At 34.4% G+C, this 144,179-nt stretch overlaps 1 protein-coding gene and 2 non-coding genes across 4 annotated transcripts; 2 read left to right on the top strand and 1 right to left on the bottom strand.

The window, feature by feature from the left end:
• Positions 1-20,188: 20,188 nt before the first annotated feature.
• Orco (odorant receptor co-receptor) lies at positions 20,189-72,973 on the bottom strand. Of its 2 annotated transcripts, none has more exons than XM_089645310.1 (10): positions 72,874-72,973; positions 71,240-71,450; positions 70,826-70,962; positions 65,359-65,519; positions 61,530-61,733; positions 41,554-41,747; positions 32,634-32,733; positions 28,394-28,498; positions 22,163-22,318; positions 20,189-20,281 (listed from the first exon to the last, which is right to left on the bottom strand). In XM_089645310.1, the coding sequence occupies exons 1-10, from the start codon at positions 72,971-72,973 to the stop codon at positions 20,231-20,233; spliced, it is 1,419 nt and encodes a 472-aa protein (XP_089501436.1). In that variant the 3' UTR covers positions 20,189-20,230. The 2 variants fall into 2 exon arrangements, with proteins under 2 accessions (XP_089501436.1, XP_089501435.1); XM_089645309.1 differs by having other exon boundaries at positions 41,554-41,761; positions 61,526-61,733; positions 71,240-71,443; positions 72,870-72,973.
• Positions 72,974-114,261: 41,288 nt separating this feature from the next.
• LOC149413371 (U4 spliceosomal RNA) lies at positions 114,262-114,402 on the top strand. Its single transcript, XR_016304534.1, has one exon. It is a non-coding gene; the product is annotated as a U4 spliceosomal RNA (small nuclear RNA).
• A 7,312-nt stretch (positions 114,403-121,714) lies between these two features.
• Positions 121,715-121,928, top strand: LOC149413372 (small nucleolar RNA U3). Its single transcript, XR_016304531.1, has one exon. It is a non-coding gene; the product is annotated as a small nucleolar RNA U3 (small nucleolar RNA).
• Positions 121,929-144,179: the final 22,251 nt, after the last annotated feature.

Here is a 144,179-nt window from a genome sequence, read left to right on the forward strand (position 1 = left end):
GCGCAATTGCCCGTTCACACCCGGCATCGATTTAAAAGTCGTTTACAAGTCAAAAAATTGTTAGAAATTGAAGCAGGGACTTTCTTTCGGTTTTTCTTTTAAAAAAATGCAGTTTCTTTTTACTAGTTGATAATTGCAAATAAACGGAAGTAAACAAAGAAAATACTAAAGGAAAACAAACTAAAGCAAAAATGATGGATTACGTATTTTTTTTCTAACCTTCATTCGCTCGTGCCTCCTAAAATTTTTACATATAATTTTTAAAATAACTTTTGCAAATTTTTTTTTAAAATCACGTAAAACAAATCATAAAAAAATGTGACCTCTTCTTCAATTCTCTCTTTTTTCTGCCAGAACTCGTCTACAAACGCGTTGATAGCTTTCGTTTCGAAATATTGTAAATGATTTTTTTTAAATTAAATGAAATGCAGAGAAAAAGTCCTGCACATGAACTAAAAGCATTGTGAAATTAATACAACAACGAAATTTTACTAAAAAATATGGTGATATTTACTTGCATTTCAAATCGAATGGCGAAAACAAATGTCGTTACCGCTTGTTAACGCCGAAGTTAACATTTGGCGTGAATTTATCTTGAGCGCCACCTGTTTTTTTTGTTTGAGTAAGGGAAACAGGAAACCATTAATGGAATTTCAGGGTTTAAGTGGACAACGAGTGCTGGCATTCATAGGTTAGGTTATTGTAATAAGAAGATAAATTTATGAGTGTAAATTAGATAGATATAATTTAAAGATATGAGTCGCACAAAGTACAGAGAAGTGTTATACATCCTAATCTAGCTTTGGGCAAGAAGTTAATACGTTACTCGGGCATTTCAAGTCTTGAAATTATTGCGAACTGCGCCTTCCAGGTACGATGTCATCTTGTCAAAATACTTATACCGCTCGGGCGAGCGATGGCTTCAAATGGATTCTCCTTGTGAATCCATTTCATCGGTAAGCAGGTAGCAATTATGAATATTATCTGAGGTTCCAGAATTAGCGGAGGGTAGGCAAATTTACATCTTACTTGAGGATTTGAAGTGTGGCTTTGTATTGCCAATCCATTGGTCTTATTAGAGTTATCCTCGCCGGGATATTTAGATTGCCATTTTAATCCATCTGCCTTTTGTAAGTTGAAAATGGCGATCAGGCTGTGATCCGTCGTTTTTATGATTCCACGGTGCTCCAAGCCGTTGAACCAAAAGATAAAGAATGACCGCTTCCTTCCTTCCGATTCCAATCTTGCCACCTTGAAGAAAAGTGTTGCCAGGCGCATCCCACACAGTTCCTTTTATGTGGGGAAGGAGAAGTTCTTACTTTGTTACGATTATATACGTAACATTTCCCCGCTCGCCGCTGAAGAAAATTTGCCCACAAATTTTCTTGACAACTTGAAAACTCTGCCCAGAGAAAAAAACTAATCTTAGCTGATATAGAAACATAAATTATTACAATTTTTTTTCTTGTTTTATTTCTAACAAATATTTCTTAAATATCAATAAATCTTGTAGTAACAGTATAAATTATTACCATTTTATTTTATTTTTATTAACCATACAAATCCTACTGTTAATTAACTTTTTATAGTCTCAAAGGCAACTGCTTATGCTAATATTTACTCAAAATTAGCCAAGACTCAAACCAAATTTTTTAACCAAAACTCTGTTTTTTTATTTTATTTTATTTTATTTTTTATCATAATTACTATGCTAACCATTGGTATTGCATCTTAATTGACAAAAAAATATTCATGCAATTATTTGATTAAGGAAAATTTAGAAAAGAATTTATATAACAAACCGTAATATTTACAAATTTTCTCGCACAGCGAAAGATAGATTTGTCCAACACCATCTCGATATCCTCTAGGATTCCGGAAGTCCCAAAACATACCCGAAATGGTATTGCAGCAAACCACCTTGAAAAAAAAATTTTTTTTTTTTTTTATAAACAAATTAACATACTTATATTACATCAGAATTACCAAGTACACAACATATATATCATGGCTTTAATAGTTTAAAAAATTGTTTCCTTTTTTAATGGAAATAGAAAAGTTCAACATTTTTCGTGGACATAGGTACACTTTAAGACCTAATCAGTTCATGATATAAATCACTGCACCAGTCACTTCACTTATACTCAAATTGTAAATGTTCGGAGAATATTGCCCACATAAAGAATTCCTCCCTAATGCCCATTGAAGTAAATCTAATGCTGCAGCTAGAAATTTTATACATTAATGCTTCTGATGTTAAAGTAATAATGAGTTTAATATTATACAGTCTTAATTCAATAATACTTCGTGATATTTAACAACTATAAGGAACAGAAAACTCGTTTAGGAGTTTAATGGTAAACGATAATGATATAAATTAACCTATATTTATTTAAGCAGTAATCTGCCCATCACTCGGAAATCAGAGTGTTGAATCAATATAGCACTAAAGCTAAGCAATTATCATTAAAATTATACAACTCTATTTTAATTTAGTAAAATTATCATATAAAATTATGCTACACATGTGAATACGCTATATAAACATAAAAAAAACAATCGCGTAGACACAATTTATTTATGTATTTTTTTTTTTTTTTAAAGACACTTTTTCTCGATGCAATCACGGAGAATTGTTTATTTTAATTTTTTTTATTTTTTATTATATATTTACCTTATATTTACCTTGTATTTAAGTTTACTTTATATTATTTCTTATACTAATTTGTAACTTTTCTCGATAAATACATAGAGGCAGGAATTTACTTTTTACATAAAATTAAAGAAAAGACAATTCTCTTTACATCAATTTTGCGATGCACTGAAGCAAATGTCTTTGTTAACCTAACACATAGAAATATCCTAAAATTTATTAGTTTTAGCAATCCATCAATCCAATCATCCATGTTTTATTTATTGATATAAAAGAACCCACGACCAAAACAATAAATAAACCGAGAGTCATCTATACCCCGCATATAGAGGATAGCTACTTCTCTACGTGCTAGGTTAGATGTCTTCCATTTAATTTGACTTAACTATGTCTTTTACATGGAAATCACCAACGATTTTCCCGTTCAAATCTGCTAGTTTATATACTAAATCAGAAATTTTCTTTACAACAATGTTACATACGAATCGAGGCGCGAGCTTCTGCGCAAAATAATTAATCGCGCTAGACTGTACGAAATTTCGTCTTCAAACTATATCGCCCTCTGCATAAACTACAGACTTCCTACGCAGATTGTAGTGATTGGCACCTTTTTTATATGCTTTAAATAGAGAATCAGTAACTTGTTCATATATTGGGATTAGTTCTTCTAATTTTTTCCCATACGTTTGTCTTGTATCCTGCGCCGCAGTATTAGAAGACTCTATAAGTTTGTGTAAGTTACCATCTATGATTTGTTCTCTACCATGCATGAGAAAATATGGCGTAAAGTTTGTAAAAAAATTTACGCAATTATTTAAAGCTGTTTGTACCCGTGGTAAAACTTTCGCCCATTTACGATGATCATCTTCTACCAGAATTGAGAGAGCGGTACCTATTGTCTGGTTGTAACGCTCCACGACATTATTTTGTGGCGTATACAAAGTGTTATAAAAAGGAGCTGGTACATTGTATTCAGCAAGTAAGTTTTTAAAGTTTTTGCTAACAAATACTTTTCCGTTATCGCACACTAAAGAATGCGGAACTCCGTGCACCAAGAAAATGTTTTCTTCAATATTTTTAACAATACTAGGAGCGGTACCGTTCCTCAGTGGAAACAGCCAACAGTATTTAGAAAACACATCAACGCAACTCAAAATATAATTATGACCAGAATATGAACGAGGTAACGGACCTACCAAGTCAACCGATAGCATCTGCATTGGTTTTGTAACCACTTTATGATTAGTTGATAAACCTAATGGGGGAGACGTACTAATTTTATGTGCCTTGCAAACGGAGCAGTTATTTACGAAGGACTTAACGTTTTGATATAAATTTGGCCAATAATAACGCAGTTGTACTTTTTTGTACGTTCTAAATACACCAGGATGACAGGCTAAATCAGATTCATGTTGATTTACTAAAATTTCCTTACGTTTCTCCTCTGGAACAACAAGTTTCCACGCCGTGTCCTCACATAAGCTATAACGTGTTTTACTATGTCTGTACAACTCATTGTCACGTATTTGAAAATTTAAATAGCGCTGAGGGAATTTTTTACAACCGGACCATAAGTCTATGTACCATTTATCTTTACTAATGGGTACTAACGTATCATTAACTAAAGCCACCTCTACACGTGATAGAACATCGGGAACCGTATTTAAAGATCCCTTCTTATGGACAACGTCAAATGAATATTGGGATAACCGTGTCGACCATCTCGCAAGTCTCCCACTCGGATTACTCAGAGTAGTTAACCATTGTAGACTTGAATGATCTGTGACTATTTTAAAATGTGAACCTTCAATATATGAACGAAAATGCGTAACTGAATCTAAAACCGCTAACAGTTCTCTTTCTGTGATTCCATAATTACGTTCATGTACATTAAGACTACGTGAAAAATATGCTATAGGATGTTCCTCTTCGCCGAACACCTGCGTTAAAACACTTCCAATTGCCACCCCAGAGGCATCACAATGTATTGCAAATGGCAATTTAAAATCTGGACAAGATAAAACAGGAGCAGATATCAACGCATTTTTTAGCAAGTTAAACGCATTCTCTGCTTCCGGCGACCAAATAAATTTACTTATACCGTTCTTTGATCCAGAAAGTTTTGTAAGCGGAGCTGCTATAGTAGAAAAATCTTTTATAAATCTTCTGTAGTATCCACTCAGACCCAGAAAAGATTTGAGTTGTTTAGAATTTTTTGGCACCGGATAATTCTTAATACACTCGATTTTTGAAGGATCAGTTCTCAAGCCTTTCGAGTCCACAATATAACCTAAGTACTTAAGTTCATGCTTACAAAACTCGCATTTCTTTAGATTTACTGTTAAACCAGCTTCTTTTAATCTAAGAAATACCTTTTCTAACAGGTTAAAGTGAGAGTTTAAATCTTCCGAAATTAAGATTAGATCGTCTAGGTAACAGAACACATTCTCGTCAAATTCCGAACCGAATAAAATATCTGCCAGGCGCTGCATTTCACTAGCTGCGTCTTTTATACCAAAAGGCATACGTACAAACTCAAATAGACCACGACCCGGGACTACGAAGGCCGTCTTCTCACAAGAATCCTTATCTAAAGGTATCTGCCAAAACGCGCGTGAGAGGTCAATTGAAGAGATGAACCTTGCTCCCCTTAATTTATCCAGAATGCGTGATATATAAGGTAAGGGATAAGCGAAAGGTAATGTATTCTTATTTAAAGCGCGACTGTCTAAACATAATCTCCCCGAACCATCCTTTTTAGTAACAATTACAACAGGGTTTGACCACGGCGACCGGGACGGTCTGACAACTCCTAATTTTAACATTTCATCCAACTCAGCTGCAAGCTGTCTTTGCCGTGCCGGTGAAAGAGGATAATATCTTTGTTTAATTGGATTACAATTGGTCTCAATCTTATGTTGGACCAGATGCGTTAGGCCTAAACCTTTTTCTTCAAACGAAATACTACGAAATTTATCAATAATATGAATTAATCTAGAATTTTCTTTTGACGATAACTTAGAAGCAGGCGTTATAGAACGTACATCACCTATTTCACTATAAACTACTGTATTAGACAAAGTATCGGAATTAATTGATGTAAACAATTCTGGAGCAATTTTGAATTGTTTCCAGAAATTAATTCCCAGTATAAACTTTTGCGTAAACGCTGGAATTATATAAAATAAAACTAATTTTGATGTTCCCTGATACACAACGGGAAGCAACATGGTACCCAGGACCGTCTGACGCTTACCGTCAGCCGTCGTAACGAATGTTTTGGATTCTTTAAATTTAATACCTAACTTAACAAAGTTTTTATACAGTCGCGAAGCTGCGACTCCACTATATATTTTAGAGGTGGTGTGATATGCCACACGCCCAAAGGACCAGTCCCAAACTACTCCGAATGATAGGTTATGGGACGATATATGCATCCGACAAACCTGATGGACAGTGCAATAATCAAAGGTATAAATCTGGGCTTCTGGAGCACAAGATAAGCCCAGATTGGAATGCAGGAAAGATGGACTCACCCGTTGATGACTATCACACGTCTCCAGGAGTATTGGTTGATTTCACTTCACAAAATATATGTATAATCGCCCTGTCTCATATTAATTATCAAACTTCACAAAATATATGTATAATCGCCCTGTCTCATATTAATTATCACTCCGAACTCTGATAAGCAACTGACACCACTTGTCAGATTTTACATGTGTCGCAACAATATTTTTAATATGGTGACATTTTGGGATGGGTAAAAGGGTAGGTAGGACATTTGCAGGATTTGGTATTGACATTACACTTGTCCTTTTAGCCTGTGGATGCATACCTAACAATCCCATATATATTGCGCGAACATTCTCCCGGCGTTGAAAGTACCTTCCGAAATTTTAAGTACTTTCAAATAAAGTAAAAAGTTAAATGTAAAACGAAAGATGAAATATAAATATTCTTATCAATACGCTATTAATATTGCAAAGTTAAAACGAAAATTTATAAAATAATGAAATAAAGAAATAATAATTATTGTGTAGGCAAAGGACACAATTTTACGACTGGTCGTTTAAAGTTCCCGGAAGGGGTTCTTACGCGTGCGACACGAACCACTCCGTCTTTACCAGGGAACACCTCCTCAACAACGCCCACCGGCCAATAAAGTGGAGGCGCATCCTCTTGATGCACCAATACTATGGTACCTACTAGAATGTTATTCGCGGGACTATTCCATTTTTTTCTCATCTGCAGAGAGTGAAGATACTCTATATGCCACTTCTTCCAATAAGATTGAACGAGGTGGTCCAAAAGCTCTTTCCTTTTCAGTAGACTAATGCATTCATTAGTCAAATCATAAGCAGGTAGATGCTGAATCGGGGTAGACATCAGAAAATGAGCCGGAGTAAGAGCTTCTGGATAATGAGAACTGCTTAGTAAACATAATGGCCGTGAATTAAGTACAGCCTCTATTTGTGTCAGAACTGTGAGAAGCTCTTCATAACATAAAAGTTGAGTACCCACAACCCTATACAGATGCGATTTAATGCATTTAATATTTGACTCCCATAATCCTCCAAAGTGAGGAGCGCGGGGTGGAATCGTCTTCCATTCAATTCTCCGAATGTTAAATTCATTGCGAAGAACTTCTTTAGTTGAATTTGCCTCTAAAAAATTATACAAGTCATCCAGACAATTCTTTGCGCCTATGAAATTTGTCGCATTGTCACTGTACATACACGAAACCGGTCCGCGTCTGGATAGAAAACGCTTAAATGCGTTTAAAAAATTGTCCGTGCTTAGATCTGATACCACTTCCATATGTATAGCCTTCGTTGTTAAACAAATAAATAGACATATATATGCCTTTTGACTTTTTACCCCACGACGCCTAGAAAGGGTTATATTTATTGGTCCGGCAAAATCTACACCCGTATGTGTAAATGCCTTTGCTTCCTGAACTCTAGCTGTAGGTAAATCTGCCATTAGCGGTATAATATTAGAAGGTGCAGTTTTAAAACAGAAATTACAAGCATGTACTCTTTTGCGTATTAGATTTCTCCCCGATAAGATCCAATAACGCTGTCTAATTATTGACATAAGGAGATGTGCACCAGTATGACAATTCACACGATGGTGAAAGTCTATAATTATATCGACAATATGATCCTGTCTTGGCAGAAGTACTGGATGTTTGTTTTCAAAAGGTATATTCGCGTTTGTTAATCTACCACCTATACGTAACAAGCCATTATGATCTAGGAACGGGTTTAGTTTTCGGATTGAAGGTGAGCATAATTTATCCCTCTGTATTAATTGTATATCGGCACTAAAATACCTATTCTGTAAAGCTTTTAATACATTCATTTCAGCAATGTTTAATTCCGTGGAATTTATAACTGTTGAGCGTGATAACTTTCGCATAAATCGTAAAATATATACCACAATTCTCAGCAGTTTTGGCCATGAGGAAATTTTTAAAGCGAGATTATATATCGGAGAATTTTCCTCTATTGACGTTATCGTAAATGTATGCGATTTTTTCAATTCCAAAGTATTCTCCTCCTCTCGTGAGGGGGAAAATCTTTCGACAGGCCACTCGGATACTGGGTTCGCAGCCCAGGGCGGACCGTGCCACCAAAGAGAATGATCGACCAGCTGAGCAGGCAGTAGTCCTCGTGATAAACAATCACTAGGATTGGTAACGCCATCTATGTGATAAAAATGTTTCGCGGGTAAATTTTCCTGAATTTCACTAACTCGATTAGCTACAAAAGTTTGCCACCGGTGCGGGGACGAGTGAATCCAAGAAAGTGCTATTTTTGAATCTGAAAAAGCAAATATATCGTTTATCGAAACGCGATTTCTATAAGTATCTATAATAGATCTAACGAGTCTAGATAAAATAAGCGCAGCGCATAATTCCAATCGAGCGAGCGATACTGTTTTCAGAGGGGCCACCTTGGATTTAGAACATATCAAATTCATTGTAGTGTTGCCACCCTTATCCGTGACATGAAAATATATTACACAACCGTATGCTTTCATACTCGCATCTGCGAAGGCGATAATATTTATCGTGCAGTCCTCCTTTACTCCCAAATATCGAGGTAAATATAAATTAGAAAGCATCGGTAATTCTTCCTTGAATTTGACATATCTATTAACAATACTTTGGGGTAGTTCCTCGTCCCATCCTACTTTCTCTAACCACAGCTCTTGTAAAAGTAATTTGGCATATAAAATTACCGGAGCAACCAAACCTAATACATCGAATAAACGAGCTATTGTGGAAAGAATTGATCTTTTACATATAGTTTTTTCCTCCGTCGGACATATCATATATTGAAAACAATCAGATATCGGATCCCATTTTAATCCTAAAATGCTACATTTATCCGAAAAATCCATTGTCGCGCGGTGCGACTCTGGTAATTGGGCCAGTAAATGAGGAGAATTACTCGACCATTTGACTAATTCAAATCCTCCACACTTGAACATCGCCATTAAATCTGTAGCCAAAGTGATGCCTTCACTTATAGTATTTACAGAATATACAAAATCGTCCATATATAAATCATTAATTGCAACTTCCGCCGCTTTCGGATAACGATTTCTTTCATCGCTCGCTAGCTGCCGTATAGTTCGCATTGCTAGAAATGGTGAACAGTTCAACCCAAACGCGAGTGAATTAAATTGATAAACTCCAATTTGTTCATCTTTGTGAAATCTATAGAGAATTTTTTGATATTTTCGATGGCTTTCCGTTACCATTATACGTAGATACATTTGCTTAACATCTGCGGTTAATGCTACAGCGAATAAGCGAAATTTAATTAAAAGTGTAAATAAATTAGATTGCAAATTTGGACCTGTATACAAAATATCATTAAGTGATAACCCTGAACTGGTCTTTGTACTTGCATCTAATACAACACGAGTTTTAGTTGTTGATTTATCTTTACGAATTACTGCGTGATGGGGAATGAAATATCCCTCATCAATATTAGATGAAGACGGAACTTCAACCCTCATATATCCCTTTTCCAGATATTCAGAAACTACTTCATTATAACTGCAATGCAATTCTGGCGACGTATTAAATTTCCGTTCTAAATATTCATATCGACGCTGCGCAACACGGCGCGAATCACCTAAATTATTAGGATCTATCTTAAACGGTAAAGATACAATATACCTTCCCGATTCATCCCGTTGGACTGACTCGAGGTACATTTTCTCACATTCTGCATCTTCAGCACTCATCAACGACTTAATAGGCATGTCTTCCATCGTCCAAAACTTGGATAACGCATTATATAAATCTACATTGGTTATGGGGCCGAACGTCCACGAAACCTCCGGCGTACACGTAGGTATTTCACCCATTACAATATACCCGAATACTGTCTGTATAGCCGGTGGTGCATTCGTATTATGTTTAGATAAAACCTTATTCCCCAGCAGAATATATGGAAATAACTGTGCACCTAATAAGATATCAACATCGGATGGAACGTTCCAGGATTCATCCGCTAAGTTTAAACCCACTAAATGCTCACATGACTTTGTGTCAACATGTTGTGTAGGAAGCTTATCAGTTATTTTATCGACAACTAATAGACTAATTTTATAAGTATCTTCTGAAACGCGGGATTTAATTTTTAACGCAACGTGTCCCAATATTGGTGTCTCTACTGAACCAACACTTTTAACTACTGAATTATTTAAAGGAATTATTTTAAGATTTAATTCATTACAAGTGTTTAAACTGATTAAATTTTGTTGCGAGGCGCAATCAATTAAACACCTTACGGTTACTTGATTATTTTTATTGTCATAAGCAAATAACTGCGCGGTTGACAGTAGTACATTCGTAGCTATATTACCCGCAGAAAAATTATTATAATGTTTATTATTACGCGCTATTAATGTAATGGCTTCGTTTTTCGATTGACTTTCAGTATTCACCGTGCTCTCAAAATGCAGAGCGGTGTGATGTCGTTTTTTACAAATTCTACAATCCAATTTAGATGGACATTTCACAGTTTTATGTTTATCGCTTAAGCAGTTTACACATAAATTATTTAATTTCACAAACTGAAAGCGAGCATTTGGTCTTAATTCGTTAAATTGTTCACATTTAAACAATTCAACATGATCAGAATGATTACATTTCCGACACCTGTTACGATTATTATTACTTGACTTCGGTTCGACCACAGCGAATGAATGCGTAACTTTGTTTTTATTATTAACAACTTTATTATCATTTTGCCCAGTTCGTTCTAGGATTTTGACATGCGACCGAATGTATTCTATTAAATCGGTATATGTAGGTATAGCTTTCTCCCGTATAGACATTTCGAAATTTTGCACCAACTGTATATCTAATTTTTTCAGTGCAACATGTAATATTATAAAATCAGTTAGGTCATCAATACCTAATTCCTTGAGTGCAGCTATGGAAGACGCAAACCTTTCGATAAAATTATTTAACTCATTTGGGTTACTAGGTGCCAATAATTTTAAATTCAAAATATTGTTCAGATAAAAGGTACCTAGCACGCGTTTGTCCTGATATTTCTTTTCGAGAGCTTCCCAAATTAAAAAATAATTTTGTTCGTTCGGAAGTATTCCCGCAAAAACTGATAACGCCTTTCCTTGGAGTTTCCCTATCAGATATTGCATCTTTTGCGACGTATTCAAATTTTCATTTGAGTGAATGTTTAATTTAAAAGCTTCATAAAATATCGACCAATTCTCTTGATTACCATCGAACGATGGCATCTCGATCGGTGGGAGTTTAATTAATGGTGAATTATTTAACTTCTGTCGATCACGTGATGAATCTTGCTTTGCTATAATGCTTTCGCGTATAGAAACTACAAAACAGTACTTATTTTCGAATTTACTCCATAAATCGAAATTCATATTGTAATTTGAATCCTTTTTCAACTGAAGTGTATGAAATTCATCACAAAATGTGTTAAATTGTGCATAATATGTAGCTATATTAACCGTTTGTTTAAGAAAATCCTCCGAACTTCTCGTCTCCCTGTCCGCAATACTTTTCGCTTTCTCGTATAATTCATTAACACGATTATGCATCAAATTAATCTTCGATTCTACTAACTTGATTTTAATATCCTGAGTACTATCGCTAGTCGCCATGATTAATTGTATGTAGGAATTTAAACACAACAATAATTACAAATGCAACCTAGTACATACAAATTAACAAAGTATAAAGAGGAAATAATATTTATTTATAACTTTAAATATGTTAATTTTAAATACCCCGTTGGTAATCCGGCTCGAAAGAACCAAAAATGGTGTCGCGAAGCTGCGACTCCACTATATATTTTAGAGGTGGTGTGATATGCCACACGCCCAAAGGACCAGTCCCAAACTACTCCGAATGATAGGTTATGGGACGATATATGCATCCGACAAACCTGATGGACAGTGCAATAATCAAAGGTATAAATCTGGGCTTCTGGAGCACAAGATAAGCCCAGATTGGAATGCAGGAAAGATGGACTCACCCGTTGATGACTATCACACGTCTCCAGGAGTATTGGTTGATTTCACTTCACAAAATATATGTATAATCGCCCTGTCTCATATTAATTATCAAACTTCACAAAATATATGTATAATCGCCCTGTCTCATATTAATTATCACTCCGAACTCTGATAAGCAACTGACACCACTTGTCAGATTTTACATGTGTCGCAACAATATTTTTAATATGGTGACATTTTGGGATGGGTAAAAGGGTAGGTAGGACATTTGCAGGATTTGGTATTGACATTACACTTGTCCTTTAAGCCTGTGGATGCATACCTAACAATCCCATATATATTGCGCGAACAGTATCGCCTATACAACTTAAGGAAGCACCCGAGTCTAACAAACCGCAAAACTCCTTATTTAATACAGTAAAACTGGCATAAAGACGATTATCCTTTGGTTGTTCCAACTTTCGAGGCAGGCCATTACCTTCGAAGTCAGGAACAACTTCAGGAGAATTCACCAAGGGCAGCCAACCAGAACAGACATCATTCCGCTGATCAGACGGAAGACGCTGCGCAGATCGACTGCTTCTTAGTTTTTTGACTTGTTCGAGTTTATAAAAAATTTATTTTTATTATTGGAATTATTTTTATTACCTTCATTCGATGAAGCAGAAGAATTTCTTTCATTAAATTTACGTTTCCAGCATCTCTCAGAACTGTGCCCTGGTTTGTTACAAACAGAACAAGATACTGTGGTTGTGGTGTTTTGATTATTATTATTATTTGAATTAAAATTCTTGTTACATAAGTTTTTCTCATTATACTACGCACAACTCTTTCCGGACAAAATTTATAATAATGACCAGGTTTCTTACAATTATTACATTTCGGTACAAATGTTGATTTACATATTGAACTTGAATCATTGATATCCCGTGATTTGATCGATTTATGTATGTTACTTTCATCCTTGACTGACAGTCTCTCAAAGTCAGTACAAAAACGTTCCAGTTCATCAATATCACCCACATGAACTGTCACTAAAAGTTTAGCATATTCCGTTAAAATAGCTTCCTTTGCAATCTCTTACAATTCACCCTGCGGTATAGGATTATATAACTTCAAATTTGCTATTTTGAGATCTAAAAAGAAGTCGGAGACCAATTGATTATTTTTTTGCTTCACGGAGTAAATAAATTTACGCGTTTGTAACTGTGCATCGCGAGGTTGATATCTACTAATTAATGCACACTTCAATTTTGGCCACGAAAGAGTTTCCGTGTAAATTGTACGAAACCATAACAAAGCTGTTCCGTCTAGAATATCCGGAAAACATCGTATCAGATCCTCATTTGATATCAAACGTATTCTACTAAGTTCTTCGACTCTGTCAATAAACACTTTCACATCAGTTTTCCGGTCAAATTTTAGATCCCAATTAATCAGGCCTTTACATTTTGAGAATTCACGTGAAGCGTTACAATTTACACGAAATACTTTAGTCGCAGAAGTACCTGGATCACTACATTTATCAGACAACGCAGGGTCTTCTGAAGATTGATCGTAACATTGTTTAGCATCACGTTTTTCCCTCACCGATTTATTGAACATTATTGCCTGTTCACGCATTCCAGATAAAGTCAGTAAAGGCACAATGTTTCGGTCCGTTAGTTTTCCAGCTAATTGCACTTTCGTATGCGTATTAATCTTTTTAATCGTTTTAAACTCCATTTTTTTTTCTACTTTAACAAATTACGCAAGCAAAACTAGTTCTTTTACATCTGTCAAACTAAATCACCATAGAAAACTGCACTTTCACTTCCTAATGTTGCCACTCTATCGAACAGAAACTGCAAAATATTATTCGCAAGTTCCAAAGTGTCAACTTAATAATCCGTTTCAACAGACCAGTATGATTCAAGATTTCATATCACATTGTTACCAACATAAAAGCAAACTTCTACCTTCGAATACGAATGTCACAATAATCGCAAAATTAACACTTAGCATATGAGGAATGTTATTCGCACATTTTAGAATTACCGCAATTATCGCAAACAAAATTACATGTTAATAAATATTTGATGGATCGATGGATTGCTACAGATCGCAGATCGCCAAACACAACAAGACAAAATAAACCCAATCCATGAATGCCAATCCGAACCAGAACACAGTTGGTGCGCCATTGTTAACGCCGAAGTTAACATTTGGCGTGAATTTATCTTGAGCGCCACCTGTTTTTTTTTTGTTTGAGTAAGGGAAACAGGAAACCATTAATGGAATTTCAGGGTTTAAGTGGACAACGAGTGCTGGCATTCATAGGTTAGGTTATTGTAATAAGAAGATAAATTTATGAGTGTAAATTAGATAGATATAATTTAAAGATATGAGTCGCACAAAGTACAGAGAAGTGTTATACATCCTAATCTAGCTTTGGGCAAGAAGTTAATACGTTACTCGGGCATTTCAAGTCTTGAAATTATTGCGAACTGCGCCTTCCAGGTACGATGTCATCTTGTCAAAATACTTATACCGCTCGGGCGAGCGATGGCTTCAAATGGATTCTCCTTGTGAATCCATTTCATCGGTAAGCAGGTAGCAATTATGAATATTATCTGAGGTTCCAGAATTAGCGGAGGGTAGGCAAATTTACATCTTACTTGAGGATTTGAAGTGTGGCTTTGTATTGCCAATCCATTGGTCTTATTAGAGTTATCCTCGCCGGGATATTTAGATTGCCATTTTAATCCATCTGCCTTTTGTAAGTTGAAAATGGCGATCAGGCTGTGATCCGTCGTTTTTATGATTCCACGGTGCTCCAAGCCGTTGAACCAAAAGATAAAGAATGACCGCTTCCTTCCTTCCGATTCCAATCTTGCCACCTTGAAGAAAAGTGTTGCCAGGCGCATCCCACACAGTTCCTTTTATGTGGGGAAGGAGAAGTTCTTACTTTGTTACGATTATATACGTAACGCTCGCTAGTGCAGCGAATTGGTCGTTTGTCGAATTTTTCAATGTTCTAATTTGTCATGGGGAGGGCTTGTTGGACCGAATTTGATCACAATATAGCGTAGGGGAGTATATCTATGGAATACGTACCCCTCCTACTACTCCCTAGGATCTCTGGTAATAATTCAAAAAGTCGGCCAAAATGCCGTCCTAGCGAGCGGATGAAGGTTAAGCAAGGAGATTTTTTTTGTCGCCTTCTTCTCTGTCGTTGACCCATTGCTGAGAATTATGATCACCCAATAGTGTAGCTGAACCAGGCTCCTCCACTCCTTGCAGTCCTACGCTGCAAGAAAAGCCAAGATGATCAATCCTATGCATCTGTGATCTTCCTCAGCTTCTCCTGCCAAACGCTTTGCCAGTGACCATGAGCACCTAGGTTATCTCATCTTTGATGATGCTGAGCGGAGAGTCTTTTTGAGGAGAGGAAGAAGTGAACATGGAAAGACCCATGTTGTAGGAGGGAGGAAACACAGAGGCCAGCATATCGTTCCACACCCGATCTCTTGAACTCTAGATTAAGTCGTTCTAATGTGATGAATGTCAACTGTATGCAAATGTTAGGCGCTCTTTTGTGCGTGTTTCCCGACTATGCACCGGTGCCGAAGTCATCAATGATGCTATTTCCTTGGAGCATCTTCTATTGTAATACCAGTAAAAGAAGTACAGAATACCTACATGATGTCTGTGTTCTAAAGATTACAATACATTTGTTACGATAGGTGAATCTACCAAACGGACTGCTCGGTTCTTCACATAGCAAAGAGTTTTTAATTTGGAGCTCCAGTCCAGAGGTGGCTGCCAAATTCAACAGTGGAGCGCCATTGCGAATTTGAGCAGGGTCAGCAGTTGTGTACTATTAAAGTTTCTGCGGACCCTGTACAGTGCGCCCATGTTTTGAACGTTCAGAAATTTCATCACGAAAACATTAACAAAATAAACGCTTTACGTGGTGCAATATTTTATTGAAATTCTACGTAAACAAAAATTTAAATTTAAACAACCAACTTTAGTAGGTAAGTGAATAACTAATATAAAAATTGTAATTATAAAAAATTACAATACATATTTAATTATACCTAAGTGTAGGTACCTACATTTTTTAGGGCTTTGTACTTAACTCATTAGAAAAAATTAATCTATCTTGTACTTTGCCCATATAATAAATAATATATAGTACCTAGAGAAAAATAAGAAAGTGTTGAAGTATTTGGAAATCATCACAATAAATTACTTTAGAAAAAATAATATATCATTACTTTAATTTTATACTTAGGGCCAGATGTTTCACAGAATTTGAACAATTCTCCAAAATAATTAACAAATTTAATTTTTGAATTCTGTGAAAGTTCTATTAGAGTTCTGATGTACATATATGCTTTTGTTATATTTTAATTAAAAAATTAATAATGTTACATAATTTACAGAAAATGTGTTGCAATGTACATAGTAATCATTTCACACAATGTTATATTTAAGATGTAACACCATAATAAAGCTAGGTTTGTTTATTTAGGGGATGTGTTATTACGTTCGTTATTTATTTATTTTTAATGTTAAGGCCCCGTATTAAGCGTTCAAATATGGTTTGAAAGAGAGATATGTAAATAATAATGCTAATGAGAGCAAGCTAAAATTAAAAAAAAAAAACAATAATAATTAAGCGAAAATGGTGAAAATATTTAATAAAACACGACTCGCAAAAATCTCTCAATAAATGTTTTAGTTGCATTTAAGGATACACGGTGAATTTTATCATGCCTATAACAGAATAAATAACAGAAAAAAATCCTGTTTTCCATAATTTTCGGAGCTTACTTTCCATTTTTTTGCGATAAGTAACTAAATAACTAACCATCATGCCGTTTCTCCGCAGAGGTAGGCAGAGAGGACGGACTGCCGAACAACTCGGTCTTGACACACTGTTTTTGCCTCATTCACATTCATACATGGTCTCATACATACTCTTCTATTATTCTGACTCTTGACATGGCCCGACTCAAGTATCTGATTCTCTTGATCGTGTCATGTCTTCCTCGGGCGTTCCCGACTTCTGCTACCATTAGCATTCGCATAATATATTGTTCTTATACTCCTTTCTTTGCGCATTCGCTCTACATGCCCAAACCATCTAAGCGTCTCTTTCTCAATCTAACTCATTACGCTTACATCAGCCTTGCACTCTTTGCGGATCTCCACATTTCTCACACGATCATACATGGTTTTACCACACATACGCCTCAGGTATTTCTTTTCTACAGCATTCAGTCTACTTTCATCCTTTTTCTGCCAGTTCCATGCCTCACTTCCATACATCAGGGTAGGTACCAGCACTCCATTATGGACTCATTCACATCGCAGTTTAAGTAGAATTGTTTTTAATGTTATTTTTTGTGACAAATTATTATAAACCATAATTAATTGCCTGAAATACCAATACTAATTGAAAACATTAACAGAGTGATAACAACAAATAATACATATTGATAGAAGTAAGTAAGAAAGTCAGTAAGTCTACAGCAGACTGAGAGTTAATATTATGAAAATTACAAAGTAATAACAAATTATATATAGTATACATAGGACCGTCCATGACAGTGCATAACAGTATGCTATTTCCAAAGATGTGCAAAATGGGTACCCAAAACCATTTGAAATGCAAAATGGAAATGGGTCAAAACTTTTCCATTTGAAAATGCAAAATGCAAAATGCAAAATGGTTTATAGAAAATGCATTGAAAATGCAAAATGGTTTCTCAGATCAAACAATTAAAATAATTGTAAAATTTTTAAACAATTTTGTCATTTAATAATGGACATCAATGTAGAACAAACATATTACATGATGGTAAATCCAAAAACACCACGACTACAGATTATGAAACCACAAAAAATTTGCGCGGGACTAATGTTGCCAACGTAAAAACATAGAAACTGCTATCTAACATTTAATATTACAGCGTCATGGCCCCATGTTCAGTATTTGAATCAGTATTTTTTGTAATGGTATCACTCAATTGCCAGGGCTCCTACCAGGGAGCAACTTGACAAATGTAAATTATTTCTCATAGCGAGGTTGAGGACCGACTGATATTTGGGGCTTATGAAATAAAATGAGTGGAGATAGTGGGAAGAATGTTGCAAAAAATCATTTAAAATGAAAAATGCATTGAGAAAAGCATTTAAAATGCAAAGTGCAAAATGGTTTTTAGAAAAGCATTTAAAATGCAAAATGGAAAATACCCATTATGAATTTCCATTTGAAATGGATTTATTTGAAATAAAGCACATCTCTGGTTATTTCAAATGATCTGCATAAGGGTAAGCATATAATGTATATTCCAAGCTGATAAAATACTTCCCTAATTGAGAATAACTCGTGTTTAGGGAAGGAATATCTCCCGAGTAAAAATAAATGCCGCCGACGGGAATTGAACCCGCACTTCACTGATTGCCGGTCAAGTAAACCACTAAGCTACGTCGGCTTATTCCCAACCCGCCAAATAATTCAATATGCACTTGTATTATTTCATTCAACAGTTACATTTTTATTACATTTTTTCACCTGTAAACAACCAACTTTATTTTTTTAGGAAAGGCTTTGTTAGTGCTGAATTTCCCACTAGATGGCGTCGAGATATATTATATCTACATTTGTTGGCGAAATATTTTGACATGTTAAATATTACTATTTTTAATGATAAACTATATTTTATGTATAGCACAAAGAAAAGATAAGATAGTTTCAATTTTTATGAGTATTTCAGGCGAATAATTGTTGTTTATAATATTTTTGTTATCCTTTGTGCTATGCATAAAAAAACCTTGTCTTATAAACGTTAGTTCATGATTAAAAATAATTTATGTAAAGCGGTTTTGTGTGTATTTTCCAGTGTTCCACCCCATTCTATAATGCCATATTGTGTTATCGATTGGCAAAATACTTCAGTTATATGAAACAACAGACGAATAATGATATAATAACAGTACTTGAATGGAACCTCTACAGAACTTGAATGGAACCTTATAGAACTCGATTGGAACGTTTACCGAACTTGAATTGAATCTTTACAGAACTTGAATGGAACCTTTACAGAACTTGAATGGAACCTTTACAGAACTTGAATGGAACCTTTACAGAACTTGAATGGAACCTTTACAGAACTTGAATGGAACCTTTACAGAACTTAAATGGGACCTTTACAGAACTTGAAAGTTAACAAACAACTGCCCCTTAGTTAATATTATGTATATTCTTCAAAAGAACTTAAATTTTTTTCCTTACATAAAAACTTTAATATTTTATTATTATTGAATCCAAAAGAAAGTGGTGCATGCATTTTAGTTTACGTATAGTTTTTATGACAAAGAAATTTCATAATCTCATAAAAAATACTTATCCTAATGTTCTTACAAAATACAATTCTGTTTACAAATAAAACACAAATCATAAAATTGTTTACAATGTTCACAGAATCAAAAGTTTTAAAATTACACTTCATACACGGTGTCCAGGGTTAAGTGCGCTAACTTCAGGGCGTAATTCCACATGATTTCAGAAGTAAAAGGAAAAACAGTTTTTTTTTTAAATTCCTACGTTTTAAGCTAGATTTAGGGCAAAAGGTTGATTGTATATGTATTGTAGAAAAATATTTTAATATGGGAAAAAAAATTGGAATTTCTAAAAAGTTATCAACCTTTCTTACTTCTACCATAGAAGTAGAATCATCTCCCAAAGAAAGCGCACTTTACGCTCCTGGCACCCTTTATAAAGATTCACGAAAAAAAATCTATAACATGTTGCATAGGTCAAAAAAATACAATAATAACTAAATTTTCAAATCATTACATTGGTAGATAATATGAAATTTGTATAACATAATTAATTAATTTGGATATGTCGTCAACGAAGGATTGTCTATCGATGTGAAATAACAGAAAAGGTAAGGGTTTTTCAATAGTGGTGTGAGTGTACCAACTGACAACATGAATAATATCAAATACTGACAATTTCAAACTTAAAAATAAGGACTCAATAAATTGCATCTAACTCAGCTGCACCAACACCATGAAGTACGTCACTACAGCTCCAAGAACCTAAAAATTAAAGAAAATAAAGGTTTTATTGTATATCCTTGGTGTTAAACCTCCAGGATTTTCTCAAAAAATCTCCGGCTTCAATAAAAAACTTGGACTTTTATTGTGATAGATTGACAATGGTTCTGTTATTATTTACAGGCGGTTGGAATAATCTGGACCCCGACCTTGAGATTGCCACTTAATTAATATTCTATTATCTTCGACAGCTAACGCCATCTATGGGTAACCGAACGGACTAATCTAGTGCCATCTATGGATGGAATCATACTATAATATCAATTTTTTTAATTTAACATTTTGGAAGGCGAGAATAGTTGACGCCGCCCCAGTTATTCACGGAATAACTAAAACGTCTGCTATAGGTTACCCCAAGAAGCTCGCTACGTTTGGTGACTCAGGTTCATAGGGAGAGGTTTGTCCAGATCTTGGCGAAGATGTATCTGCACACTAACTTCGTGGCGAGCCAAACCTTCTCCCTTCATTTGCATAAAAATACCCTACACACAGCATCCCCAAGATGACATGTAACGTTGCTGCTTTAGGAAATGTAAATGCACCTTGTTTTTGTGCTTTAGTAAGTTTACCGGCCTGGAGTTGGGACAGAGGCAGAGAATCAAAAATTACTATGGACGTGAATTTGGGTTTTAGCGGGCTGGCGGCGTGTTGGCGTAACTAAAGCCAGATTTTGCCTGGAATATCGGCAGATTTTAAAGGAGTGTTTTTTTCTACCTAGTGATGGTACTTAAAGTAGTTTTCAAACGAGTTCGTCGTTCCTCTCGTTGACGGCGTTTTCTCCTGGGTTTTTTGTCTATGGAAATTAGAAAAAGCGTGTCTTTTGTTGGATAAGTAATCGGTGTTGGAAACAAGCCTTGTAATTTTGCCGAGAGCCACGCTGTCATTGTCCCGCTCATATGTACGCAGTTGGCTGAGAGAAGACGGAGATCGGAGACGGTTTTCCACTTGAATCACGGACTTGAGGGATGGACTTCGTTGCCATGATTCCAGAAGAGGTCTTGTAAGAGCACACTTGGAAGAGAGTGCTATCTGCATTCCTGAAAAACTCGCGTTAGTAAAATTCCTCTATTTTTTCTCTTTCCCTGGCTTAGTATGCCAAATATTTTGATTGTTAGAAGCATTTTGTTCTTATTTTATCAATATTCTTTTTGGTGAAAAACAGTATCGTCTTGTCCCACGAATCCAGAGTTTAATTTTCCCATTGCTCTGGTTAGATTTATCACATGGGAAAAGATTAGTGATATTATACGTCTTATTAAATATGCTTGACAGGCAGAGGAAAATTCAAAACAGCCATTAACTTCATACAGGAGGTCCAGAGGGAAATAATTTCTCTCGTACCAGTATCAACTTAGGGGATGCTGTGTGAAGGGCCTTAAAGATAAATATGTTTTGTAGGAAGGAAACTTAGAGATCGGCAAATTATTACACAGCCGTGCTGCTGAATATAATAACAAGTCGTAGAAGCGACCAGTTCTCATGTGACGAATATCGACGGTTTACAAATAACAGGTTCGCGTTTGGCGAATTTCCCGGGTGATCGTTGATGCTAGTTCCTCTTCATTATAATTCCATTGAAATACAAGTAGAACATGCACAGTATTCTCACGTCTTACCCCAAAACGTCTGAACCCCAAAAGTTTTAATCCCGTTGGTGAAGGTGGGGAAATCTACCGAACGGAACTACCTACTATGTTAAAGTGTTTGGGGCTCCAGATCTAACAACTCGACTAAAAATTTATGTTGATGTACCAAGCATGTCAGTGGAAGGTATTTTGGATAGATTGCTTCCATTGAAGAATACATAATCGTCGATTCGATACCTTCTGTTGGAATCACCCTACAACAGTCAATAAATATTACCGAAGCAAACAGATCCAGCGACACCGTGAAGAATTTGGCCCCGGAGATGCTCATGGCCTTCTGGCACTGCTGGCAGACTATCTGCACGAAGGTTTTCGCCTCCTCAGAGCCGTCGTACCAGTGGCAAGAATAGGCAGCTTCCATCACCGAGGAACTCTGAAAACAATAATATGTAAATATAAAACAACAACAAAAAACAGAAAACAAACGTTAAAAAGTGTATGGTGTCTGGTCCCTCCGGCATGGGTCACATAGGTTGTCAAACCTGCGAACCAATCACAAAACTAGAGTGTAGGAATAGAAGAAACAAATCAATCCTTGTTCAACAACCAAAAGCAGTGGACACACTTTTGGCTATGGACCTACGAATCCGCTCGCTCAATTCATCATCGTATTTTATTTAAATTTTGGAGTATTCATATTTCAAAAATGAAATTTTTAAATTAAGGATGCAATACTTTTTCAATATAAATCTTAAATGCGTGACGCCTCCTTTATTATATTTACAAAAAACCCACCCTTTACAGATCAGTTGCCAATATTTTGGATTGGAGTACTCATGTCTTTATTTTAACAAACCTTGACAAAATACTCCGAACGTTAACTTGTATTGTCCATATTGATTATATCTCCACTTGTTGATAAAATTGTTGCTACTTAATCCCATGATATCATACAAAAAGAATTTTTATTTTTTTTATAATAATATGATGAATTTGCCTACATTCTGCACGCATTTTCAAAAACGTGGCATTGGCACCACTAATACCGAGTTTACACGAAGACAATAGAAAGGATAAGACGTAAACAGAAACAATATTTAAAAAAAAAGACAAGGAATGATAAAAGTTAATAACTAGCAAATAAGTCTGAAATTAGTTGCCTTTTGAAACCGACAAAATTATTTTTTTTTTTTTTTTATTTATTCTCATTTAAACCCGCTAAACTACTTATGTAGTTTGTCAGCAGGGACATAGAGACAACATTTATACATTCATAAGATACAATTTGAACGGTACATAATTACATAAATTGGTTACATTGCAGAAAAGTTTAAATAGTAGCATAAAAGCCTTATATAATAAGCAAGTAAAAATAAATGTATGAACAAATTAGTATTATCAACAAGTACATCAATAGTTTCATAAATAGAGGTAGGTAGTCAGGTATTACAAAATAATTGTTTTTCCATTTTCTAAGAATATGAATTCCATTTCAGGGGCATCAGTATAGATCATTATTATCCAATAACCATTTCCTTAGATTATATTTAACATTAGCAGTATACATGTTATTATTTTTAATTGTCATTGGTAATAAGTTAAACATTTTGGGTACTATATAGTTTAAAGTTCTTTCACCATATTTATTAGTACATTTCGGAACTACCAGTCCTTCATTTTGAGTGAATCTTGTGTTATGTTTATGGCAAACTCTTTCCCTATACAATGAATCAGACAATATAACATGTTGACTTACAATATTATAAAACAATAATCCTCTGACAGGTAAAATATTCAGAGACTTGTACATTAATTTAATGTTACTTCTGTGTTGATTGTCATATTTATGGATTAACAATTTTATAATGGAGTTTTGTAATGTTTGTATATAGCTTACATTAGTTTTACAAGAATGTCCCCAAGAAGTAATTCCATAACGTATAGTGGATTCAGCCAGAGATAAGTAGATTAACTTTAAAGTACTTATAGGCACAAAATATTTTATTTTATAAATCCTACCCACAATAGCTCGTAGACGTTTACAAACATTAGCAATTTGTACATCCCATTTCATGTAGCAGTCAATAGTAACACCCAAATATACATAACTTTTGACAAAATCAATGGTTTCACATGAACAGGGCTGTGCAACATTTTTATGTATGCAGGCAAATGTGTGTGTATATAATGAAGGAATTACATTACATCTGGCGTGTGGAGATCTGATGTGCATAATTTTAGTTTTTTTGGCGTTTATAAAGAGGCCTGCATCATGCGACCATTTCAGTAGGGCAATAAAATCATGTTGCATAAGGTTCATTGCAGTAACCAGATCTTCGTGCGATATTACGAGCGCCGTATCGTCTGCATATACAAAATGTTTAACAAATGAAAACAATTTTCTCATAATTGAGACATAAATAATATAAAGGGTTGGCCCTAGAATTGACCCCTGTGCAACACCTGTTGAGATATATTTTCTTTTGCTAAATTTTTTAAGAATTTTTACTCTTATTTGTCGATCAGTTAGTAAATTTTTTAATAAAACTAGCAGCTTTCCTCTAATTCCTATTGCCTCCAGTGTTTCTAATAGTTTATTTGTGTCAATGGTATCAAATGCCTTAGAGTTATCTATGAATAAAACCAAAACTTGTTTTTTTAGATTTAATTCATAATTTATGTGATTTGAAAATTCCTGAAGCAGCATTTCCGTACTTTTTTTCTTTTGAAATCCATATTGGTTGGGATCCAACAAAGAGAAAGATTCTAGATATTTATTAAGTTTTATGGAAATGTATTTTTCAAGTATTTTTTCTAGGGCTGGCAATATGCTTATTGGCCTATAATTTTGAATATCTGTATGTTTGCCCCCTTTGTAAATTGGCCTAATGATGCTACTTTTTAGTTCATCTGGTATTACTGCTTGCGATAAAATTAAATTGATAAAGTGTGTTATAACAGGCCCTAAAATATTAATATGTGTCTTAATGTCAAACATTCGAATGTTGTCAATCCCTGGTGACTTTGAATTGTTTAATTTGCTAACAATAATATTGATTTCTTGGCAGGTAGCTCTGGGTAGGTACATACTATGTTGCACTTCATTCGGCCTGACGGTCGATGCTAAATAATCACATTTATGTATCATAGAGTTAACACTATTTGTAAAATATTCAACAAACTTATCTGCTACGGTTTCTTCATTATTCGTATTTAACATATATTTCGAGATTATTTCGTCACAACTACTTTTGGACTTGCGTCCTAATAATTTATTTATTTCATCCCAAGTTTGTTTTGTATTTCCAAAATAATTTTTGAATTTATTGTTAAAAAAGGTAGACTTACATTTAATAATTTCTTTTGTCACCTTATTTCTGAAAGTTTTATATTCCAATTCAAAGAATTGATTGCTAGGAAAATTCTTCCACCTTCTGTACAATGAATCTTTTTTTTTAATGTTTTCTAAGATATTAGAAGTTATCCAAGGTTTTATTGACAGAGGTCTTTTTTTGGGTTTATAATTCATAACGATTTTACTCTGTTCATACAAATTCTTAAAGTTGTTTTTAATTTTACTATATAGTATATTGCAATCTTGTTCCTCAAGCAAGGAGTGCCACTTAAAATTATGAATGTTTTTGTCGATTTTGTTTTGCGATAAAAACGAAATTCTTTCCCCGTGTTCTGGGGCTTCTTTCCTTGCACTATATTTAATATTAACTGCAGTTAAAAAGTGATCAGCTATAGTAATATTATTACATACACATGAGGAAAGAGAATCGCTTTGTTTACATCCACTGTTAAATCGGACAAATATGTGGTCTAAACAAGTACGAGTAACTTTTCCTGCTAAAACTGCTTCTCTAGTTACGTCACAAATACATTTGATTAAATAATTATCCGACATTATATTTTCATATGCCATAATAATAGGGTTTTGACAATTTAACAAGTCTAGATTAATATCTCCTATAAGTAAAACATTTTCTTTGGGGCTTATAGTATGCAGAATGGCAGATATTTCATTAAGAAATTGTGGTTGGCTAGAGTTGGGGGGGCGGTATATTGCTATGATGTTTAAAATACTCTTGTTTGGAAGTGTCATAGAGCCAAGCACACATTCAAAATGATTTGTTTCTATTGTTTTCTGTTGAAATGTGAATTCATTTCGAACATATAGCAATATACCTCCTCCAGATTTTTTAGTTCGGCAATAGTTGTAACAATTAAATCCAGGAATATTATACAGACAGACAAGATTCGGTGTTATAGCCGTTTCACATAACATTAACACATGAATATGCTTCCAACAAGTATTTAAGTAGACATTCAAAGTATCCCAGTATTTATAAATCGATCTAACATTCAACTGAACAATATTAATATTTTCCATATTGTAGTTGCTATGAAACTTTAGCCAATCACAGAAATTGTGAGTATTTTCGTAATCTACCTCGTCATCTTCTTCAATGTAATTAGACGCCATAATCAATAGTTGCAAAGTCCTTGGCAAGGGCAGCCTTGTAGGCCGGGCAGGAGTCCTTGTCTCCAGTCGGATGTGCAGCGGGCTTCCCAAATCTTGTACAGGTGGCGCAGACAGGCTCGGCGGCGGCTTTTGGGCAGTTTATCCGGGCGTGACCTTCGCCTGCGCAGTGTCCACATCTTTGCTGGTCCTTGCAAAACTTGAAGGAATGTCCGATCATTTGGCACTTGGAGCACACTGTAAGTCCAATGAAGTCACGAACACGGCACACATTCCAGTCCACAAAGACTTTCCCCTGCTCCACCAGCACGTGACGAATGTGGGCAGGAACCTCGAAGACCCGGTGGCAAGTTGATCCAGTTCGAGCGCCAGCAAGGTGACTTAGCTTGCAACTTTTTACTGCGAAATCTAGGCCTGCTTTGTCCTGGGCTCCTGCTAAGGCATTTTTTAGGAAGCACTCGTCCGTTAGGTCACGAGGAACGTTGAAGAAAATCACCCTTGGAAGCCGTTTTGTTGGTAATCGAGCGCTTAGAGTGTCCGAGTTTGCTAGACATGGGGTTTTCAGTATTTTATCCTGATCTTCTTGTGTTGCAGTATGGATTACAACGCCTTTGTTTCTGATTCTCCTAATACCCGTCACACGGATTCCAAGTTCTGATGGTCGTAATGTATCTTTTAGTAGCTGTTTCGTATCGTCGCTATCTTTTGTAGAATCCAGCTTTGGGAAGATTCATACAGCAGGTTTGGGGGTCCCAACGTTAAGTCCTGAGCGGTTGATTGATGGTATCATCTTCTGTGGGCCATTTTTCACAATATCGGCAAACGATAGGCTTGCTTCCGTGGCATCGGCTACTCTACGCATCACTGGTCCTAGATCTGACTCCAACTGCAATATTTTTTCTAACCTGTGTTGGTTTTCTGCTTTTTCAATCGCGATCTCTCCCTTTGCCACTATTAATTTGGCATTGACTGTTGCCAGATCAGCTTTGAAACCCTCTCGTTCCAATAACAGCTGTGAAACTGATCTGAATACAGCGGATACATATGCGCTTATCCGCAGTTGTTGATCCTTTGAGACTCTTGACTGCTTTTCAGCAAGGACATCTTGGAGTGCTCTTAGACTTGCTTCAGTGTCGTTCAGTATCTGTACTGAGGACACTGGGATTTCACTATCATTTTCAGACACGTCGGAATAGTCCGATGCTCCGTCAGATTCCTCATCTTCAACCACTGGAGAAATCATTCCCGAGGCCTTTTTTTGTGATGGGGACGTCATCTTATCCAGCATTCTTTTTTTACGCCGATGGCAGCATTCATCAGGCATCGGTGGGATGGACATTTCAATGAGAACAAACACACAATCTTAGGTTGTTTTAAAACTTTCGATAAAAATGTTTAGAATCCGCTAGAATAGTATTATTTTATTACTGTTTTATCAAATAAACTTTTTTGGCACTTAAATTTTCCATATAAATACTGTTTGCACACGAATTCGGAGGTTTTTTTTAGTTTTTTTGCAAGAGCAAAGTGTAAACACGAACTGCTGTCACTGCGATTATTGTTACGTTGAAACATTTCAATAAGTTAACAGCGCTTGTTTGCTTGGTGATGAATTCTTATTGAGGTCATTGTTACATTTATTGTATTGTTCTAGTGGGTGTAAGACACTGTCCTGTGGAGATAGATCTCTGGTCTTGGTACATTATTCTGTCCTGTAAACTTCGGTTCGCACTAGGATAATAGGTCCAAAGCTGGGACAATAGGATGTTGTCATTTACTGGTTTGAACTGGGCATTTACGTAAAAGATGCAATTAGAGCAACGTTATTGCTATCATTCATATTGTTGTTAGTTCATAAAATATTATTAGAATCTCAGCATGTATCGCTGCAGCTCGTAATACAACAAAACAATGTTTTATTGTACCAAATAACTCAGTTTACTAAATTTAATAGTTCATAAATTTCAACTGCGAGATGTCGTTGATAAGAAAAAATATTAAAAACTAATTGATTCACATTACCTCCTCAATGAGCCTGTTTCCAAAGATGCAAAATAGGAATACTTGAGCCAAGGTGTAAACCAAATATCCGATGACACTGAGGGAGTACACATCAATTCCGGATATCTGAAAATAAATAATATAATATTAATCATTTTTTTGCACAGCAGTCACAAAATATTAATTTAAATAAATTTTTGATAGTAAGACAGACCAGTCGATTTTGATAATTTTTAATTTAATTTGAAAAGTTTATTTGTTTTAATCATAATTAATATGAATCGATTGCATCTAATAACACTGTGTGACAGGAGAATTATTTCAGACCTGGTTGTGTTACACAGAGTCATTAACAACTTAATTGATAGTCCTGCCATCGTTGTCACTATTAAATTCCATGTGCCGACTAGGAATATAAGACAAAATATAACATCATTCTGCAATACAAACACGACCAACTATCAGACGCAGACACACTCACTGACCAATAGGATGCATGATCTGGGCAACAAGTATGGGGGTGCTATTGATTTATTTATTGACTCCATTTATAGAACTAAGCATAATCTATACCAACACTTTGTCAAATCCTACAAATTAGAGTAGCGTTGGTAAATTAGTTTTAATATTTTGTCTTATATGTAGTGTTGATGTAAATTTTTTTTTACTTTATGTTACTTCATATTTAGTTTTCTTTTTCTTAATATTTTCTCATTATACTTGTTATTATTAATTATTAATATTTTCTCATTATTATGTACCTACTTTACAATGGATTACATCTGTTTACTGTCAGTGTCTCATGTATAATACAGATATTCTCATATGTACACTGCATCATGTATCAATTTTATGTTAAAGCTTTTTTATGCGTATATATATATATATCTATAAATAAATATAAAGTGATTAAAAACTGCTGCTATTTAAATCAGTGCATTGATATTGAACATTTCGTATAGATATTTGAACTAGCTGAAGTCCCCTACGGTGCCCGAGCTTCAAGCAGACTTTTTTTTTCTAAATCAAATGCGCAGACTATAATTTTCCTCTCATTTTGAATGTCAATTATGCAACATTTTATCAAGAAGTATCAATATTTATTAAATTCTGTGTCGAAAAAGGGAATGCTTTGATTTTTATAAATTTCATGCAGACAGTGACCTTTCTTTTGTTTGGAAGAACTGCAGATTTGTTAAAAAACAAAACCACCTACAGACACTCTAATTTATATATTTACTGGCTGACATGTACCCGACTTTGCTTGGGGACTTATAAATGGTTTGGTGTAAAGTTTTGAGATTTTTCGACTCCTTATCTCATTAAGTCTTCCTCGAGCGTTCCCTACTTCTTCTAACTTTCGAACTACACTCTTAACACTCCTAACGCCAATAAGAACAAAATTTGAAATTTTGAGTCTATTGGACACAAACAAATGAATACTATAATATTGATTCACATTTTGTCGAACTGTACATTGCCATTGACTGTGTATTGCCATTTTGTTTGTTAACCTGTAAAAAACTTCTTAACTGCATAATCAATATATTCCAAGGATAAATACGTAGCATAATTATATGATGCATTTCAGCTGTGAATTGCATTATTTGATAAATGCAAGGCTGTAAAAACTAAAATCAATATTGCCTTTTCAAACAGTTTGCTGAAAAATTAATTATGTAGGTCAATAAAAAAACTGTTACCGTTGCAAATTTTTAGACAATGCGTTATTGTTTTCAGGAATATTTCATAAATAATTTATTAATGTTAATAAGTACATTATAATTTTGCGGTACACTTTTTAAACACTTGAAGTAAAACAATGGCATTTTCACTCTAAAACAATGACCTATTGTCATGATAAACTAACTATACAACCATTGCTATGTATATAACGGTAATTAAGTTTCATATTTAACAAGAAAATAAACTGTATTTTAAAACACTTGGCATGGTTAATATAAAAATAAGGAGATATGGCATAGAAGCGGATTACGACAAAATTGTATTGGGGCGTTTAACCAACCGACTGCGACTTTTATAAAAGCATTTCGGTCAGTGGTTGAGTGGGCATAGCGCTTGGGTCTCACCCGAGCGTCGCGTGTTCGATTCCTCGGCTGGCTAAGTCCTCCATCACAACACAAGCAACATTTTCGGCTTTCTGTGGTGGTAGTAGGAGATTTTCAAACATTGTTGGGTTATTCGTAACCCGGGAATGTTTGTCTTTCTTTTAAAAAAAAAAAAAAAAAAAAATTCGGGAATGATTTGAATTGCATCGGGAATTGACTCGTTGCAGTATAAAAACAAATTACTCTACCTAATTTAAATTCAATTTATAATTTTATTATTTACAAAATTATTCTTTTTGGTATATTTTTAATTACACTTGAAAATAATATATAGATTGGGTACATATTATTTTATTTTTTATTCGGTTTTATGTCCAACTGGGCTTTTACATGGATTTTAAGAACAAAATATACCTAGTGAGCTATCTAAAATTATAAACAAAGTTTTTAAGCATGAAATAACATAAACTGAAAAACTAAATAGGAAACAGTATTACTGCAACATGTAATAGTAACATAAACTAAATTAAAAACTAGAATAATATAAAACAAATCACTAAAATTACATTACCAACGCTACTCTAATTTGTAGGTTTCAACAAAATGCTGGTCTATACCTATATTAAGCTCTTTTTTTAATCATTTATTAACTTTCAAAAATACATTTTTTTACAATTAAGTCCCGTTAAACTGATTGATATCAGTTTGTCAACAGGTTCTTTTAACAATTACTTTTTAGATACATATACAATTTTAATTGTATAATTGCTTAATTCTATAAACGGTATCAGTAAATGTTTCCATGATTACTCAACACAGTGACAATCCAACACACTTTTAAAAACTGATAGAAAGTCATTAGAAACGATGAAATTTTTTTTTTTACTAAATCTTACCTAACCTAACCTAACCTACTTAACCCAGTTAATAAAGTTTTTGTTTCATCACTTTCCATGACTTTATATAACTTTCTAAAGATCTGATGATTTATCCGGTCACCAATATGTCAATAGTGCCCTCAAACTTTTTGCGTTGATCATCATATTGATTAGCGAGTGTGTCTGATAGTTGCTTGTGAATGTATTACATATTAATTTTACATTTTATGTTACGTTTCTCGTCGGTACATGGAATTTTATAGTGGCGACGATGTCAGGGCTGTTAATTGAGTTGTTAATGACTTTGTGTAATACCACCAGGTCTGACATAATTCTCCTGTGAGATAGTATATCAAGTATACTAGTAGTAACATAGCTTGTCTTTAAAGGCAGCTTTATTGCTGCTAAATATGTCGATATCTGAATTGATGCTACTAGTTAGTCCTGCAGGCTGGGAGATAGAACATTCTATGCTGTCGGTGACGAAGATAGCCTTGGGGAACATAGAAAAGAAGGCTTGCCGAGTTTGCATGCCATCCTTGAACCAGTCCAAAAAAATGTGTAACAATGACCCGTAGGTGTAGAGCATACCCAAAAAAACATACCATGTCTTCAGATTCGTTGATGTTAGGACAGAGCCACAGGTAGTAGTGGCCATACTCCCTTATGTAGAGAAATTTCAGAAATTTTTCTCCAACATGAGGGAATACTTTACCAGGTGTGGACTCCAAATTACCAACACAATACACGGAGTAGAATGAGAATCTCTTTAAATGATTGGTAATCCGGTTAAAAACTGGACTGCAGGCCTTTAACGAAAGAATTAATAGGATTCCTGTTAAACTTTTAGTAAAATACGAATACGTTCGAATCACGATGCCGGAACACGTGTTCATAAAGATGTTAATATTTTTGCATTTAGTAATTATATATTGTCAAGGCATTTACAGGTGCATGAACACATGTTCCGATGTAATAAAAAACGTCTTGCAATCCAGTTTTTAACCAATAGTTTGAAGAGATTCTTAATAAATTAGCAGTCCTCATTTTTATCCGTGTAATGTAAGCATTTTTCTGGTACTGTAAGATCTCGGTAACCGAATTAATTATCTATATTCGTTGATGTATTGAATTCTAATGGCGTTTCATTGTGCCAGAGATTAAAAGTGTATCCACTGGAATAGGATGCAGAGGTTTGTAAGATAACTAATATTAATATTTGGATGATTTGCATACCGTCGTTTTTGCTCAAGGGATAGCATTATGGCCAATCTTAATTGTCTTTATTATCTATGGTAGTATAATATAACAAACCTTGGTTGCTTGGTAGGCCAGAAGAGTCAGAGTGATGGTGGAGATCAGCATATGGAATAAAAGGGCTGTACCGTAGGTGTCTCCAATACCAGCAACCAATCTGTTAAAATCAATACATTAAAATCAATTATAAGTAAAAACTTCAACGACATAATACATCATCACACTCGATAACCTTTATGGTTGATTGGTTACCACTCTGGGCTATCAACCGTAGGTCGCTGGTTAAAATCCCGGTGTGTGCCATTGAGCTATACAATTAGAGGCGCTAGTGCGTACTAATATCTCGACGAAACGTGTTCCTTTATTACAAAGCGATAATCGGTGCGGGTCATTGATGTTAGTCAATGGTGCGAGTAAATCAGATTTTGTAGTTTTCCGTCGTTCGGTTTTATAGCGTTGGAGGCCAAATCGGACTAATTGGAGAAACATATTTTTTCGTATCATATCTCATCTAAACATTATTAAATCCATGGCGTAAATTTTATAGGATTAATTTGAGCTTTCAATTCATTGTTTTAATTTACCATTAATATAGTATGTTTGTATATTTGCGGCACGTTCTAGAGTAGGAGCTGCTTTTTTCAGAATTAAAACGTTGCTTGAAATGGCTTTTGCCGTGTTTGGTGACCAGATCTGAATATCCAGGTACTTCTTCCAACTTCCTCATTCGCACCTCTTATCTCTCTCCCACTACCTTCAGCCGCCAAAATGTCCCAATAATGATTATTGGCTGCACAGGTGTGATGATAAGGATTACTTCCAAACAAAATAATGTTTCGGGAAGTCGACTATTGAACTCCACCGAAAACAACATAATTCAAAAAAATATGTTTTCAGTTAGAACAACAATCTTTATGCTAAATATATATTATATTTTCTATTGAATTTCGCTGTGAGTATTTAGTTTATTAAATTTAAAAAAATATTTAAACCTAAAATCGAAACGACCGTGACGTCAATCGATACGTTTAGTGAAAATAAATGCAGATTCTAATTCGCCAATTGACCGAGCTCTTCATTCTCTAAATAATATTTGTCTTACCTCTAACATTGATATTTTTTCGGATTCACTGCCCAAATTCAAACGTGACATCATGTCAAAAATTTAAACTGTTCAGTGCGCATACATACAGACACACACACACAAACACTATCACATACACCTATATATGTGATAGTGATATCACATTTCACACACACCTATATACTACACACGTCACCTGGTCATAAAGATACCACTTGGCAGACATTACAAGGAAACATATCATAGGTACCCAACATGAAGTATCTTATTACCGTATATTGTTTCATCTCTGTAAATCATGTACTGTTTGTTTCTATAATATAAAATAAATAAACAAAAGCAAAAATACGAAAGAGCCGACGAGTCGCGAAGCTGGCTAAAGCTTCGTTGCCACTCTTGCTACGTAGAATCAGTTTAGCCCCTAGGCGCAACAAAAGATGTTTAAAATCAAAAAAATGTTGGCATTTAAGTTAGACGAAATTTTTTTTTAAGATTTTAAAATTTGACTCGAGTTTCTTCCTACGCCATATTCTTGGCAAAAACATCATCATATCACACCAAACAAGTTTTCTAAATCCAATAAAAAACACTCCTCTTTTTAATAAACACACTCTTATAGTACAGTGATATCCCTTCATATAATATTAAATCACCAAAAGCTTTCTCAATTCTGAAATTTCGGCTCTTTGAAGGGACATCAAACGTCTTAACAACTGTACTGTGTTTACTTTACACAACATGACATCGTTTCTCTTGAGACCGGGAGACGTCAAGTCAACTACTTGTAGAATTAGATGTGTTTTCTTGGCCTCAGAAAATAGGTGCTTTGGAGCGAAACTCGTGTTACTTGAACTCAAATTAGGGAGTACTACAATGTACAGTATATATGCTAACAAGAACGGAGTTTGCTTAACTTCACAGTGGATTCTATGTGACTGTGAGAAGACTTTACGTTTATGCCGCTGTTTCGTAGTTTAACCTTTTGGAAGACTTTGGGAGAATATCTACCGCATTGTATTTCCATCATTTGCAAAACGTGGTGAACGTATTCTTACCACAAAAATGCACAGAGAAAAAGTATTGCGAATTTATTACGAATATCTTCTTATTATTTGTAATCAAATTTGGTAAAACAATTTGGGAGTTTGAGTTTGGGTACTGCCTCCCTGGGAACCTTAAAAACAACCCTCCATACAGCATCTCAAAAGATGACATAGGGCCTGATGGAAAATTTCCTCAAAGCCTCCTGTGTGGAGTTAATATAACGGGTATATAAAACGGGACTGCAGGCCGTTTCCTAATAAACTTTCCTTGAATTCGTAATAATATCGAAACACGTGTTCATGCATTTACGTTTGTCTTGATAATATATAATGACAAAATGCGAAATAAAGATATCAGGAAACATATCAATTCTTTTGTTAAGGGCCTACAATCTCGTTTTTAACCGGATTACGAATAATTTGAAGAGATTATTAATAAATTTGCAATCATTTTTATCAGTATTTTTTCTCCGTGTGTCACAAAGTGAAGCTACAGACCATCATAGATATCATCAACACTCAAAAATTGTAGGTGACGTTAAAAAAAATTGGAGTGACATCTGTCAGTGTTATTTCATGTCAGTTGCACGTGAGAGTTTTGCGAGTTTGTTTTGTTTTGAAGGAAGTTTTATACACAATTTCAATGCAAAAAATCCGTTAAATTCTTTTTATTGAGTAATTTGCATAGTTTTTTAGTCGATGATCTCTTGACGGAAGTCTACTCCTATGTATTTTAATGGCGTTTAATAGTACCTACCTCAAAAATTGTTTTATTTCAATAACATTATATTATGATGTTTAAAAATGTACAGTTCCTGACCGGGCTATGGCAGTTTATTTACCACGTCTATTTGATGCCCTAGTGGCTTTTAAAATGGACGATATGTAAATGACAAAGGGAGTTTCTTTTGACGGTGTTAAAATCACTGGAAATACAAGCCTTACCTAAAGATGTTTTTCGAAATGCTATATAAACACAGTTTATAGGTTTACACCTCATAAGTACTCAACACGATTCTGTTTAAATTCACCACACGACGACATTGAATTTGAGGATGCAATCTGCACTATTTAATGGATTTTTCACGAGAATAATTATCCGAACAGCGAGATAAGATACACTACCAACAACGATGAATATCACTTGCATATTTCTTCTTTCTTCCGTTCGTGTTTCTTCGTAGGTAAGACTTTCAGAGAGGACAGTACCAAAGGAATCGAAGATTTAAACAGGACATTGGCATGTGGAATAATATAAAAAAATACAGTGTGTGGCAAGCCTACGCACGACGGAAGTGAAACTTTTAGTATTCCTCTCTCTCTTTACATTTCATTCTCTCTTTTTTTCTGTCTATTGACATATTTATAAGTAGCATGTGATAAAAAAAATTAAAAGTTATAAAAATATGGGATTCGACCCCGGGTCCTGCATAACGAGTGTCGAACGCTCTGCCTCTAGACCGCGGTTATTACGTATTCGACCAAAATATCATATAGTCAAAATATCTCATCTAGTCAAAAGTCTTTTATCACTTTTAAAAAAAGCATTTTATCACTTTAAAAAAAAATTATTATTAAAAAAAATCACAAAAAGAAAAAAAAAATAGTTTAAGCGGGGATCGAACCTCGGTTCTTCGCGGTTCTTATAAACCTTTTTTAGGTCACTCTCCAAACTCAGCTTCGCGGTCTAGAGGCAGAGCGCGCGACTCTCGTCGTGAAGAACCGAGGTTCGATCCCCGCTTAAACTATTTTTTTATTGGCTAGGCTCCTATAGCGAAATGATCACGGTTTTTCATGACGGTCATGAGTTGGTTTTACTCCTGTCCTCGAAATTGCATAACGCGCGTAAAGAAGTTTCACTTCAAAGACTGATTGAATATTAATCAACATCGTTTTACAAAATGAGGCCAAAATCGAAAAAAACGAATACGCACGTTTTCCTCTCATATTTTCCTTACTTTAAAACAATATTCATAATATGTTTATAAGACTTTTAGGAAGGAGAGGATCAGAGAAATTGACGATTTAAACAGGACATTGGCATGTGGAATAATTTAAAAACTGATTCAATATTAACCAACATCGTTTTACAAAATGGGGGCAAAATAGAAAAAAAACGAATACGCACGTTTCTTCTAATATTTTCCTTAGTTTAAAACAATATTCATAATATTTTATAAGACTTTTGGGAAGGAGAGGATCAAAGGAATTGACGATTTAAACAGGACATTGGCATATGGAATAATTCAAAAACTGTTCCAATATTAATCAACATCCTTTCACAAAATGAGGGCAAAATAGAAAAAACGAATACGCATGTTTTCTTCTCATATTTTAAAATCTCAAATATCTACATATTCATAATATGTAGATATTTACTGCCTCTATTTGGCGTTCCAAAGTGAACTGTTTGGAAGTTATGCCTATGTAGAAAGTTAAAAGTTAAGAGCATGCTGATGAGTTTGCATACTTGGGAAAACTTTGAAAAAGTTTGTTGGAGACAGAGCTTGAATGTTAAAAATTCAATTATTTATTTTTTAAATTGTCAAATAAGGTTAGTAGTTCATAGTGGAGTTCTATTACTAACCATGAAACATGAAACTGACAGGAAAATGATAAATATTGACGGTAGTAGAAATGAGATCTTTGAGTGAATTTGCGTGGTAAATTCTTGTACTACAACATTATCAATAAGGATTCCGATTAAAAATGGAATGGGCGTGATGAACATTTTGAAGAAACTTTAATAACTTTGAAATATAGAGCAGATATTCAGAGAGAAGTGAGTCGAGTGGGGGAGGATATTAGAAGGGCAAATGCATGAATGATAAAATCGGTGATGTTTCAGGAAGGATACCGCTTATATATTGCGGATGACTAATACACGGAAAAAACTTTCTGATAAAAAATATTGCTAATTTAATGAAAATCTCTACAAACTATTCGTATTCCTGTTAAAAACAGGATTGCAGGCCATTAACGAATGAGTTGATAGGTATTCTACAAAACATAAAGTAAATGTTTTGTTTCCAAATCCGAACACTTGTTTATAAAAGTCCTCACATTTTTGATTTTCTTCCTGATATATTATTAAAATCATCGCAGGTGGCTGAACACGTATTCCGATATTATTATGAGTTTATCAGGAAGCGGCTTACAGTTCCTTTTTTAGCAAAATGACTAATAATTTGATGAGATTTTCAATAAATCAGCATTATTCATTTTTCTCTGTAAAAGCTTCTAAACTATATCTTATCAATAACAGACATTTTTTACGCTGAAATAGGATTCTGTGACTCGGATAATGTCACGCGAGGCCGCCAACACACGCTTCTGATTCTTCCCAGGTGTAGAACAAACTTACCAATACTGATGCTCCTGGGAAAACTTCCTAGGTGAATTAACTGACTCGAAGGAAACTAGGATATTTACCACGTGTCTTTCAACAATTTTAAGCAAGAAATGTTATTTAACTTCTTAATAAGTATACCTACCGGTAACATTTATATTACATGTGGAAAATATCCAGGTAATGTGGATATTTTCCACATGTCCTACAAACGTATTTAAACGTGAAATATTATTATTCAATACTTAAAATTGTAAATCTAAATTTGAAACTTTTTTCTTTGTCCCACTTGTAAATGTACCTATTTGTTATTCACTTTTTTGTAAATGTTAATTATCGATATTGCAATGTTCTGGTTCATACTGTTTTTGCAAATAAACAATAAATAAATAAAAAATAAATAAATAAATATATTACCTACATAAAACTATATTTTTTGTAATTTTTATCGATTTAGCAATGTATTGGTCCTAACCATTTCTTTATTTTTTGATCCATTAAGGCAATATGTGTTGTCCTGTTTTTAAAAATAAAATATAAATTAACTGACGAAAAATTAGAATAAAAATTTTAAACTGGTCACAAAAAAATTTGCTAAAAAACATATTTTATTTATTAAAGTTTTCCCTGTAAAAATCTTACAAATATTATTTGATTTGTGTCCCGTTAGGGCTGAAAGATGAAAATTTATTTTAACTATAGCTTTTAACAAATTTAGTTTATTTAAGAATTAATGATTAACATTACTGGGAACATCACACGCAAAAATCTGGTTGGTAAAGCTACAGATTTCATAAAATAATGAAACTTTACAACAGAGCTTACCAACCGTGGCCATGAATTAATTTTAATTATAATTCCAATCTAATTAAATCGCGTCAGGAAACCACCGAACAATGTAACACTAGACAACACAGCAAAGCAACAACTAGGAGTAACACATACATAGTCGGGTGGGGATATCTCGACAAAGGGATTCTAATGGAAAGGAAATTGGATTCACGAGACCACAAATTAAATTTCGGATTGACAGTGGACGCCCACCGCATCCAAAAACGAACTGAAGGATATGGAAAAATAAGAATTAATTTATGTTTAATTAATTTATAATTTAATTTTGTTTTTGTTTTTAAATGCATAGTTCCTACTGGAATGTCATTTATCTAGTTCCTACCTATCTCCAACCATCACCTTGATAGAGAAAGATTTGAAATTTAGGACAATAGAAAGAACACTGTAATTCGAGTGCATTTGTTTTGAAGTAATTATAGCGGGCGGCACTTGGTTGGGTTTCGCCCAGTTTAAGTGATCCTAACAACAGTTACATTTAATAGGTAGATATTAGGTCATTTACAGAGAGAGGGTGAGTATATATTGTTAAAAAACGGAACAGGAAGAAGTTAAGGGATAATAAAATGCTCAATTTAGGCATAATATGAATGAAAGTTGTTTGAATAAATAAATTTTTACGTATTAGTGATGGATTATTTCAAATAAAACAGTATTATTCACTACATGTCTTGTTAAGTGATTGGTTTCTACTATTACCCAATCCCAACAATTATCATTCATTTCGTATCGTTTAAAATTAAAAGAAGTAATTCGGAAGCAGTTCCGGATGGAACAAATGTTCTGTAGAAAGAGAAATTTCTTTTAAAACGGTCTGTGTTAAAACGTATTTTAGAAGATATATTTTCTTGTAGTTGTCAAATGAGTTTTTGGGTAGAAATTTTATTTTTATTTGACAAATTTGTGTTCCAAAGTTAATTGGTCGTTTGTAATTTTAATTTACGTCCATCAAATTGCTTTTTTAAACCATCTTCACTTTTATTGGATATTTCATTGTATTCGCGTAGGAAATATAGCAAAGTTATTTTTTGTTATTATCATTAACTCACAAATAATTGCCAAATTCATCTATTAAGTCATGAAAAATTAAATTCTTTTATGGTGTATATTTTACAATTTACAACAGAAATAAATAAAACTACATATCCGTACTGGATATTTGCTATACCTTTGGATTTAAAAAAAAAATCAGTTTGGTCGGGTATTTTGGTCTCAAATTCAAATTTAGGTTTTGTATGAAAAGGGCCGCGCAGCCGTTTCCTTTAAGCATGTTATTACTTCGCACGCCCTGAAGTATCCCTAAGGACAAATGTTATTTTTGTGGATGCTGTGAGAAGGATATATTTAAGGGGTAGGCAGAAAATACGCTTCAATTTGAATCATAAAAACACCCATATTTTAAGAGAGGAAATTTTATAGTATTAATATTATATTTTCTAGAAGAGTTTTTAGATATACTTTTGTGTCATATATATATTATAATGAGCGGGTTCGTTATAAAAAAAATACTTGTCGGTGTAGTTTTGACGAACAAGGATATTATATTCTTCGAATGACTCATTTATGGGGTTGACGTATAGTAACTTTGGAATTCTGGGCCTTCACAATTCCGCTTGTGAAGTTTCTCTTGGAGTTGGCCAGGTGAAAGACCACCATTTGATGACCAGTTACTTCCCAACCTTCCTATGCCATCTCCTTCCCCTCCCTTCTCACTCAGCCTCTCAATGTACCCTTTTATTGGAGATGCAATAGTCCCAATCGTGTCAACTTCTTAGGACTATCGTGCTGTGCTGTTGGGACTAAGTACGTTGAAAGCTCTTTAAAACAAGAAAAAATTCAAAATTTATCCGAGGAAGGTTCAACCAGTCTATAAGATGCATCAAACTTGGTTGATCTGAGTGAATTGCCTCTAAATAAGATATTCACAGGCAATTTGCCAATGTTTATCACGCAGACAACAATTGTTGAGCAAGATGGTGCCAGCCCGTCCAGTGCTTTTTACATTATAAAATAAATGTTAAACTGAAATATTTCTAAACCACGAGGGCTGAATGAAATAAGTGATCATTTTGCAAGGATCTCGCCACTAACTTCCGTCATCCTTCAATAAAAAATCTTCATTATTTCCTGTGGAGTTCCACATGGTTCTCGCCTGGTATATGTATTATTTTCAGTATGCATGAATGATATTGTAACAATCTGTAAAGGAGTCAACACACCCTTGTTTGACGATAACCTTAAGATTTACGATTACTTCCATACAATGATTAATATTTATAATCTTCCACCTAATCTTGTCCACTTTCAAGATGGTGTAATTACAATAAAATCTTTTTAAATATTTATAAGTATCAATTTATATCATTCTCTGGAAATAAAAATCCTATTTTGTCTCATTGCAGTTTTAGCAACATTTTTCTTAAAATATGTCTGATGTTAAAAATCTTGGTATATTATTCGTCGAAAATCAAAAATTTGTTCCATGCGTAAATGAAGTAACAAATAAAGTATGAAAGGTTTGAAATTTTAAGAAAATTAAAAATATATGAGATTAAAGAACAGTAAAATGATTTGAGATTAAAGATTTGACATTTAAAAAAACAGTGGAAATTATGATAATGATGATGAAAAATAAATGAGTAATGACTCTACCTGACGACGTGTTTGTGTCTCTCCACCCAATACTTAATAGCCGATCTGACCAGCATCTCCTGTTTCTTAGTGAGCCCATTGGGGTTGCCCCCGTTGGAGCCGAACTGTTGCAGGGTGGAGCCGGTCCTGAAGTTCATTCCGAAGTCCTGGCGGTTGCTGTAGATACCTCGCAGGTCCACGTCCAAGGATTCCGGGTTCTTCACGTTGTCGTCTATGGAAAATAAATATATTAATCACATATTTCAAAGTGGGAGATGCTCTCAATTTCACTGGCTCTGTTTTGAAAATACAAATTAGGTACCTATCTACATTTCAAACTTATTTTTTCCTCACTCCCTTGCCTTATCCATCCCTTTAGCTGCAAAACATAAATTTAGTTCCACTGGCTCCAGGCAATTCAACTCTTGTACGCTATTCACATTACATAATATAATCACAGTAAGGTAGAAATTTTATGCCGCAGGAAGCCATTTTACCATAAGCTAATGGAGGAAAGGCAGGCCCTCTGAATCATATTCATTTATTTATTTGTTGGAAAAAAAAATACAGAGTGATAATAAATAAAATAATATATAAAATTAAAATGAAAATAAGATCGTAAATCCATTTACAAAATTTTCTCTTCATGAGTTAACCCTTCATGCCGCGGAAGTACATTACTAGCCACAAACATCATATTCCATTATAGCCTCTGAAGGACAGATCTGACCGGGGCGTCAATACATAATAAAAGTATTTTTAAATATTTTTCTATAATTCGTAGATATGTGATATGTTGGTCATTGGAAAGATAAATAATTATTCTTCACAGTTTGTTACAAATATTAATACATTATTACACGGATAAAATTGTCAAAGTGCATGATTACGAATTTCGGAATTTTTTTATTGTATTAACGCTACAAAAAGTGAAGTAACAGTTTCATTAATAATTACCTACACAAAAGGAATACGTTTTATAAATTATCGAATTCTTTCTTAGGAATGTTTGAGTCGAAATGTCCTGGTAAGTTTTTTGTTAACATTTTCATGTTTCATATAGATAGATCAATGTTTTTTTCAAATGCAAATATTTCAAAGATAATTAAATCTTGTTTCTAAAACAGTATTTTTTTTAACGACAACTTAAAAAATAAGTACCTAATATGTACCAAATTTTGAGGTACTTCGGGAACATTCGGAAATTCCAAGAAAATTCACCATGTCGTTGGGACTTGTTAGAAGAAAATTTTAAAAACCTGAATGGTTAAGTAATTGATACAAAAGAATACAAGAAAAAAATAATGACAAGTGCAAATTCAAGGATCATAATAAAACACATTTTAAAAGTAAACATGCTATTAAGGCGGCCATAAAATAAAGTCGGAATCTAAACAACGTAAGTGAAGAAGTCGTTTATGAAAATAAATATCTAAATATTGTATTATTGCTGTTGAATGTTCCTAATATAAACATTATATTATTGCTGTTGAATGTTCCTAATCTAAATCTTTTATTATTGCAGTTGAATAATAATAATATTTGGATTATTTGTATTGCGCCGTTTTTGTGTAAAATCAGCTCAAGGGCGCTGTAGTTCCTAATCTAAATGTTTTATTATTGCAGTTGAATGTTCCTAATATAAATGTATTATTATTGCTGTTGAATGATCCTTATCCAAATATTGTATTATTGCTGTTGAATGTTCCTAATATAAACATTATATTATTGCTGTGTGATGTTCCTAATCTAAATATTTTATTGTTGCTGTTGAATGTTACTTATATAAATACTGTATTATTGCTGTCGAATGTTCCTAATCTAACTGTTTTATTATTGCTGTTGAATGTTCCTAACCTGAATGTTTTATTATTGCTGTTGAATGTTCCTAATCTAAATGTTTTATTATTGCTGTTGAATTTTACTTATCTAAATATTGTATTATTGCTGTTGAATGTTCCTAATCTAAATATTCAATTATTGCTGTTGAATGTTCCTAATCTAAATGTTTTATTATTGCTGTTGAATGTTCCTAATCTGAATGTTTTATTATTGGTGTTGAATGTTCCTAATCAAAATTTTCATTAGTGCTCTTAAATATTTCATAATATTTCTTTTGTCTGCCCACACAACCGGAGCATACTATGCTATTCTGGGGAGCTTTGAATTATAAATTTAACTTACGACACCACTTTTAAATCAAATTGAAGGATAATCAATTTTAAGAATGTTATTATGAAATTCTGCAAGTGTTTTAGTATTTATTATTGTGACAGCTGTTTCAATTTAATGTTCATTACCGGGTAGTGTCGAATGACTAATGACTTAAATATTGGGTATTCACTCATTGTGTATTATACTTTAGCAATGTATTTACTCTATTATAAAACCATTAGACAAACCTGAAATCATATAAAGTGTAGAAAACTAGCATTTTAACAACAATTGATTTTCTAAGTAAATCGGTTTTTACCGATAATAGTAAATTGCTTTTAGTCAAACAGATAAAAATATGGTGGGGGTAAACAAAATTATTAATAAGTCGTGTTAATTTGTCTTTTAAACCCAAATTTAAAAATTTAAACATTTGTTTTTACTGTCGATTGAACTTTCCTACCCAAGAACTCTATCAACCTTACCAACTGCCGATCGGGTAGGACTATGTCATATATAAACTGCTGTAACCATAGACTAATATTAGACTAGACAAGGCATAACCATTGAAAAATAACCATTACACAATTTTGGTTTGGTTCACGTGCACATTTATGAAAAGGCCCACTCATTGTGATGTAATGAGAAATGGGCACTGTGCATTGCGTTTTGCCTTTTGTTGGTCTAGAGCAAGGCTGCCCAACCCCAGGCCCGCGGGCCACAATGTGGCCCGCGAACGAATTATAAGTGGCCCGCGTGAACCATTTTCAAAAAACCCGCCAATTTGAAAAAGTGTCGCGGGCCCGCGGTAAAACAAACATTGCAGCTTGCGCGCGGTTACCAGTGTTGCCAACGAAGGCGATTTAGCCACCCCCCCCCCTCCCCATGGAATTCGAAAAATTGTTGTGGGGAATCACATATGATGTTTTTGGGTGCGCGGAATTTTTTTTCTCAGCGAAGTTCCGTAACAACCCCCCCCCCCCATGGATTTCAAATATTTTGTGGGGAGCACTCATTTTTTTGAATTTTTTTTTTGTGGGGAATTATGTTTTATAGAAATTCAATTCTCTAACAACCCCCCCCCCCCCCCATGGAAATAGGAACCGTCAGGTATTCAGTGGCCCGCCAGTGATTCAAAATCGTCAATTTGGCCCAACTGTTAAAAAGGTTGGGCAGCCTTGGTCTAGAGTTTGCTTATTTTGCTTCCCAGCTATGGCTTGGCAAGTTCATTTTTTCAATCACAAAAATGTAATCAGCTATCTGAATACAAAAAAATATAAGTACCTTACAGATTGCTTGGAGGCAGCGCATTAACAAATATCAGAAATTAATAGAATTTCACTATCGACAAGTAAATTTTCTGACGTCATCTTTCAAACTAGCCACAATCATGACGTCATGCAGTGTGTTATACACTTTTAACGAATAAATATAAACTATACCTACGACATGGCACGAGCCTGGCACATGATAATTATTGATGTGTTGGTTAAAATCACGCGTTTTTATTTGATACGCGCAAAAAATTTTGGAAGTATGGTTTATTTTTTGGGTTTGTCTTTAATTCAGGGTTTTATTAAGTCCACAACTATTTGCGTGTTAAATTATCTGAAAAAATCGCGTCGTTGAGTAATTTATTTTGTGTGTACTATGTTAATTACATTTTTCTTTTCATTGAAAAAATATATATTACAAAGTATATGTATATATTACACTTACCTTTTTATTATATACTAAGCAATTTTTTAAACGTTACCTTGATCAGCGCAACAGCTATTAGTGACAAGCGATGTTGTATTATAACAAAAATGTGTTGTTTTTTGTTATATTTATTTATATAATTATAACTATTGCTGTAGAGGTGATGAAAGTGGTGGAAGATATGTTACATGAAAAGGAACGTTCATGTAGGCTTAAAATGTTAGGTATAGGAATAAATATTTTCTATATACATTCCGATAATTATTCTTAAAATGTCTTATTTTCGCTTAGGTTTCCCCACAAACCGAGAAAAAATTGAGAAATGGATATAAGCAATCCGGGTTCAATTGTGTGAAAATAACTGGGTGATATTTATTATATATTGTATATTTACAAATACGGAAAAAAGAGTATTTGCTAATTTATTTAAAAAAAACGGATTGCAGGCCTTTAACGAATGAATGAACAGGTTTCTGGTTGTTAATACCTATATTCGAAATTTACTAAGGACTTGTTATTTCGGAGAATTTGAACAATTCATCAAATTCCAACGTTCATTTTCAAGTTCTTTGAAAGATTTTTTCTATTTCTGTTTTTTTTTCAGTTCTGCCAAGCAACTAGCTTATAATGATACAATAACAGAACTTGAATAGAACTTTCCCAGAATCCTTTAACGAACGTTGAAATTTGATGAATTGTTAAAATTCTCCGAAACAACTCGTCCTTAGTAAATTTCGAATATAGGTATTAATTATCACGATGTCGGAACAGAGTTTTTCAAATGTATTTAAAAAAGGGATTGCAGGTCCTTAACGAATGAATTAACAGGTTTTCTGTTAAATTTTGAGTAAATTTCGAATACATTCAATACATTATTTTCAAGTCCGTCCTAATTTCAAGTTTCATAGTTTCAAGTTCTGTGAAAGATTTTTGCAAGTTCTATTATTATTATTTCAGTTCTGTCGAGCAACTAGCCTATAATGATATAATAACATAACTTGAATAGGACTTTCACAGAACCCAAAAATGAGCATTGAAATTTGATGAATTGTTCAAATTCTCTGAAACAACCCGTCCTAAGTTCCTTCTAAGAATTATTCAAAAGGTCCGTTAAACCTCGAACGAAGCCGTATAGGAATTACTAAATAAAAAAATTCAGACCATTATATTAGAATTTTTGCCATAAACCCGCGTTAATACTAATCCAGCGTCACACCGTATCATAATTGAAATTTATATGGGAATTAGGCAAGTAAATACATTCATTATTGTTGTTTTCTTCTCTAGTACGTTGTTCGTGGAAGGCCACAGCCCTTTGTTCGGGATCTTTCGTAATGTAATTAATTTGCAAAATAAACACACGTGGGACTAACACAAATCTTGTCGCGGAGGTCCCGAAACTGGATTACGGACGAACAGGGAAATGTATTATTCATTTTATATGGGAGGATGTTTGTTATTGTCTTATGTAAAGTTGGGGTAGATTTCGGCTTTGGAGTTGGTTTGCTTATGGTAATCAGTTCTTGAAAAAATCTTGTTATTCTAAGTAAATTTTGCAATGAAATTGAGTATTTGAATAAGGGCCAGTTACTTCATGTAATTTGAACAATCAAACAAATTTCTAAGTTAATATTCAAGTCCTGTCATTATTTGACTATGTTCTATGTTGATTCCAATTTAAATGAATGAAATTGAATCTTCCAAGTCTAAATTACTCCACTCCCCGAAATCCAATCGAGATGAGATTCGGCAGATAGACATTAAATATTCGTTATAATTGTTGGTACAATCCAATTAGGATTTGGCTTAGCTGTTAGCGGTGTTGACTCCAGACCCTGGGAGGAAGTTTTCATCCTCAGTCAGACTCAAAAACAAAAACAAAAAATTCTTTGAAATTGGCTACGAGCCGGCCAAATAATGGGGTTTTATATCGAAAATTTGAAAATAGATGTATTACGGATAGTATTTTTTTTTGTTTTTTACGAATTGGTTAAAACATATTTAAAATTAATGAGCGTTAAATGCACGTAATGAAATTATATTAAATATTTAATTAGTGAAGATAATATTAGCGATTTTTAATTGAAAATTTGTAACAAAAATATACGGTCGCATCTTTGCAGCAGGACTCTCGCCTTGCCAATGCGAATTGGCTATTTTTATGGCTTTATCTGCTGCTAAAGATAGCAACCAATAAACATGTGCATTGATAAAATAAAGATTATTATGGGAGTTATTATTCTAAGTATGATACAGTTAAATATGACCGAAGGAGATAGGGTCCCATAGCTCAGTTGGTAGAGCGGCGCCCCGACAAGGCGAGGATCCTGGGTTCAAGGGGTTCTCAATGGTTCCTCAATGCGACCGTATATTTTTCTTTTTCAAAATTTTATTTAAGATTCGCAAAAAAATATTTTCAATAATTAAATATTACATTTTGATGTTTTACTCACTAAGTTATTAAAAAAGTTAGTGTATTAAATAAATGTACATGCACATCCATTTCAACTTGATACAATAGAATTAACTAAGATATATCTTTATCATTATTAGATATTTATGTTCCTAGACTACTGTTTATGGAGCACTCGCTGAGAAATTTATTTAGCTCTGTGTAAGAGCTCACGATCGTACGGTATTTATTATAGCGGTCTCATTTATTAACGGAATTATCACCATATATATTCTACACCGAACAAAGGAATTTAGAAAGGGATAAGTGTGGAAAAATAAAGTAAATCTTGGGACAAAAAGAGATAATAAAGGAAATTCATTTTTTTAAGTGCCTAAAGAATAACAACGTAAGGGCGTTTTATAACCATCAGGAGGCCTGAGATTTTCCCCTGAGCCTGTGTCCTTTTTTGTCTGTGCGAAGGGTTTTATAAGGAAAGGAAGAATTTAACCTTCGTCCTGTGAAATCCTATGTTTTAGAAGGAAATGTTTAAGTCGGCAAATCATTTCAAAGAAAATTAGCAATCGGCATGAACCATAGATAATCAAATTAATAGGCTAGCCATTCAGGGAAAATGGAACAAACCAAGTTCGTCCCACTTTCGGAGATTTGTCAATAAATTAACCTGTCAGTATACAAGCAACTCGCATTGTAATATCACCATTCCGTCCTATAAAATATGCTAACGAATTACTAGTCCTTTTTACAATGGTGCGAAATTTTGCTTTTAATTGCTTATTGGCAAAAGTTCGGGCATGTATTCAATCTATATAAATAAAAAAAATTAATATTCGTTTGTTCAAAATCTTAAATTTCTGAAAGGTCTGTGACAGGAAAGAATATGTTTTTTTAGCACGCGCTATTGTTTCTTTATCTGCACAGACAGCCTGAGCCACAGCAAAGTGTGGCGTTGTACAGCTAGAATTTAATATTTTGTTGCACTATTTAGTTTTGTTACACTTTAACAAATGTGATAAAAATTTGCCACGCAAATTTGGCGTCGCTACGCCAGGTGATTCGTTTAAAAACGTACATTCAGATCCTTCGTAAAAAAGTACCACAATGGACAGATCTGCAAACTGCGCTGGTCTGGTTATTTCAATATGCGCTCTTCGGTGGTCAATTAACGACTGATTTCATAGTTTATTCAAAGCATGCTCGAACCCTCCTGGTGCCAAAAATATGGTCACGTGGTTTTCCTTCAGCTCATCGAAATGATACACAGATTTCATGTTAGGGCAAGTCTATAATCTTGGATGACTGACGTAAACTGGAAATTTTGTTTTACAAAATCGAAGTGAGGTTGTAAGAATTATTGAGTTTATTAAGCATTTATTTAGATTATGATTACTTGGCTAAATACCCTAAACTTGAAAATAATGTCTTATTACATACTTAAATGAATAGAATGAACCCGTATGGGGGTGATATCCTCTAATAAAAAGTAAAACTTAATAAGTGTCAAATAGCTGATACGTTAGATTACTTAATTAGTTTCGCCTCTAAAAGATTTATATTCATAATACCTACTAGCGTAGACGAAGAATTCTTGAAAAATCAGTTCCAAATTTTGAAAATTAAAATTATAATAATTTTCTGACACATTGTAGTCGGGAGCTTCAAACAATAGACTCTAGCCTATAGCGGGTGTTTTTCGCGATTAGCGCAAAAATATATCGCTTCAGCTAAATCTTCACCAGAATTGGAAGACAAATTATAAGTCATTTTTGAAGGGTAAAAGAAAATATCAATTAAATAAATTCCACTAAAAAAACACGTCTGTTTTGTAACTCTGTATATCATAACTAAAGCACGTGTATATTAGCGCCACTCAACAATTTTTGTGTTATCTCTCATTCAGGAAATGATTATTGTAATAACATCCTTCGGATTATCTCATAAAAGTAAAGGTACAATGAATTTATAACACGTCATAAAAATAAAATAGGTACTCATATTCCCAGTACAACTAACAAACAATCTTTGAAATTTAACACGATAAAATTGCCTAATTATTGCAAGAGTATGTGTGTACATAAAAGAAACAACGGCTTATCTTTTTTTGTTATATGTGTGTGTAGTTTGTAATATCTTCAAGCATTTAGATTAAATAGTCACGGGAAATAATAATAATAATTTTCCTTCCTCGCCTTTGAAATGGAGCCGGCGTAAAGGGTATTTTTACCCGTCCCGCCGATAAGCACCAGTCGGCAGCGCGGGAAAAAATACCATTCCCGCTCATAGTGTGTTAAAATATTATTTTATAGGTAGGTACTTTACCACTTTTTCACACAACCGATTCCAATGTTGAAAATGACACTTAAATTCAAATAATTGGCGACATTCTGAATACAAGATAAATTAAAACTGTGCAGTATCCGGTATGATATTTAAATTCTCGTTTTAAATGTAGTCATTTACGAGAGATGGAAAGGCTCATAAAAATATTGAAAAAAACTGTAAATGCAGGTAACTCTAGCCTCTAGCAGGACTTAACGCGGTTGGCGCTAACAAAAAATTGTTCATAATGAAGTGCCGGTATCCACCCTGATGTTTGGCAGCAAAGCTTGGAACTGGCAGACAAAGGATGCAAGTAGACTGAATGCGGTAGAAATGAGATCCCTGAGGCGTAAATGATAAGAAGTGAAGATGCGGAGATTGATCGAGAAAGAGACGCTTAGATGGTTTGGGCATGTAGAGCGAATGAACGAAGAAAGGAATGTAAGATATGATGGGAATATGTGACATGTACGAATGTGAATATATGGCACGATTAAGTGAACCAAATACTTGAGTCGGACCATGTAAGGAGTCATAGAGGCAAGGACTGTGTACCAGGACCGAGTTGTTTGGCGATCTGTCCTCTCTGCCTGTCCCTTAAACGGCGTGATGGTAAGTTAGTTAAAATTGAACATAATCTATGAAAATCGAAGCAAAATTCTTAGCCAAAATTTGTACCCGTTTTGACCTCTCATTCTGTGATACGCTTCGTTTATGAGAAAGACGGAGAAGTCACAATGAAGCATTCAGTGGCAGGATCATTTACACATAATCTCTTAACTGAACCATCCCAAACCCTTTGAACCGTCTTATGCAAACTCAACGCAGTAATTCCACATACTCCAAAGAACAAGATAGCATAGCAAACCAATTCCCCGATTAAAACTTGTGTTACATTGAAGCTTTTCAATTCAAATTTCGTCCAGTTGCACCCTGGTACTTACCATGGTAACTCCGCAAACATTTGACCCTTCCCTGGCTTGAGTCAAACTTTGAATGTATATACATCGTTTAGGGCCTGCTCTGAGTATCTTTCTAAAATTGTATATTTCTTTATTGTACATATAGTTGTGAATGAGGAATACTTGGAGCAGGTGGAAGAGTTTGTGTATTTAGGAAGTATGTTCTAGAGAGATGGGAAGGCTGACAGAGATATTGAAAGAAGGGTAAATGCAGGTAATTCTGTTAATGGGGGACTGAACGCAGTTGGCGCTAAAAAAAAATTGTCCAAAGAAGCGAAGTTAGCAGTCCACAACGGAGTGCTGGTACCTACCTTGATGTATGGAAGTGAGGCATGGAACTGGCAAAGAAAGGATAAAAGTAGATTGAATGCTGTTGAAATGAGATCCCTGAGACGTATGTGTGGTAAAACCATGTTTGATCGGGTGAGGAATGTGGAGATCCGCAAAGAGTGCAAGGCTGATGTAAACGTAATGAGTAAGATTAAGAAAGGGACGCTTAGATGGTTTGGGCATGTAGAGCGAATGAGCAAAGATAGGAGTGTAGGGAGGATATATGATGCAAATGTGAATGGTAGCAGAAATCGGGGACGCCCGAGGAAGACATGGCACGATCAAGTGAATCAGATACTCGAGTCGGGCCATGTCAAGAGTCAGAATAATAGAAGAGTATATATGAGACGATGTATGATGTGAATGACGCAAGAAGTGTGTGCCGTTTGGCGGTTCGTCCTCCCTGCCTACCCCTGCGGGGAAACGGCGTGATGGTTAGTTGGTTAGTTAGATATATTTTATATCATTTTGCAGTATATTAAAATGTTCTAATCTATTATCAAACTTGTGGCTCTTTCTAGAATGTTAAAGCAAAGTTAATTAAATACCAATAAAGAAGTCCAGTGTAATATACCTATTATGACTTAAAATATATAATCATATAGGTCGACAAACACCAATTCTGAATATATTCGTTTCATTACATATCGTAGAATTAATATTTCGTCATTAATAAAATACTATCCCTTCAAAATGCCCGGCTAGCTTGACATCACCACATCTGCTGTTTCTAGAGTCACGCAATAATAAATTAATATTTACAATCCTCGAGGATTTTTCTAGAATATCTGAGAACATTTGACCAATTACCAACATTGTTTACACGCACTTTTTAATAACCTCTGGACCTTATTTGGCTACGTTTTGGTCAATTCGCAAACGCCGCGCTAGCGCTGTCCAAAAAGTGGCCAATTTGAAGAGATATCTTAAAACATTTATTGGAATTATTTAGTAATCTCCAGCGCGTTGAAATCTTCGATTAATCATAAAACTAACTTAGTAGTTTTACATTCCAACAATAGATGTCTCGCATCTCTTTCGACTTATTTGTTATTGACATTCCATGAAGCGTTATTGAAATATTTTTTCTTACAAGTCATTGATCATGTGTTTACATATTAAAATATGCATGTTAGAATTTAAATCTATAGCAGTGCTTATCAACGAGGTCATAGACAATACACAGAAATCTTAATATTGAATATTACTCCAAGTAGGAGTGCCAAAAACAGCAATTTTACAGTAATTAATAAGCAGAATTCACGCTTTATAAATTAAAAAAAAAAATTATAATTATTTCATGAATTCCAAAAATATGCGATGAAGGATGAAATGTAGGTGCAATCAATGGCTCTTTAGCATTTTAAGCATTTTATATGCCACCATATTAAAATTCGGTGATTTATTTTTTTGAAATTTCAAAACCAAACCCTTAAAATTTCCGAGCAATCAAGGCTGAAATAGATTATATATTAGAACGCTCCAGTGGATAAAAGTTATCAACATGTTTACAAAAAAGTTTTTCCATCAGGATTCAAAATTTACTTAACATTAAGATATAAGAATAGACAAAAAAGCGCAGACAAAAATATATCGATAAGCGGCGGGAGAAGGTAATCAATTCGTTATTGTTGTAAAAATTAATAACATAAAATTATTACAAAATGACCGTTGTTAAGTGTTGTGTTTATTTGGAAAAAAAACTTTAATAAATTAGTCCATTCATCTCTGCCTACCGTTAAGTTAGTTTATTCGAGTTTCCCTACAATCGTAGCTTCTTCAGGGTTGTATAATAAATATTTGTAGGGCCCTGACGAAGCTACGGTTGTAGCGATTTCCAGTCGGCATTAAGTATAAAAAAATCAAAATGGTGTTTACTCGGCGTAGCTCGACTTTTCTCTACTTTCGATAAACATAATATGCATGTATTGTATATAAAAACCTTGCGGAATAAATTCTCTAAATGATAGTGAAAACTTTATCTAAATCCGTTGCGTAGTATAGAAGAACTAAGCGCACAAACAGACAAACGCGGATAGCGACTTTTACTATTTAGAAATTATAATATCACATTTCTGATTAACTTATTACTAAAACCTCAAATGTTTCTAGAGGAATCTCTATGGGTGTAAGTTATTTATATTTAAGATTAACATAAACAGGACATTACCATTAAAATATTTTCTGTAAAACGTTTTGAAAATTTTATGAAAGATATTTCAACTATAAAATTAGCGGTAAGCACCAGATTATATTTTTCTAGACGATGAATTAGTAACTTTCCGAGGGATCCTATTAGAAACATTTGCATTTTTCTAGGCCTGCTAAAGCAAAGTCGACCTTACGTCCGTCCATTACGACGGGCCGCGCGCTGAATATTTCTGACTTCATCACTTATGTCGTTAAGATTCCCACTTTATTTTAGAGATTTGATAGGGCGAATTCAACCGCAGGTCTGTCCAATACACCAGGGCAGCGCGTCGCATATTTTAGTGCACGGCTGCGTCACTTACGTCGTTAAGAAGTTGGCTTTATTTTAGGGTAATGTCTCGTCTCAATCGAAATTTTCTTTCGAGATACTCTCCAATTTGATGTCAACTTTCGACTTGTTTTTTTTAAAACTTTTGTACTTCAATTTCATTGTAAAATGTCGCTGATTTTTGGCATGAGTTCAGGGTTGCGCCCTGCTCGCTTAATTTGCCATTTTAAATATTCTCGGATTGCGAATAACCTGACATTATTTAAAATTATCCAACTACCACGACGGTAAGCGAAAAATGTTGCTTATATCGTGGTGGAGGACTTAGCCAGCAGAGGAATTGAACTCACTGATCGGAATAATTTTAATATCCCAAACAGTAAGCTTTATACCACGAATTGCCTTCGCGTATAAATCAATTGTTTTTCCGACGACGTCAACATCTTCGTACATCAAAGTATTAGGTTTCCTTCGAAGAATTGACTAATTACCGATGGTGCAATGATTTAAATTTTCTCATCCTTTTAAAATGGTTAACATCACAGAATAAAGAAGAAAACCAGAAATGTGATGTGGGTGTGTTTTGTCATCCAAAAATCTGGTCAATCGTTCCTAAAATTTCTAATACAGAACTGTGTTTCATCATCATTACGAAATTTAAGTCAGACAAGTGTACAAGAGACCGACCGTGTGCTAAATAGGCTAGAACCAAAAAGTATTAACTTAACATTGGTTTCCATACATACCTAAATTCGGTGTTCGCGCAATATATATGGGATTGTTAGGTATGCATCCACAGGCTTAAAGGACAAGTGTAATGTCAATACCAAATCCTGCAAATGTCCTACCTACCCTTTTACCCATCCCAAAATGTCACCATATTAAAAATATTGTTGCGACACATGTAAAATCTGACAAGTGGTGTCAGTTGCTTATCAGAGTTCGGAGTGATAATTAATATCAGACAGGGCGATTATACATATATTTTGTGAAGTGAAATCAACCAAAACTCCTGGAGACGTGTGATAGTCATCAACGGGTGAGTCCATCTTTCCTGCTTTCCAATCTGGGCTTATCTTGTTCTCCAGAAGCCCAGATTTATACCTTTGATTATTGCACTGTCCATCGGGTTTGTCGGATGCATATATCGTCCCATAACCTATCATTCGGAGTAGTTTGGGACTGGTCCTTTGGGCGTGTGGCATATCACACCACCTTTAAAATATATAGTGGAGTCGCAGCTTCGCGACACCAGATGACATTCATAGTTTTTATTATCTATTGAGTGGTGAAGATCATTGGATTAACCTTTTGAAGAAAAGAATGCGGTTAAAAACAATTCAGTCCTCAAAAACATATAATTGTGTATAATCAAACTCTCGTTATCAACATGAAATATATATTTATATCAATGAAGGTTGTTACATAAAGGATTTGTAACAAGGTGTGTGGATACTTCTACTTTATTTATATCTATTATTTCAGTGTGTGGCACCTCCAGTATTTACTCATTAACCTTTGTGCATATGTTAGATTGCCAATCCTGCATTTTTTTGACACACATCGGTTGTCAAACCTGCGATCGAATTACAAAACCTGAGGAGTTCAAATGTAAGTGGGATGCATTCCTTGTTCATCAGCCCAGAGCAGTGGGAATTCTTTTGTTATGGGTTGCTATCACAAACTGTCTTACACTACGCTTCAATCGTTATTTATTTATTTATTTACGGACAAATAGTCCATTAATAATAAAGAAAAATTTCACGAATAAGAAACAGTGATGGTAGTTAAAGGAGAGCATGTATAAATGATGAGCAATGACAATATACATTTTATATAAAAAAGCACAGATGGAAGACAATTACAATTTTTACAAGACAATCACAATGCATGAAGAAGGTTCAAAGGGCTTCAAAAATTTAATTTAGACTTACACCAAAAAATTCAATGCTTGGACTCGACGGTGAGTTGACAAGTCTCGACATTCTGGACAAAGGAGAATGGTAACTATAATTAGTGGAATGCTGATTGAGGAAGAGCAATTCATTATTTCGGAGTATACGGGAAGGGATGTTGAACTGGATGAGCCGCAACAAGTAGGAGTGTCAGTAATACTGTTGATAATTTTGAATATGCAAATCAGATCAGAGTCTTTTCTACGTTTTTCCAAAAAAGAAATGTTTAAAATTTTATCATATGTGTACTCGCCTCTTTCAAGTCCCACATTTATCCCACATTTCTAAATTTAAGCAAACCCCTTTTTGCCTGACAGTTTAATTTTGGATGCAATTTTATTATTTGTTGCAACATAATCCATAATAAATTATTTTAACATATTATGTTACATCTTTTCCAGCGTTTAAACTATTTTCATCTATTCTCTCCTTATTTCTGTTATTTTTCTTAAAATTCTATCCCAAACAATGACGACACATAATATTATTTGTAGTCCTTAAAGCAAATAAGACCTGTAATAGAGCGGTCAAAACTATCGATTTCAAACAAGTAAGTAAGACAGTTATAACGATCAAACTATCATATACCGTACATCCCTATCTATGTTTTATTCCCCTCGCCAGATCATTAAATATGGATGGCCGCGAAAGCCCTGAGAAAGTACCAAGTGACGTTGAATATTTAAGCATAAAACAGGCCAACGTTTAAGGACACAGATAACAACTGGGGTGTTAGTAAAGTAAGTACGGAGGGTGGCACGCCCTCACCTTGAGGGGCCGAAGGGAATTAGGGTCGCCCCTTGACATAGGTACCGCGGGGACTTAATTACTTATTGATTGATTGTCATTTAATACGATTATAATGCTATCATGTTTGACTGTTGTAAATAATACTAAAACGATTTGGGTTTTAAATGCTTCATTTCAAAATAATTTTGATGGTGAAGGGAGAAATTAATTTATTTTATAAGCGTTTTATTCCAGATGGTACAAGAACTGGTAAAAAGTCGGGGATAATCGAGTAAAACATGGCACGATCAAATTCTTGAGTCGGGTTATGTCATCTTGCAGATATAAGATGTACGAGACGATAACCTAACCTAACCTAACCTCTCATGCTAATTTGTTCGCTTTTGGGAACAAATCATATGATATCATAAAAATGGTTTACGTGGTGAGAAATATGATCTGAACGGTGATAGAAACTACAATGCTTTTGTATTTAAATCTAAAAGTTAACCACATAAGAATTAAAAAGTGAAACTTTATGAATCAATTCATTGTTTTTGACACGACAAAAAGTGAGGTGAGAATAATGTTTGTAATACATTTTTCTAATGCTTCTGTGCGTGTGATTTTTTTTCCATTAAATTTAATTTTAGTGATAGAAAACGAAAGGTGAGCCATTTTTAAACTTTTTTTGTTAGAACTTAAATTTTAATACTTAAAAAGTGTTGTGGTTATTTCTAATGATAAAATTTCAAAGCTTTTTTCACCAACTTTGAAAATAAGTTTTTATTTTTGAAATACTCAAACCTTCTTACAGAATTATCCAAGAAGCTTGAGGGGTTACTTCGCAAGAAGTGAGTCAAAAAAGAGTGTGTTGTGGTTTATTCTTTCTGCCTACGTCTCCGGCGAAATAATACATACGGTGTGATGGTTATTTGAATAAGTCGAATAATATATTTTTTTAATTAAGTATCGAAATACTGCTAACAATTATTACTTTGACCATGTTTAGAGTGACCAGATATGAAAATCCAGGTGGGTAGGTACAGCGCAAACTTCCTCCCCTCATCTTCTTCCCTCTCACTACCTTCAGCATCTCGAAATACCCCAAAAATTGTGGAAGTCATAAACGGTACAACTTCAAAATTTTTCATTAAGTAAGATACATTTGTTTTTCATTTCGAACTAATAAGTATAATTTAAATAAATCCCCTGATTTCTGTAGTTATTAATACAAAAAAAAAAACACGATTTCAATTCGATACGTTTTCAGTGCAAAACTATGAACTGAATAAAACCGTTGATTAGAGAAATATTAATGAAATTGTCGTATTCCCATATTCACAAAATTCAATATGCAGTTCCTTTGATTGCAATAGTGCACGACAGTTAATAGCATCAGCTCTGCACTTCCGCCATAATCCCATCAAAGGTTCTGAATTTCCCACGGTTTTGATTGAGAGTGCATCCAAATGCATTTACTAATTTTTCATACAGTTATCCGTTGATCAGCGAAGGCCTTTTAGTACTGCCTTTTGAGAATCAGTCTTACTGCATTCAGCTGGTACGGTAGGGCACCTTGTTATCTGTTATCTTCACCTTCTATACAGGGTGTATCGGCACTAACCCGACAAACTTTAACCAGCTATTCCTTAGCACATTTGGAGTAAAAAATGTTATGTGCACTTTGCTGTCCGGTAACGTTTTTTTTTAATAAAAAATTTATTAAACATATTTTCACCACATGTCACCACTGTTTTATCCTTTGTCAAAATTTGAAAGCAACGTCGCAACTCGCGTGCCGCTGCGAACGAAGCCCGTATTACATAATCCAGTACCAGAAAATAAATATTTTATTTAACAATAATGATTATTCACATTTTTCGTATGCGAATCACTGATTGTCTTCTTGTATTGTACACATCAGTTTTATTTTTGTATCTAAATTGTTTCACCTCTGGAATGCTCTGGTTTCACCTCTTACGCGTTTCACGTATTAAATAGTCTAATTTTTGAAACTAAGAAACTAATTAGTAGGTTTCCTGAATTTATAATCGAAGTCCAATAATTCTGCGCACTTTTAAAAACAATTTTCCTCACTTATCAATAATAATAATTGGATTATTTGAACAGCGCCGTTGTTTTTTAAATCACCGTAAGTGCTCTGTCAAAATGTTACTTGCTAGGCTATCCTACAACGTATATTTTTTAATAAATTTAGTTATTTACAACTTCGCGGAATGTGATTTATGAATATTATTGCTTATGTTAAAAGCCTTCCAGAATTACCGGAATATAACGAGCAGCTTGACACACTTAAGTTTATTTCCACTAATTTGAAGGTACAAAGAATGTATAGTTTTAAAAACAATCCTGATGAATCAAAAAACGGTTCATATAAAACTGCTGCGCAACACACTCACACAAAGGAAAGCACTCACACAAACGTCATGACTGCATTGGACTGACCATCTGCAAATGAATGCTGCCAGATTGCTAAGTTATTTACATAATAATTATTAAATTTTATTTAAAACATCGCAAATTTTTTAAAAACTCCACAATAAATTACAACTATAATTTAAAAAAATATTCTTAACCCCACGCTTTTTCGTAATTGATTAATTAATTCAGAATTTAAACGTTGCTTGAAATGACTAGCCATATTTGGTGACCAGATCTGAATATCCAGGTACTTCCTCACCTTCCACTCCTTCCCTTAGCCATAAAACTTTCCCCAATTCAACATAAAAATTGTGTAGATATATCGGATGTAATGAAATGCATGATAATTATACCCCAAAATACTTACTTATTCAGGGAAATATACCCCTGAGTCATTTGTAATTCGTAATTGATTAATTAATTCAGAATTTAAACGTTGCTTGAAATGACTAGCCGTATTTGGTGACCAGATCTGAATATCCAGGTTCAGAATTTAAACGTTGCTTGAAATGACTAGCCGTATTTGGTGACCAGATCTGATTATCCAGGTTCAGAATTTAAACGTTGCTTGAAATGACTAGCCGTATTTGGTGACCAGATCTGAATATCCAGGTTCAGAATTTAAACGTTGCTTGAAATGACTAGCCGTATTTGGTGACCAGATCTGATTATCCAGGTTCAGAATTTAAACGTTGCTTGAAATGGCTAGCCGTATTTGGTGACCAGATCTGAATATCCAGGTACTTCCTCACCTTCCACTCCTTCCCTTAGCCATAAAACTTTCCCCAATTCAACATAAAAATTGTGTAGGTATATCGGATGTAATGAAATGCATGATAATTAGACCCCAAAATACTTAATTATTCAGGGAAATAAACCCCTGAGTCATCAGTTGGAAATACCAACGACATTAAGTGAAATTTTAAACAATGCAATAATAGGAATTAGCAAATAATAATTTACGACACTTTACTCGGAAATCAATAAAGCCAGAATAATAAAAATAGAAAGTTATCACTTACGTCGTCTGTAAGTGGCTTCACCACAGTTTGATAATGCCGTCAGAAGGTGAAACAGCTGTCACGCGTAATAATAATTACAACTAGCATAACTTGTTTATAAACATACTTTTTTTATAAATTTAATAATAAGACTGTTAAAAATTTAAAAAAATCTCTAAATTGAAATGGAGTTCTACAAACTAAACTTAAAATCAAATAAATTTATTGCGAAGGTTCAAAGTACTGTACTGTAATATTATATTAAATAATACTTGGAAATATTTGAATAAATTTTTACGTGTTTAATTATTGTTTGAAGTCAGATTAAAGCGATTAAAAAACCCACCTGGCAATTCTTATTCGAGTTTCGTTGTATACTTACGTATTGGCGCGCTTTTACAATAACAATGGTATGGCATCATTCGTCTCATTTTTAACTATTATTATTTAGTGTGTAGGAAAGAGCGAAGATGGTTTTCGACAAACTTGCTTATAATAGCCCACACTGGACTTGAGACAGAATACGTGTGAAAGAGATGACAGTAGCGCGGCGTTGTCAAGTACTTTACCCCTATACTGGGGGCAGTAACGGAGTGTAGAAATTTTATTTGTTTTTAAAAGAAAAAAAATGTTACCGTACAGCAAAGTGCCCATAACATTTTTTACTCCAAATGTGCTAAGGAATAGCTGGTTAAAGTTTGTCGGGTACGTGCCGATACACCCTGTATAATATAATATTTTTTTATTTTTTTTTTATTATTATTTTAATATGTTATCTAATTTCACGGGGTAACATAATATGCTATCTAAATTTATCAACAACGAAAAACCAATAAAACGCTGAGATTTATTATCAAAAACTTTCCGCAAAATAAAGATTCTGTACTCCATTTACATGGTATATCCGTATATCCGCTGCCACTCTACGCCGATTTACTCCTGCATACCAAGCCAATATTGAAATAGTCAAAAGAATTCAACAATCAAATTTTAAGCACATAAATTATTACTCAAACATACACTTTACAAATAACAACAAATCTATTAAATTCCACAGCTTCAACTACCTTCAAACACGACTTCAAATTTTCAACAACTCCTATTAGGACTCACCTGAACTTACACATTTTATTAAAATTCATGTACCGTCAAGACCAACCCGACGAACCATTTTGTTTAATTTGCTAGCAAGCAGAATGCTGAACTAACCTAAGAAAAAAATCCCAAATCCCCGTACTGGTGCGCAGTAACACACAATTTAATATTATTGATTCCACACATTTCAGTGTTTCTTAACAGTGTGTGATAGTAATGTTGACCTTCGAGCCGGATATCTATTTTGTTGAATTTAAGTTCTGTAACTTCTTTAGGTTTTCTTACTTTTGATCATTTCTTCCTCGAAATTCCAATAATTTCACCCTTTCAGGTTATCGATTCGGCTTCACGAGTAGCTTTACGGTGATGTTGAAAATATTAGATTGTTTTATATAATATATTACCTGCAAGAATCATCTGTTTATTAGATATTCCACTGGAAGATCTAAACAGGTCCGCAGTGTTGGGTCTGTACGTGTCCAGACTGGCTGACAGCTCCATCAGAGGCTTCATAATGCTCTTAAGGTGCTGAAGCTGCTCGCAAGCGAAGATCAACCATGAGCAGAACATCACGTCCAGGAGATTAGCGTGCATAATGGAGAAGATCAACCAGTAGACCTGAAATAGTACACGAGGTTAAATTACGGTCTTCATAACCTAACCTAACCCAAAATATTATCATTTTGTTCTTCTCTCCGAATATGCAATATTTTGGGTTTGGCGTTAGATGAATAAGTTTGTAAAGTTTAGTTTTAAACCGTATTGAGACGGTACAATACCTCAAAATAAAGTCGGAATCTTAACGAGGTAAGTTTACGAAAATATGCGACTTACAGCCTCGGTGGATTGGATAGACTTACAGTCGAATTTGCACTTTTAAATATTCTCAAATAAAGTGAGAAACTTAACGACGTAGGTAAGTAAAGAAGGCGTGTACACAAAAACACTGACCTACGGTCGAATTTGCCCTAGCAGGCTTAAAAATGTACCTTTCCACGGGGTTTATTAATTCTCATAAACTCTCAGATATTTCTAATGGTATAATTTAAATCAATTTAGTTTCTTATACATTTTTTTTAATCTCTGTCGCAACACAAGCGCAGTAGTTAAAATGTGTAGCAATAATGGAGTTGCGTATAATGAGAGTTCAGTAGAAATTTTTGATATTTCTCTACTTGAGGTAATATGGCTACTATCCTCGGCTCTATCCTACCGACATTCTTTTGGGTATACTCGAAATGAACCATCCACGGGTCAGAAGGGATGTACACACATTTCTTCAGACTGATTCGTGGATGGTTTGAAAACTCGGCTATCATGGTAAACATTTATTTTTATGTTCCCGGTGGTTATTTCCATCACCGACAGCGTAGAATGTTCTCCCAGCCTGCATGACTAGCTTGCCAGGGTGAAATCTATCGTGCTGTTTTAAAAAAAAAGCTTCAATTATTTTTTTCAATCGTATTTGAAAACGCATTAAAATGAACAATTTTGTAGTGTCTTTTTAAAATTAATATATTGAAGTTTTTCTGGAATTTTTTTTTGACGAATTCTTCCCAAATTACGTTCTACTTGACATTCATTTTTGTGTAAATATTTGTTCAAAAAGATTTATAAAAAAAATGAATAAAATTAACAAAACAGCACCGCTGAAATAGAATACATTGAAGTAAATTTCAAAAAATTTTACAAGTCTTTTTCCTTGGAAACTTTCAGGTGATTCTTGAGTTTATGGCTTCACCTGCTCATCATAACGTTTTATATTAAATTTCCAAGAAATTCACATTCTGAAAACCCCAGTCTATTTACATTCCCTTGAAAACTACGCTTCAAGTTCTTTATGATCTGATACCCAACTTTAAACTGATGCCTTGCAATATAGGCAATTCCACAGAAAATAAAGTATCTTTAAAACAACTTTGTTGAAGTTGTTCGGATTCGACGAACCGATAACCAAAAGTTTTGGGTTATATTATTATCGCAGATATATCTTTTCGCAAGTTGTTTTTAGAAAACATATTTTAATGTTGGACTTTAGCAGGAACTCAAAAATGATATTCAGGCCTGAATTTCTGTTTATCTTGTTATCAGAATGATTAAAATTTTACAGGAATAAATATACATTCCCATAAAATATTAATGTTTGATACAATAAATGTACATATTTTAATTTTTTTTTTTGATAATGTGGGCCTCATTGGGTACTTGACTTGTGCTGAGGTCCGCATTTTAAAATTTAATAATTTTCAATAAAAAAATGAAAAGATGATAATTTTTATAATAAAATAAACTGCAATAATAAAGAAGTTAAATTCTTAATGAAAATTAGACCCTAAATCAAGGAAATTGGTCTACAACACCACTGTAGCATCATACCTGAACTACTGCACAAGTGTCATTTTTTAACAATAAAACCAAGTTAAAATAATGGAAATAATTGAGAACAGAGTTATGAAGTATAAATTGTGCTGTAGCAGATAAATTGGTATAAAACAATGCAACGCCAACTCACGTTTGGTCTACAGTACCCTAGTATTGAAATACAAATTAAAAAATGAAATGTTACAAGATTATACGTTTAAAAGTGTTAATACAGTTCGTGGCTATTCTAAGAGAAGCTGCAACAATTTGAGGCTTCCTAAAATAAATTTATCGGTAACACAAAACAATATTAACTACACAGGTTTCAAAATGCTGCATGAACTCCCATTAAATGTTAAGGAAGCCAAAAGTCTTGTAGTTTTTCGTAGGTTATCTCAATGTTGTGAAATTCAAACATTAGTACGTAGGTAATAGAATATTTTAAAGTAGTCTTAGATTAGATTTACACTAGATATAAAATGTTTAATTTTATAACTTATTAAAATATATAATTATAAAGGCGGTAGTGATATTTTAAGTCTTAAATATTATGAGGTACGGTTGTATGTAATTATGTGTGTATTGTAATCATACTGTGTATCTCGTTTAATATTTTGCCTCATATTTTTTTTTAAATATTGCCTCTTTTGATCTTTAAACCATAAATTTTTTTTTTTTGAAATATTCTTTTTCATTTGTTGTATAGAATGAAAGGTTATTGAATGCTTTTAGTGCCTGGTATTTGTGGTCTCTTTTTCCAAATCTTGTGTTTACCGTCGGAGTTTTTTTGTTGTTTTAATTTGTCCACTTGTCTAATTGATGTATTGATCATAGATTGTCATGGAAAATTTCTGTAATGAAATTTGTTTACTGTGTCAAAAATGCAGTTAAGTAATGTTTTTTTTTATTTACGAGGACGTATAGCTTGTACGTCAAACATGTTGAATATTTGGTTTGTGTCAATCAATCTATGTTTAAAAAAAAATTAATTAGTACTGTGTAGCGAAATTTGTTAACAAATTAGGGTTTAACTTCAATTCAAGAAGTCAGGTACACATCAATGTAATTCACAGTAGTTCAAAGTAAATTAACACTTAATTTGTTTCATTTTATTTTCAAACAAACAAAGTTTACCTATCTAATACATGAGAGTGTATTTGTTTATAATACTATGTTTATATTTTTAATTTTTCAATAACTTTCATAAGGCTTTCAAAACACAACGCGTTTGACATGAAACTGAGATCACTTGTAAATAATATTATGTAAACAATGATATTACAAACTAAAGACACGCTGCAGAGATCTCAAAAGTGGCAAGCGAAAGACACGGTAATTGTCGTACTGTTGATTCAGTGGTTTTAGTAAAAAACTGTCACGCGTCGCAAGAGGTCATGTGCTATCTCTAATCAAATTGCGTAAATGAGTACCGAAAGGCCACAGTGAGTGAAAAGTGTTTCCTTTACACGGTAAATACTAGTAAAAGCCAAGGAACAGCATTTCGTTCGTAAATACATGCCCGAATATTTTAAGCTCCATTAGAGAAGCGAGATAGCGAACGTGGTAGCACATAAGTTTAACAAGGACATCCTACTGGTCGTTTCATACAGAATTCCATATACTCGCTTTAATGTTTCATACAGTGCAGTAAGTAAGCAAATCTTGTCACACCAGTGATTTACAATGTAGTGTTTGGCGCAACTTTTATATTTTTTCCTGAACACATGTATTTAAACGCATTAAAATGAATTTTTGATTTTTTTTTAGCTAATAAATAATATAAAATGAATTATTTGGCCTAATATGTAACTTATAATTTTTCTACATCAAATGTACAAATATATATTTTTAATAAGCTGATAATCTGACAGATTCTGCTCACCTGGTAACCGAAGCAAATCATGTATGGCATCCCAGACATGGCATCGAATGGGTAGAAGGACTTTAGGGGCAGCCTCGGGACCTCCTCTGTGATGGTTTCGTTTGTCTCGTGGTCCTTGGCAAAGCGGACAGACTCGCCGAAAAAGGTGATGGTTACCCAGGCTGTTGAACAACACATAATTATGTTTAATTAACAACAGTGGTAGATATCACCTTGGAGAAAGACTACCACCCGTTGCTTGAAAGAACCTCACCAGTATTTTCTCTGACATACGGAGATTCAAATCTACCACGTGTAATAAACTTGCGGACAAAGAGAAAAATAATTCAACTCTGCCACGTGTAATGAACTTGCGGACGAAGAAAAAACAATAATTCAACTCTGTCACGTGTAACGAACTTGCTGACGAATTGAAAACAATAATTCAACTCTGTGACGTGTAACTAACTTGCGGACGAATAGAAAACAATAGTTCAACTCTGTCACGTGTAACGAACTTGCGGACGAATAGAAAACAATAATTCAACTCTGTCACGCGTAACGAACTTGCGGACGAATAGAAAATTATAATTTATTAAAGTCTCGGAAGTTGGAATGCGATCTTCGCTGTACAATTAGATTAGATCACAGACATAGGAATTAATAGACGAGAAGATAATGGCGAGGGGTAAAATCAACTGTTGAAGAACGAAGGGGGTAAGGCTGACTGTGATTCGTCAATAAATCAATCTGACAGTAAATAGGCATCTCGCATTATAATATCACCATTTAGTTCTTAAAAGTAAAATCTGCTTTTGAATGAATAGACATTTTTACATGGGAGCGCAAATTACTCGCCACGTTATGAACTAATTTGCGAAGTCCAAATTCGGCAAAGTAAGGCAGCTTCTATTTTCAGAGTCGTAGTTAGTTTCAGAGTATTTAGTTAAGACACTTTTACAAATGTTTCATAATTTACTTACCCCAGTAAACAACGATGAGCACACTTGAGAATCGCTACATTGTGATGTGATAGTATATGTTTCTAAAACTGATCCATATAATACGGTGTGAATAAGCTTAAAATAAAGTAAAATAATGCTTACTTATGGAATGTAATACGACAATTGGGTTTATTCTCTTTTTCACATCTATTTTAACAAGTTTTCATATCACAAGTCAACATTTTGCAGTGTTATTTCGTAAAATGAACCGATGATGCCTCGACCATAGTTCGCACAAGAATGATGACGTCACGTTTTCAAATTTCACTTGAGGCCATACGCGAGCACAGCCGGCTCCAATGGAACCGGTATGGGGAGTGGGGATAATACGCTTTTAATCACTTAGGGCAGGTCTACTAATATTCATATGTCTATGGATTAGATCAATAAAATCGAGCTGAAACTTGGTGGCATACAATATTCATAAAATCCTTTTCGATATTAACGATTTTCAAATAAATTGATGGCATTTCTTGACATTGCAAATATATGTTCCTTTACGGCTTTTCTCAAACCAAGACTTAAGCATTCGTTATTTTCCAGTTCGAAAATAACGAATTTACATAAATTATTGACATTCTAGAAGTTCAAATAAGGATTTTAGATAAACAAACCTAATGAAATGAATATTTTATGATAATTCTTTCCGAAAATAATGATACATTATAATATGCTAATTAAAATAATACATACTTTGTTTTTTATTGAAAGAAATCACTTTGCGATTTCCCGTAATACATACTTTTATTTTAAAAGACATACTTCGTTTTTTAGCACTTTTTTTAAAATTTATTCAAATCTGTTTTTTTATTATAGCGACTATTTAAACATTTTACTTACAAAATATGATATTAAATATATGTATGGTAAATTGTATTTCTTAGTCCTCATTACTAGGGTGACCTGTGTAGAGGTGAACTAAAGTTATTCATTTCTGTTTTATTGGTTTCCTATGTCCTTTTTAATGTTTTGTTGGGGAGTTTTTTCATTAATCTCTTTCAGCCAGATTTTTATTCTTGATTTTCAATAATTAAAATTTTCTATTTTCTTTATATCAGGGGGAAGGATGTTGTGGAGTTTGGTCGCAAAATAAACCTAATTTCTTTGTCCGAATGTGGTTTTCTGACCTGGAATATTTAGTGATTTGACCTTGTTTGATGAATACGCGTTTTTGTAGAGGATTCAGTATTTTTTAACAGTTTCAATAGTATATTTTAAGCATATATTTGTTGTACATTTGGTACATCAAAGCTATTGAAAATTTCAATCGAAGGCATTCTTATGGGTATGGTCTTTATGATTCCCTTTTGAATTGTGTTCAAGTTATATATTATATACTTAGATACAGCAGATCCCCATCCTATAATTCCATATTCAATCCGAGAATTACATAATATTCAATAGATTTTTTTCATGTCCTTTTTATTTACCACAATTCTTGGATTTTCGAAGAAATACATAATTTTTTAAAGTTTTTCCGTGATACCTTTGATATGCTGGTATTGTAGGTCCCATCTAAGATTTTCATCAATTACTACCCCGAGATATTTTATGCTTTGTGACTTTTGTATAATTCGACATCGACACTGAGCACTATTTCTATGGTATTCGTATAATTTAAGTTCAAGTGATTTTACTGGTTATCCTCATTGAAAATGTTATATATTTAGTTTTGCTTATATAAAGGGTAAGTGAGTTAATTTTCAGCCAAGTTTGAAGTGTACTAAGCCCCTGTTCAAGCACATAGAATGTTCCCGTCCAGTTTTCTTCTTGAAATAATATAACGGTATCATCAGCAAAACTGATTATGTTTCCTTTAATGTTAAGGTTTGGCTTGGGTCAAGGGGTAAACATGTAATCTAAACAATTAGATAGTTAAATATAAAATGGCCCCACCGCTGAACTATGCGTCCCGAAAAACACTGGTCTGAGGCAGTCAACTCTTAGATCAGCAACATCATCAGCTGTAGGCACACTGATGGAACCTAAGCGCAAGCCAAATACTAAGTTTGGTGATCGCGCTTTCGGAGTATCTGGGCCGAAGTCTTGGAATAAACTCCCTCCGGAACTAAGATCCATAACAAGTCCAACAGATTTCAGGTCTAAACTAAACTTAAAACTCTAAACTTCTTCTTAAGCTGTTATACCCTTAAATTAAATATACCGTTCCTGAGAGAAAGTCCAGTTATATCCAATTTTCAAATTATGTTCTAAATCCTGTATCCAAATTTCGCTAATAAACAATTAGATAATGTTAATAAAGTGTTAATCTCAAGTGACCTACCAGGTGAGTATTGTACTGTATATTATCTCCATATATAATTAGTAATAACATAGATCATTGTAGAAATGTATTATATATTTGAACAGCGCCCTTGAGGTGATTTTGCACAAAATCGGCGCCTTACAAAACATCGAAATATTTTTATTATTTATTTTCTTAATGGTCAACGTAATTTCTCCTTTGGCCTTGAATTAGATTATATTATATTATATAAGTCCAATATCCTATTTAAATCTTCGAAAATCACCACTATCATGTACAAATATGTAGTCCCATTATGAATCGTTACCACTATATCCACTGCTCTTTTTTTTCTATTTTACATTTTGTGCCACTCTTTTTTTACCTATATAATATATTTCTGTTCCGTATTCCGGTTGGTGGTCAAATAAATTTGTAGTTAAAGAAAAAGTGTTCGTTTCATTTAACTTTTTCTTGGTTTTTTAACTTTGTTTACACGGAGATCTCCAAACCTCAAACTATTAAGAATCTCTTCGAGTTATTTGTAATCCGGTTAAAAACGGGATTGTAGGCCTTCACGAGTGAATTAACAGGTTTCCTGATAAACTTTTAGTAAATAACGAATATATTATCATATTATGTTACGATAATATTTTCTTACACATATGTGAAAGAAAATATTAAGTGTGTATATAATATACGATCATATTATATACACACTTGGTCACACTAAACTAACTAACTAACTAACCACCACGCCGTTTCCCCGCAGGGGCAGGCAGAGGGGACGGACCGCCAAACAACTCGGTCTTCAAATTCATACATCGTCTCATACATATACTCTTCTATTATTCTAACTCTTGACATGGCCTGACTCGAATATCTGATTCACTTGATCGTGCCATGTCTTCCTCGGGCGTCCCTGACTTCTGCTAGCATTCGCATTTGCATCATATATCCTCCTTACACTCATTTCTTCGCTCATTCGCTGTACATGCCCTAACCATCTAAGCGTCCCTTTCTCAATCTTACTCTTTACGCTTACATAAGCCTTGCACACTTGCCTTGATAACATTACAAAAGCGTATATATTTGAATTTTAATGAACACGTGTTCCGATATCATGATAATACCAAAACTAATTGAACCTGTTAATTCATTCGTCAAGGCCTGCAATTCCGTTTTAACTGGATTACCAATAATTTGAAGAGATTCTAAATTAATTAGCAATACTCACTTTTCTCCGTGCAGTACCTATAAGAATTTTATTTTATTTTCCATTACCTTTTCGTTAATAATGAACTAAATTTGAGCTGACACACTTCGATCACGTTTAATTGAATGGTTCATTGATATATTCAATGATTGAAACTTATTTACAAAATCTGGAATGTTCTATAGGTTTTTACTGTGGAATTTTTTTTCGAAGAAATTCTTTTCGCATACCGAAGCAGAGTTGTTGGAGTAGTGATGGGTCATAATCGAATTCCATTATAAAAATGTGCAAAGAAAAAAATAACAAAGAACACCAAAATTTTTACAAACTAACGAGAAATGGAAATCAATTTATTACACCTAATTTTAAAACAACACAAATGCGAAACCATTATATTTACGAAGCCATAAAAAACTACAATAATCTCCCTTATGAACTGCGCTGTACTGTCAACCAATCAGAACAAATAAATTAAATTTTTAAAAAAAACTTCAATTAAACATTACATTGAAAAATCAATATTCATTATCAGGCACAAGAACTCCTCTTTTCTGATAAGGTATATACATAACCAATGATGATCTAAAATGTAATATTGTTAAATATTTATGTATATATATTCCGTACGAATACGGCTCATCAAAAGGAGCTAGCTCAATTGTGCGGCTTGCTCATGATCGACTTATCGCCATGTTGGCGGTCAAAGTTGAATGCTGTGGCTATCCAGCTAGTCAAAGACAATGGGAGCTACTTGGTTCTGCAGAGATATGATGAAAAAAACTTTCTCTGCGATATTTTCTGTTGTGTGTATTTGTTTACATTCGCATAATTCAGACCCCCTTACGCTCCATTTGCAAATCACATACGCACAGTGACAGCGCGGCCATTAGCGCAGTTATAAGTTATATGTTTTTAGGCATATATTATATATTTTGACTCTTGACATGACCTTACTCAAGTATTTGATTCACTTGATCGTGCCAGGTTTTCCTCGGGTAGGTTTATATGTAGATAGAAACTTACAGATGACTGTCAGCAGAGATCCCAGGGCTACAGCATAAAGAAGTCTTCTCATCTTGGTAACCGCGAGCGCGTGGTAGCGGGCGTCGGATTCGGCAAACAGTGGGTGAGAGTTTGACTGGTTCCAAATGCCGAGGGTTCTGAAATATCAACCATTTTACAATACAAATCAAACAAGATTGGAAAAGTACAAGGCGTTAATTTTTCGAGATTTTACACAAGTATATACAGGGTGTATCAGCACGTATCTATTGAAGGATTTTCAACCAGCGATTCCAGAGCATGAGTATTTGGAGTAAAAAACATAGACATCATTTTGCTGCCGGATGATATTTTTTTCAAATAAATATTTAAAAGCTCGTAAGTTTTGTTCAATAGGGTTTAATTTCGACAAATTACGAAAGAATGGTGTTTTACCTGTAAAAGCTCTTGGATTTGATGGCGAAAAAGACAAACTTGACGATGGAGTGTGCAAAGAATAGCACCGTGATGGTATTGGCCGTTAGCTCGTTAACGTCTTCCGTCTGTAATGCCATGTTGACGCCGATACCAACGAACTGGATGAGGATTAACAGCAAGTGGATGCAGGAGTACACCTTGCGTAGGAGCACGTGCATAGAGCTGTTGTCTGCGGGGAGATGAAATAATAACAGTGACAAGCGGGTAAGTTACAAGGCCGACTGCAGTACAGACAATGGCGGGTGTCGAATTTTGATATGTCACGTGATTCTTGTTGATACTCGTTGTTGCTGCTGAGTTGAGTGTTATTTATACCGCAAACATATTAAATAAAAAGCGTGATTAACCTATTTTGAACATTGAAGTTTACACATATGATGGGTTTAGAAAGTCGTGCTGGAGAGGTCAAAACTCCCTCAACCAGTCTCTTCCAAGTAGCCAAGTGTGCCAAGCAGTCGGTGGGCAGATGCATCCGCCGCCAAGACCCAGACAAACCTCACCATATCCGCCTCCCAAATTGAAGTGATACGTCCATCACTCCTGGACACACTAATCCCCAGATTCCCACTCACCTCTCACACATTTTCCCTTCCCAGGATATCCTCTCCTTCCTTTCCTTCAAAAGATTCCCAAAACATCATCCCCAAAGATGACAGAGGTTTTGAGGGAAATTATTTGACTCAAGGCCTCCTATGTGGAGCTATTAATTGTAAAAAATAAAAGGAGGGACTTCGTAATAATTATTCATATGGGTTTAGTAATGCGGTAGGTATACAATTATGGATGAGAAACGCGTATTTCAAGCAATGATTCTGCTTTGAATTGTGGTCGCTCGCTTTAGCAATTCTGATATTATCTTCCCCAAAATTTTGGTAACAGCTTGGCTGGATGTTATCATGTTAATCATTTAGATTGATGCATATTGTGACAATGTTTTTGCAGCTGTTGCAAATAGCATGATCGTAAATAATTAATAATATTATTGCACGTTTTGTAGACTTTTATTTATTTGTAACAAACAAATTATGTATAGAATACAAAGATAAATAAACACACATATTAAGTTAATTGAAGTCAAGCCAAAAAAGTTTGTTAGAAACGGAGTTTTATTGTGTTTTAGAACTAATTTTAGGTAAGGGGGAGAGGAAGGGGAATATAGGATAAGGATAGGAGATGCTCCGGATACAAAACATAGCAAAATATATTACGATTTTTAGCTTTGCTTCTATTCGATACGTCTGAAGGTAATTGCTAAAAATGTCTAAATGTGGTGATGTTGATCTTAACGGAATATGATTTTTTATTAAATTTGTGAGCTCTGACGAGTCCAGGATTCAGAATTTGATATAATAAGATTTAATAAAACAATTAAAAATGGTGGACGGGTTGTTTCGGAGAATTTAGACATTTCATCAAATTTCAACTTTCATTTTCAAGTTCTGTTTTTATTTTAGTTCTGTCAGGCAACTAGCCTATAATGATATAATAACATAACTTGAATAGGACTTTCACAGAACCCGTCCTTAATGATGTGGTGTATTTTAAAAGGGTAAGTATAGTTTATAATTTGGGTTTAAAAATGTATGACTTACCAGCATTGTAGTTAAAGAGGAAGAATCCGAAGGCCTTCATCATGGTGATGTTCGGCATCAGGTCTGAGACCAGGCCGTGGACCTTGAACTGGTTCATCATCTGACAAACAAACAAATATTTTTTAAATACATACCTATATATCCTTCTTTAGAAGAACGCCATACATACTTCTTGTTTATTCCCATTTATAAATTGTCTCAATGATTTTTTTCATACCGATCCCCATGTGGAAACGATATCGGTACTAACACTCAAAACCTTTGTCTACGTGATGCCATTAGCATTTGTCTTTGCCGTTGTAAAATTCGATCGCTATCACTAATGAACGCATGTTATAATCTTTTAATAATTAACCTGTCAATTAATGTCCGCCATTTTTAACTGTATGAAAATCAGTACCAAAATATACACACGTCCATTTTTAAAATACTTCTTTTTTTCCGAATTTCACTTTTGTTTTCGGGAATGATTGAATGAATGAATGCAAATCTTGAAAGCGGAAATCAATCCAATTTCTGACAACTGATCGCGCTAAAACTCGAAAGATATCGATAAAGTTATCGATGACAATAAATTTATATTAATTTTGCTGGCAATCACGTTCACACACGTGATTTAATAAACGAAAGAAATGTCGGTCCTACCTGAGGACCTGAGGTTGGTAGAGTACTCAGTCAAACCAAAAAGAATGTGTGTGTTTTTAAATTTACAAATAGATGTATTATAATTATAAAAAATATGTTTTTTTACGGGTTTATGTTTTCACCCCGAATCCATATGAATACCATACCCATGTGGAAACTGGACGAAAAAAAACATCGTGTAAAACGCCCATCACGCTTACATGCTGTGGCTTAAAAACGTGCATGATTTGTTCGAGCGCAGTTTGGCAGTTTTTCCGACTGTGGTCTGCGTGTAAATTTGACCTGATCATATATCAGATGTTTTCGAATTGCATACGTATACAACGCAGCAGTTTGGGTATGGTATTTTATTTCTGTTAAAAATTTAACGCCTTCGATGCCATTAAATCCACCGTGGATTTACTAATTGCTCACCGCACTTGTCTTGATTTTTAAAGTTCAAATGAACCATAAAAAATATTCCCAACATCATAAAATATATTTTATTCGCTTGGCAAAGAAAATATTATTTAAATTTGTGTTTTTCTCTCTTGGATTTTTTTTATTTATCTTTGAAAAAGCGCGTCGCAAAATTACACGTCGAGTGTCATAATTCTGATTTTCAAAAGTGATATTACTGTGTTTATGAACGAACTGAAGGAAATCCTTAGATTGTAAAGAACGCTGATTTTGCTGTAAAATATTGTAAAACTCAAGAACATTTAATTAGAGGGCAAAAAACGTTTGTCTGAATTTAAGTTTATATCCTGGGGAAACTGCATAGGCTAGATAGTTAAATTTTTTAATATATATATAAACACATTATCTGGGAAGATGGTAAAGCTTGCTAAAACATAATTTGGAAAAAAGTAAGTAAGTTTTTACACAAAATAGTGTCAACTGGTATTTTACCCCTGGTATTGCAAAGGTTAAGAGTGAGGACACACTTATATTAGTGATTTAAAAAAATATAGCAAAACATTGGATGTAAATACATTAAAAATTTGATATACATTCTCAATTGCAAAATCTCGAAGCAGTGATGATTCACTGGTTTCTTGTGAATAATAAATGATACGTGGAATTAATAGAACGTTCTTCGAAAATTATTAAATATCCAACAATAATATGTAATCTAAACACTAATTATTAACGGGTGAGTTCTGACGTCATCGGTAACCGCGCCACTAAATACAACAATAAGAATGGCAATTCATTTGGATACATGTGACGTCAGGCATTCGTTCCGCAACTTATTATTTCAAATTTGGCCGATTTCATTTCTTATAAAACAACTTTAAATACGTTAAAACAATTGTAATACATATGATGGATATTAAATGTTTTAAAATGAAATGTAATTGTTTATTATATACCCATTTAAAAAAAAAACTTACCTTGATGGATTTTTTAAACTCTCAGCAAAAACAAGTAAAAAATGGGTTATTTTTAACCCTGTCTCATTTTAAAAGATCAACCAATCACTGTGTGTAGAGGTTAACAACATTAATTAAAAACAAAATTGTTCATAGTACAAAATATCCAGAATGGGATATCAAAAAACGTCCACCCCCTATTGACTTCAAATTGAAATAAAGACAATGAATTTGTCTCAAATACAAATCTATCAATATTGTTTAGCTGTGTATTAGTTAATATTAATGTATTTGTGAGTGTTTGACATTGACAATAAAACTGACGTTGTTCGTCTTTCGGAGTCGATATGGGACAAAACAAATATATGGGATATTAGCCGGTGTTCGATTTTTGAATCGACGTGGACCAATGGGGTGGTTTCCAGGGGTTGATCTAAATTATTAGTGTCCCATTTGTGGCGTGAATGTTTGCAATGTCACGGAAACGTCCCGGCAGGGATTGTCATCGCATGTTCGCACTCATATTGCATGTTCAAAAAATTATTAATTATTATGAAAATCTAAAATTAGGTTAATAGTACACAACACGGAACAATCACCAAATGGAATACATACTTAAACGCACTCGATTACAAATTACAATCAGTTCGTACACAAACACATCATGTAAAACCACTACAAACTACACAATATATATTCAACACTCATTGACAAACTAGTAAAAGTAGTTTATTGTAATTTTTTTCTTTTCTTTACATAATAAGTTTTGTTTTTTTTATTAATTGAATTAATTAATTTATATTTGGCTTCATTGATGCTAAATTTGTCAATATGCGAATTGATTCTGTTTAATTGCAAGATTGCTCTCCCCCATCAAGGCAAGTTAGTCCTGCAGGCTGGGAGATGGAACAGTTTATATTGTCGGTGACGGAGATAACCATTGGGATCATAGAAATGAACGCTATCCATGATAGCCAAGTATTCAAACCATCAGAAGATATGTGTAGCAATGTGTATATCTCTTCAGATTCGTAGATGGTAGGACATAGCCACGGGTAGTGGCCATACTCCCTCATGTATACAAAATCGCAGAAATTTCTTATAAACTCTTTCCAACATGACGTAATGCTTTACCTGGTTTTGGACTCCAAATTACCGACCCACTTTCAAGTCTACTCCTTATTAAGGAATTGGATAGAACCATGAGAACCCGGGTAACTCTAAATTATTTGCAGTACGCAGAACAAAGCCCAGCATTCTCGATGAAGTGCTTCAATATGAGCATAAAATGTCAGCCACACGATTACAAAATCCTTCATGGGGAGACATGTTTTAAACTTCTGGGTTCTATTTTATATCGGTAATACCACTCGTCCTAGTGAATGACAAAAATATTTTTTTGAAATATTTCGATACATTGAACTCAATCCGATCCCTTTTATATTTTATAAGATGTGCCATTAAGTTGGATGCGTGGAAAATCTATTTCAATTGGCTTCGTAATTAGTCGTGCACGAGGCGTTTTGGGTACCTACCTTCCTTTACCCTCTCCTTTACCTTTCATTTTGTTGTAAGTGATATTATTTAGCACTATTGAACTGCTCCAGACATAGTTGGAAGAAATAACTCCAAAGGTTGTGCGAGGAGTGACTGGGCCTGCTATGGACAAAAGTTGCTGAAATAGCGTAGAATGGGTCCCCGATCCGAATAGCACAACAAGAAGAAGATAAAATTAAATTATTGACTCTGACCTTTTGTTGGACAGCCCTGCACGACCCCAGAACCGTGAGAAGAGCCATCTGCTAAGTGCCCTTCAGAAATAATTACACACCATCAAGAGGGCGGTGCGAGGTGCAGGGCTACCACAAATCCAATATTTAAATAATATAAATAATTTTAGAAAATACTGTTATATCAGGTGCTGAGCAGAAAAAAATAATATTTCAATTAATTACGATTTTTGAATACGCAATTTGGTACTTAATATATTTATATTAGTTAAAAAAGGACGAAAGGTAAAAATGTGTAGGTTAGATAATTAAATGTTTGGTAAGTTTATGAAAACCGTATAACGTTAAACCAATCAGGGCTACCACAAAATATAGTAATTATTTATTTATAATTTATACCTTGGCCCAGATAAATATATATTTTACAGAGCATAAGATCTTGGTACCTTTTGTATTTTTTCAAAGTCGTAAAATGAAATTATAATTTATAATGTTTTTTATAAAATGATTATGATATCTAAATGTTCATGTATAGGGTGTTAAGGGGGGCTAGGGTTAATTCGTACGAAAAAGGGCATTTTTTGTGACAACACAGTTAAAATCTCTTTATTAAATCTAATAGGAAAGTAAAGTATGACATTTTAAGAATGCTGTATAAAATTTTCACGGAGAAATATTAAAAAACACGGCAATGGCAGCAATTATTCGGACGTGTCTCAAAAAAAAGTAGAATGACGATGCCCCTCATAACTCGGTGCTGGGTCATCTGAAATCAAAAAATCAAAGTTCATTCGTTAGATAATAGTTTTTCCCAGGTAACGCTGGGAGGGTTTTTCGAAATTTTAATTTTTCACTTTTTTGGAACACTTTGAAGGGAAAAACGCTATTTTTAGTGAAAAAATCGGCTAATTTGTTATTGTAAAATAATAATTATTAACAAATTTGAAAAAAACTCTCCAGCGTTACCTCGTAAATTATGTACAGAAATAGTTTTCAAAATTTCAAAAGGATCGGTGCGGTCCATAAAGGATGTTGCTATCATCCATGATGTCTAAAGCACCTTTTTGCTCCTGTCTACGACGAATCCTGCCTTCTTTAGTTTGTCTCTCAGCTTCCTGCTCTGCTCGGCTTATAGGTATGGTCGGGTAGGGATTAAAATCCGACTGGTATAAAAATACTCGTAACTTCGTCAATTTTGCTCCAATCAACTTGAAATTTGAACACAATATTCTTAACATATTAAGCATTTATTTAAAAAAAATTTAAAAAATGCAAAAAAAATAATTTTTAAACCCTAGCCCCCCCTTAAGGGACGTACTTGTTTTACTTTAACCAGTGATTACTTATACTTATTATTAGGCAATAGGCTAGAACCTTCTAGCGAATGCGCGTAATGTGCTAGACCAATTCGCAACGTATTGTCGTAGGTAGTTCCATACGTCGGTAGCCCGTAGACAGGTAGCTCATATTGTTTACCTTTAGCGAGACATTCTAGATGAATCTCGTCGATCGCTACACATTATTTTTCAAAATTATTCAAAAAAAATCTTCTACATGTCGTAACTGGTCATTCTAGTAACCGAACGGCCTAGTTACCGACCAACCCCTCAACCTTTTGAATAAAAAAAACATAAAAAATGTAACCGGATTCCAAAATTTATTTTACATTTTTTACTCCAAATAATGTCAGGAATCACTTAATCGATTTTTTTAAAGAAATACAAATGTTAATTTAGATTTATTTATTAAAATATTTTTTTTAATCTGTAGTTACCTGCTTTATCGCTTCTTTGAACAGTCAGTTACAATTTTAAGAAATGTCAAAAATTCAAAGGAAATTATAGTAAAAAATATAGATTTTCATGCGGGAATAATTATTCTTGCTGAAATAAGTAATACTTCACGCACAGGATGAAATTAGTATTTTTGATTTTCGTTTTATTTAAATTATTTTTTTTAACGATTTTAAATAAATAAATAATATGATATTATTTTTTTTTAAAATTACAACGTAAAAACAACTGTTATAATAATGAACAACTTAAGGCGAAGCTTAAAGCCAAATTACTATTTTGATTAATCTTTATAACGAATTGGTGTAAATTATGAATACCAAAAAATATGCTTTAGTTAAATTGAAGGTTTTCCTATCGTTTTGCTTGAGTAGAATACAAATAAAAAATAAATTACTCAGTAAAAAATATAAATGCAAGCTACCAAAAAAAATTTTTTTTCACTAGAAATGTATGAGCCCATATAGGAAACAACTTTAAAAAATACAGTATTATAGCTAAGTTTATTTGTGACAGTTTCACTTGATTAACTTTTTTGCTTTCTTATAAAATTATTTACAAAATAAATAAAAACGAGTTTTGTGCTTGAAGTTGAACATTTCTAGACTCCGTTTGCAAAGCGATTTTAATGCCTATTACCTACAATACAATATATCCTAAGAATATACACATTTTAGGCTTGTAGCTTCCTCTTAAGTGTATGGCGATAAGGTTTAAATTGCCGCTAAACACCAGCTGCCAGTTATTTAATTTATGCAAGAAAAAAACATTTGCCAAAAGTTCAAGCAAAAATATATAATGGTTTAGGATAATTTTTTAAATAACTTAATTTGCCACAGTATACAATGAAACCGTAGCTGAAAAGGGGTTCGTTAATATGCGATTTTAAACTTTAAGTTTTTAGATTCCCTACCCACATTCTATTTTTTCTCGGCTTATAAAAAGATTTGTAAACATATGGTCGAGTGCTTGACCTTAAAACCAAACATAAATATTTTTATTATTTTTTTATTTTTTTGATAAATTAATGTTTTAAAGACAAGATTTTATTTATGCATAGCACAAAGGATAACAATTATTTTTATAAGCAATAATTGTTCGCCTGAAACACTCATCCACATTGAAAAAATCTCCTGATAAACGTCATGTATTTTTTATCAGGAGATTTTTTCAATGTGGATGAGTGTTTCAGGCGAACAATTATTGCTTATAAAAATAATAAATATTTTTATTTAGTTGAGACGATTTCAATTTGGGAAGCAGGTAGGGTACCGTCACCCCGGGAAACATTTGTTGGATAACCGACACCTCTGCCTTAGGTTACCCCAAATGGTTCGCTACCTTTGGAGACTTAGCAGGGGACCAGGGGTGCCTGGGTTCACGGGGTGAGATTAGACTAGGTCTTGGCATAGTATGAGTCTGCCCAACAATGCTGAAAGATGGACAGAAACTAATTTAAAATTTTTGTAAAATTATTATTTTTTTAAAATGTTTTTCAAAAGGCGCCTGAATTCATCCTAGTCTAGGCGCCATTTGAGTCGTGTTTGCGGCCAACAAAATGAGTATTGCCTTCACAGCTGTTAAACGTACTCCCCTGAAAGCACCTCACTAATTCAACTCTAAAACTAACTCTTCCTTGTCCATCTATATATATTAATGTGCCTGTCGGTTCCACAAAACAGGGTAATGAAACACAATATCATCGCGTAAAGTCAAAGATACTGCCCGTACTTACCCCATTATGAGTTTACGCCACTGAATGAAGTATCCCAAGAATCATCAAAATAACTAATTTTTCATTATGCGTGAAATGTTAGTTAATCCTACATGAATTTTTCCACATTCATGAACTAATTTTTTCAATCTATTTTTACAATAAGGAACTCCAGTGAAACATATTAAAGGCATATCAATCAATAAACGCAGATTATGAATATACAAGTTTTTTTTTATATATTGTTGAACGTAGAATTTACAAACCGTCATTTAAAAAGGAATACAACGATGGGTTGAAAGAGAGATATGTAAATACGATTTTTAGAGGGAGCGCGCTAATATTAAAAAAAAACGATAATAATTAAGCAAAAATCAGTCAGTTGCTTTAGTTTGCATTTAAACATACACTATGAATTCATGCCTATAACATATTAAATAACAGAAAAAAACGTGCTTTTATTAATTTTCGAAGCTTACTTTGAGAGTTTTTCTATCGAGGGAATTTAATATAATTAACGTTTCAGCATAACAAATGTGTCGATATTATCAAAATTATTATTAAAATATAATATGTTTTTAAGGAACTTAAAAAGTGTTAACGAGAAACTTGTTATAAATGGTTAGGAATTTTGTATGCGGGGCTTCAAGTACGACTGAATCTGTTCATTCTGACATAAAAAACAGTAATATTAGGGCATTAAAATAAGTAAGAAACGATTTTTTTTATAAAAAATGGATTTTAGGTCTCCCGCACAAGCCCTTAAGTTTGTTAATTTTGATGAAATTTTGTAATTTTGTGTACATATATGAACCATGTTTTTTTTTAAAGTTTAAACCACCGGAATTAATTTTAATTTTCTTACAGAAGGCATAAAATGAGTTCAGAACACAAAAATTACGATTTTATTTTTTTTAAATTAATTTTTTTTTATATTTTTTGAAAAAAATTAAAACTTTAAGCCTTGTGCGGGAGACCTAAACATTTTTTTAAAAATCCAAAACTTTTTGTGGTAAGTTGTGGTACCTAGTAGCAACTTTTTCTCAACTTGGAATTTGAAAACAAAAAAAAAGTTAAAAATCGATACACCCTAATGTATAAGCTGTTGAAAGAATACAAAACAAATTATTACGTTTTATAAATTTTAAAATGGGTTTTCCAGCAATTATGTTGAACTTCAACACTCTGTTAAATTATATGAATATGCTCAAATTGTCAGACAGAAGAATTTTGACTGACTTGATATTTCTATATAAAATTCTAAATGATTTAGTTGATAGTCCGGTATTTCTAGAATTGATGAGCTTCCGGATTCCACAACGTAATACCAGGAGTCAGGATTTATTTCAGTGCAGAAATTCTGGGACTAACTAATTCCTCTTTTCCCTGAATACTAATGGAGGGAAATAATTAAACCAAGTCAGGGGACATCTTCAATTTATCTTTAAACAAATATAAAATTAAACAATTCAGTTATGTACAATAAATCATGTATATTTCTTAATATTCATATGTAAAAGCCCCGAAAAAGGGCGTTAATTAATACATAATAAATAAAATCACTGGCTTATAATGAATGGATATGAACTAACTAAGCTCTTAGAATTAACACTATCCAAAGACTTAATTAATTCATCTATGAAGCGATCAACTAATTCCTGATTTAGTATCAAAAAGTACACGCGGACTGCCAATTTAGGTAAATTAAAGTTAATATTTATATACAGCATTGTCAATTTATTAGTTTTTTTAAACTTTTAATGTTTTAACCGGTGAATATATAAGTTTATTTTTTATTGCGTTATCAACATCGATCTGGCTATCAACAGCGCGACTGTGCTTCGCAATCGGTATAAAGTCATCGGTAATTACACCTATCTATCCCATATTGTAATGTTATCGATGTCACTGTGCTAGGTCAATGAAAATATTAATTTTCTGATGAAGAAAGAATTGGACATTTGGGATTTTTTAAGATGATTTTTACCAGAAGTATGGAAAATTGAGTTTAGTTTGGGCACACAGACACGCCCACTATACACTTCTATTGGCCTGTCTCTTCAGTGGTTTACACCAAACAGTTATGCGATCCAAATGCGTTTGGGAGAGTGCTCTGTTGAACTAATTCAATTTGTAGATGACTAGATGACTAGATGACAGGGGAGTAGTTACTGTCCTAATTGAGGTATTAAATTGAAGAGGTGTGCGCCTATTACCTTCGACCGTTACTAAATTTAGTTTTTTTTTATATTTGCGCAGACCCTTCAAAAATCACGGGATATTATCATTATAGAATTTGTGAAGATGAAAGCATTAAAAATGTATTTTCTTCAAACGTGAAAAATTACGACACCTGTCAAAATTTTAAACAAAAGAAATACACATTTCAAATATAGCAGATATATTTAAAGTTAATAAAATAATTTTGGTACCTTTTTTATCGCTTCTTTATTTAATTATTGAATATCAACGGTATAAATATACCATTCATCATAATTTATGTCACAGAATAACAATTAACTGTGGCATTTGATCATAAAATGACGACAGAAAGTATATAATTAATACAAGCTCTAGAAGGAGATGCAAGTACACACAAAATATTATCAACAAGTATGAGTAGACTCAAATCAAAAGAAATTTTTAAAAAATTTAACGAGTTCAGCATTATAAAACTGTACTCAAAAAATGCACTACTCAATTTTAAAGAAAAATATGAGTACCTTGCTCACACACTTACACTACAAGGACGAAATCTTCAAATCTACTAAACATTCCAAAATTAAATACATCTTTCGGCCAGAAGAACCACTATTTTCATGCTTTAAAATAAGAATAATGCCCTTCCTATTGAAATTAAAAACACCATGGATATAGAAAAGTTTAAAAAAGGCATCAAATTATGGCTAACTAAACATGAAGATGAGGAAATCATTAAATTTATGAAGTAACCCCAACGCAACCTACAGACAACCAACATAAATACTTTTTGCTTAGTATATTTTATATTTTGTGGGAACCAACAAATTAGAAGATGAGGAAATCATGATCAACACAAATACAACAACCTACAGTCCGCCTCGGAACAGGAATACCTAGTGAGGAGGACTGAGAACAAACTATATCATTTTATATTTTTATTTTACTTAATATTTTATCTTTTTTACTTTACTTTATATTGCCGTTAAATAAAAAATAAAAAATAAACTTACATTGTATTAGTAATGATTTAGAATATATGATAGTAAAGCCTTTTTGTACCTAGCTTCTTTGCAGTTGAACAGATCCGATACATCTGCGTACCTATTACTAACTTCATATAATCTATGTACCTACAAGCGAGTGTTTGAAATGCTCAATCTTGGAATTGTTACAATTAAACAGGGTTTTAGAAGGAGTAGCTCTAATGGGTACATGTAAATTCAATGAGGTTAATTAAATCAATGCTGTCTAAACTATCATTTACAATTTTTATCTGAATCGTTGCCATTTTGAAAATCAAAGCAAATTTGAGTTCAAGAATTCTTTCAACCCGAAGTACACATAGACACAGACACACACCACCCAAATTTTTATATTTAATTTCATCGTATTTACAGAGTAGCCAGGGAAAAATATTTTTTTAAATATTATCATTCCCACAAATAATTGCCAAAGTTGCCCTAAGGCGAAGCTTTATGCAAAATCAATATTTTCGAATAATCTTAACTACGAATCGGTTTACATTGTAAATACAAAAAAATATACCTAGGATAAATTGAGGTTTGTTCTATCCTTTCCCTTGAGTAGAATTAAAACAAAAATGTTAGTTACTTTACAAAAAGTAGTAGCGTAAATTACAAAAAAATATATTTTTAGTTTCTAGACTAGTTTTTTTTTATTGTTTTTTTATGAACACCTCACAAGAGTGCCCCTGACTATACATTGTAAAGGCAGTGGAGCTATGTCTCCACCCGGCTTAACAGCGTTGTGAGGCGGGTTAACGTAGGGGCTCTAGGAAGGGATTTATTCATGCGGGTCTTAAAGAGGCCGGGATTATATGAAGAAAGAAAAACCGATGCTGGTAACTCGTTCCACATACGAGCCGTAATACTCAAAAACTTCTGAAAAAATTCTGGTAAATTTACGATTGTTCCTTGTAACACTAAAGGAACAGTAAAGTTCGATTTATTTCAATCAGTGTTATAATTTATAAATTTGATAATCTATGGGCACCCCGATCGCTGAAGGTAAGTCAGCGATCCACATTCCCCTTGAACCCCATAAGAGTCTCAATTGGGGAGTCATTATCTCCTTCTTTGCCGAAATTAGACACACTTGGGTTTTGAGCTGTTGAAACTGACCAGATTGGCCTAGGTTACCCCAGGCACGAGCATTCTCGAGATTGTATGGAGTATGATTTTTTTGATGATTTTTTTCTTTTTGTGTGACGATTTTTATGCCGAATACCTATAATATTTGTGGCGATATAAACCACACTTAAACTGTACACATTTCTGGCTTATGGCTTCCTGTAAACCACGAAAAATCGATTTCTTTATTGGCCTATATTTTAGAATTTGAAACAATAATAAATAAAGTAGCACGTATCCATACTACATATTTGTGAGAAATTCAAAACCAAGCTTACCATACGTATTTTCACTTAGGAATGTATGCAATGTACATCGTACCTTTACCTTATAAAAGATAAATTTTATGTGGGTATAACAGGCATTTAAAAACAAAACAACCGGTTATTGCAATTATTTTAGAGGTTGACATACCGTTCTTGAAATAATTGGTGTAAAGTTATGTTGTTATCACCACCCGCATGATTCTGTAATGACCTTAAAATTAAATGTTACATTGTCACAGGTGTATTTGATCACAATGCATGGTATTCAAATTAGTCATTTTATGCACATGTATCGTCAGTTTGACGTTTATTCTCTAATTACCAACCAATCTCATTACTTTTTCTTTCACAACCGATGAAAAATCACAAAAAAGTTAAAATTGCTTCATATCGCATCCGTTACAGTGCCAGTATATGAAGCTACAAACTATTCTCATCTCCTTCCCGGATCCGTCTGCAAATATAAATCCACTATATGTATATTTGTATTTCTGTCTTCTAACGATAATCCCAATGAATTAAGGTTATTCTTAAAATATATTTAGAAACTTTACACCGATAGATGGCGTTATTTTCAATATTGTCAATTAAAACTCTTTTAACGCGTTATGCTTTTTAATATTGAGGTAAGTTATTGGTTCGCGCATGCACATAAAATATATTAATCTGTTTAAATTATTTTTCGTACCAATACTTTTATAATTTTACAGAACGGCAGAAAAACACACAATTTTATTGTAAAACCAACACGCACAGAAAACATTTGGCGCGGAAGAATTTTAATACCAAACCAAAAGATATTTGTAAAAAATCGTGCATTTCAAAATTTCTACGAAATTTCTAGTGGAATTAACAAATAATTATAAGCAATAATTAGTTTTTTAATATTTGAAACTGTTATTTCGTGGTGGAATTCCATTATAAATATATATAAAGAACACAATTTTAAACTTTTTTCCACTTGTTTTTATTTGACCGTGACCGGTTTCAGCCTGTTAGGGCCATCTTCATTCTTCAGTGTCGCTGTGTTTGCACTTTTTAATATTATAATAATGTTTTTTCCCGGTAAGACAGAGATCCTCAGAGACAGAATTCGGTTCCCAATTGAGACCGTTACCTTTTTATTTTTTGTTTCTTATTCTGTTTCATATTTCGTTTAAGTTTAGCTTATGTTTGTCTAAAATCATGTACAAAGCCTGTAACATTTCAGTTACGGTGGCGACTGTAGAAGTAGAGTAGATTTTGTATGCCTAAAATCATTTACAAAGCCTGTAACATTTCAGTTACAGTGACGTCTGTAGAAATAAGGTAGCTTTTGTTTGCCCAAAATCATTTACAAAACCTGTAACATTTCAGTTACGGTGAAGACTGTAGGAATAGAGCAGCTTTTGTTTGCCCAAAATCAATAACAAAGCCTGTAACATTTCAGTTAAAGTGGCGACTGTAGGAATATAGTTTGCCCAAAATCATTTACAAAGCCAATACCATTGCTGTTACCATTATAGCGTTCACCATGGCAGAAATATATTGGTATAGGTTTTGTAAATGACTTTGCACGAACAAACGCATTTGTCCACTCAGTTACAAAGCGGTCTACATACTTTAAGGATAATGGAATAGGGAGAAGGAAAGTGCCGTGCTATTCATCAAATAAAGCCAAAATGGTTCAAAGCAACGCTATTATTTTCTTTCTTCCATCTTTACTAACAAATAAAAAACATTAAAACCCATCTTAAGTACGTAATCGAGCGAATGCTTAAAACGTGGTAAAGTTTCACTCTAAAATTTTGTCTTTTTTTCGGCGAACTCATATTTCTGTTTGATAGAAGATATCCTTTACAACCTTAATTCGCGTTGAATACTGCCTACAAGTATCAGAGGGTAGTGTAGTATGAAAATCTCCTGAAAAGCCCTTTGCTGCTTTACGCGGGCCTTAAGAGCCACTCGAGGTCCAAAACCTCAAAATTAAATAATTGACCTTAGTCCTTTGGTACAGAGTAAACTAAAGAGTCCTTCGCGCTGTATTTCGTTGAACTAAATTGTGACTCTGTTTTTTCGCTTTATTGGAAAAGAAGCGAGGTCAGCACTCTACAATAGAGTGCTGATACCAACACTGATGTATGGCAGTGAGGCATGGAACAAGCAGAAAATGGATGGTTGAATGATATGTGATCCCTGAGGCGAATGTGTGTTAAAATTATATTGTATGACCGTATTGCAAATGAGGAGATCCGGAAAGAAAGCATTATAAGCAAGTTTAAGAAAGAGACGCTTAGATGGTTAGGACTTGTAAAGCGGATGAAAGCAGACATGAGAATATCTATACAGGGTTTGCGAAAACTCATAGTACAATCTAAATCACATTTATCTTATTATTTATCACCTGGACGGCCCCAGTGGTCAAATGTCGCGGGTTCAAATACCGCCGTGCGCAAGTAATTTTTTTTTATTATTTATTTAATTTAAAAAAATTATAAACAGTGTTTTTGCAGCACGTTGTGGAATATACTCTCAGTATTGGTCTGGTAAGTAATCAGTAAGACCATCATTCAGAATTAAAACGTTTCTTGAAATGGCTTTAGCCGTGTTTAGTGATTAGATCTGAAGCCAGGTACTTCCCTACCTTCCTCTCCCTCATCTCCTTTCCCTCCCCACAACCATCAGCTTACAACATACCTTACATGGGGATCCCATAGTCTCACTGATTTCAGACGTTGGGAGCAGTTGCCACTAGTATGGAATACCTATGTAAAAAATATTAAAAAAACATTTCGATTTAAAAGACATTAAGGCGAAGCTTAGTGCCAAATCACTATTTTGATTAATCTTTATAACGAATCCGTGTACATTATGAATACTAAAAAATATGCTGTAGATAAACTGAAGGTTTTTCTATCGCTTCGCTTGAGTAAAATACAAATAAAAACATAAATTACTCAAAAAAATATAAATGCAAGCTACTAAATTTTTTTTTCATTAAAAATGAATGAACGCGTAAAGGAAACAACTTAAAAAAATACAGTATTATAACTAAGATTATCTGTGACAGTTTCATTTAATTAACTTTTTTGCTTTCTTATACAATTATTTACATAATAAATAAAAAACAGATTTTTTGCTTGAAATCGAACGTTTCTAGACTCCGTTTTGCAAGCGATTTTAATGCCTATTACATACGATATAAGGTATACCAAGAATATACACATTTTTGGCATGTAGTTTCCTCTTAAACAGGTGATATTAACCTCCTAGCTAGCAATTTTGTTTTCAAATTTGGACTAAAAATTTCCGAATTTGAACACAATTCACTCGAAAACGAAAGCTCAAATCAAAAATGTTAAACAAAAAATCCACTGCAAGTGTTATGTAGATTTACCAGTTTCTCGCTTATAGACGAAAAAAATTGTATTGCTAAATTATTAAAAATTCTATTTAAATTATTGTACTAATTTAAATTAAAAACGGGATTGTCAGGAAGTGAATTATCAGATTTTTTTACCGGGATGTCTAAACACGTGTTAATGACAATCGAAATATTTTATATATCAGCTATTTTTATTTTTATCTACATCAGGGGTGTCAAAGATACGGCCCGCGGGCCGCATGCGGCCCTCGGACCCTATCAATACGGCCCGCGAGCCGTATGCGGCATTCAGGTCCCATCATTACGGCTCGCTACCACGTGACAATATTATGTCGCGGAGGACAGAACCGCACTCTTTCATTGTAGATTTTAGATATTCAGAGGACAGTCGATGCCTACGCGTGTTTAAAATTGCAAGCGATTGATTTACAGAGTAATTTCAAGAGACGCGCGCATCGGACGCGGTGCGCCGTGCACCGAGCGTGAGCGTAACCTTTTCTCTTACGCCGGCTAGTGGCGCTGGTCTGGTGCACGACTCGTACTCACGAAGCCCCCTCCCCCCCGACCATGCACCACTAGGGTCGCAGTTGCCGGTCGCCGGCGCAGTCAGATTTAAGCCTAGCATCGAGCGGTCCCGTCGATTGTATATATTACTTACGTACTCATAGTTTGTTGTTCATTCAAGTTCTAATATTGGTACGTGGCATAATGTCGCAAAAACGTAAAGTTGATAGTGAGTGCAGAGTTTTTCAGACAAAATGGGAAATCGCATATTTTTTCACGGAATGGAAAGGTAAATCACTTTGTTTGATTTGCAATCAAACAATTGCTGTTTGTAAGGAGTTTAATTTTAAGAGACATTATGATTCGAATCATAAAGGAAAATTTGAAGGTTACACTGAAAAGATAAGAATGGACAAACTATTATCTTTAAAATCCAACCTTCACGGCCAACAGTCGATATTCACTAAAGCTAAAACTGAAAGCAAAGACGCCTTAAAATCCAGTTTCATTATTGCATTAGAAATCGCCAAGAGATCAAAACCTTTCACTGATGGTGATTTTATTAAAGAATGTATGTTAAAAGTGGCTGATGTTTCATTCCCATCACAAAAATCTACCATTCAAAATATTCCGCTGTCAAGAAACACTGTTGCTTCAAGAATAAGTGATTTATCTCAAAATTTGGATTCCTAGCTGAAGGAAAAAATTAAGGAATTTACACACTTTTCGCTGGCTATTGACGAGAGCACTGATATTATTGATACTGCTCAACTTGCTGTCTTTATACGAGGTATTAATAGTAACTTTGAAATATGTGAAGAACTATTGAAGTGCGTTCCATTGACAGGCACCACTACAGCAAATGATATTTATTCTGCTATTGAGCATTTAATAGTACAATATGAACTCGGCTGGAATAAATTTTGCAGCATAACTACGGATGGCGCTCCTGCCATGGTTGACAAACATTCGGGTGTTGTGACTAAATTAAAACAGAAAATATCAGAAAATTTGTGGGAATTCACTGCATCATTCACCAGGAATCACTCGCATCCAAATATTAAAAAATGGACCATGTCATGCAACCGGTAATTAAAATAGTAAATTTTATAAGGAGCAGAGGTCTAAATCACGGGCAGTTTAGGCAATTTTTACAAGATTTGGACGAAAAGTATTCCGATGTACCTTATTGACAACGACTGGTGGCTTGATTGTGCATTTTTGGTAGATATGATAAAACACATGAATGACCTCAATATAAAGTTACAGGGTAAAGACTTGATTGTCACTCAAATGTATTCGCATTTACAAGCCTTCGAAACAAAATTAAGACTGTGGGAAATTCACATAAAAAACCAAACACTCGATCATTTCCCTCACGTGAAATCATTTGGCACAGTGAACCAGACAAAATTGGATGAGTATTCTCAACTTTTGCTGAATCTGATCACAGAATTTAACAGTCGTTTTGAAGATTTTCGCAAAATGCATAAAATGGAATTCCCACTTTTCAACAATCCATTTACTTTTGATGCTGCACTGGCACCAATTCATTTGCAAATAGAATTGATAGATCTCCAATGCGACAGCATTGTAAAGGATAAATTTAAGGAAGTTAATGTTACTACATTTTATACACAATATTTCAAGAGTTTGAATAACTATCCAAGTATAAGAAATCATGCGGCACGTATCCTGTGTATGCTTGCTAGTACGTATTTATGCGAGCAGATGTTTTCCGTTATGAAAATAAATAAAAACAAACATCGCTCATGGCTTACGGATGAAAATCTCCAATCGATTCTAAAAGTAACTACGACGAATATGACACCCGACATCAATGAACTTGTCAAAAACAAGAGAAGTCAGGTGTCCGGCTCAAGATAATTTACCTTGTTACCCTTCTTTTTAACTTACTGAATTTATAATAAATAGGTATCTAACTAAATAAAGATTTTAACAATTAAGTATGGGTTTTATTTTTTAAATATTGAGTCCGGCCCGCTTACACACGCCAAATGTTATAAACGGCCCTTAAGAATATCCAGTTTGACACCCCTGATCTACATTATATGTATTTTATACGCAAATTGATAAAACATTCTTAAATTAGTGTTTTATCAATAATTGCCTGTTAATTTATCGTGACGGCAAAAATCGATTTCTCTCCGTGTACTACGAGATTCCGGACACCGTGCAAATATTGTATCTATAGAGCCAATCTATATCATTCTTTATCAATGACAAAGGCTGTAAGTAGTGGGTCACATTAAACTTTAAAGGCCTTTGAAAGGCGTTTAAAAGCTCAGGCTAAAAGCTGGGTCGTTTTTAAAATACCGCACTATTCCCGTTTTAAACTTTCCAAGAGCTTTATATCCATATTAATTACATCCTGAATACGAATTAGAGATTTTCTGGATGTAAGTATAATTAATTTTTATAAATGTTAATTTTTTTACGTAAGGACTTCAAAATTCCAAACAAATTGGTCGAATTAGTTAGAATGATAATTAGTACTGTTTGAGATTACTCGTTTTTCTTTTGTTTATCTGGATAGCAAAACTATTACGTAAATGGTTTTTAGCTATTTCCGTCTCAAAAGTACCAACTGCTCTCAGCCAGGGAGACTATAACATCCTCAATTGGAGTATGTTATAAGGCTGAAGGTACCGAAGGTGGAAATAAATGGAAAAAGAAAGGTGTGGAAGTACCTGGCTATTCAAACCTGGTTATCAAACACGGCTAATGCAATTTCATCAACGTTTTAATTCTGAATGATGGTCTTAAACCATGGCGAATCTGAGAGTATCTTTCACTCTGTAACGAATCGCAAATATAATTTAAATGAATTAATAATTATTTTGAAACAAACGTTGCTTTCAACCCGTGACCTTGGGGTTCGTAGTCAAGACTGTCAAGAGACTTACCACTCGACCACAGGGCCTATAACGTATTGCGTTCTGCCCCAAAAAAATTCCAGCTTATATCGTTACAGTGATAAAATGCGTTAAAAAATGATATTCTAATTAGGATTTATGTGAAACGATGTCATGTCATGGGACGAGAAAATAATTATTGTGGTTTTGAATTATTACCTACCATAAATAATGTTATAACTAACTAACTAACCATCACGCCGTTTCCCCGCAGGGGTAGGCAGAGAGGACGGACCGCCAAACAACTCGGTCTTGGCACACACTTCTTGCCTCATTCACATTCATACATTGTCTCATACGTACTCTTCTATTATTCTGACACTTGACATGGCCCGACTTAAGTATCTGATTCACTTGATCGTGACATGTCTTCCTCGGGCGTCCCCGAATTCCGCTACCATTCGCATTTGCGACATATATTCTTCTTAGACTCCTTTCTTCAGACATGCCCAACATGACCAAACCATTTATAACCATCCACCGGTCGTGGCCGAGTTGACATCGCGTTTGGGTCACACCCAGGTGTAGTGTGTTCAATTCCTCGGCTGGCTAAGTCTTCCATCACAACACAAGCAACATTTTTAGCTTACTGTGGTGGTAGTAGGAGATTTTCAAATATTGTCAGGTTATTCGTAACCCGGGAATGTTTGTTTTTCTTTTTTTTAAATAAAAAAAATAAAATCTAAGCGTCCCTTTCTTAATCTTACTCATTACACTTACATCAGCCTTGCACTCTTTGCGGACCCTTAAATTTCTCATACGATCACACATGGTTTTACCACACATACGCCTCAGGGATCTCATTTCTACAGCATTCAGTCTAGTTTCATCCTTTCTCTGCCAGTTCCATGATTCACTTCCATACATCAGGGTAGGTACCAGCACTCCATTGTGGACTGCTAACATCGCTTCTTTGATCATTTTTTTTGCTAGCGCCAACTGCTACATTAATAACAATGTTCCCACTTCCAATTTCCATTTTTTTTCGCCACGACATATCAAGCGAAATAAAATTACATGCTGTGCCTCCGTGGGTGACGGAGCGGAAAAGGCATCGACTTTTGACCCTGAGTTTGTGTAAAGAATCACATATTTTATTATGTAAGTGCTAAAATGTGGCGCTACAAACCAAAGGTGGCCATTTCCAGATTAAACAATAAATATAGGAGGTTAATTTATCCACCGTGATCATAATTATGCAATTTAATTATCATACCTCACCCTCGTATTTCAAAGAGTAAGCGGCTTTGTCAATGTCAACATATTTAAAATGTATAACGTTGTGTAATACTAACATTGGCTTCGTGAAAAACTTAGCAGTTTGCTATTAAGACCTTTTTGCAAGATATGACAAGATTTTAGGAGTGTTTAATAATCAAAAATCTATAGGCAATGTTGGTATGTGTGCTGGCAATTTCGTCTGCTCTTATTGGTGCCACGAGTGTGTAAAAAGGACGCCCAAGGCAGACTTAACGTTTTATCTCTACACTGGAATGAGATACAGAGTCGAATCAAAATATATACAATATACAGGGTTTCCAATAAGAGGTGTTATTTTGAATAGCCCGCTACTGAATAGCTCACTATAAAAAATAAAAAAAAAATTCGGTAGATGTTACTTTTGAATCTGTCATTTTTTGAAATTTGACAAGTAAAAACTACGCCATTAATAAAAAAGGAACGATACACGCTTCAACGACGCATTGAAATTCACTTGAGTAAATCAAATGCAAATCATCTTGAGTGATGAGGCCCATTTCCACCTAGGTGGCTTCGTCAACAAGCAAAATTGTCGCATCTGGGGCTCGGAAAACCCAAGAGTTATTGTTGAAAAGCCTCTCTATTCTCAACGTGTGACTGTTTAGTGCGGTTTATGGTCCGGCGGAGTCATAGGACCATAATTTTTCGAAAATGAGGCTGGAGCAACAGTTACGATGAATGGATCGCTCTATCGAGAGATGATTAATGATTTTTTATGGCCGGAATCGGATGGTATTGATCTGGACAACGTTTACGTTCAACAAGACGGCGCTACGTGCCACACAAACAACGAAACCACTGATTTTTTACGATTGAATATCAAAATAACACCTCCTATTGGAAAACACTGTAGTTTTTATAACAGTTACAACATTGTGTACAATAGTGAGGATGATTTATGGCATTTCTGTGCATTATTAGTCGAATTAAATTACACATAATGCATCAGTATGTTATACAGTAATGAATGGAGTCGAATTAAAATCAATGTAATATAATTTTTTTAACATTAGCAATGTGGATTTTATGAAACTACATGAAGTGGATGATGGAAAAAGTGGTGGACGCTCGAGGAAGACATTAATAAAATAATTATTTTTTCATAAAATTAGGCACGTGATGAAGAAAAAAAGCGGCATAAGGAGTGTAATGTAATGTAAATGTATGATAGTAGAAGAAGTCTAGGAAGCCCGAAGAAGAAATGGAATGATTAAGTAAAACAAATACTTTAAAAAGCTAAATTTTTAAATTTTTCACGAAAATATTATTTCTACCAAATGCGCCCAGTTTTCAGGTCGGCATACTTAAATTCACAACACTTAAGAAGTATTCATAACCCCGAGCAACGACGGGTAGAGGTCAGCTAGTCCTTAATTAACGATAATACGTCTGATCGAGAAATTGATAGCCATATTTAATTAGTATAGTCTGGAGATAGCCAAGATTCAGACAAAATCCACCGGAGATATCCAGTTTACTTTTGAACTTGTATTTTTTATAATGATAAACTAATGTTTATACGACAAGGTTTTATGCGCAACATAAAGGATAACAAATAATTATATGAATAAAAAAGTTGGTTGTTTACAGTCTCCTTCAACGGAAGCAATCTTCCGAACAGGCCTTCCATTGATATGCTTGGTGTAACTATAAGTGACCAGCTCAGGTACGGGGGCTCCATCGAAGCCAGAGTAAAGCTGGCCTCTCAGAAGCTGGGCGTACTGTACAGGGCCCGCAGATACTTTAATAGTACATAACTGCTGACCCTGTACAAATCGCAAGTGCGCCCTACTGTCGAATTTGGCAGCCATCTCTGGTCCGGAGCCCCAAAATACCTGAAAAAAACCCTTGACTCTGTGCAGAAACGGGCGGTCCGTTTGATAGATTCCCCAATCTTAACAAACGGACTGAAATCTTTAGAGCACAGGCGTCAGGTAGGTATACTGTCCTTGTTCTATCGGTATTACAATGGAAGATGCTCTGAGGAACTAGCGTCAGTTATCCCTTCGGCACCGGTGCGTAGTCGGGATACACACCAAACGCGCGCCCAACATTTGTACACGGTTGACATTTGTCACATGAGAACGAGTCGCTTCTACGATTCGTTCTTAAGTTCAACAGCTCGGCTGTGGAACGAACTGCAGGCCTCTGTGTTTCCTCCCTCCTACAACATGGGACTCTTCAAGAGTGTTCCCATGTTCACTCTTTCCTCTCCACAAAAAGACCCTCCACACAGCATCCCCAAAGATAGGCCCTGAGGGAAATTATTTTCTTCAGGGCCTCCTGTGTGGAGTTAATATTTAAAAAAAGGTAAAAAAAATAATAAGCAGTAATTTTTGATTGAGGTACTAGTACATTTTGAATTATTTGGCGGGTTGGAAATAAGCCGACATAGCTCAGTGATTCCGAGCACCTGACCGGACATCAGAAGGTACGGGTTCAATTCCCGTTGGTGACAGTTATTTTTACTCGGGAGATATTCAATTTGTATTGATATTTAAGGCGACTAATTATCGCTTATAATTATTTGAGCTTGGACTTTATTTCATGTTCATTAGAACAATAGAACCCCGAGCAACTACAGGTAAAGGTCAGTCTTATAAATGAGAATCGTCAATAAATGAGAATGCGTCTAATCGATAAATTGAGAGACATATTTGATTAATATCATCTGGTTTCAAATAAAATCTACTAGACATATTTAGTTTAGTTTTAAACTTGTACTTTATTTCGTGTTCATTAATACATTCTGGTATTTAATATTAAATTTCACGGCATTACAAAAAACAGCTATGTTCACAGGTGAAACTGCTGAACCCTGTATTTTGATATTTTCCTATTAATTCCATACAGAAATAATGTTCATTTTTCAGGACGTCAGAGGTCACCGTCCAATAGTTTGAGAACTCAAACAAGCCAATTAATTATTTTTTTAATGATAAACTAATTTAAGACAGACAAGGTTTTTTATGCATAGCAAAAACTTATTATAAGCAATAATTAGTAAAAATAAAATAAAAACAAATGTAGATATAATATATCTCGACGCCATCTAGTGGGAAATTTAGCACTTACAAAACTTTTCCTACAAAAATAAAGTTGGTTGTCTACGGGTGAAAAAAATATAATAAGCAATTGTAATTGTTGATTGAGGTACTAGTACATATTGAATTATTTGGCATGTTGGAAATAAGACGACGTAGCTCAGTGGTCCAGAGCATCTGACCGGATATCAGAAGGTGCGGGTTCAATTCCAATCGGCGGCATTTATTTTTACTCGGGAGATATTTTCAAAATGTATTGATATGTCAGGCGACTAATTATTGCTTATAATTATTTGTTAATCCAATAGGTATAGGTACATGTTCTGTTTTATATTGTTCCTACCTAATACTAAATTAAGTGTAATTTTAAAAAATTAAGAATAAATTTAATAATAAAGTATAATTTTACGAATTAAGTATAATTTTAATAACTAAGTATAATTTCATTAAATAATTATGTATGAATTGGATATTTGAAAGTTCCATAGCTCATTACGGAATTTACTTTTGAATCTTAAACATTTTGATTAACATTAACAATGCTGACCGAGAAAATCTGTAAAAAAGACCTGCGATAAAATAATTTTCTGTTAAAAAATTATTGATTATTCTATATCATTAGTCTGAATTTGTTCAAACAAATATTCCAATTTTGAAAAGAATGACTCTTAAATTCAAATCAAATCCTAGTTCTAGAGTTCATTAAACTGGATATTTTTCAAATAATAATAATATAACATAATTTAAAAAAATATATTTTTTCTTTTAACTAAAAAATAAAAATGAACTTGTATCTTAACATCAGCTTACAGCTTGACATACTTATCTAAATAGGCGAACGAAATAGGAACTAACAAACGATTGAATGATTTTTTTTATTGAATTCATTAATTCGTTGTTTATCCCCGATATCAACGCCTGCGACTGCATAGATAAGTATTTCAATCTGCAATATTTCGTAAACGAGGGGCATCCTCAATTAAAATATATATGTAAAGAAAATGTAATCACATTTTTAATTAGTTTGCTGAAACCAAAGGAGGTTCAAATTTAATCACTTCGTATTAAACACCGAACAGTGAATCCCTAGATGAGTCCACTCATCTCTCCTCTCCACTCCTCTTTGGTTCCCTAAAGGTCCCACGAGGGAAGGAGGTCTCATCTCTCCTCTCCACTCCTCCTTGGTTCCCGAAGGCCCCATAGGGAAGAGTCCACGACGAAATAATCCACTCCCCCTTGGTTCCCTAAGGGCCCCACGAGGGAAGAGGGTCTCACCTCTCCTCTCCACTCTTCTTTGGTTTCCCGAAGGCCCCGTGGAGGAAGAGTCCACGACGAAAGGGTCCACTCCCCCATCATTCCCTGAGGGCCCCACGAGGGAATAGGGCCTCATCTCTCCACTCCACTCCTCATTGGTTCCCTTATGTACTTGATTAAAAACCTTTTTCTTCAAATAGGAATTTATACAATTTGACGAAGAAACTTCACTATTTAAATAACAATTCTTTTTCAAAATTGCTTGAGTAAGAAAGTCCAAAGACGAATTCACAATTGCAAAAAAGGAGTCTTTATGAACCATTAAAATCGCCGCGCCGTCTTGAATCGGAAACGGAACAAATTTATGGAAATTGACGAAATTCGAAACGGTCGAGTTAAAAAGGACTTACACTCAGCCAATAGTGGTTCATGGCCTGTCTTCCGTATTTCTACTATTTATGATTAAACCCGAAGTAAGACAAAACTGACAAGTACACAAACGCGCCAAAAACACACTTTCGGTTCACGTCTTCGGTGGTTTTACGCATAATAAAATTTAATGGAACTTGTCCAATATTAATTTTAATGGCAGCTGTTGTGGGGCCAATAAGATTTTAGTGGGTTTCCGAAAAGCCAACAATACAAAGGAAATGTAAGCATTTGCAACCAATTAATAGATATTATAGGGTTTCCTGGATCCTTTGCAATTTAAACCAAGGAATCCAATTATAAAGCTTCACCTTTGATACCAGTACAAACGTTTTCCCTTCACAGCAATATTACAAGGATAATATTACTTATTTAGCTTATGGTCTATACAACGTATCCCGAAATTCTATACCAACCTTTCAAAGAGTAATAGGCCAGCTCACAATGAGAATACCTAAATGTGACCTCAGTAAAAGGTCACTAGTTTATTTTAAATATTCGCACTTTTACGAATTCAGGAAAAATCTACACCTTTGTTCAGTTTTTTTAAAGCCACAACTATAAATTTCCATATTTTACGATTCTAATTTCTGTCATGCAATCCTGAATAATGCTGCTATTGATCACAGTCCAACAATAAAATAGATGCGTTTTACGTTTGGAAAAAAAAACATTTTTGACAATGTCATAAATTAAAAGAAAAAAATCTAATTTTACTTTTCATACTGTAAAAAAATGTAACACAATAACATGGCATGTTATTTCTAAAACAGCTCGTTGTATGCTGTTTTTTAAATGGTACAAAATTTACTTGATATTTTACTTTTAAAAAAATTATTAAATTTTACTCTCAAAGGAGACTCTATTTGAAATAATTATTCAATCAAAGAACTGTTTTTTTACAAACGAAGATTGACTGCATTTGTCTGTCCTTGTTCTAGGCTTAGGCAGTATGAGATAAAGTTAGATAGATAGTGACGCCGTTTGACTGCATTTGTCTGTCCTTGTTCTAGGCTTAGGCAGTATGAGATAAAGTTAGATAGATAGTGACGCCGTTTGACTGCGTTTGTCTGTTCTCGTGTTAAGCTTAGGCAGTATGAGATAAAGTTAGATGGATAGTGACGTCGTTTGACTGCATTTGTCTGTCCTTGTTCTAGGCTTAGGCAGTATGAGATAAAGATAGATAGATAGTGACGCCGTTTGACTGCATTTGTCTGTTCTCGTGTTAAGCTTAGGCAGTATGAGATAAAGTTAGATAGATAGTGACGCCGTTTGACTGCATTTGTCTGTTCTCGTGTTAAGCTTAGGCAGTATGAGATAAAGTTAGATAGATAGTGACGCCGTTTGACTGCATTTGTCTGTCCTTGTTCTAGGCTTAGGCAGTATGAGATAAAGATAGATAGATTGTGACGCCTTTTGACTGCGTTTGTCTGTTCTTGTGCTAGGCTTAGGCAGTATGAGATAAAGTATGATAGATAGTGACGCTGTTTGACTGCATTTGTCTATTCTTGTGTTAGGTTTTGTGTTAGGTTTGACGGCCGGCATAGTACAGTGGTAACGCATTGGACTGCCATTCCGAAGGTCGCGGGTTCGAACCCGGCGTGCGCAAATAAATTTTATTTGATTAATTTGTGTTATTTCACAATTAATTAATTAAAATAATATATAGTATATTTGCGGCACGTTCCAGAGTGGAAGATACTACCAGTATCACCCTGGTGTAAGACCACCATTCAGAATTGAAACGTTGCTCTAAATGGCTTTAGCCGTGTTTAGTGACTAGATCTGAATAGCCAGGTACTTCCCCACCTTCCTCTTTCCCTTCCCCACTTACCTTCAGCCTCACAACATCCCCCAATTGGGGATGCCATAGTCTCACTGGCTCCAGACGGGAGCAGTTGGGACTCTTGTGAGGTATTCACTATAAAAAAAAAAATAAAAAAAAGCAGTATGAGATAAAGTGATTATACTCTAGACGGCCTTGTCCATGTCACAAGTGACGTTATATCATTTAAATTGGAATCTCAGTTTGCGCTGCAAGCAGACAAGACCATAGAGTACAGTAGTACGTGTAACGTGATCAAGTCAGTGGCATCGCGCTACGATAGTTTTCAAATGACGGGGATTGTTGTTGATACTCCTTGTTACTGCTGACTACACCGCAAGCATTAGACTTGTAATTAGGCGATCGTGCGCCCAAACCTGTACTCTAGTCTGCCTACACTGATTATATACGACGTTGTTTGAGTTTAAGTAGGACGAATGTCAGATGATGACAAATTTTAGACCATGGTGAAAAATGGTGACATTATTGTATTATTGACATGTGAAAGTAGATGGGAAAATGAAGGGCACAAGCTTGATTGAAAAAATAGCTATAGCTAAATAAGGTTCAGATACATAGCGAGTGTGGTTTTGGTAAAACCCTTTAGGCCATAAAATAAAAATTTACAGACGATAAAAACAAATATTTACGAATTCGTTAAACTAATTAAAAAATCTGATAAGTTGATATGGTTCAAGTGGTTATTTGTTTTCCAAAATTTCAATGGAAAATATTTCAATTATCTTCATAATCATGATATATTTGAGGGTTGAGAAATTTTGTCTACGAGTTCCTAAAAAAAGCCTAAAAAAGTGTAATATTTTAATATAAATAAAATTTCCTTTTTCAAAACTGGAATTAAAATATCCCATATTTTTCACGAAACTGCGCTAGTCTTTATATACATAATATATCAAATTTAATGTTTCTTTGTTTGTCCCGTACGAGTTCCTATACCATTTTTATGAATTCGCAGAAAATTTCTACGTTTGTTCTTATTAGTGTCAGGAGTGCTTAGAAAGTGGTTTAACATAGGGGAAGAGTAGTATAAGATGTCGGGGACGCTCGAGAAAGACTTTACATTAAAATGAATCATCAACATTAAAAAGTGTTTTTTTCAACATAGAGGATTTAAAAAAAAAAGTCGCAAGTTGCGCCACAATACGAAGTATGTCAAAAAATACAAATAAATAGTAGTATATCTGTGTGTAAGGATATAATGGCCAACCTTATGATTCCAGAGATAGCCTCATTTTTAATGTCAGTGCCATACAATTTTTTCTTTAAAAAATGATAACTCCTTCATTTGTACACGCAATTGCTTCGCACGAAATTTTATAGCATAGTAATGATCAGCAGAATCCATTTCTAGCCAAAAAAAATATTAAAAATTCAAGTCTCTATGTCTATGAAAGGCGATTTTCAGCCCACTGTGCGGCGTAATGGACGGACCTACGGTCGACTTTGCCCTGGCAGGCGTGGAAAATCTAACTTTCCGTGTAATATTTTTAAATATTTTTTTGCAAGGTCCTGTTTTTATTAATCTTAAATATAAATAACTTATATCCGGCGGGATCCCTCTAGAAACATTTGATATTTTAGTAATACGTTCATCAGAAATAATTAAAATTGAAGGGTCGAGCAAACCCCCGTTATTGAGTCTTATGTCGCCTTAAAGCATTATACACGGTGTCCGGAAACTCGTAGTACAAGCGGGAAACTGGAGAATCTACACCACATGGGGAACCCAAAAAAACATAAAGTTTTTTGATTTGAGCATTTTCAAAAAAAAAAAAAAAAAACCAAAAAAAAATATTTTTCGGCTATTTTAGGGTTAAAGTTTTTTCTGGTGTTTAGGGTTGAATAACAGATGTTTTAACCCTGCAGAGCAGAAATATTTTATGATTACACCGGGTTAAATGAAGGGTGATTTCAAAATAATGCTTCAAATCCGAGTTTCTTCATTTGTTTTACTTTAAAATAGTTTTAATTAGTTGGGTACTTTGATCTTCAGTAATAATTTATAAGAATTTGATTAAAAAAAAAATAAAAAAAAATTAAAAAAAAATCAACTTCAAACTCGATTTACTCGATAACGAAAGCTTAAATAAAAAAAAAATATACTACAAAATCGACTCCAAATGTGATGTAGATTCACCAGTTTCCCGCTTGTACTACGAGTTTCCGGACATCCTGTATATGCACTGGAATGAGATAGTGATGAAAGAGAGTCAGGTACAATAGAATTCACAACTTCAACAAATTATTATAAGCAATAATTAGTCGCCTGAAATATCAATACAAATTGAAAATATCTCCCGAGTAAAAATAAATGCCGCCAACGGGAATTGAACCCGCACCTTCCGATGTCTGGTCAGGTGCTCTGATCCACTCTGGGCTTATTTGCAACATAATTCAATATGTACTAGTACTTCAATCAACAATTACTGCTTATTATATTTTTCACCTGTAAACAACCAACTTTATTTTTGTAGGAAAAGCTTTGTAAGTGCTAAATTTCCCACTAGATGGCGTCGAGACATATTATATCTACATTTGTTGGTGAAATATTTTCACTTGTCAATTTTTTTTTTTTAAATATTAAACTAATGTTTATAAGACAAGGTTTTTTTATGCATAGCACAAAGGATCACAAATTATTATACGCAATCATTATTCGCCTGAAATAACAGTACATAATTTAATCTGTATAACTAAAAAAATAAAGATGTACATTATTATAGGTAAAAGCCCCATGGGCGTTTAAATAAAATGAAATAAATAAATAAAATATTATCAGAGAAGTCCCCGAGCTACGCCGGATACACGTAAGCTAGTTTAAATTATAAGCCGTCTGAATACATTTATTAATCCAGTCGTTATCACCTAAAATATGTTACTCAGGTACGAACAAGTATTTTTCTTTATCGGTGTCGTATATTAAATTATGTTCATTTATAAATTCCACGAAAACGAATATCCTTTGATTGTTCTTGTAATACCTTTTGATAGCATCGTTGGCGTATAATCCCGTAAGTAATTCCTTTGTTATTAATATGAGAATTTTCATTACTTGGATTGGTGTGGTTGAAACGAACTTGAAGCTTTATCAAATAATTCCCAGGTCTACGTAAACATGAACACGTGGAAAATTACTTCATAATTACTAAATAATATTTCACGAAATTATATTATTGTTAGTTTCTTTTAACATTAGTAGACACGCCTAACGATCCCCGTGGCACAGTTGTAATTTCATTAGTTCTAGACCCTGAGGTCATGAGTTTAAAACCCTGAGGTCCTGGGCCTCGATGCTCGATTCTCGTCCTTTCTCATCTATTCGAGTGGAATGACTTTTGAAGTTTGGCGTATTTAAGTACATATGTAACTTCGACGAGATTCAAGAATAAGAACGTCGACCAATGTATGTATTATCGACGGCGATTGCGAACGGCCTGGATTGGAGAATCGATACCCTGTGTTCAATTCTGTAATGTGTGCGTTGGCGATGCACTACGTAGTAATGAAAAATCATGTATTTTTGGTTTAATAATGTGGTCGCCTAAAAATGTTTCAGATACTTCAATTAAATACTGCGAGTAGAATACATCTTGGCCTTTGAAATACTCGTGTATTTTTTAGATAAATCGTTTTATAAATCCAGAAAAAAATAATGTATAAGGCCTATTAAAACTGCTTTAATGTTCAAAATCTCTTACTTACGAACCTATTTTCGGTTTTGATTCTATTGTATAATGTGGCAAATTAAGTTATTTATAATGAAACATCCACAAAATAAATTAAAAGGCATTTTTTGGCCATGTTTTTTTCTTGCATAAATCAAAACAGGCGGATGGTGGCGGGAATTTAAACCTTATCGCCATCTACGTAAGGGGTGTTGTTGATGGCGGCTTGATTTAAAATATTCCCCTTAAAGAGGATACGCAACAGCGTACGTTCCCACAATTTTTCAGTTCTGCACTAGTATTTAATAGTGTAGGTAACACAAGATAAATAGGTAGGTATATTTTTAATAGTCATTAATACAAAAAGTGTTTTTAATTAATCAACGCTTTTTTAGTATGATCCATCTATTTTTCAAAGTTTTCAAAATTTAAAAAAAATGTTGTTTTTATTTTTTATTTTTTTTATTTATTTGGAAAAGTTGACAGCAAATCTTTAATTATATAATGATACAATAATAATATTATTAATAAATAATAGCCAATTATGAACTTTCCACTGATGGATAGTTTATGGTGTTACAATGGTGTACAATGGCATAGAGATGTTCTCTTAAATTAATTTCTTGTTTAGTTAGAAAATATTAAAAATATTAAAATAAAGGAGGGTGGGGGAGAGGAGGGGGAAATATAGGATAAGGATTAAGAGGCAAAGGACGGGAATATATAGGAATTGAACTTCTAGTTTGAGTTTTGTTGATTATTGAGTTTTTGTTTTATGTCGCGTAAAGTCGAGTCAAATATGTCAATATGGTAATAATTTAAGTTAAAAGAGTGTGTGGATCTGTAGATAAATGAGTTTTGTTTGGAATTCGTCTTACAATGAGGGAGATTAAAAGTAAGCGACTGTCTGCTGTTGCGATTGGGAACATGGAATAATAGGCGTTGAAGAAGATCAGGACTATCGATTAAATTGTGTGTAATTTTGAATAACATTACCGAATCTGCTATATTTCTTCGGAAAGTTAACGTCTGTATATTGAAGAACTTTGCAGAGTCTTCATTACTGATGTGAGATCGAAAAGAGCGGAAATTAAAGTACCTTAAAAATCTATTTTGAACACTTTCAATTCTATTTTTATGTATTTTTTTGTTTTGACTTAGGATTGTACCTTTCTTCCGAGGAACTGGAGTAGACAACTTTCCAACCTCGCCAAATGCCGATGGGGTAGGAACGACGTTTATTTCCTATTTTAACTTCTGTAAGGTCATTTATTTTGTGTATTTAGGGAGTATGTTTACGAGAGATGGGAAGGCTGACTGAGATATTGAAAGAAGGGTAAATGTAGGTAACTCCATTGATGGAGGACTGAACGCAGTTGGCGCTAACAAAAAATTGTCCAAAGAAGCGAAGCTAGCAGTCCACATTGGAGTGGTGGTACCTACCCTGATTTATGGAAGTGAGGCATGGAACTGGCAGAGGAAGGATGAAAGTAGACTGAATGCTGTAGAAATGATGAGGCGTATGTGTGGTATAACCATGTATGATCGTGCGAGGAATGTGGAGATCTGCAAAGAGTGCAATGCTGATTTAAGCGTAATCAGTAAGATCAAGAATGGTACTCTTAGATGGCTTGTTCATGTAGATCGAATGAGCGAAGAAAAGAGTGTAAGGATAATAATATGTGACGCAAATGTGAATGGTAGCAGAACTCGGGGACGCCAGAGGAAGACATGGATCAAGTGAATCAGATACTTGAGTCGAGCCATGTCAAGAGTCAGAATAATAGAAGAGTATGTATGAGACGATGTATGAATGTGAATGAGGCGAGGAGTGGTCCGTACTCTCTGCTTACCCCTGCGGGGAAATGGTGGGATGGATAGTTAGTTATTTAAGGTCATTGAATTTCAGAGAAACATATATATGTCCACGTGTAACAAAAGAGAAATTCAAATAGGGTCATCCCTAGCATGGAGGGTGAAATATCACAAAAACCATATGTACCCTGTAAGTCTTGTATTGATAAAATAAATAAATAGATATATATTTAAATTAAATAATAATTTAAGGAATAAGATGAAAAATCATTTGCTATTGTTTAACACATGTGTACATTGACCAAGTTCAACGTTCCCCCTATTTAAGTCTGAACAACTCCCAGCTGTCCCATTTGGACTCATTGCAAAGTCGCCAACCAACTCTTGGCGATGAATACTGAATGCACCGGAGCACTATCAACTGCATGCGCTGCATTCTAATGACGGCTTGCCCGTATAGTACGGACGGTGACAGAAAACTGCAGGATTTGTTGTGAGCAGTGGCGGCTCGTTACCTTTAATAAAAAAGGATAAAAAAATATTAATTTAAAAAGGGATAAGACGGTGTCCCGGTTAGGCAGAGATCCTGGGTTCGATTCTGTTTCTTTTTCATTGAAATTTATTAGTATCAATTATTATATTTATTTGTAAAGATCATGGCAAAGCAGTTAACTCCTTGATGACCAAGTTGTTGCAAGTTCAAATAATAATTTCAAGGATTTCATTTATGTATGGTTTTATTTATTACCTACTGTTAGATCAAGGTTCCGTAATATGTATTATTGTGACAATTATTACACTACATGCTACATTTCTGTTACAAATAAATTACATACCATTGGTAACTCTTATGCTGGGTTAGCTGATGTTTTTAATATGCCTCTATTGAATTATAAATCTGTTCTAATTAATAATTTTAGCAGTGCATATTTTTTCACTAACTTTGTAAATGTATATTTTTTGTCTTGTATATTCGTTTTTTTTCTTTTGTCTTGTGTTAAGATTTGTTTGGGCTTGATGAAGTCTTCAATAACAGACGCATGGTTTTTTATTTTGTTTTTACTGCACAAAACTGCATTTCACTTTATTTAATGTTACAAAGAGTTAAATTATTCCCGACCCGGACAAAACACTTTTACTTTTTTTTTTTTTTTTTTTTTCTTTTTTTATGTGACACCTCACAAGAGTGTCCCTGCCTGTGCAGTGCACAGACAGGGGAACTATGTCACCACCCGGTTGGGCGGCGTTGTGAGGCGGAGTAAGGTAGGGGCTGTAGGAAGGGATTTGTTAATGCGGGCCTTGAAGAGGCTCGGATTATAGGAGGGAGGAAAAACAGATGCCGGTAGCTCGTTCCACATACGAGCCGACTTACACAAAAACGAGTCGTAAAAACGGCCCGTTCTCATGAAGCCAACGTCAACCGTGAACGGGTGTTCAGTTCGTGTCCGTCGAGTTTCGCGCACGTGCACCGGTGCATCAGAAATCAATGCTGTTAGCTCCTTGGAGCAGGCTCCATTGAAATACCTGTAGAACAGACACAGCATGCCTAGGTTGCGTCTATGCATCAGAGAAGGCAATCGGTCTGTTAACAACGGATTGTCAATCAGACGGATCGCTCTCCTTTGCACAGACTCAAGCAGGTTTATCAAGTATTTAGGGGCACCAGCCCAAAGGTGGCTCCCAAATTCAATAGTTGGGCGGACTTGAGACTTGTACAGTAGGGTGTATCGATTTTTAACTTTTTTTTTGTTTTCAAATTCCAAGTTGAAATAAAGTTGCTACTAGGTACCACAACTTACCACAATTTTTTTTGGATTTTTAAAAAAATGTTTAGGTCTCCCGCACAAGGCCTAAAGTTTTAATTTTTTTCAAAAAATATCAATTTTTTTTTTAATTTAAAAAAATAAATTCATAACTTTTTTGTTTATTCCAAGTTAAAAAACAGTAATATTAGGGCATAAAAATAAGTACGAAACGGTTTTTTTTAATAAAATATGGTATTTTGGTCTCCCGCACAAGCCCTAAAGTTTGTTAATTTTGATGAAATTTTGTAATTTTGTGTACATATATGAACCATGTTTTTTTTTAAGTTTAAGCCACCGGAATTAATTGTACTTTTCTTACAGAAGGCATAAAATGAGACAATATATGTATACATAATTCTTATATACATACAGTAAAAATATATACCACATATATACTATATATATAATATGTTTTATACCTGAAAAAAGATAGTTGGACGGTGTAAATTGTATGAGAAAGGTGTTGAAAGAAACTAATGTTATTTGCTATTACTGTTGTTTTTTACAAAAGTATAAAAGGTTATAACATGTCATAAAATGTAGTATAAAAACTAAGTACAAAATGTTGCTGATTACTTTCCATACGACATGAGTGGCAGTTTTCTTGTTGTACTGCAAATTTACTGACTTGTTTAAGTATTCGTCCTTTCATCTTGGCTTCAAAACCTTAAATCAAAATTATGTATAATTTTTACATAGGCCTAGTGAAAATTTTATAAATGTTATTACAGTTCCCAAATAAAATTTCAATTTAATATGGAAGACAGTATGATAAAGACGTTATTTAGAAACATAACTACAAAATAGTCGAAAAAAACTTACTTAAATTCTAATCCTTTGCAGAGGTTTTGTACTGGCTCTTGGTCTCGAATGTAGGTAACTCTTTACGGTCTTCCAGTCTGGCACGGATAAAACTATCTCTTTCGATTAGCCCACATACTCGCTTCAAAGCTTCTGTGACTTCCTTGACAATTCGTTCCACCGCTTGAGTGTGAGAAGGAATTCTAAATTCAACCCTTCCACTTCTGCCAGTTTCCGCAATTGACTCCAACTCTTCTAGGCTCATATCAGTAACAAGAGGGGGTTCGGTTACTGAAGTGGATTTCCAGTCAATCATATCTATATAGTCTTCGGCATCAAAATTGATCTGAGGGGGTTTAAATACCCTTACCACTTTCCTTACGGTTGAGCGAGCTTTCTGGATTCTCTTATAAGCCAAGGCTCTGATATGTTTTCGTTCATCGAACAGCATAGCTATCAAAACATGCTCTGGGTGAGCCATGAAAGCATTTATCTGTAACGTTGCATGGACGACTTTTCTTAGCTCATCTACCAAGTAATTGCTGAAAAGAATCATTTTAAAAAAATGAATGGAAGCTTGCAGGATTTGGGGATTGCACTTAATTGAGAACCATGATGGTATGTAGACCTTCATCATGAACTCTGCAAGCTTTCTTAGCTGAGGGGTCGGATCATCGGTGGCTACATACAAACGAAGGACTCGATTTGCCAGAGTAAGCCACCTGGCGTGCGAGATGTTGCCGGGGTTTCGTTTGGCCAACTCTTCAGCAATAGAATTGTCTTCCATATTAAATTGAAATTTCATTTGGGAACTGTAATAACATTTATAAAATTTTCACTAGGCCTATGTAAATACTATACATAACTTTGATTTAAGGTTTTGAAGCCAAGATGAAAGGACGAATACTTAAACAAGTCAGTAAATTTGCAGTAGAACAAGAAAACTGCCACTCATGTCGTATGGAAAGTAATCAGCAACATTTTGTACTTAGTTTTTATACTACATTTTATAACATGTTATAACCTTTTATACTTTTGTAATAAACAACAGTAATAGCAAATAACATTAGTTTCTTTCAACACCTTTCTCATACAATTTACACCGTCCAACTATCTTTTTTCAGGTATAAAACATATTATATATATAGTATATATGTGGTATATATTTTTACTGTATGTATATAAGAATTATGTATATATATATTGTCTCATTTTATGCCTTCTGTAAGAAAAGTACAATTAATTTTCCGGTGGTTTAAACTTAAAAAAAACATGGTTCATATATGTACACAAAATTACAAAATTTCATCAAAATTAACAAACTTTAGGGCTTGTGCGGGAGACCAAAATACCATATTTTATAAAAAAAATCGTTTCTTACTTATTTTTATGACCTAATATTACTGTTTTTAACTTGGAATAAACACAAAAGTTACGATTTTATTTTTTTAAATTTAAAAAAAATTTGATATTTTTTGAAAAAAATTAAAACTTTAGGCCTTGTGCGGGAGACCTAAACATTTTTTTAAAAATCCAAATTTTTTTGTGGTAAGTTGTGGTACCTAGTAGCAACTTTATTTCAACTTGGAATTTGAAAACAAAAAAAAAGTTAAAAATCGATACACCCTATTGTACAGGGTCAGCAGCTGGTCACTGCTGAAGAATCTCCTAGCCCTGTACAAGACGCCCAACTTTTTGGAGGCCTGATTTACTCGGGCTTCTATGGATCCCCGATACTTGAGCTGGTCTGATATAGTAACTCCAAGCATTTCAATGGAGTCTTTATTGGGGAGAGTGCTCCCATCAAATTGCACCAGACAGTCATTGATCTCCCTCTTTGCCGAAATCAGACACGCTTGGGTTTTTGAGACGTTGAAACTGACCAAGTTGGCCTTACCCCAGGCACGAACCATCTCTAGGTGGTGGTCAATTTTTCGCTTCAAAACTTCCCGAGCTGTTCGGACAAAATGATTCATGGTCTGACATGACAAAAATTATATGACAAAAATTATTAATGGTCTGTAGACCATAATGACTGCTTGTTACTATTTTATAGGAGAGAAGAAGGAGGAATCCAGTCGGCGAGGCTTTTTATAATCTAACCAAGTAAAACACATTGACAAGCTAATTGTAAACAAACACTGTCAAAGAAAGCCAATTGATAAGGCAAAACATCTGTTTTATCTGTTAGCCCTAGTTTTACCTCTGACCGCTAGGTGCTAGGCAGGAGCCTGTAAAGTAACTGGTGGTGAACTTTGCTAATGGTTCGTACATTTTTAACATCTTGAATATTCTTTTTTTTTTATTTTGTCTTGTTCACTTATATTTATTTATATGAAAATGTTCATTTGATCAAAATGTTAAATCTACTAAAGTTCTTGAAGGATTTATTTCAAATATTGACAGAGCGTTGCATTCGAATAACACCTTTTTTTACACAGCGCCATCTGTTAGACGTAAAAGCAACATGCGTTATTGTTTCCCAGTCAGTGCAAACTGGGTGACTCACAGCAACGCGTGGCGGGGTATAGTTAGTAACTAATAATTTAATTCTAAAAAAATAAGGGGCACTGAATGTTTATCCACTGGAGCGATTGGTGTCCATTCCTCAAAATATTAATATGGAAATATATTAAACGGCTTACTGTGGTTTAAAGCCAATGAATCCACCTAGATTTCACCGTTCATCCCATATTTCTATAAATTTGGCACATTATGGCCAGCGATTGCTCAAAACATTTTTGCAAACTTGACATAATATGCCGAAAATCGCTCGAGTGGATGAAGACATATATAATTATGATAACTAAAAGTTAGCATCCGCCACTGGTTTGAGATACCCGTATCTGAGTAGAGCATTTATCAGAATTGAAGAAGAGGAGTATCGAAGAATTGATTTCGTATTTCGTTATCATTTGGTGACGTGCTCAATCCATATTTACAAATATGTATACGGCGCGCAAAGATGGTTACAAGGAATAATTCTTATTGCAGTACCAACATAATTTAAGGAAGACATTATGAAAATATTACATACTTGCACGAACTTGTGAATAGTGATATATAGAAAAATATAATTCAAATAATTTTCTGTTAAAATATTACAGATTACCTTGCTTAACCGCTTGCCTGAATTTGTTTAAACTAACAGTTCCATATTTTAAAATATTACAGATGGGTACTTAACCACGTGTCTGAATTTGTTCTAACTTGGTAGTTAACAGGTGTTCTATATTTTAAAATATTACTGATGGGTACTTAACCGCTTATCTGAATTTGTTCAAACTAACAGTTCCTTATTTTGAAATATTACAGATATCTACTTAAGGCGATGCCATACGTAGTAATGCAAATTCATGTTTTTTGGTTTGAAAATTTGATCACTTAGAAATGTTTTAGATGCTTTAATTAAATACTGCGAGTAGAACACATCTTGGCCTACTAGATGATCCAGTATTTTTTAGATAAGTCTTTTAATAAGCCTAGAAAAAATAATGTATCAGGCCTATAAAAACTGCTTTAATGTTCAAAATCTCCTACTTACGAACCCATTTTCGGTTACGGTTTTATTGTATAATGTGGCAAATTAAGTTCTTTATAAAATGATCGTAAAACAATTAAATATTTGTGCCTGAACGTCCGCAAAATAAAATAAAAGTCACTTTTTGGCGATGTTTTTTTCTTGTATTTATCAAAAAAGTCGGATGGTGTTGAACGGGAATTTAAACCTTATCGCCATCTTCATAAGGGGTGTTATTGTTAGCGGCTTGATTCAAAATGTCACATGACGTTATGGCATCGCATTAACCGCTTGTCTGAATTTGTTCAAACTAACAGTTCCATCTTTTAAAATATTACAGATCGGTACTTTGCTGCTTGTCTGAATTGTTTCAGACTAACAGCGCCATCTTTTAAATTGAAACTTATATTTAAAGCAAATATGAGTTATAGAGTTCATTGAACTGGAGTTACAGACAGACATCCGAAATTATTATTTTGAATGACACTTAAATTGTGTAATCAGAGTGGAAGATTCTCTCAGTATCGCTATGGTGTAAGATTACCATCTAGAATTGAAACGTTGCTTGAAATGGCTTTGGACGTGTTTGGTGATCAGATCTGAATAGTCAGTCTCTCCCCACTACCTTCAGCCTCACAACGTATTATTACAATTGAGGATGCCATAGATTCTTTGGTTCAAGATGGTTGGGAGCAGTTGGGACTCTTATGCGGTTGGGAATAGGAAGGTGGGGAAGTGCCTGGCTATCCAATTCTGAATGGTAGTCTTTCACCACGACGATACTGAGAGTATCATCCTTATCGGTATCAGTATCAGATATCGCTATTTGCCGAAAGAAATTTTTGTTTATCCATGTACATATCGTCGGTAATCTACGATTAAACATTAAGTCATGCTTATAGTGTATTGAAACGTTATTGTTTATGTCTGTTTCGCTGAAAGAAATAATATAGATAAAAATTTTGTGTCCTGAATCCATAAAAGGTTTACCTAGCCCTAATACATTACCGAAATGGATCAGGGTAGTCCCAAGCGAATAATGCATCAATCAATTATTAAACTGAACGTACCTATACCGTAGCTTTCGTATTTTATTTATTTAGAATATCTTTATCATGGCAGCTATTTTATGTTATCGGGAATGTAAGAATAAAACAATTTTTGTTTAATATTCGGTATCCGGTATTAGACGGCTACATCAAAACTAAACGCAGAAAACTTCATTGCAACATAGTACCACTTCTACATACATCATACATAAACAGCACAATCTACACATCTATCCAGATTATGGTTGAAGGGGGAAGTGCAACACGGCATAATAAAGCAAAAATTTATCTCCATAATATTTTCAAAATGTTTCTAATATGTATTAAAGGTCAAAGATTTATTTTGATATTAGCGCAGTGCTACGGACCGCTACTATAATCTTTGTTTTGGCTTCTTACGTTGCGGTACGTTATCTCTTCTCGTTTCTTGGCAAGCGCTACAATCTTCGATAAACCCATTTGGGTAACTTCCAAAAGTTCTTCATTTATTAAAATATATAATTTACACTCCTTGCTGATGTTTAAAATATAAAATAAGTTACTAATATAAAAACACTTCCCAACCGTTAAACGGTCACACGTTGAATAAAGACTGTACAAGCTCTTCTTAAAAAAACTTCTAGTAAGAACTGGCAGCATCGCATTTTGGCAGACTGACGCATGTGCGTCTTAAAAAACTAAAACATTTTTCTGATATTTTTAATTAAATTTAACGCGTGTAATTTAATAAGAATTTCATGAAAGTTGTATTTTTGTAATTAAATAAATGCCTTACACATGTGTAGGTAAATATATAAAATCCAAGAAATCAAATTTAATTTGTTTATTCTATAGACAAGTTGAAAGTTGTAATAGTTTTCTTGCAGATTCCTTAAATAAAAGGAATGCGATTTGTAAATTTGCTATTTTGCAAAAAAAATTTAGAAATTCTGAATAAATTGTGGTTTATTGTTCAACATTTATCATGTAACTGCGTGAATTCCATGAAGATAGAAAAGTTTCTCCAATTTGCAAAGGTTTTCTAAATTTTTTTAGCTCTTCATAAATAGTATTCTTCGAAGAAGTGAGAAAATTTAAATGCCACTATTTTGTGCCCATATTAAAATTATTGTAATGACGTAAAATTTACTTTAATCGCAAACACTACATTGCGGAATCACTTGGTTCTGTTTGGTTCTATGCACAAGTTTAAACTAACATAATTTTAATATTAAAAGATATTTAATAAATTATTATAAGCAATAATTAGTTGCCTGTAATATCAATACAAATTGAAAATATCTCCTGAGTAAAAATAAATGCCGCCGACGGGAATTGAACCCACACCTCCTGATGTTTGGTCAGACGCTCTGTACCACTGAGCCACGTCTTATAAATATTAGTTTATCATTAAAAAAATATACTAAAACAAATCGTAGATTGCACGGTCCGGTTATCGAGTCAAGGACACCATTTTACATTCCCATGGCCGAACCTACCGAACCAAAAAGGTAACTAACCGATTAACTAGACATCACGCCACTCAATCTTGGCACACACTCCTTGTCTCATTCACATTCATACATAATATTCTATTATTCTGACTCTTGACATGACCCGACTCAAGTTTATGATTCACTTGATCATGCCATGTCTTCCTCGGGCGTCTAAACATCTCATTCTTTGCGGATCTTCACATTTCTCACATGATCGTACATGGTTTTACCACACAAACCCCTTAAGGCTCTGATTTCTACAGTATTCAGTCTACTAAAACAGCTTGATAAAAGGTATAATAAAAGTGAAAAATAAAAATTATAATATTTATATTATGATACCCTCAGCTTCACAGCTTCATTTATAACCTATAACTTATCACTTATAATAACTAACATAGAGCTAATATGTATTACTAATGACTGACACCTAAATTTATAACTAACCACTTACAATTTATATATCAACTAAGTTAAAATATATTTAAATAATGCATTATTTTATATATTTAATAGTAATATTTACGCCCACACGGAGTTTTCACACGTGTATGAATATACATAATAATTTAGTGGAACAGTAATCATGCAGTAATTTTTTTTAAATCTTTCGAATTTTCCAAACAACTGAAAGATTTTTGTTTTCAATTTTCTTTCAGTGAAAATATTTTTAAATTTATCACAAGATGGCGCCACTTCCGTACGCAGCTTTTAGATGAAAAATTCCAGGTTGTCTATTTATACCCTAGAGTTTGCTGAAATTATTAACTTTGCGCAGTGGCGATATCGTAACCAATGAGGTTTATCCGAGGTGCGATTATTGCTAGTTGAAAACTTTTACCAATACCCCGCCATGTGGACGTGAAATACCGTCCGCTACGGCAATTTTTGATGGCCCGTAACTGGGCTCCTTCTGCTTTAATTTGGGTTGTGTCTCCTCCTCGTGCCTCGTGTCCTGTCTTTAGAGTAATAATATACTAGAGACCGCACTAATATTTGTACAAATCGTTGACATACTCGCCAAATAAAGCTCTCCCTTTCAGCTAGAGGTGAGTCGTACTAGCTCTTCTTGGTACTTGGAACAATTGGTACAAGTATGAATAAATACCTAGTCCAAATACCTGTTCCCTAGTATTTCACTTGCTCATTACATGGGGGGGGGGATTGTTAGAGAATTTCTAAAAAAGTAATTCCCGTAAAAAAATGTGATTCCCACAACGACTTTTCAAATCCATTATGGGGGGGGGGTTGCTAGAGGATTTCAATTTCAATGGAGCAAAATAAAATAAATTTTTAAAACTTTATTTATTTCTCTCCGAACGAACCGGTTTCGGAGATTCTCATCTTACCTAACCTAATTAATTTGATAAATGAGTCTTAGCACGGAAAACTTGCTACCTAAATAAGAGGCCCCAAGATGTTAAATTATTAAATGACTGTCATCCCGTACAACGAAAGCGAATTTTCATTTTATAATGAAAATTAGAATGTTAAAATTTAAATTTCCTTGATATCTAATGGATTTTTTTCCGAGGTGCAAAGTCTCTTGTTATGATGCAGATTGCCTTTTATAGTAATTGAGGTGAAACAAAAGGACGACACAGTGCTACTAATAAAAGCTAAACATGGACGGAAATAAACAACATGGCCAACACAGATACATCAATGAACTAAAAGAAGTGGTTTGACATAAATTTACTTCTTAACGCTATGTTTAAAAAAAAATTATTATATACAATTCTGCATAAAAAACAAGGAACACTAAAGAAAAATAAATTATAATCTACTCTAAGCAAATACACAACAACATATCTGCAATATCTTGTGTTTAGTGATAGAAAGCCAAACAGAAATAAAATACCTATACATTACAGTAGACAAATTAATGGATAAAATCGTCCACACACATTAACGTACTCAAAGACAGAGTGAGGAAACTAAGATACATCATAGATTCAAAAAAATAATAATTAAAAAATAATTCCACTTAAATCATATAGGTACATATATTCATCAGAATTTCTGTTTAAAGAATTTAAAGTCAGAAAACTAAATGCATTATTTTTATATCACGTAATTTTACAAATTTACAAAGAAAATAGTCTAAATAAAACTGCACATTTTAAAATAATAGAAACCCCAGATAAACATCAACTCTCACAACTCGAAAAGTAATTAAAAAAACAGTGCAATTCAACTATAAATATCTTGGAGTGGTTTTTTTTAATACACTATCAGAAAATATTAGAAATAACAATAAAAATTTTAAATACCACCTTAAAAATACACTGAAAATATAAACAGAATACTCATAGTAAAAATAACGAACATAATATTACACCCCCACATACACAAGCCAAGCTTTATTATGGTGGTGCATCTCAACAACAAAGATTTTAAATGCCAACAAAGAACACAGTGAAAATATTTTTATTATAATATTTTATTTCTAGATGGCGCCACTTTCGTTCACAGTTCGCACAAGATAGCTTCCAATTTTCGAAAGCGAGAAATAATACATTAGCCGTGCACTAATTATGTACACTAGGTAGGAAGCGCCCGGCCGGACCTCGTCTCCGGCGATGCTTTTGTACTCTTGCTAAAACCTTTTTTAACTGGTGGACGCATACTGTCGGAATTTATTGACAATACCAGTCGAGATCGCGATCTACTAAATTCAGTATCATATCCTTTCTCGCTTATTCACCTACATAAGAAGAGTGTTTCCCTAATATTCAAAGATTAGGGAAACACTCTTCTTATGTAAGCGAGTAACGAGATGCCTATACATATGCCCCGCCCTCGGATGAATACGCGAGACGCGAGACTCGCAAGACTAGCAAGACGCGTAAGACGTCCAATACTCGCAAGACGTGCAATACTCGCAAGACTCGCAAGACGTCCAATACTCGCAAGACGTGCAATACTCGCAAGACGTACAATACTCGCAAGACTCGCAAGACGTGCAATACTCGCAAGACGCGCAAGACGCGCAATACTTAAGAACAAATACTAAGTACGAAAGTCTCTTTGAAATATCTGTTCCAAACATCTGTTCTAGTAAATACGCTTCACCTCTACTTTCAGCTCGGTTCCATTAACGTACAAAAAACAGATACAAACGATTTCTGTTAAAAACATTAACATACTGTGTAAACGGTATGAAGCTACTTTTTGGAGCGGGCGAAGTTCACACCAGTGTGATCTGTCATCGTGCGGTAGCTCGAAAGTGCAAACATATTGATATTTTTAAGTTAATTGACCGAAATTTTAAAAAAAAAACGCTATGGCTATATGTGCTATGTATGGGTGCTTCAACCGAAGCTCGAAAGGAACAAAAAAATCAGTTTTCACAGGTATTTATTAAAGAATTCATGTTTTTCACTGTATTCAATCTTTGATATCAAATATTTTATATGCTTAACTACAAAACCACAAGTAACTTCCAACATTATTTAAACAATCTTTGCACTATTTGTATCTATATAATAAACATCCATTTTGTATGCGTTTTAATGCACTTTTAATATGTTTTACTGACAAGAAATCTTGGCTAAATTATAATAATGCAACTTACCTATTTCAGTCGGCATCTGAATGTATCTCTGTCTCTTTCTCTCTCATAATATGAACGCTAATTTGTTGGTAAATGGACAGAGACGGAATAATTTTTGTCTTTGTTTTTTTTTTTCGTTATAAAAAATTCAGGGCTGTGCTGAAATTGGTTTAGTATTAAATATTTAAATATTTACAGTTTTCCAAAGGATGAAAAAAGGCTAATGAAATGGATTCGTGCAACAAATAGGGAAAATTGGACTCCCAAATACCACAGGGCAATCTGTTCCGCACATTTTTTAAGTGAGCACTTAGACACAACGAAAACAAAGGTCCGTCTAACCAGTCTAACGGATTTCGCGGTGCCTCAATCTAATTCAAGAGTACCCTTGGTTAAACAAAAGGTTTATCTGTAATTTTAATTAGAAATACTGAAATAAAATTTTTATATTAAAAAAATTATGTTTATTTTGAATTATAACATTTGGAAGCGTTATCGTCTATTTTATCATCTTTCCAAAACAGTTTTTAGTTTTCGGATACATTCAGAAATATTCTATTTATTTGGATTTTTTTGCTAAACGGAAATATTTCGACTCTCTGAAAAAATACTGTCGAGGCCTGAAGGTTTAAGTGGAACTGAAATTTATTTTATAATTTTATGCACATGATAATAACTTTCTAATTATTCATATTTATAATGTAATATATAAAAATATATATACTAGAAATTGCATTTGATTATTTACGACAAATACCTAATTGTTTTAACTTTTGACAACCCTGCATCAGTTTGTAGACCATATGCCGTTTGGTCATCTTTGGTCCAAAACCACTTACAACATTTCGCATAGTACGGTCTCTTGTATATTATTACTCTAAGGTCCTGTCCACAGACACAGGAATTAATAGACGAGAAGATAATGGCGAGGGGTAAAATCAACTGTTGAAGAACGAAGGGAGTGAAGCTGACTGTGATTCGTCAATAAATCAATCTGACAGTAAATAGGCATCTCGCATTATAATATCACCATTTACTTCTTAAAAGTAAAATCTGCTTTTGAATGAATAGACATTTTTACATGGGAGCGCAAATTACTCGCCACGTTATGAACAAATTTGCGAAGTCCAAATTCGGCAAAAAAATTCGGTTCTATTTTCAGAGTCGAATATTTCGTTTAAGTATTTAGTTAAGACACTTTTATAAATGTTCATAATTTACTTCCCAGCAACCAACCAGCTTTGTGTTTCGCGTCCAGACGTTTCTCGATGTGATAGTAACAACTGATTCATATTATACGATGTGAATATGCTTAAAATAAAGTAAAATAATTCTTATATATGGAATGTAATACGACAATTGGGTTTATACTCTTTTTCACATCTATTTTTACAAGTTTTCATAGTACAAGTCAACATTTTGCCGTGTTATTTCGTAAAATGCCTCGACCATAGCTCGACGCTAGTTCGCACAAGAATTATGACGTCACATATTCTAGATTCACGGGAGGCCATACGCGAGCCCAGCCGGCTCCAATGGAACCGGTATGGGGAGTGGGGATAATACGCTTTTAATCACTTAGGGCAGGTCTACTAATATTCATATGTCTATGGTCCTATCAGTATTTTTCTTTGTTACTGTAGAGGTGGGTTAAAATTTCCCCACTACCAAAAATTCATATGTGATTTAATAATTTTTCGTCAAGAATACCTGGTAAATGTGGTAAATTTATTAAAAATGTTTAGTCCCCGGTCCCGGTATAAAATACATAAATAAATAGTACAGTACGATAAATAGTATTTATCGTACCCAGTAAAAGTACCGGGTATTTCCATGCGATACTTTGTACTTGTGACAGATTTCCAAAACACCTGGTTTCAAAATACTCAGTATTTTATACTTATACCGGGACTAAATATTTTTAATAGGTACATTTACCAGGTATTTTTGATAGGTATCTTTGAATTAGAGGTGGGTCATGTGAAAATTCCTACAGAAAATCTTTCAGCTATGATTGGGTGTACCCAAAATTTTCTTTTCCCTTTTTTTTCTTCTTTTTAATAAGTACCACATGACAACAAGAGCTTCATCGTCGTCCATTGCGCACCATTACTGAAGAATGAGCAAATAAAATGTTTTGGTTGAATCGACAATTATTTGTTTTCGTAGAGTATGATCTGGTTTTAAGACGGATCTGTTTTTAAAACGGAAGTGTGAACAGGGCTTAGAGTAATAATATACTCTAATATATTATTACTCTAAGGAACAGGGCCGTAAAGCATCCGTTTTTAAAACGGGACCCGCCTCCGATTTGAAAACGGAAGTGGGAACGGGCCCTTACTGTCATTTTTCCTCGTACACCTTTCTAATAGGACCGAGCGAAAAGGCTTCAGTATTTTACAGTGCGACGCATCACAGCAACCGACAAAATATACCTATCTCTTTCCACCTTCCGTGGAGTGAAGAGTAAATCCAGAGTGTCAGAGTACTTCCACTCCACTCCACTAATGAAATACCGTAGGCTAAAATACTTCTTTGTCCCTTTTCCCTATGCAACGTTCTAACAGACCAGAGTGAGAAGTCAGTAGTATTTTAAAGTACGAAGTACTTCAAGGCCTGTGATATTTACAAATACTTAGGAACCAGGTATTTTGAAATTTTATCACAGGCACAAATTACGGCATGAATATACCCGGTACATTTACTGGGTACGATAAATACGCCTCTCCTCTAACTTGTGTTCAAAATAAATAATGTTTATTATTTTATATAAATGTATGGTATTGCATAATTGGGGAATGCAAAGTTTAGCAGTCACCTAAATCCGATATAAAAAGAACGTTTTTTTTGTTAAACTATCCTGTATTTCTAGGTGGAACCATCCATATACATTCAAAAAATTTCATTGAAATCGTTTCGGAGATTAGCGTGTACGAACACAGTTATAAGTGATTTATTTAATATTTAAAGATTACATTGATGGTCGAGTTATCGATTTGGAAATTTATGGATTTTTTTTAAATATTTTAAGCGAGCTGACGCGTTCCCAGCGTTTTTCGCGGTTTGGAGTAAAGTTTTGAAGTTATAAATTCTAGTATTCCTGAAAATTGAGTCTATTTTAAGGTGGAAATAATATTGTTATAGAGAATTGAACAATTATTTTATAAGCAATAATTATTAGCCTGAAACACTCATCGACATTGAAAAATCTCCTGATAAAAGATACATGACGCCAACGGGACAGGCTAATAATTATTGCTTATAAAATAATTGTTAACCTTTGTGCTATGCATAAAAAATCTTGTCTTAAACATAAGTTTACCAAAAAAAAATGAGAATTGAACAGTATACTTTTTATAAACATAATTAAATATTTAATTTGTTTGGTCTCTAGGCATAAAATTCTCATCACATTTCACAAACTCAAATGATTTGTACTATATTTTTTTTCTGCTCTAGATACATTCCATACTATAGTATTAATTTTCGATCGTACGAGTTACTTCTAATCGATATTTGTGAAGTGTATTGCTAAAAATATCTATGTTTTGAAATTTAGTATTATATTGGGCACATATACGTGGAATTGGTGAATTTTTTCTAAAGTTAGTTCTACATGTAGGTAGGTATATCAGTTAAAATAATAATTCTTACACGTAAACAATAAATAAAATAAAAATAAAATAAATATTATAAATAAATACATAGTAGGTTAGTAGCAGTTAATTTTATATTATAGTATGCTATACACAGACACAATTAAGTAACAATTAAAAAAAATAAAATTATACTAGATGAACTAAATGATGCAACTAAGACGAAAAAAATAAAAAAACACTGCAGATAATAAATAATGCATTTACATATTATTTATAAACATCAACAAATAATTAAACAACAATTAACTACGTAAGTACATAGATCTAATTACTCGTATATAATGTACATGCTAATTAAATTGTGTTATGTTTGGTTTGCGGTGAATAGGTTTTGGAAAAATTGTGTTACCTTCATTTGTATCTGTTTTTTTTAGTTTGTGTATTGGTGAATTATTAGCAGGTTGTTTCAGATAAGGTGGCATGCAGTTAAACAAGGATCTTTGTCCGTGGATGGAATGTTTTAGTGGGTGTTTTTTGAAGCCCTGGTTATTATTAACGACTGAGATTGTAAGGGAATATGTAGTTAATATTTGAAGAAAATCGACGATCTGCACAAAAACGGCTCTATACAAATCATTTAAATATTATTATTAACTAGTTTAATAGTTGCCTTTTGTGCTTTTACTATTGTATCTAGAGAAATATTAGTTACTCTTTCCCAAGACAGAAGACCATACGTATTACATAAATGCATTGTAAATAGGTAATATTTATGAGTTGCATCAGTAAAATAACATTAAGTTAAATTTGTATGGCTTTATTAACAAAAAAACTTTGATGTCCGTTGCACGACAAGATATCAGCATAATATTATTATTGTGGAGAACTAAAATAAAGTTACATTGTATGTAGAGTTTATTTACATACGTTTAGTCATCTGTGACGCTGGGCGATATTTAATTTAGTCTCACGCGTTGACTCTAGATGGCATGACTTACGTCTACGGCTCAGTCGCGTTTGCTTTTAACCGGTCGATAAATAGTGTGGATGCCGGTTTTTTCGGTAGGACTGTACTTCACAGGATCATTTCTGTAGTACTTCCTCCCTCGTAACGTTTACACTCTACCAGAGTTACACTCCGTGATGAAGAGACGTGGCGCGGTTCCTTGAGCGTGAGGCAGGTCAGGAGTTAGCTGCAAAGCAAATTCCTGACCATCGATGATCGTTCGCTGTCTGAGTTTTCTCAGACGGTTAGGGGACCGACGCTTTCTGAGCGGTCAATTTAATTTTTGTTACGTTAATCACTTATTTAGGGATCACTTCGGTGGGCCGCTCATTGCTTTATGGAGTATGATTTGCAGAACAAATGTTTTCGTATTCAATTTGTTCGTATACTTTCCTTACCTTCTTTCAAATTATTCTCCGAGAAGCAGTGAGCAGCGCCTAAGCAACTTAACCTATCCTAACCCAACTTATTGGCCATCGTATTGTTGCCAAATTGTAAGGAATTCCTATTATGTGGATTGTGGGTCCTATGAGTACTTTTCATTACTGGTTACATTGGTACAAGTTAGAGGTGAGTCGTATAGAGGTGAGTCGTACTAGCTCTTCTTGATACTCGGAACAATTGGTACAAGTATGAATAAATACTTAGTCCAAATACCTGTTCCCTAGTATTTCACTTGCTCATTACATGGGGGGGGGGGGGGGTTAGAGAATTTCTAAAAAATGTCATATATATGTGATTCCCAGTTTCCCACAACAATTTTTCACATCGGGGGTTGCTAGAGGATTTCAATTTCAATGAAGCAAAATAAAATAAATTTTTAAAACTATATTTATGGAGATTCTCATCTTACCTAACCTAATTAATTTGATAAATGAGTCATAGCACGGAAAACTTGCTACCTAAATAAGGGCCCCAAGAAGTTAAATTATTTAATGGCTGTCATCCCATACAACGAAAGCGAATTTTCATTTTATTTAAATGAAAATTAGAATTTTAAAATTTAAATTTCCCAGATGCAGATTGCCTTTTATAGTAATTAAGGTGAAACAAAAGGACGACACAGTGCTACTAATAAACATGGACGGTAATAAACAACATGGCCAACACAGATACATCAATGAACTAAAAGAAGTGGTTTGACATAAATTTACTACTTAACACTATGTTTAAAAAAAACTTGTTATATACCATTATGCATAAAAAAAACATTATCCCCCACGCGGACGACACAGTGCTACTAATAAAAGCTAATAAACATAGATGGAAATAAACAACATGGCCAACACAGATATATCAATGAACTAAAGAAGTGGTTTGACATAAATTTACTACTTAACACTATGTTTTAAAAAAAATTATTATATACAATTCTGCATAAAAAACAAGGAACACTATAAAAAAAAAATTATAATCCACTCTAAGCAAATACACAACAACATAACTGCAATATCTCGTGTTTAGTGATAGAAAGCCAAACCGACATAAAATACCTATACATTACAGTAGACAAATTAATGCATAAAATCGTCCACACACATTAACGTACTCAAAGACAGAGTGAGGAAACTAAGATACATCATAGATTCAAAAAAATAATAATTAAAAAATAATTACACTTAAATCATATAGGTACATATTCATCAGAACTTCTGTTTAAAGAGTTTAAAGTCAGAAAACTAAATGCATTCTTTTATATCACGTAATTTTACAAATTTACAAAGAAAATAGTCTAAATAAAACTGCACCTTTTAAAATAATAGAAAACCCAGATAAACATCAACTCTCACAACTCGAAAAAGTAATTAAAAAAACAGTGCAATTCAACTATAAATATCTTGGAGTGAATTTTTTTTAATACATTATCAGAAAGTATTAGAAATAACAATAAACATTTTAAATACCACCTTAAAAATACACTGAAAATATAAACAGAATACTCATAGTAAAAATAACGAACATAATATTACACCCCCACATACACAAGCCAAGCTTTATTATGGTGGTGCATCTCAACAACAAAGATTTTAAATGCCAACAAAGAACACAGTGAAAATATTTTTTTATAAAGCCTTAATATTTTATTTCTAGATGGCGCCACTTTCGTTCACAGTTCGCACAAGATAGCTTCCAATTTTCGAAAGCGAGAAATAATACATTAGCCGTGCACTAATTATGTGCACTAGGTAGGAAGCGCCCGGCCGGACCTCGTCTCCGGCGATGCTTTTGTACTCTTGCTAAAACCTTTTTTAACTGGTGGACGCATACTGTCGGAATTTATTGACAATACCAGTCGAGATCGCGCTGATCGCGATCTACTAAATTCAGTATCATATCCTTTCTCGCTTACTCACCTACATAAGAAGAGTGTTTCCCTAATATTCAAAGATTAGGGAAACACTCTTCTTATGTAAGCGAGTAACGAGATGCCTATACACATGCCCCGCCCTCGGTATGAATACGCGAGACGCGAGACGCTCAAGACTAGCAAGACGCGTAAGACGTCCAATACTCGCAAGACGTGCAATACTCGCAAGACTCGCAAGACGTCCAATACTCGCAAGACGTGCAATACTCGCAAGACGTACAATACTCGCAAGACTAGCAAGACGTGCAATACTCGCAAGACGCGCAAGACTCGCAAGACGCGTAATACTTAAGAACAAATACTAAGTACGAAAGTCTCTTTGAAATATCTGTTCCAAACATCTGTTCTAGTAAATACGCTTCACCTCTAGAGTCGTACCTCTTCTTGGTACTCGGAACTATTGGTACAAGTATGAATAAATACCTAGTCCAAATACCTGTTCCCTAGCATTTCACTTGCTCATTACATGGGGGGGGGGGGATTGTTAGAGAATTTCTAAAAAAGTAATTCCCACAAAAAAATGTGATCCCCACAACGACTTTTCAAATCCATTATGGGGGGGGGGGGGGGTTGCTAGAGGATTTCGAACGAACCGGTTTCGGAGATTCTCATCTTACCTAACCTAATTAATTTGATAAATCAGTCTTAGCACGGAAAACTTGCTACCTAAATAAGTGGCCCCAAGAAGTTAAATTATTAAATGACTGTCATCCCATACAACGAAAGCGAATTTTCATTTTATAATGAAAATTAGAATGTTAAAATTTAAATTTCCCAAATGCAGATTGCCTTTTATAGTAATTAAGGTGAAACAAAAGGACGACACAGTGCTACTAATAAACATGGACGGAAATAAACCACATGGCCAACACAGATACATCAATTAACTAAAAGAAGTGGTTTTTCATAAATTTACTACTTGACACTATGTTTAAAAAAAAATTATTATATACAATTCTGCATAAAAAACAAGGAACACTAAAGAAAAATAAATTATAATCTACTCTAAGCAAATACACAACAACATATCTGCAATATCTTGTGTTTAGTGATAGAAAGCCAAACAGAAATAAAATACCTAAACATTACAGTAGACAAATTAATGGATAAAATCGTCCACACACATTAACGTACTCAAAGACAGAGTGAGGAAACTAAGATACATCATAGATTCAAAAAAATAATAATTAAAAAATAATTCCACTTAAATCATATAGGTACATATTCATCAGAACTTCTGTTTAAAGAATTTAAAGTCAGAAAACTAAATGCATTATTTTTATATCACGTAATTTTACAAATTTACAAAGAAAATAGTCTAAATAAAACTGCACCTTTTAAAATAATAGAAAACCCAGATAAACATCAACTCTCACAACTCGAAAAAGTAATTAAAAAAACAGTGCAATTCAACTATAAATATTTTGGAGAGAATTTTTTTTTAATACATTATCAGAAAGTATTAGAAATAACAATAAAAATTTTAAATACCACCTTAAAAATACACTGAAAATATAAACAGAATACTCATAGTAAAAATAACGAACATAATATTACACCCCCACATACACAAGCCAAGCTTTATTATGGTGGTGCATCTCAACAACAAAGATTTTAAATGCCAACAAAGAACACAGTGAAAATATTTTTTTATAAAGCCCTAATATTTTATTTCTAGATGGCGCCACTTTCGTTCACAGTTCGCACAAGATAGCTTCCAATTTTCGAAAGCGAGAAATAATACATTAGCCGTGCACTAATTATGTGCACTAGGTAGGAAGCGCCCGGCCGGACCTCGTCTCCGGCGATGCTTTTGTACTCTTGCTAAAACCTTTTTTAACTGGTGGACGCATACTGTCGGAATTTATTGACAATACCAGTCGAGATCGCGCTGATCGCGATCTACTAAATTCAATATCATATCCTTTCTCGCTTACTCACCTACATAAGAAGAGTGTTTCCCTAATATTCAAAGATTAGGGAAACACTCTTCTTATGTAAGCGAGTAACGAGATGCCTATACATATGCCCCGCCCTCGGTATGAATACGCGAGACGCGCAAGACTAGCAAGACGCGTAAGACGTCCAATACTCGCAAGACGTGCAATACTCGCAAGACTCGCAAGACGTCCAATACTCGCAAGACGTGCAATACTCGCAAGACGTACAATACTCGCAAGACTCGCAAGACGTGCAATACTCGCAAGACGCGCAAGACTCGCAAGACGCGCAATACTTAAGAACAAATACTAAGTACGAAAGTCTCTTTGAAATATCTGTTCCAAACATCTGTTCTAGTAAATACGCTTCACCTCTATATTCAATTAGTTCGTATCCTTTCCTTACCTTCTTTCAAATTATTCTCCGAGAAGCAGTGAGCAGCGCCTAAGCAACTTAACCTATCCTAACCCAACTTATTGGCCATCGTATTGTTGCCAAATTGTAAGGAATTCCTATTATGTGGATTGTGGGTCCTATGAGTACTTTTCATTACTGGTTACATTGGTACAAGTACAAAAAAATACCGATGATAAAATACTCATAAGTATTTATTACCGACCAAAGGATTGATTCAGATTTTCAGAATAAGTAATTTCTAAACTGCACCCCATTCTCCACAAAATTTTCTACGTAAGCTTGATTCCTCTATTAATTATTTGAAATCCATGGAGGGGGTTGTTACAGAATTTCTGTGAAAAAAAATTCCCCACAAACAAAAATTCATACGGTATAAAATTCTTGTGAGTATTTTGGAGATTTGTCACAAGTACGAAGTATCGCATGAAAATACTCGGTACTTTTACTGGGTACGATAAATACGCCTCACCTCTAATTCAAAGTACCTATCAAAAATACCTGTAAGTAATAAATAGGTACTTAGTCACAACATAAAATGCTTGTGAGTATTTTGGACATTTGTCACATGTACAAATAATTGCTTGAAAATACCCAATACTTTTACTGGATATGATAAATACGCCTCACCTCTAGTCAGTACTTTTCGTTTCTGAGTACAGTGAGTACAAGTATAAAAAATAAAGTATTTTACACCTACTTTCAGTATCTGGTGACTGGTACGGGGAGTGACGGGGACCTGAGGCGTACTGAGCACTGAGATTGAGCAGGGCAGAGAGAGACGGAAGTAACAAGCATGAATATCATTCTTAGAGCATAACATTACTAAGTAGCGGCGTTAGGGTAGGGCGCGGTTGGGCGACCGCCCAGGGCGCCGGATTTAAAGGGGCGCCACAGGCGCCCGGCGCGCTCCTTTATATCCCTCGTTCTTTGAACGAGGCCTACTTAACTACTTACTCGTAAATTCCCTAAATATAAGGAAAAAATTGTTATGTTTGCAACGCTAGAATCTAGAATGGAACCTTCGATTGCACCGCATGCAGTTCATTTTACCGGGAATCCCCAACCAATTGGCAACCATAGAGAAAAACAATAAAATAAACAGTGTTAAAGCAGTCCGTTATCAAATTAGTGCCATCCATGACGCTTTAATTACTTTGGCTATTGAAACTCAGAAAACTGATGTTCAAGTCTCTCATGAGGCTACTACTCTAGCCGAACAGTTAAAAGATTTCAGCTTCATAGTTTCGTTGGTTGTTTGGTATGACATACTTTTTCAAATTAATGTCGTTAGTAAATCTCTACAATCAACAGATATGGATATCAGTAAATGTACAGAAATGTTGAAAAAATGCTGCACTTTCTTGGAAGAATATAGAAATACTGGCTTTAAAAGCGCCATTTTAACTGCGAAGGGATTGGCTGAAGAACTAGAAATTGAACCTGTGTTCAGAGCCACAACAAGAATTCGATTTGTTAAGCGTCAAGCTGGTGAAACTGCCCACGACGAGCCTATAACTTCTCCAGAAAAAAAATTTGAGGTTGAATTTTTCAACTCTCTCTTGGACACTACATTAATTTCAGTTAATGAAAGATTTGAACAGTTAAATGAGTACTCGGAATCTTGGTCTTTTTTGTACAATATAAAACAGATTCCGGAAAAACCCGACCTTGTCAAACTCTGGTAATCTCCAATTGAAATTAACTGTAGACTCTAAATCTGATATAGATGGTTGTATGTTGTGTGATGAACTCGTAAGCCGGAAATCTTTTTTGCCTAATCAGAATGTGGTTACCCCTGCTTATGTTTTAAATTTTATCAAAGATCGCAACCTACAAGAACTGTATCCAAATGTGTGGATAGTATTGCGTATATTATTGATTATACCTGTAACGGTTGCTAGTGGGGAGAGGAGTTTTTCTAAGCTTAAGCTGATTAAAACCTATCTGCGATCGACAATATCACAATCTAGATTGACAAACTTGGCAACTTTGTCAATCGAAAATGAAATTGCTGAAAATATCGATTTTGATAACCTTATAAAAGAGTTCGCCGATAGAAAGGTTAGAAAAGTGAAGTTTTTTTTAAATAAATAGTTTTTTTTAATAAACGGTTATTCCATTATACCCATTGCCTTTTTTCGTATGGAATTGAATTGCAGTTAGGGGGCGCCGTAAAAATCTCGCCCAGGGCGCTGATAGTACTAAAACCGGCCCTGATATTAAAATCATGCAAACATTGTTTACATTGAACACCCTCTAAGTAATGTCATTACTTAGAGGGTGTTCAATGTAAACAATGTTTGCATGATTTTAATAGTTTTTACTTTCGTACTTCACGTAGGTTACATAATATCTTTGATGGGCGGACATAACAGTATAACTGCATTTTTGACCATTTAACGATTTATATGAGAAAATGTGTATTGTGTATGCCGGCATCAATGGTATTAACAGTGTAGTTACACCAGTACTCAAAACATAAATAAACAACTTTGTGCCTATTAAACTAACTTAAAATACTTGAGCTCATAAGTATAAGATCACTTATACTCGTAATGACAATCACCTCTTTAGCTCAAAGATTCGGTTCAAGCAGAATAAAAGTACTTGTACTAGATGGTACACACGTGCAAAAAGTAATTCGACACATTTCTTCTGTTTCATAAGTATAAGTGTACCTTATACTGTTACATCCACCGATAATACTTCTAAACGATTTATGTCGCTAGGCGTGCCTATGAACTTGTACTATTGTAACCATCATGAAGTGTTCTGTGGATTATTTATTTACTTAACTCAATTAATTATTATTACAAAATGAAAAGATCTCGGCGTTTTATGGAAATGATGAAAAATTTAAACAAGGCTTGTGGTAAGTATATAAATTTTGGACAATGTTTCCTATTTATATCAGTAAATTTAATAACAAAAGTTTACAAATTCTAACCCCAAAAAAGTAGAATACCTAGGAATACATTTAATCATATAGATACCAAATAGAGATTAAATTAATTTCATGTATGGCTTTCTCCAACTATAGATCGTTTTTATATCACTGTTTATAATAAAATAGAGAAATACCTGTTTTATCTGTATACCTAACTGTTCTATACCTAACCTATGTACCTATATGATGGTGTTTTATCCTTAAATAATATTATGATGGTGCCTTATTCTTTATCTGAGATTAATGTTAATGTATCATAAATTTATATTCTATAGGAGCTCCTGATGAAGGTGTTTTGGATTCCTCATTAAATAATAAAATTGAATCTAACAATGTGCCAATACATATATGTATAGTACGATATAATTGTTTGGGTATGTTTCAAGTTATACATAATGATTATAATTTTCACAAACTATTTTCTAGATGGACACCATCAGACTGTTTTGGAGCCCGCATTAAATAATGAAACTGACATTCTAGGAGAAGTTATCTCTTCAAACGACATTCTCATGAATGAATGCCCTTTAGCAAATGGAAATGAAGAACTGATTGTAAGCGAAAACATTTTTGAAATTCATGATAGCAATTTTAGTAGTGACGACACTGATAAAGACCCTAACTATGTCCCACAATGTGAAGATTTACTAAGTAACCATACGGAACCACAAAATCTACTACTACCACCAGTTATCAGTATTTGTAACACTCCAGAAAATGGAAATAAAACTGATAGTAATACAAAGGCGGTTATGAATACCAGAAAATACAGAGCAGACAAGAAAACAAAAAGGAATACCGGTCTATCTTATACCACCCTTAAGGGTAAAACTGTGAGGAAAAGATGCGTGAAAAATTTACCTAATTGTCGTATGAAATGTAATGAACGCATCCCAGAATTTATCAGAGAACAAATTTTTACTGAATATTGGGCTCTTGGAGAATACTCAAAAAGAGTAGCATATGTAGGAAGTCTTATTGATTCTATGGAAACTGTTCGACCAATAAAGCGAACTACCAATGAAGTTATTATAAAAAATCGAAAATATTCAAATAGGGTTTTTTTTCAAAATAAATGGAAAAAGGGAGAATGTTTGCCGAGGTTGCTTTATGAAAATATTAGATGAAAGTCAAATGTTTGTTACAACAGTCATCCAAAATAAAAATAAATCTTTGACAGGCTTGACTGAGGGTGACAAGAGAGGGAGTATTGTGCCAATCCACAAACACTGTGATGAAGAACTGGAGAATGTTAGAAAACACATAAATTCATTTCCCTCTTACGAATCACACTACACCAGAAGAACTAACGACAAAAAATATTTACCTGCGCATTTAAACATACAATTAATGTACAATGCGTATCGTGAAAGCGTGACAACAAAACCTGTCTCACGCAAAACATATTCTCAAGAATTTCTGAAATTGAAATTTAAGTTGCCAAAAGTTGACACATGCCATCTATGCGATGTTCTGAAAAATGAAAATTGAGACAACTGCGGATTCAAATGAGAAAAAAAATATTGAAAATGAGCAAAAAAATCACCATATTTTAGCAGATTCTACATTTGTCTCCAAACAAGCAGACAAAGAGAGGGCCCAGAATGACAGTACTGTAGTCAGTTACACATTTGATTTGCAGCAGTGTTTGCCAACACCATATCTTAAAATAGCTCTGTATCGTGTTATAAACGACAATTGTGGACCTATAATCTAACTGTACATGATCAAGCTTCCGGAGAAGTGACATATTTTATGTGGCATGAGGCTGAAGGTGCAAGGGGTGCCAATCAAATTGCAACGTGCATATTCAAACACCTCATGAATTTACCTAATAATATTAAGCATGTTGTTCTCTATTCAGATGGCTGCGGTGGCCAGAATAGGAATTCTCACGCTTCTTCAATGTTTTTAACATTAATGCAAGAAAAAAAAACAATTGAGATTATTAACCACAAGTTTATGGTCAGTGGCCATAGTCATATGGAATGTGATGTCGATCATGGTTTGATCGAAAAAAAAAATAAGAATGCTCTTCCAATATCACATCCTTGTGACTGGTACCAATTGGTTCGGTCTGTAGGAAAGACAAAATTTATAGTCAAGGAACTGATTCATAGCAACTTCGTGGATTTCGCTTCACTTCTAAGATCTGCATTAGTTCTAAGAAAAAAAAATACTGCAGGAGAGGTTTACAAATGGCACAAGATAAGATGGTTCAGGTATACACAAGAGCCCGGAGAAATCTTTTATAAGGAAACATTAGATGTAGAGACTGAATTTAAGGCTGTAAATTTTTTGAGACGAGGAAATAGAAATCCTACACTTAAGCCAGGCAAGTGTTATAATGATAATATCAAAAGAAAAGAAGAAGGATATTTTGGCACTTTTACCATTAATTCATCCCGTATATCAATCTTAAGGATGGTGATGTCCGAGACTCATTGCCGGATATTGAACAATTCCAATAATACAATACTTTTGTGTAATTTCTGTGCTAAAATACATTTTTTAATGCAAATATACTTGAACTAACAGTTTATTTATTTCACAAAATAATAATAATTTTTTTTAAATAATGGTTTTAATAAGATAAATATGCGCATTTCTGTCATATTTTCAGTGGTACAAACAGTACAAGATGGTCTCAGTAATATAAGTAGACTAATTAATATCATTAATTGAGTGGTACAAATAGTATAAGTTAGTTCTAGTAGTATAAGTGGACACATTTATGTTCCATCTTCATTGGTTCAAATAGTATATGTTGAATATCTTTATTATTTGTATAAATAACACCAATGTGTTTAAATGGATTAAATAATCTGTAAATAATAACCCATTTCTCAAAATATGAGTTCTGTAGCAAAATAATTGGGTTCATAATAATGTTTTTTTGCTCTCCTGAAAAGTTACACTTTTGCAGTTATACTCTTATGTCCGCCCATCAAAGATATAATACAACGAAGTAGGCACTACTTTTGGAGTAATAAGTACAAATTAACGCATGAAAATACCCGGTACTTTTACTGGGCACGATAACTACGCCTCTCCTCTAATGTGCATCGGCAATCCCGCCCCGCCCATAGTCCAGTCAAGTTAAACATGAAAAGGGGGTTGTGCTTGCAAAAGGTCCAGTCATTCTGAATTTTTTATATGTTGTTAGGACCTAAACCAGTATTAAAAAAAAATTTTTGCAACTTCGAAAGTGCTGTGCGAGCGGCGGTGGACCTAAAAAACCAGGAAATTTTCGGATTTTTTTCAGTTTTTGCTCAATATCTCAGTAAAGGAAGGGTCTGACCGGTGTAGTCAATTTACACACTTTTAAAGTAGACTAAATTTGCTATAATTTGAGACCAAAACAAGCTATATAAAGCCATTGGTTTTCAAGATACAGTTCTTCAAAAATAGGCAATTTTTTCCAAAAAGTGAAATTTTTTCGAAATGGTCACTTATTTTGTAAAATAATTTCTAAAATACGCATCTCACGTCAAATATTGTTTGAAATAAAGTTGTTGTAAATTTAATAAGCTTTTATTTAAGACTAAATTGATATCTGTAGACTAAACGGTTCTCTCAAAAATGGCAGATAACCAAAAACAGTCATAAGTGGGTTTTCGGTGAAATGCAAATAAACTGTTCTCGCGTCTTTTTATGGTTTTATTGTGATGTGAAGTGAATCCATTAATCTTCGTGAGTTTATCCTAGGGTTATAATATAATTACGACTATTTCAAATTTCAAGTACCCATTAGTACCTATACCCATGGTTACCCATATGAATGGGCACGCATATTCACGAGCTGTTCGAGCCCACATTTTGGCAAACCTCACACTGGCCAGCATTGTTTTTATGAGGTTGACATAACTCCTGAGGAGCGAGACGAGACTGAAAAATTGCTGCGAGACACTGAAAGGTCTCTCACTATATCAGCAGAAGAAATTGATACCTACCAAATACTAAAGGCAAAATTTAAAAGTGCCTTGGAGAAAATTAAAGCGAATGGTCTAACATCACAGTTGTGGGTCCAATACTTTCGTATGACCACTTTGATAAAACTATTCATCCAGGCAGAGTGTGCTGGTGATTGGAACCTTCATTTGTACACTGTCCACAAGATGCTCCCTTTTTTCCACGTAGCTTGACATTTTTTGTATGCTAAGTGCGCGCACCTCTATCTTCAGCATATGATGGCTCTATAAGATCGGATGGATAAAAGTGAATACGACATGTTCACAAAAGGATCCTTCACCATTTGCCGGTCTGACAAGTTTTGGTCTGGGTTGTGGTCAGACCTAACAATTGAGCAGAAGCTGATGCGATCCATGAAAACCTACGGTGGGTTGACCCAAGGAAGAGGAATCTCCGAAAGTGTTCTGGCAAGGTGGACAACAGGAATGGTGTTTATGTTGAACATTTGTGAAGAACTGGAAAGTTTTTGCAGCTTATCATGTCATACTGGAGAGCAGCATGTAGACATGAGACTTTCTCGAATCATCCGAGATAATAGTGATGTGGAAAAACTAAAAAACTGGTTTGCTCTCCACCCTCCATTTCCCAAAACTGACAGTTTAATTTCTATCAGTAGTGGGTTTACTGGCAGGTCCTGAAATTAATTGCCACACAGCCCAGAGAGTTGGATCGGAAGGAGTAATGAAAATTGTGGGGAAAATGTACGACAAGGTAGTAATATAACGGAAAAATAAAGTTACCACGCTGGCATCGATCACCTCAACCGTTAAACTGCCGGACAAAAACAGAAGAGTGGCTGTGGATCCGCTCACAATTTTTCAGCGAGTGTGTATTGCAAAGAAATCTGAACAGGATTTACAGGATGACTTCAAATATGAGTTGGCCCCGTTCCCGATGTCTCTGTTCAATGAACAAGGGATGCGCAAGGGCACAAAATCTACTCTGTACTCTGCCTTCACTCCTCTTTCCAGCCACACGCCGATAGATGCCAGCACTCACGTCACTTTGGATGTTGGCTACCTCTTGCACAAGGTCGTGTGGCAGCGGAAAACCACGGTTCGAGCACTTTTGGCGCGTTATACCACCTACGTCCGAAACCACTTTGGGAAGAACGTCTCCATCGTTTTTGACGGCTACCCCGAAGATGCTACCAAAAAAACACCAAAACAGCGGAACGACTCCGGCGCTACGCAGCTCATTCCAGCTACGAATTGACTTTCGATGAATCCACAGTAATTCAAATTGCTCAAGAGCATGTTTTGGGCAATGAAAACAATAAGAGACGCCTTATAACTCTTCTCTGTGACGCCTTTCAGAAGGAGGGAGTAGAAATGGCTGTTGCCGAAGAATATGCTGATCGAGAGATCGTCATAATGGCGTTATCAAAAAGAGCAGATGCCGATCGGGTCGTCATAGTGGGAGGAGATGTCGACCTGCTCGTTCTTCTCAATGGTTTAGGCGCTGAAGAGACAAACGTCTATCTTCAGAAGAGCACGAAGGGTGAAGCTGGTTGCTGTTACTACTCTACGACCTCCTACAACAACCAGGACTCCCGACAATTACCAGGAACGGTACTATTTACCCACGCGTTTGCCGGGTGCGATACCACCTCAGCACCGTTTGGCCAAGGAAAGACCAAAATCAGCACACTTCTGAGCAAGAGTGAACCACTTGCTGAGCAAGTGGAGGTCTTCCTTCGGCCAGACTCTACCCCACAAGCCGTGAGTGAAGCAGGCATCAAGTGCTTCGTGGCTCTATATGGGGGTGACATCGCGAGGGATACTTTGAATTTTCTGAGGTATAAGACGTTTGTCACTTCAACAAACATAAACCTCGCCCGTTTGCCACCGACGGAAGATGCTGCAGGCCACCATGCAGCAAGGTGCTACCTCCAAGTGCAGAAGTGGCGGGGAGTCAACTTGAATCCCACTGAATGGGGGTGGAAGCTGTCTTCTCAAGGACTCACCCCCATCCCCACCACGATGGATCCCGCACCTCCTGCCCTTTTGCGAAAAATTTCGTGTAAATGCAATAAAGGATGCTCTGGGAGCTGCTCGTGTAGAAAGCCTGGGCTCCACTGCTCAGTCCTCTGTCAGTCATGCGGTGGCAAATATTGCATTAACGTCCCGGATGTGGAGCTGAAATGCTCGGACGATGAAGATGACCCGACTACAGACTGGGCGCCTCTCCCAAGTAAGATAAAAAGAAAGACATGATTTGGCAACCAAGACACAATACCTACATGATTTATATTAGTTTTATTTTTTGTGTACATGTAATTTGTCCTTATAGTAGGCACCATGATGTTTGTACAAGCATTTTGGTATGTAGGTATATAAAACAATGTTTGAAGATGACGTAATTCCCGATAGATGTAATATCTTTTCTTTTTTTCATCAAAAATCTGTAAACTGTTTGATAAATAAAACCATAAAAAGACGTGAGAACAGTTTATTTGCATTTCAAATAATTTCTAAAATACGCATCCCACGTCAAATATTGTATGAAATAAAGTTGTTGTAAATTTAATTAGCTTTCATTTGAAACTAAATTAATATCTGTAGACTTATCGGTTCTCTCAAAAATGGCAGATAACCAAAAACAGTCATAAGTGGATTTTTGGTGAAATGCAAATAAACTGTTCTCACGTCTTTTTATGGTTTTATTTATCAAACAGTTTACAGATTTTTGATGAAAAAAAGAAAAGATATTACATCTATCGGGAATTACGTCATCTTCAAACATTGTTTTATATACCTACATACCAAAATGCTTGTACAAACATCATGGTGCCTACTATAAGGACAAATTACATGTACACAAAAAATAAAACTAATATAAATCATGTAGGTATTGTGTCTTGGTTGCCAAATCATGTCTTTCTTTTTATCTTACTTGGGAGAGGCGCCCAGTCTGTAGTCGGGTCATCTTCATCGTCCGAGCATTTCAGCTCCACATCCGGGACGTTAATGCAATATTTGCCACCGCATGACTGACAGAGGACTGAGCAGTGGAGCCCAGGCTTTCTACACGAGCAGCTCCCAGAGCATCCTTTATTGCATTTACACGAAATTTTTCGCAAAAGGGCAGGAGGTGCGGGATCCATCGTGGTGGGGATGGGGGTGAGTCCTTGAGAAGACAGCTTCCACCCCCATTCAGTGGGATTCAAGTTGACTCCCCGCCACTTCTGCACTTGGAGGTAGCACCTTGCTGCATGGTGGCCTGCAGCATCTTCCGTCGGTGGCAAACGGGCGAGGTTTATGTTTGTTGAAGTGACAAACGTCTTATACCTCAGAAAATTCAAAGTATCCCTCGCGATGTCACCCCCATATAGAGCCACGAAGCACTTGATGCCTGCTTCACTCACGGCTTGTGGGGTAGAGTCTGGCCGAAGGAAGACCTCCACTTGCTCAGCAAGTGGTTCACTCTTGCTCAGAAGTGTGCTGATTTTGGTCTTTCCTTGGCCAAACGGTGCTGAGGTGGTATCGCACCCGGCAAACGCGTGGGTAAATAGTACCGTTCCTGGTAATTGTCGGGAGTCCTGGTTGTTGTAGGAGGTCGTAGAGTAGTAACAGCAACCAGCTTCACCCTTCGTGCTCTTCTGAAGATAGACGTTTGTCTCTTCAGCGCCTAAACCATTGAGAAGAACGAGCAGGTCGACATCTCCTCCCACTATGACGACCCGATCGGCATCTGCTCTTTTTGATAACGCCATTATGACGATCTCTCGATCAGCATATTCTTCGGCAACAGCCATTTCTACTCCCTCCTTCTGAAAGGCGTCACAGAGAAGAGTTATAAGGCGTCTCTTATTGTTTTCATTGCCCAAAACATGCTCTTGAGCAATTTGAATTACTGTGGATTCATCGAAAGTCAATTCGTAGCTGGAATGAGCTGCGTAGCGCCGGAGTCGTTCCGCTGTTTTGGTGTTTTTTTGGTAGCATCTTCGGGGTAGCCGTCAAAAACGATGGAGACGTTCTTCCCAAAGTGGTTTCGGACGTAGGTGGTATAACGCGCCAAAAGTGCTCGAACCGTGGTTTTCCGCTGCCACACGACCTTGTGCAAGAGGTAGCCAACATCCAAAGTGACGTGAGTGCTGGCATCTATCGGCGTGTGGCTGGAAAGAGGAGTGAAGGCAGAGTACAGAGTAGATTTTGTGCCCTTGCGCATCCCTTGTTCATTGAACAGAGACATCGGGAACGGGGCCAACTCATATTTGAAGTCATCCTGTAAATCCTGTTCAGATTTCTTTGCAATACACACTCGCTGAAAAATTGTGAGCGGATCCACAGCCACTCTTCTGTTTTTGTCCGGCAGTTTAACGGTTGAGGTGATCGATGCCAGCGTGGTAACTTTATTTTTCCGTTATATTACTACCTTGTCGTACATTTTCCCCACAATTTTCATTACTCCTTCCGATCCAACTCTCTGGGCTGTGTGGCAATTAATTTCAGGACCTGCCAGTAAACCCACTACTGATAGAAATTAAACTGTCAGTTTTGGGAAATGGAGGGTGGAGAGCAAACCAGTTTTTTAGTTTTTCCACATCACTATTATCTCGGATGATTCGAGAAAGTCTCATGTCTACATGCTGCTCTCCAGTATGACATGATAAGCTGCAAAAACTTTCCAGTTCTTCACAAATGTTCAACATAAACACCATTCCTGTTGTCCACCTTGCCAGAACACTTTCGGAGATTCCTCTTCCTTGGGTCAACCCACCGTAGGTTTTCATGGATCGCATCAGCTTCTGCTCAATTGTTAGGTCTGACCACAACCCAGACCAAAACTTGTCAGACCGGCAAATGGTGAAGGATCCTTTTGTGAACATGTCGTATTCACTTTTATCCATCCAATCTTATAGAGCCATCATATGCTGAAGATAGAGGTGCGCGCACTTAGCATACAAAAAATGTCAAGCTACGTGGAAAAAAGGGAGCATCTTGTGGACAGTGTACAAATGAAGGTTCCAATCACCAGCACACTCTGCCTGGATGAATAGTTTTATCAAAGTGGTCATACGAAAGTATTGGACCCACAACTGTGATGTTAGACCATTCGCTTTAATTTTCTCCAAGGCACTTTTAAATTTTGCCTTTAGTATTTGGTAGGTATCAATTTCTTCTGCTGATATAGTGAGAGACCTTTCAGTGTCTCGCAGCAATTTTTCAGTCTCGTCTCGCTCCTCAGGAGTTATGTCAACCTCATAAAAACAATGCTGGCCAGTGTGAGGTTTGCCAAAATGTGGGCTCGAACAGCTCGTGAATATGCGTGCCCATTCATATGGGTAACCATGGGTATAGGTACTAATGGGTACTTGAAATTTGAAATAGTCGTAATTATATTATAACCCTAGGATAAACTCACGAAGATTAATGGATTCACTTCACATCACAATAAAACCATAAAAAGACGCGAGAACAGTTTATTTGCATTTCACCGAAAACCCACTTATGACTGTTTTTGGTTATCTGCCATTTTTGAGAGAACCGTTTAGTCTACAGATATCAATTTAGTCTTAAATAAAAGCTTATTAAATTTACAACAACTTTATTTCAAACAATATTTGACGTGAGATGCGTATTTTAGAAATTATTTTACAAAATAAGTGACCATTTCGAAAAAATTTCACTTTTTGGAAAAAATTGCCTATTTTTGAAGAACTGTATCTTGAAAACCAATGGCTTTATATAGCTTGTTTTGGTCTCAAATTATAGCAAATTTAGTCTACTTTAAAAGTGTGTAAATTGACTACACCGGTCAGACCCTTCCTTTACTGAGATATTGAGCAAAAACTGAAAAAAATCCGAAAATTTCCTGGTTTTTTAGGTCCACCGCCGCTCGCACAGCACTTTCGAAGTTGCAAATTTTTTTTTTTAATACTGGTTTAGGTCCTAACAACATATAAAAAATTCAGAATGACTGGACCTTTTGCAAGCACGGATGTACATCTTGACTGGACTACCATGGCCGCTATGGCGCACATTCGGTAGCCGAGCGGCGAGCGCCTTTTTAATCTTTGGTTTTGTTTAACAGTGATCGCCAGTATTAACACAGAAGATACTATTAAAATTTATAATAATAATGTTTATTTCAGCTGCACAGAGCGGTGTGTGCAATGCTCTGCCTGCCATAAAAGTTTACATTTAAGTTAATACATAAAAAGACAATCAATAAAGAAATAAATAAAAATAATAAAAAACGAAAACATTGATGAGCACATTAGAACTTTATGGTGGCTTGAGTGAAATTCTCCATCTCTGGTGTAGAGGCGCTCCCTGCCACTGGGCAACGGCCTGGACAAGAGTGTTGTCCGATCTCTGGTAGCGCTGACTCGTCCCGGCTATTCTGTGGCGCATTAAAGCTGCGAATCATAGACATATGAATATTAGTAGACCTGCCCTCAATGATTAAAAGCGTATTATTCCCTACTCCCCATACCGGTTCCATTGGAGCCGGCTGGGCTCACGTAAGGCCTCCCGTGAATCTAGAATATGTGACGTCATCATTCTTGTGCGAACTAGCGTCGAGCTATGGTCGAGGCATTTTACGAAATAACACGGCAAAATGGTGGCTTGTGCTATGAAAACTTGTAAAAATAGATGTGAAAAAGAGAATAAACCCAATTGTCGTATTACATTCCATATGTAAGCATTATTTTACTTTATTTTAAGGTTATTCACATCGTGTAATATGGATCAGTTGTAGAAACATATACCTACTATCACATCTTGATACATCTGGACGCAAAACACAAAGCCGTTTGCACAAGAATCAGGGATTTGTCTTCGCCTTTTGCGCTTTGATAAAATACATAATAGTATCATTTGGAACGTCTATTTTTTCATCTGTTATTTCTTGCTGGAACTCCGTCGTATTAATAAAGGATAATAAACCAATCATTTTTAAATTTATTCCACTTTAATGGCGTTATTACTAAACGAGTTTTGAATTTTACGCAACTCATAAACAACACTTAATATAGGATAAATGGTTGGTTATCAATTGTGAAAAATTGGTATGTTTGGAAGTAAAATGTAGATACAGTGAGCATGTTTGGAATGAAAAATGTATGTGTCATTTTGCTATCCGATGATATGTTTTTATCTATTAAAATTAAAAATATTATATTTTTCTATCGCACGTCGCCACCGATCATATATTATCTTTGGATCATACTATTGCACGTCGCAACGGACCACGTGTTAGGTACGCGCTTGTTTCGTATGTACGGTACTGCTGGAACGAGAAGGAGTGCATATCATGTAATGCGCTAGGTTATACCGAGTGGCGATGTGTGATAGAAAATCATGTTTTTTTGTTTTTAATTGAAAAAGTGTCGGAAAAATTATGTCCAAATTTTTACTCCAAATACTCTTAGGAATCGCTGGTAAAAGCTGTGTGTATATAATTTCATTTGTTTTTATTTGTTTTTTAAATTTCTATTATCTTCTTAAAAGTGAAATGTTATATATTTTCTTAGAGATTTCATTATTTTATTATTAATAGGAACAGAGCGGTTGTGACAACCCTCCAACATTGGTCGAATGTAGCGATTCTCAAGTGTGCTAATCTTTGTTTACTGGGAAGTAAATTATGAAACATTCATAAAAGTGTCTTAACTAAATACGTCATTTTCAATATATATAAAACCAACCGGTTTCGGTTCACCCTGAACTATCATCAGGGTTATATAAAAAGATATTAAATTAATAACAGAGTTACAGTGTATTTATAGGTAGACAGAAGATGGAGAGAGAACACCACCCTCTTTGGAGTTGGCGAGGGGAAGATAGAGGTGAAAGTAGGTGGACGGGAGGGGAATATGTTTAAAATGGGTCCATTTGACAAGTCTAATTGTTTATTGAGTAAATTGGTTTAATTTTTTTTTTATTTTTTTATTTCCTGAGCTTCTCAATCGTTCAAACGTAAACTTATATCTTCCTGTAAATTCTTTTTTTTTTATTTTATGAAACGAAACCGGTTGGTTTTATTTGAGATCGATTATGTCGGACATGTTTATTTGAAATATTTTTTTTGATTAATTTGAAGAAAAACTTATAAATATTATGATCAATTTAAATGCATGCCTATTTAAACAAATTACCCACTTAATATTTTAATAATAAAATTTGATAACTTCATACAAACGTTCCCTCTAATTTTTTCCTTGTGTATGCGACCCATCTACTTATCCGTTTAAAATGCGAAGTGTGTACTTAACATAAATCATAATCTGCTCTTACATAAATGGCTGTAATTGAATTATTTTATGAAAAAACACTTTTTGCAAGTTTTGCTTTAAAATATTAAGATGATTTATAATTTATATTTGCTCCCGTACATACGCAATATGAATAAATAAATTTGTCCGTATACAAACAAATTGGATTGAATCACCGATACAATATTGTATTTGTATCACTTTTTAAAAATAATCGGTTTTGTAAAAAAATATTAGTAAACACTGACGGCCTCCGTGGTGGAGGGGTAAGGCTCTCGAATAGCAATCCGGAGGTCGCGGGTTCAAATCCCGGCGTGCGCAAATAAATTTGATTAAATTTATTTGTAGTATTCTATAATTGATTCGATAAAAAATAATATGTACTATATTTTCTGCACGTCACAGAGTGAAAGATACCCTAGTTATCGCCTTCGTGTAGTACCACTGTTTAAAATTGAAACCTTGCTTCAAATAATAATAATAATATTTGGATGATTTGTGTAGCGCTGCTTTTGTACGAAATCGCCTCTAGGGCGATGTATAAGTATATAATATATGTCTACCGGTTCGTCGATCACTACTACAAAACTATATGTACAATGCATTGATTAATGAACGTGATGCTGCGTTAGAATGTATCTACATATTAAATTATATCATTATTTTTTCCGATTTTATGTCCGGGTTTAATCTTCCCCACAGGAAAAACTAAACCCTTCCACACACTTTTTCACAAATGATCATCTAGTCAATCCACATTATGCAAGTGCATTATTATTATTATTACATATTATATTATATTATCATTATTATTTATTTATATTTTGTACAGGCAGATAATATACAGAACCATAGTTACCTGGGAGGTCACTTGAGATTAACATTGTTTATTGTTTATTAGAGAAACTTGGATACAGTTCGCACGCAATAGATCTTAAAAAAGTTTTAGTTTAGACCTGAACTGTTGAGCTTGTTATGCATCTTAGTACCGGAGGAAGTTTATTCCAAGCCTTCGGCCCAGATACTCCGAAAGCGCAATCTCCAACTTTCCATCAGTCTACCTATAGCTGATGATGTTGCATATCTAAGAGTTGACTGCCTCAGACTGGTGTTTGTAGGGTGGGGACATTTCATAGATAAATTTAAACATCATCCAGCACAATTTGTACTGGATTCAGGGCACTTGAGCCCTTGATTCAAAACAAACGAACATTTGTATTTATATAATAATAAATAGAAGATAGATACGTTATTTATGGCACGTATAATAGAGGATTAATACTGAACTGATGACGAATCACTTATGGTATAATTTAGTCATATTCCTTGTACTGTAGTACACGTACTACAGGTGAGTCAGTGCTGCCGTTGAATTGATTCGTTGAGCGGAAATAACATATTTTTATTATTCCAAGCAGGACCCATTTCATTATAACTATTAAAATTTTACTACATATTCTTGTTTAATATAATTATTCTATACAAGACACGGTGGTAGCTAAAAGACTGTTATGATGAATTATTATTCAAGCATTGAAAACAATATTAGCGACTTTCAAACGATAATTGGATTATCTAGGAATTGAACTCAGTACCTCAGACTTGCCGGGGTTTTACTCTACCACTGAGCTAATTCGACCACATATCCTTCGGTCATATTCAAATGTATCATTATTTTCTTAACACATATTTTTATTAGTTGCTATCTTTATGTATGATGCAAGATTCTTGCTGGAAGTATGATACAGTTAAATATGACGGAAGGGGATATGGTTGAAATAGCTTAATGGTATAGCAAAGCATCGGCAAGGCCGAGGTCCTGAGTTCAATTCCTAGAGTTTCTGATTTTTTTCTGTTTCAAAATTTCGTTTGAGAATCGCCAATATTGTCTTCTAAATATTACAATTTGAGGTTTTACTAAAAAAATAAATTATTATGATGTATTTTTTCAATTCGTAAAAAAATATTTTTTTAATTTACATTCACGTATTTTTAAGGACTTATTATTTATTTTTGCAGATCTAGCTTGCAATTGTTTTTTTCTAACCTATAGTATATTTTCGGCACGTTCCAGTCTGAAAGATACCTACTCTCAGTTTCGCCCTGGTGTAAGATCACCATTCAGAATTTAAACCTTGCTTGAAATTGCTTTGCAACTAGATCTTAACATCAAGTTTCTTCTCCACCATCCTCTTCCCCATCTACTTCCCCTCCCCACTACCTTCAGCGTCACAACATGCTCCAATTGGGGATGTCTGACTACCTGATGCAGATGGTTGGGACTCTTATGCGATTTCACGTTAAAAAAACATTACAATAGATTTAGTGGCCTCGGCGTTTCCTCCCTATTACAACAACATTCCCTCCTTCCTTTCCTCAAAAATACCCTCAACACAGCATCCTATTTATTTTCCTCGGGGCCTCTTGTGGGATCTAATGTAAAAAAATATGGATTATCACATTCTCTATTGATTTTCCTCCATATGGTAATGAAACACCGCCAAACGGCTAAGTCGAATTTACGATACACAATGCTCGTAATCTTTTCATTTCGTGCTTATCTTATCTATTACGTATTGCTAATTAACCACGAGAGAAAATACCATATTGTGATGCCCAAAGTTGTTTAAATGTCATTAAATCAGGCGAGCAAA

The sequence above is a fragment of the Hesperophylax consimilis genome, chromosome 22 (genome assembly GCF_061612785.1).
Source record: "Hesperophylax consimilis isolate HC1 chromosome 22, BYU_Hcon_1.0, whole genome shotgun sequence".
NCBI lineage: Eukaryota > Metazoa > Arthropoda > Insecta > Trichoptera > Limnephilidae > Hesperophylax > Hesperophylax consimilis.

What these genes read in the sequence shown, in the direction of transcription:
- Orco (XM_089645309.1), bottom strand. Translation starts at nt 72,973, where the DNA reads ATGATGAACCAGTTCAAGGTCCACGGCCTGGTCTCAGACCTGATGCCG. An exon ending in TGGCCTACCAAGCAACCAAG is followed by an intron (nt 28,499 to 32,633) that starts GTTTGTTATATT and finishes ATTTATTTTCAG; the next exon opens with ATATCCGGAATTGATGTGTA. An exon ending in GAAACAGGCTCATTGAGGAG is followed by an intron (nt 22,319 to 28,393) that starts GTAATGTGAATC and finishes TATTGTTTTCAG; the next exon opens with AGTTCCTCGGTGATGGAAGC.